General features: G+C 41.1%; 1 protein-coding gene and 1 pseudogene across 2 annotated transcripts; one reads left to right on the forward strand and one right to left on the reverse strand.

The window, feature by feature from the left end:
* Positions 1-9560: 9560 nt before the first annotated feature.
* HERC6 (HECT and RLD domain containing E3 ubiquitin protein ligase family member 6) lies at positions 9561-104660 on the reverse strand. Of its 2 annotated transcripts, XM_066280980.1 has the most exons (23): positions 104321-104660; positions 93172-93331; positions 91232-91308; positions 83877-84104; positions 82474-82568; positions 77895-78022; positions 75957-76093; positions 74202-74269; positions 57134-57255; positions 56414-56473; positions 51845-51938; positions 37992-38181; positions 34497-34651; positions 27823-27936; positions 27388-27495; positions 23898-24050; positions 21144-21287; positions 19212-19381; positions 17748-17814; positions 16193-16263; positions 14723-14906; positions 14514-14616; positions 9561-10776 (listed from the first exon to the last, which is right to left on the reverse strand). In XM_066280980.1, the coding sequence occupies exons 1-23, from the start codon at positions 104655-104657 to the stop codon at positions 10553-10555; spliced, it is 3189 nt and encodes a 1062-aa protein (XP_066137077.1). In that variant the 5' UTR covers positions 104658-104660; the 3' UTR covers positions 9561-10552. The 2 variants fall into 2 exon arrangements, with proteins under 2 accessions (XP_066137077.1, XP_066137078.1); XM_066280981.1 differs by lacking the exon at positions 27388-27495.
* LOC136338026 (F-box only protein 43 pseudogene) lies at positions 66166-69404 on the forward strand (annotated as a pseudogene).
* Positions 104661-144179: the final 39519 nt, after the last annotated feature.

The raw sequence follows: 144179 nt of genomic DNA on the forward strand, positions 1-144179 counted from the left end.
GATAAATTGCTTAACTCCATTTCATATAACTCTTTTTCTAGATATTTCTCCTGGTCTGTCATTTGGGGCCTTTTTCTTTGTCTCCCCATTTGGCTGCCTCTTTGCATTTTTTTCTATTTATTAGATAGCTCTGTCTCACAATCTTCATGGTGTGGCCTTATGTAGTAGATGTCCTGTGAGATCCAGTGGCATTCTTATCTTGATCACCTGAGCTGGGTGCTCCAGGAATGTCCTTGGTGTAGTCTATGTGGGCCCTCCTCTTGTAATTTGGACTTGATTGCTATTGGCCCATTTATGTATGTGATGGATCTTTAGGCTGGCTGACTGTGAAACTCAACCCCCACTACACATGTGAACTGCCTGTGTGGGTGCTGACCTCATGAAGTAGAATTCACCTCAACAGGGTTTGGTGCTTCCTGACATTACCTTTTGGATATGCTGCTTGTGGTGCTTATTGTATTCTGCTCTGATGTTGTCTGAATTTGGCCAGTGGGTGCATTGGTTCTGAGCCTCTTGGGAGGGACACTGGTGCCGGCCAATATCAGACACTGTCTGTTCCTGGCCCTCAACAGCCTATTTGGAGCTACAAGAAATCCACTGGTTGTGGCTGTGTCAGCAGATTTTACAAACCCTCTTCACTTCTGAAGAAAGGGACAGAATAATGAGAGAAGCTGCTAAGGTGGTATTAGGAGAAGAAAGGGAAACTTGGGAGGGAAGAAGGGAAATAGAAGACGTTCTCCCGTCTCAACCTCCTACCTGGGACCCTAATACCGCTGGGGGAAGGGACGCACTCCTCCAGTATCGCCAGGCTCTGTTGAGGGGGCTCAAGGCAGCAGCTGGAAAGCCAACCAACTTTAGCAAGGTAAGTGAAGTCATCCAGGGAAGAGAGGAATCCCCAACAGCCTTTCTAGAGAGACTCATAGAGGCTTATGGAATATATACCCCTCTAGATCCTGAGGCAGAAGAGAACAGGAAACTAGTAAATATAGCCTTTGTGACTCAGGCCGCTTCAGATATTAGGAAAAAGCTTCAGAAGATAGAGGGATTTGAAGGAGAAAATAGAAGCAAGCTATTAGAGATAGCCCAGAAGGTGTATGTCAATAGGGATGATCCGGAGGTTGGCAGGGCGAAGGAAGTTGCCAAAATTCTGATTGCTGCCCAGAAACCTCCCCCCAAAGGAAAAGGGGGACAGAGGAAGGGCCAAGGACAGTGGATAGACAAGGATCAATGTGTCTATTACAAGGAGAAAGGACACTGGAAGAGAATGCCCAAAGTTGAGGGCCGACAGCCAGAGGCCAAAACAAGCCCCAGAGGTCTTGCTCCAAACCTTAGACTGACGGGGCCAGGGCTCCATTCCCGTCAGCTCCCAGGAGCCCATGGTCACCTTAACAGTCGAAGGAAAGCCAGTAGACTTCCTAGTCAACACGGGAACCACCTATTCAGTCCTAAAGAAACCACAGGGCCAGATGCAGAAGGCAACTACTAAGATAATTAGGGGTAATGGGCAAAGCAGAAGCCTACCCATGGGCCACCGCAACAATTACTGACTTAGGTCGAGGCACCATCACCCTCTCTTTCCTAGTCATTCCAGACTGCCCTTACCCACTGCTTGGAAGGGACTTACTGCAGAAACTTCAGGCAACCATAACCTTCCGACGGGAGGAAAGCCCTATGGGAAACAGAGAGGCAGGGGTCAGCATGGAAGTAACTGTCCCACTGTCTGAAGAACACTTACTTGCCACCGCCCTAGAAGGTAAGGAGGCCGAGGAAGGGGTTCCAGATGCCCTGCGTGCCCGGGTACCTGAGGTTTGGGTGGAAACCAACCCCCCAGGTTTGACTGCTCACCAACCGCCTGTCCTGGTGCAACTGCTTTGCACTGCTAGACCGGTTAGGATCAGGCAGTACCCGGTCCCAGCCCGAGCTAAGCAGGGAATCGCCTGGCACTTGCAACGCCTACTAGAGACAGGCATCCTCCGAAGGTGCCAATCAGCCTGGAACACCCCGCTGCTTCTTGTCCAGAAACCAGGGAGCCAAGACTATCGTCCGGTCCAGGACTTGCAGGAAGTGAATGCTCAGGTAGAGACTATTCATTCCACGGTGCCCAACTGTATACCTTAATGAGCTCATTGCCCCCAACCCATACCTATTATTCTATCCTGGATTTGAAGGATGCCTTCTTTTGTATTCCCCTGGCACCTCAGAGCCAAGAGATCTTTGCCTTTGAATGGAATGACCCAGATAATGGACTGGTGGGGCAGTTCACTTGGACCAGACTACCACAAGGGTTTAAGAATTCCCCCACCATTTTTAATAAAGCCCTCAGCAAAGATCTGCAGGCTTTCCACTCCTCCCATCCGTCGATCGTACTGCTCCAGTATGTGGATGACATCCTCATAGCTTCCAAGGACAAAGGAGAGTGTGAGGAAGCCACCTCGGACCTGCTACAAGATCTCGGGCGAATGGAGTATTGAGTCTCCGCCAAGAAGGCCCAGATTGTGACGCAAACTATAAGTTACTTGGGGTACAACTTACAGGGAGGGCAAAGGACATTGTCCAGCCAGTGAATTCAGATGGTCTTGCAGATCCCCGAGCCTACTAACAAGAGGCAGGTACGAGAATTCCTGGGTGCAGTAGGTTACTGCTGACTGTGGATATTAGGCTTTGCAGAACTAGCTAAACCCCTGCACGAACTGACCAGGGGTAAGGAAGAGCAGTTCACATGGACAGATAAGGAGAAGCAAGCATTCCAAGCACTTAAAGAGGCCCTGGTGGCTGCCCCGGCTTTGGCTTTGCCAGATCTGGCCAAACCCTTTCAGCTGTTTATAGCAGAAAAGGGAGGGGTAGCTTTAGGGGTACTGAGCCAGGAACTTAGGCCATGGAAGAGGCCTGTCACCTATCTGTCCAAGAAAGTTGATCCTGTGGCCTCGGGATGGCCAACATGTCTGAGGGCACTTGCTGCCACCTCCATACTAGTCAAGGAGGCTAGTAAATTGACTTTAGGGCAGGACATCCAAGTCATTGGGGAACACTACATAGAGCAAGTGCTGCGAGCACCTCCTGACAGGTGGCTATCTAATGCGCGGCTAACGCAGTATCAGGCTCAGCTGCTGAACCCTCCATCTGTTCAGTTCCTCAAAACTGCGGCCCTGAACCCAGCGACCCTGTTGCCAATACCGGACTCCACTTTGGTCCACAGTTGCAAACAAATCCTTGACACAGTGACTGGCTCCCTCCCGGACTTAAGGGATCAAGCATACGGGAAGGCAGACCTGACTCTCTTTACTGACGGGAGCAGTTTTATTAAGGATGGACAGCGACATGCAGGGGCAGTGGTGACCACGGAAAATAAGGTCCTGTGGCAGAAAGCACTGCCCGCAGGAACATCTGCACAAAGGGCAGAGCTAATAGGACTTAACCCGAGCCTTACAGATAGCAGAGGGAAAAGTTGCCAACATTTACACTGACAGCCGTTATGCATTTGCCACCACCCATGTCCATGGAGCCATATACAAGGAGAGAGGCCTCCTAACAGCAGGAGGGACGGACATTACGAACCGCAGTGAAATTCTTGCCCTCCTAAACGCCATTTGGCTACCTACCAAAGTTGCCATCATCCACTGCAAAGGACATCAAAGAGGGGACTCACCTATTGTAAAGGGTAACAACCTAGCAGACTCAGCTGCAAGAGAGGCAGCCACTGGGCCACAAGAAAGCCTTCTACCATTGCTGCCTAAGCCAACGCTACCTCTGGATCCTAGATATTCCCCAGAAGAAGAGCAGGAAGGGATGCAGTTGAAAGGGAAGAAAAATCAGCAGGGATAGATAGAGCTTCCTGACTCCCGGCTCTATTTACCCCAGGAAATAGTAAGAGAAATAGTAGAAGATATTCATACTAGTACTCATCTAGGACAAAACAAGCTAGAACAACTTATCAGGAAGTATTATGTAGGGCCCAACATCAGGGATATTGTCCACTCCATTGTCTCAAGGTGCAGTATCTGTGCCAGAGTGAATGCGCAGAATAAGAAGCTACCCCCCTTTGTGAGGTATCAGGGGAAAGCTCTGGGAGAACTGTAGGAAATAGATATCACAGAGATGACCCCTGGGAAGTCAGGTTATAAGTATCTATTAGTATTAGTAGACACCTTCTCAGGATGAGTGGAAGCATTCCCCACACGAGGAGAGGCTGCTTCCACAGTTTGTAAAGTCTTATTAAGGGAAATCATACCTAGATATGGCATTCCCCTAGCCCTAGGATCAGACAATGGACCTGCATTCATATCCAGGATATCTCAAGAATTAGCCACTAGGTTAGGTATTAATTAGAAATTGCATTACATTTATAGGCCCCAAAGTTCAGGACAGGTAGAAAGAATGAACAGGACTCTGAAGGAAACTATAATTAAGCTGAGAGGGGAGACCGGTGAAAACTGGGTTGAGCTCCTCCCTTTCGCCCTTTTTAGAACCAGATGTACCCCCTATCTCAAAAAATAGACCCCTTATGAAATCTTATTTAGGCAACCTGTGCCCCTTGTACCTCGATTGACCAGAGGGGAACTAGAGATTTCTAATCATAATTTCCTCAAGTCCTTGCAGGCCCTGCAGCACATCAGAAGCGAGGTGCAGGCCCTCCAGAGATCAGCCCAATCGAATGCGAAACACAGCTCCTGACTACCGGAGCCACCGGAGCCTGGACAGTGTAGATTCTCAACCACCGACGAGGCAACCTTGAGCCGCAGTGGAATGGACCGTTCCAGGTGATGCTGAGTACACCCACAGCTATTAAGGTAGCTGAAAAGCCCTACTGGATCCACCTCTCCCACGTGAAGCTGGCCCAACCACACGATGAAGGATCTCGGAGATGGCAAGTCAAGCGGACCCCTGGAGAGCCTTTAAAGCTCACCTTGTCCTCCTCTTAGGACTGATGGCTTTTTATTGTTTACCCAGTAAGGGACTAGAGTTGCAGGAATAGGTTTTAATCAGGACAGCAGATGACACAGTTATAGCACAAAATAACACCTGGGAAGGGAACCTGCTACCTCCTGGCAAATTTCACCTTAGGTAATTCCAATTACAGTGACTATTGCCTTAACCAAGAAACCCTACCTGCCACCCTAGAGGGCCCAAAAGTAACGAAGGCACCTGAAGGACTATGGTTTGTGTGCACTCAAGGTATCTTCAAGTGTATAGTCCCCACTCATCCTGAACTTTGTGTAAGTGCTTATATTATTCCACAGGTGTATCTGTATAGGGGAAACCCCAAATTCCTTGTTGCTCCCCCAAGGCAGGCAAAATGAGCTCCACTCCTTATCCCTATCATAGCTACCATAGGAATTGTAGGTTCAGCAGCAGTAGGGACAGCATCCCTCATTCAAGGGGAACTTACCCTCAGACAGCTATCCAAGACATTCTCCAAAGATATTGCGCTTCTCCAAAACCAGGTAATATACCTCGAGAAGCAAATAGACTCCCTAGCCGAGGTAGCCCTTCAGAATAGGAGAGGGCTAGGGCTCCTCCTCCTTGAGCAAGGAGGACTGTGTGCTGCTTTAAGAGAAGAATATTGTTTTTATGCTAACCACTCTAGAGTAATTAGAGAGAATATCAAGATACTTGCAAACAGATTAAAGAATAGGAACCTAGAAGAAGACAGCCCTAGTTGGTATGCCTCTATGTTCAAGACTTCTCCTTGGTTAACTACCCTCATATCCGCAATTGCTGGACCCCTCCTATTATTCTTATTGGCTCTTACCTTTAGACCAATAATCCTTAACAAGCTCCTTGCATTCGTAAAGGAGAGGGTAGATGTAGTAAAGTTAATGGTTCTGTCCCAACCTTACACCAGTCTCCCCACTGATGAAGAATCAAGGGTTTGATTTATGCCCCAAAGAGATGGGGGAATGTTAGATTTGGGGAGGCGTGCTGTGGCTGCCAGAGTGTAACATTTTGGAGCAGGAACAGGGAGGTGCTGATAGGGCCCCTGTGAGGCTGAGAACAAAGAAGTTTATGTTCAAAATTTGCCACTAAGCTAAACCCGGCCCCTGTTGCTATGCCGGCCCCTGTTGCTAAGCTGCGTGTGACTTCCCTAGCGAATAGCTAACTGCCACAGCTGCTTCTGTATAATGCTTGCTCACTTAGGATATATAAGGACCTAGCTGTAAGCGCCAGGCGCAACTCTCGTTTGCAGCTCCTTGAGAGTACGGTGTCTCCGGACATCTTGGGAGTTCGCCCCTGCGCAGGTTAAACTGGCCGATAAAGTACCATCTACACTCCTGAAAGTCTCCAACGTTTGTTCTCGCACCCGGTGGATGCAACAGCTGCCTCTGCTGGGCTTGGGTGAATGTGGGAAGGAACAGTCACTGCACCAAGGCTGTCATTTCTTCAGCACAGGTCCTGGGGACAGAGCAGCAATAGTCCAAAGGCACCCCTAGATCTGCTTCTAACTGCCTCCATTTTCCAGCTGACTGTTAGACTCAGTATGTGAAAGAGCCTCTGGTGGAGTTGAGAGGATAGGGCTAGTGGATCTCTGGTGAGGGGAAAGTGCTGGCCTAGCTTCAGGGAAGGCAGTGAGTGTGGCTCATGACTCAGTCTGACCTGGATTTTGTCCTGACCACAGCAAGGTGAAGCCATCTGCAGTCAAGTGGGTGGATCCTCCAGAGCCTGTAGGGTATGTTAGCCAGATCTCCTGTGAGGGGCATGCACCAGTAAGGTTTATGGGAAACTCGGGGGGATGGCACCTGCCCAACATTGAGAGTACTGAGTCACTGATACCTAAGTCTGTGTAGACCTCTGCATCCTTGCCAAGGCAGCTGACTCCGCAGTTCCACATGTGGGATGAGAGAGAGTCCAGAGGGTGGGACAATTGCCTTCCCCCAGGCTGATGCCACAGAATGGAGTGCTCTACCCAAAAAATGGCATTTGTGGTATTGGAGAATGATTCAGCACTGGGACCCTGGTGGTTGCTCCTTCAAATGTCTCACCAGAGCCACAAATGCCACAGTTCCTCTGCCAGATGCCAAGGTGAATGGCTGTGAATGAAATTTTTGTACATTGGCCCTTTAAAATCTTTTTTATTTTATTTTTATTTTTTAAATTCTTATTTATTTATTCATTTTAGAGGAGAGAGAGAGAGAGAGAGAGAGAGAGAGGGAAAGGGAGGAGGAGCAGGAAGCATCAACTCCCATATGTGCCTTGACCAGGCAAGCCCAGGGTTTTTTGAACCAGCAACCTCAGCATTTCCAGGTCGACGCTTTATCCACTGCGCCACCACAGGTCAGGCTACATTGGCCCTTTAAGAGGGTATCTGTGTGTCTAGCCATCTCTCCCTGATGGACTGAAACTCTGCTGCTTCTCACAGCTGGATGTTACTTTGTTGCCTCTTCCAGAATCTGGGGATCTGGACTGGGGAGTCTCTTGGTGTGTCAACTCCACACTTTTCAGGAGAATCCCCACACAGCTGAAATATCCTTCCAGAACCTATCCGCACACCATGGGAGTGGGACTGGCCCTTTTCCCATCTCTGCCCTTCCTACCAGTGTTGATGTGGCTTCTGTGAATCCTTGGGCATAAGACTCCTCCTCTTCAGCTAGTTCTCAGTTGGTTATTAAGGATGATTCATCTTTAATTTAGTTGTAATTCCAGTTTGATCCTAGGAGGAGGTGATTGTACCTTTTACCTATTCCGCTGCCATATTGGTGCTTCAGACAAAGATTTTCTTCAGAGTTATCTTTCAGAAGTTTTATAGTGTTATGAATTATTGTGTTGTGAGGTAAGGGCAAAGTTTTATTTTGTTTTCCTTATGGATTTCAAGTTGTTCCAGCTTGCCTTTCCTGTTTGAATCATCTTGGCATCTTTGTCTAAACTCTTTTGATCCATTTATGTTTGGATTTATTCCTTAACTTTTTTATTTGTTCTGTTGATCTACATGTTTGTTAATACTACAGTGATATACTGCCTAAATTACTATAGACTTAGAGTAAGTCTCAAAAATCATTCTAGGTCCTGGCCAGTTGGCTCAGTGGAGCGTTGGCCTGGTGTGCAGGAGTCCCGGGTTCGATTCCTGGCCAGGGCACATAGGAGAAGCGCCCATCTGCTTCTCCACTTCTCCCCCTCTCCTTCCTCTCTGTCTCTCTCTTTCCCTCCCGCAGCCAAGGCTCCATTGGAGCAAAGTTGGCCTGGGCGCTGAGGATGGCTCTATGGCCTCTGCCTCAGGTGCTAGAATGGCTCTGGTTGCAAGAGAGCAACGCACCAGGGGGCAGTGCTGTGTCCCGGTCGGGCGCATGTGGGAGTCTGGCTGGCTGCCTCCCAGTTTCCAACTTCAGAAAGATACAAAAATACCCCCCCCCAAAAAAAAATCATTCTAGTGCTCCACCATATCATTCTTTAGTGTAGTTTTGTATATTCTAGGTCCTTGGCATTTTTGTATATATTTTTACGATAAGTTTATCAATTTCTACAAACACAGACTACAAGGATTTTGAGATTATACTAAATAAGATCAGTTTAGGAAGAAATGAAATGCTAATAATATTGATTCTTTTGTCCATGTGAATATTGCTTCCTATTAATTTAGAGCTCCTAAAATTTCTTTCAGCTATATTTTCTAGTTTTTAGTGTATAGTCTAACATTTTGTTACATTTATCCTTAAAAAATTTATCCTTAGGTATTTATTTTTTGTTGATATTGTAAATGATAGTTTTTAAATTTTCAATTTATTATTGTTATGAGTATATGTAGAAATATTAATTTTTATATATTGACCTTGAATCCTGATACTTAGTTTTGCTTAGTTCTGTATAAATCTCATAGATTTATTTTTGCTTAGTTCTGTATAAATCTCATAGAACTTCACAGATAGATGACCAAGTAGTCTGTAAATAAGGTAGTTCTACTCCTTATTTTACAGTAAGTATCCTTATCTTGTGTTCCTTTGCCACATAGAATGGACTAGTACTTCTAGTATACTGTTGAATAGAAGCAATGATAAACTTGCCTTGTTACCAATTTTAGTAGGAAAGCACTATCTTTTACCATTTAGTATGAAGGTAGCTGTGTGTAGGCTCTAACAGATTAAGTTCTCTTCTGCTGCTAGTTTGCTAGTAGTTATCCATGAATAGCTATTGAATTTTGTCAATTTTTTTCTGCCTCTATTGAGGTAATTATATGACTTTTCTTTGCCTACTATGGTAAAATATAACATATTTCCAAATGCATTTTGGGACTAAACCCCACTTAGTCACAAACTATTATCCTTTTTATTTTGTTGGATATATTTGTATAAAAGATTTTTGTATCTTTGTTCATGAAAGATGTTTGTAGTTTATTTTTTTCATGCAATGTCTTTGGTTTTGGTATTAGTATAATGCTGGCATCATAGAATTAAATGGGAAGTGTTTCACTCTTGCTCTGTTTTCTGAAAGAGTGTGTAATGAATGTCTAGTACAATTCATCCACTTGCTTTGGGAAAAGTAAAGTTGGAGGTGAAAAGCCTAAAGGACACGACCCAGAGTCCTGGGGATCCTTAAGATTACAAATAAAAAATACACCTGGACAGTCTAGATATTCATTCCATTTATTTTAGAAACCACACACGTCCAAAACAACTCTGTGCATTTGCTGGGGCTTATGTTTCCACTGACTACCTCACATTTAGCTGCCCTCAGTGAATTCCTCACCTCTGTTCTGTCTATCCTCAGGTGATCCTGCCATCTTTCCACATTAGCACCCCAATATGGACCTCACCTGTAGGCTTTTCTTTCCCAAACTACCACTAAGGCAAGGCTCTGTTTATGGTTTGGGATAACAGCAGGATTGATAGAACAGCTTACAGTGTAACAGTTAATATTAGGTAGAACTGGTCCACTAAATTCATTGGCCATTTCCAACCATACTTGCATCTTTCTTTAATTCATTCTGTAGCTATGATATTGAGGCATACTGCAGGTTCTTCACATTTCCCCAACTACAATTAGACAAGAATTCCTGGTTGGACTCAGCCTTTAACCAAAATAAGAAATCTGCATTTAGAATGATTCTTGGAACATGGTGTTGAAAGTAATTATTCAATGAATTAGTGAATCGCTTAACATTTTGATTTTTCATATTATTCAGCAGTAGTCTAAAATAAAAACTCTGGAGACATTTCAAAATACAATATATACATCTACATGTCTCAAAATCAAGTTGAAATAGTTTATATTTTTGAATACATTTTCAAACTTTTATATTTACAGGCAGTGTTTATTAGATGCACAATATTTTTAAAGACAGCTAGTAGTTCTTAATATCCAGCTTATTTCTAGATGATAATTATTGTTTAGGAAGTAATTCACTAAAAGGGAAATATTTCAATAGCAAGTTTAGGGATCAGGCAATGTTGATTCATTAAAAATATTATCTTGATTCATCACTTTTGCTTATCTCAACATTTATCTACTAGTGCTAATTAAAATCCATCTTCTCTTTGGACAAAATAAACCTAAAGAAGAACATCAGAATTGAAAAGTGAGAGAACCTGAGAATGCGAGGCCTCACTGAGACTCTCAGAGGTCACTATCACTGTGTGGCCAGGGGTGAGACAAATCCTCTATTCCTCTTGATGGCTATTTGAAGTGCTTCCTCCACTCTTTCCATTGTAGAATATTTAGGAAGGTACAGAATATTATGACATACAAGTGATCTTGGATAATCTTCTTCACTGGAAATTTCAGGACAGCGAAATCTGATTCTCATTTCTTGTAATTCTCGTATAGTCTGCCTATCATTTCCTGTAAGAAACACTAGAAAGGAATAATCTTTGGTTAAGATGTTTCTTATAAAGAACAATAGGTATATGAAAAATGCTCAACATCACTAATCACTAGAGAAATGCAAATTAAAACCACAATGAGATATCACCTCACACCAGTCAGAATGACGCTCATCAACAAAACAACACAGAATAAGTGCTGGCGAGGATGTGGAGAAAAGGGAACCCTCCTGCACTGCTGGTGGGAATGCAGACTGGTGCAGCCACTGTGGAAAACAGTGTGGAAATTCCTCAAAAAATCAAACTGCCTTTTGACCCAGCTATCCCACTTTTAGGAATATACCCTAAGAACACCATAGAACTATTTGAAAAGGAGAAATGCACCCCCATGTTTATGGCAGCATTGTTCACCATAGAGAAAATCTGGAAACAGCCCAACTGTCCATCAGTGGACGAGTGGATTAAAAAGCTTTGGTACATATATACTATGGAATACTACTCAGCCATAAGAAATGATGACATAAGATCATTTACAATAACATGGATGGACCTTGATAACATTATATGGAGTGAAATAAGTAAATCAGAAAAAACTAAGAACTATATGAATCCATATATAGATGGGACATAAAAATGAGACTCAGAGACATGGACAAGAATGTGATGGTAACAGGGAGGGGGGCGAGGAAAGAGAGGAGGGGTGAGGGGAGGGGAGGGGCACAAAGAAAACCAGATAGAAGGTGACGGAAGACAATTTGACTTTGGGTGAGGGGTATGCAACATAATCAAATGTCAAAATAATCTGGAGATGTTTTCTCTGAATATATGTACCCTGATTTATCAATGTCACTGCATTAAAATTAATAAAAAACAAAAAAAACAAACAAAAAAACCCCTAAAATGAAAAGGAAGACTAATCATTTTATTCAGTAAATTTTTATTGTGTACCCTTGTGCAAAGAGAACTGCATGGGATCATGTAGAGCAGGGGTCCCCAAACTTTTTACAGAGGGGGCCAGTTCACTGTCCCTCAGACCATTGGAGGGCCGGACTATAAAAAAACTATGAACAAATCCCTATGCACACTGCATATACCTTATTTTAAAGTAAAAAAACAAAATGGGAACAAATACAGTATTTAAAATAAAGAGCAAGTAAATTTAAATCAACAAACTGACCAGTATTTCAATGGGAACTATGCTCCTCTCACTGACCACCAATGAAAGAAGTGCCCCTTCTGGAAGTGCAGCGGGGGCTGGATAAATGGGCTCAGGGGGCCGCATGTGGCCCGCGGGCCATAGTTTGGGGACCCTTGATATAGAGCATAGAAAATCATGACATTTGGTTTTGTCCTTGGTGAGTTCATGGTCTAGTCCCAACTAGACCCAATTGTATGAAATTACATACAATTGACCCTTGGACAGCATGGGTTTGAACTTATGTAAAGATATTTTTCAACAAATGTCAAAATAACCTAGAAATGTTTTCTCTGAACATATGTACCCTGATTTATCAATGTCACCCCATTAAAATTAATTTTAAAAATATTTTTCAATAAATAGTGTTAATGTATTCTTCTTATGATTTTCTTAGTATTTTCTTTTCTCTAGCTTACTTTATTGTAAAACTACAGTATATAATACACACAACATACAAATTATGTGTTGATCTATTGTTTATGTTATTGGTGAGGCTTCCAGTCGATAGCAGGCTGTAGTGGTTACGTTTTGGGAGAGTGAAAGGTTATACACAGAATTTTCATTGTCTGTGTGTGGGAGGATCAGCACCCTTAACCCCCAGGTTGTTCAAGCGTCAACAATACATGAAAATATAATAGCAAGATACACGAAAGTTGATTATAACTCAACCAAGGAGTGTGAGATGAGCATAATGAAAGCCCTAAGACTCGGGCCAGGGAGAGAGGTGCCCGGCTGGGTTAGCTAGGGAGACTTCACAGAGGTCACATCTGGCTAGTTACTTCTCAAGGAAAGGAGCTGAGTGAGCTTTCAAGGTAGTGGTGATGATGGGGGGAATCCTAAGGGAAAGACTTAGGGAAGGAAAAGCCTGTAGGAAGATACACATGAACTCAATGAATGCACAGCCAGTGGGATCACTGGACTGAAGTACACGTTTCCCATTAAGAAAGAAGATGGGAAAGGTAGTCTGGGCTTGTGGAAGAGTAGGTAGGGTTTTCGGAGAAGTTGGACTTGTCCTCCAGCATCCTCAGTAGCAATAAAAATAGCAAGAAGAAAGATGTATATCACAGGAGGAGCTGAAAATGGGATGAGGAGAGAGAATGTCATTTTCTGTCCTAGGGACACTTCAGGGTTCCCAGTAAGGGAAGTTTTTACAGCCCAAGGCCACACAGCTTAGTGGTCAACAGCCTGATGGGTTCAAATTCTGGTTCTGACACTCTCCAGCTATCTGAACATAGGCAAGCTACTAAATGTTCCAGGCCTCTTTTTCCTCAGCTCCGAAAGGGGGAAAAATACCTATTTGATAAGTTACTATTAGGATAAAGGGAAGTAATAGATACAAAGTGATCAGTATAATGCCCGGCACAGAGTAAGCACCCAATAAATGGTTTTATTATTATAATCAATCAGTGGTCATTTTTATTATTATTACTTCTAGAATAGTATTAGAGACAGTTTACATTCTCCTAATTCCATAAGACTTAGATAATTAAATGAAGATAAGAATGTAAGCTAAGCCTGACCAGGCGGTGGCGCAGTGGATAGAGCATCGGACCGGGATGTGGAAGACCCAGGTTTGAGACCCCGAGATCTTCAGGTTGAGCGTGGGCTCATCTGGTTTGAGCAAAAGCTCACCAGCTTGGACCCAAGGCCACTGGCTCGAGCAAGGGGTTACTCGGTCTGCTGAAGGCTAGCAGTCAAGGCACATATGAGAAAGCAATCAATGAACAATTAAGGTGTCGCAATACGCAATGAGAAACTAATGATTGATGCTTTTCATCTCTCCATTCCTGTCTGTCCCTGTCTATCCCTCTCTCTGACTCTCTGTCTCTGTAAAAAAACAAAAACAAACAAACAAAAGAATGTAAGCTAAAAATGCTTGATTAGGAGCCAACTAGAGTGAAAGAAGTAGATGCAAACTAAAATTGGAGGTGGAGTTATTATCAGTGTAGTGAAGGTAGTAAAAGAACGATATTTTTGTTATCATTTTTTAAAAAATGGGAATAGGCTTATGTAAGAGAAAAAACATTGGTCTATTAGGTAGGGAACTTGGTATAACCCTAATTTTGCCATTAACACACATGACCTACCACAAATAAGATATTTATCTTTTAAAAAATATTTTTAAAGACTGTATTCACTTTACAGAAGAGAGAGAGAGAGAGAGAGAGATGGGGGGAGCAGGAAGTATCAACTCCCATATGTGCCTTGACTGGGCAAGCCTGGGGTTTTGAACTGGCAACCTCAGTGTTCGAGGTCGACACTTTATCCACTGCGCCACCACAGGTCAGGCCAAGATATTTATCTTCTATTTTATTTTTCCATTGATTTGAGAAAGAGAGAGGAAGGATGGGGGGGAGGGTAGGGAGAGAGGGAGAGAGAGAGAGAGAGAAAAGCATCAACTCATTCCACTTAGTCATGTAGTTGTTGATTGCTTCTCCATGTGCCCTGATCAGGGACTGAACCCATGACCTTGGCACTGGGTGATGCTTTATCCACAGAGCTACCTGGTCAAGGCTTTAATCTTTTTAAAAGATATACATTTATAGGTCGATCTATTACTTAATACTTACAGAGAAATTTTCTCTTTTCATCCCAAGTTAAGTTGTGGAAAGCCTTCCAAAACATCAATATAGTAGGATGGGATTCATAGTATCCTTGTTCATATAATGAATTCTTGAGAAAAAGAGAGAAAAATGGTTTGTTTGTTTTTTGGAAAATGGGTTTTATGAGCAATAGATAGATGTTCATAAGAGACGGGGGCATGTTGGTTATGACCTGCCTTTTCAAATTGTTTCCAGTCAAAATCCGTATTTCCAACTACAGCTGTCATCAGTTCTTCAGGATGGAAAAGTTGAAGTATCCTCTTGTCACAGACATTATAAAATCCTCTCTGAAATTCCTCATAAACGGCCTTTACAGAAGTATTGAAAATGTAATCAACACACTTGGAAACATAATCTTTCCTGGAGGGAAACAAACAAAAAAAAGCTAATAAAATACTTGACCAGTGACTCAAATATTTTCAACTTTGCCCTTTTTACAATTTCCATTGAAAAAGAAAAGTAAATTACTTCGAGATAACACACTACCCCGGGGATATAAAAACACCTGATCAGCTAAAAGGAAACTTGGAGAATACAGTAGAAGGAGTAAGGCTTTGTTTTGCTCTCATTTCCCTAGATGCAGTCAGGATGATATTTTAAAAACACTAATATGCATATGTCATTCTGCTTAAAGTCTTTCAAAGGCTTCTCAAAGCCTGAGCCCAACCTCCAAACAGAATCAAAACAGCCCTCCATGATCTGACCACTGCTCTACTCTACAGCCTCTTCCCACTTCCACTAGGACCTCTGACCTCACTGTCTCTCTTGCAGCTAGGTCACAGCATGTGGGGCTCCCTCTTTCCTGGCAACTTGTATCCCATCAGAGTTCAATATGAACATGACTTTCTCAAGGTTGGTCCTCTGTTCCTCTTTCCTTCCACACTTACAACACATGTCAGTGTGTGAAAATTATTTATGCAAAGTCTGTCTTCACTACATGAAGAACTGCCAGATGGTAGGATTGCCACTGAAGGTATTTCCACCAGAAAGCTACCAGAAATACAATAGTCTTCCACCCTTTGAGCATCCTGTACCTGTCCTATCTAAATCAACCCCTCTCTGTCCTCCTCTATAACCAGTGGTGTGCTGGTCAATGGTTAACAACCAGTTTTCCAAAACAAAGAGGAAAGGGAACGCTCATTGTTACCATTTGCCAGTTTCTGTGGTGTACATATTCCCGTCATGGCTAATTTCAAGGTACTAGCGCTTTAGTAATAAAGTCAACATTTCTTGAAAATTTAATAATCAGCTTTCACAAGCTGACTCCAGTACCTCCACTTATAACTCTCTCGTTTCCTAGTACTCCAGCCTTATCTGACATTCTATTATACAATAATTTATTCATGTATTGTCTTTCTGTCCTACTGGAATTTAAGTGCCAGCTTTTGTCTCCAGCACCTAGAATAGGGTCTGGTACAGAGTAGGGGCTCAAAAATAATTGTTAAATGAATAGTGAAAAGTGCTGCATAGGAAATATTTAATCCTGACTCCTTCGTCCTTTTCTCTTACTCTTTAACCAACCGTTTCATCTTTCTAAAAGATGAGCTAAAATGATCATCTGAGAAGCTACAATATGTTCATAAAGTAGAGTGATATAAACATTCTATGTGTTATTCAAAGCAGACATTCTAGGTCTCAAAACTTACTTGTTAGTTTGGTCCACAGGTATAGAGATCCCATTTGGAATTAAATTAACATCATTTTGGTCCCAATGTAGCTGTAACCAAAATATATTCAGGTAGCAAATATGAAAAAGTCTGAATAATCAACCACAACACCATTATTGCCTATAAACTTTTCCATATAAAATTTTAAATAACTGGGAGTTAAATAATTTTTATGTAGTTCAGCATTTTAAATACATATAAAAATTTAGAACCTACCCTAGTATATGTGGTAAATTGCTTTTAAGCATACATTAGTCTATTTAATTGTTTCTTTGATGGAATAATTGCTTCTGTTTTCACTTTGTTTGAGAGTATACAGACATAAGATATAAAATAGGATCAGGTAAGGGGAACGTCTTACAGTACAAAAGTTAAAAGCATTCAAAAAAGGAATCCCATATTTGATATATAATAAAAATTGTTTTAAAAATGATTAAAGGTAAAATATAATCTGGTGTTGATTAGTACTATAGAGCCTGAGAAAGAAGACATGTACTAAGAAGGGCTCCTTGTGGCTAAATTAAAAAATAAATTTTCCATTGATTTAAGAGAGAGAGAGAGAGAGAGAGAGAGAGAGAAACTTCACTTAGTTCTGTCACCGGTCTAGTTAGTTTTTCTGTTTATTTGTATACTGTATTCATTGATTGCTTCTCGTATGTGCCCTGACTGGGGAACGAACTTGCGAACTCGGTGAATCCTTGTGGCTAAATTTTAACAAACAGGGCCTAGCACCCCTTTCTACATAAGGGCGTGTCAAAACACAAACTGCACTTCAAGGGAAGCCTGCACTGAACTGCCGCCTGCACTGTTTCTGCCATCTCCGCTAGTCCTTACAAAGAAGTTCCTGGAATCCTACTTCAATCAGTAGGAGTGAGGCTTTCCCATTCAATTGGAGCTGTGCAACACTTTCCCCATCAACATCTTCACTGACCATTCAGGACAGTGCCCCTTAGACCAATCAAACTGTGAGGATATGAAGTCCTCATTTGCGTGAGGATGGACCAGGGGCAGGGATTTTTGTCTATATAAGCCAGCTCCCATTTTGCTCAGGGAATGTATGTTCCCTTTCCACTGAAGACTGAAAAGTGAGTTTTCCAGGCTGAGCTGAAACACAAAATGTCTTACTGGAGCGGAGTGGAGAAGATCAGTGCAGAGCAGAGCAGAGCAGGGCAGAGCAGCAAGGAGCAGAGCAGAGCAGAGCAGAGCAGGGCAGAGCAGCAAGGAGCAGAGCAGAACAGAGCAGGGCAGAGCAGCAAGGAGCAGAGCAGAGCAGGGCAGAGCAGCAAGGAGCAGAGCAGAGCAGGGCAGAGCAGCAAGGAGCAGAGCAGAGCAGGGCAGAGCAGCAAGGAGCAGAGCATCTAGCCAGAGAGAGGCCTGGCCCCGGGGCTGCCTCACAGCCATGCTGTTCTCACAGATGTACTGTACCACACTTGAACTGTTTTGCACTGAGTAAAATTTCCTTTACCGCACCCCAAATGAGGAATTCCTGTTGGCATTTAATTGGCACCAATGACCACTGCTGGACAGTACTCACAGAAAAATGCATGTAAAATGCTTCTCCAATGTCATCATCCTCATAATTTAGAATTTCTTGCAAACTCCTAATGAAAAATTTGGTTTAGAAAATTATATTTATTGACTTTGTAACATTTCAAAAGTAATAAATGTTTAGTGGAAAATTCTGGACACTACAGAAAGGTATAAAATGGCACGTAAGCTTCCTATCTCCCTCTTCATAGAGTTAATCTCTGTCTACAGTTTTGATTGTTTGAACCACAGCTAACGTAGACAGTGCTGTGTCTCGGTGGAAATTACAAAAGTAGTTCCCTCCTCTAGACCACTAATTCCCAACCTGCGGTGATTTTGCCCCAAAGGGGACATTTGGAAAGATCTGGAGACATCTTTGGTTTTCACAGTTAGAGGTGGGTTGCCACTGGCATCTAGTGGAAGGTGACCCCATATTCAGTTCAACATCCTACATTGCCCAGGACAGCCTTCCACAGCAAAGGGTTATCCAGACAAAAATGTGGCAAGCCCTGCTCTAGATGGTCAGGACATGCAGTGAAAATCCAGCCAGTGTATCTTCCACTAACAGTACATGAGAGGAGAATCATTTTCCCTCATCCATCAACTCTGTATTTTATGAAAAACATTTCAATAGTTGCAAATCTGTAAGCAGAAAAATGGCATTTCATTATTATTTGTATTTCCTCAATTGCTGGTAAGGTTGAGCATATTTTCATTTTTTGTAACCACATGTATACATATATATGTAAGATTATATATATATAATTAGGATTACAGTTATGAGTACCTCAAAGAGAGTTTATTCTTATCTTATTATTCATTTATTAATTATGGTATTATTTATTTGTATTATTTGTCTTATTGTTATTTCATATCCTTACTTTTGATTTAACTGTTAGGTAATGATGACTGGTAATTTAACCTGATTTTGCCCACTGCTATATATACTTACTTTTGTGAGTAGTGTATTTATACATCACAGATACTAATCCTTTGTCTATCATATGTCATTCCTGTGAGTATTTTCCTCACAGGATATCGTTTGCCTTTCAACTTAGAATAACCATTTTTTCAATCCTTAAAAATAAAATAAAATTGATGACATACTAATTTATGTAAATAAATTATAATTAAATATAATTTACTCAAATAAATATAGCATGCATGACTCTCATTACAAGAATATTGGGTACTGTCCACAGCAACTCTTTCCATCCAAATAAATTCAAGAGACCAGGCTCTGTTTACTGTACTCATTGATAATTAGAAGAACATTTGGCTTTTCTCCATTTTTTAATGTACGCTCAATTATAAGTCATGATAAAATTCACACTCATCTAAAGAGCATACATTTATTGAAATTGAAGACCTTGTATGTATCTGTCTCTATGTGTGTGTATGTGTATAACATCATTTATGCCTAAACAACGAAGACTTACTAGATAAAAGTCCTGGAAAACCATTTACTTACTTCCCCAAAGGAGGACTGAGTTCTTTTAAATCTTCCAGTGATGGCTCTTGGTCCAGAAGTTTCTTAAACAGAGCCAGTGGGAAAGGGATATTGGCAACATTTAAATTGTATAGAGAGAGTCCACATAGCATCCCAAAGAGGAAATATCTCTTCTTCTTCTCAAATTGAGGCTGGAAAAGGAGAAGGAAAAATAAACCCTAATATATTATAAATAATCAATATTCAATAGGATAATTAGATTAGTAAAAAATGTTTTTGGTTCCCTTTTCTAAGGTCACAATGAAGAAACAAAATGGGCGTCAAGAAAATAAAAAATTGAGGTTCTTACACAGGCTATAATACAATTCAAAATTCTTCCTTAAGTTAAAATACAAAGTAAGAGTTCACAATATAAAATAAATGAATTTACGTTTTGTTAGTAATAGCATATCTAAAATAAAAAAATATGGTCGGATAGCCTTATAAACTAAGGTTTCAATATAGTATTTAATTTTACAGACTTTGCTTCAAATTTATGTGGAAAAACAACACTGTAGAAAAATGGGTGAACTCTATCTACACAGTCAGTGGGCATCAGGCATGCCAGATGTGTGTCAGATGAGTAGTGTCCCTTTGGCAATATAGCCCTCAACCTAGGTGTGCTTATGGGGACAAGCGTGTGGATCAGGGAAGGTGACTGATGCTGTTGACTGTGAATATGGGTGGAAGGAAGAAGAAAAGAGTCCTGACGATACTGGCTTCACTCTCCTCTCTGCACTGGCCACATCCGCCCTGCCATCACTATAGCCCAGCCAAGAGATCACGAGCCTGCTAATTCTTGTAAGGTTTCTATTCCAGCACCAGCCTTGCTGTTAGTAGGTGCATGACTCTGGGCCACTGACTTAGTATGTGCCTCAATCTACTTGCCTGATTTTCTTCTTAGAGCAACTGTGAAGATAAATGTTAAAATGCCTTTGAATTTTGCCTGACCAGGTGGTGGCGCAGTGGATAGAGTGTCGGACTGGGATGCAGAAGGACCCAGGTTCGAGACCCCGAGGTCGCCAGCTTGAGCACGGGCTCATCTGGCTTGAGCAAAGAGCTCACCAGCTTGGACCCAAGGTCACTGGCTCCAGCAAGGGGTTGCTCGGTCTGCTGAAGGCTCGCGGTCAAGGCACATGTGAGAAAGCAATCAATGAACAACTAAGAAGTCGCAACGCACAACGAAAAACTAATGATTGATGCTTCTCATCTCTCTCTCCGTTCCTGTCTGTCTGTCCCTGTCTATCTCTGCCTCTGTAAAAATAATAATAATAATAAAATGCCTTTGAATTTTGAAAATGAGTTAAACATGTAATACAAGTAGTCTCCCAAGGTGGCCTCCTCTAACACATTCAGTCTTATTTCCCGAACCTGGAACGTGTCCCCTGGTTCTGGCAAAGTCTCTTCACTGAGACTTAACATGAATCAGATTTTTGTCTGTTTTCTACCTAGCAGTACAGTACAATGTTTAAAAGTAAGGGCTTTGTCCACTCCTGATTTCATATCCTAACTTTGTCACTTGCTAGTTGAATGTCCTTAGTTTTTTTAATCTCTCTGAGCCCCAGTTTATTTGTAAAAAAAACAAAACAAAACAAAAAACTTATCAAATTGGACAATTTATGTGCTGTTTATTATATCTTGAGTATGCTTAATTAAAATGTTTAAAAATATAGTGTGTATACAGATTACCTGGGGATCTTTTAAAATATGTGTTCTGATCTGGGCTAGGGCCTGAGGGTCTACTTTTCACCCAGCTCCCAGGTGGTGCTTGAGCTCCTGGTCTGTGGGCCATATTTTGAGTAGCAAGATACAGTACAACCTAATTTTACATTATTACATATTGTTCTCATGTTGCAGTATATGGTATACTTTTTCTGTTTTGAAAAACCGTAGGAAAACAAGTGAAAGACTTACACTGACAGGAAACCACATGTAGGAACTCTCTTCAGGATACATAAACATTCCATAGTCTTTCTTGGTCATCTCTTCAAATATACAGTGGAAGAACTCAGACTGGACTCCGCTACCCACGGAACGAATTTCTTTGATAAATTCAATCTGAGGAAAGAGAACACTTCCAGGATTAAAATAACAATGCCCTGACCTTGATGGAAACATTTCAAACCTCCTGCAGTCACCAGAATTCCCAGAATTCCACACCCCTTACGTGACTGCAATCTGTTCTCCCTCAGTTTGCTACTGAGCAGCTGATGCCATGAACCTATTTATTGTCAGATTATTGACTGTTGAGTGCAGGGGTCCTTTACAGTGCCACATGAGCCAAGTGAAGGACATTCTAGCAAGACACAGCACTCACTAATTACATTGAGCAGCTTTTTAAACCAAATCTTGCTGTGCTTTAATCCCCTGGGGCACTACATTCCCCTGAATCTTCTCTCTCATTTGTCTTCATTGCATCCTTCAGACTTTACAACATTGGCTCCAGTCAACCACTATGTGATTTCTCCTGCCTCTGCTCTCATCAGACCTTCTGATAAACAGCCCTCCCAGTCAGCCTGGCCATGGCATCTTTAGAGGAACCATCATAACTGACTGCCCATATCCCTTGTGTGGGAAATCAATATGAACTAGTCCCTCTATCCTAATGTCCACCTTTGGACTTCGTGGCCCAATATACTCCCAGTTCTCCTCTCTAACTACACCCTCTCTACTTCCTTTCTTGGCTAATTTCTTTATATGTTTTTAGTATAAGCATCACTATGCTTGACTAGGAATTCTCTTTTTGCCTGGAAGACCTTATCTATTGCCCCAGTGATCAACAGAGTCCTTGGCCATAGACCATCATTTGCAAGGGCCTGCCTCACATTCCATCGGGGCATCCCAATGCAAGATAAGCTTATGTCTGATTTTCTTATTCTGCTCATTTACACTAGCAAGTCTGCCTTCACCATGGTCAGGCCTCACTCATGATGGGCCCTGACACGTTGCCTTGTTCAGAATCTATATTTTGATCGGATCTGTTTTGAAGTTTACCTTTATACCTCTTTTCTTTTTTATCCCCTCTAAGCAGAGTCATTTTCTTTTTTTTCTTATGCAAAAACCTTGTTTTTCATAATTTTCTTCCATTTCCCCCCTTTAAATAGAGTTTACTTGTAGAGCAGTTTTTTGTTTTGTTTTGTTTTGTATTTTTCTGAAGTTGGAAATGGGAAGGCAGTCAGACAGACTCCCGCATGCGCCCGACCGGGATCCACCCGGCATGCCCACCAGGGGGCGATGCTCTGCCCATCTAGGGCAATGCTCTGTTGTGACCAGAGCCATTTTAGCGCCTGAGGCAGAGGTCATGGAGCCATCCTCAGTGCCTGGGCAAACTTTGCTCCAATGGAGCCTCAGCTGTGGGAAGGGAAGAGAGAGACAGAGAGGAAGGAGAGGGGGAGGGGTGGAGAAGCAGATGGGCGCTTCTCCTGTGTGCCCTGGCCGGGAATCGAACCTGGGACTCCTGCACGCCAGGCCGACGCTCTACATCTGAGCCAACTGGCCAGGGCTTGTAGAGCAGTTTTAACTGCACACACACACACACACAAATTAAGGATTAATTAGAAGGGAGTTACCTTTTCCTCTGTGCCCCCACACATTCATGGTCTCCTCGACTAACAACATCATTTTCTATTCATTTCCTCATAATCAAGATTTAAAGGAAAGCAGGTACAGAGGGAGATATACAACTAGAAAGCCTGGCTTATAAAATAGTGTTTTTGTTTCCCATCAGAGAACCCCTGCTGGGAAATACTCCTCTCCTCTCTGAGTCTCACCCCCAGGTCTGTTTTCTTCTTTGAGAACCTAACTCTTCCCCTCATGGCTGATATCAGGAAAACCCACTCCCTTCTGAACAGAGCCCAGCTCTAACCCACAGAGTCAGTCGTCATTTTATGGTCTCAATAGGGCCAATAATGTGAGGTACCACACAATAAAATTCCTACAGTGACCACAAAGGATGAAGTGCAGGATGGCTAGTTGGAACCAATGTAGTAGTGTGAGGTCTATAATTAAAACTAGAGCCAAAATGTAGGAGATGGATCTGTTCCATGTGCTGCTTGTTGATTGCATTAACTGCCCCAATTCTTCACCTTCCTTGACCACGTCTTTTGCATGTGACTTTGCAGTTCCTTCCATTAAGGAGGCTGAGTATATTTCACCAGCACTTGATGGAAGTTCAGCCGTGAGACCTGCTCTGATGAAAGCAGTTTGCTGTGTTATCTCGAACCTCTGGCACTGCTATGAGAAGAACATGCTTGCTGGTACCAGGAAGAAAACGTAAAACCTAGGAAGCAGAGCCAAAATGCCCCTAGCCAACTCCCAAACATGTAAACATATGCATTCGAAATCTGCAAAGCCACCCAGATGAGTTCAACCTAGATCAACCAATCCTCAACTGACTGCAGGCAGAATAAATTACTGTTATTTTAAGTCATTAAATTTTGGGATGGTTCATTATGTGGCATTTTTATAGTCATAGGTAGCTACTAGTTAAATCATAATCCCACTGTTCAACTATACATCCCATAGCTTTTCTGTGAAGGGTAAGTGAGGAATTCAGGAAATCATAAGGCTGATAACTGTAGTTGCAAATGCAGGCTCTTCCTTTGCTATATAATATGAATGCTTCCTTCCCACATTAGTAAAATTGCCCAGTGAGATTTTTTACTGTACCACTAATGCTTTCCTGAGGTCAGTGACTTCAGCTTGGCTTAACTGACGAACAGTATCTTCAATTAGGTGACATCGTCTGACTCGAAGTAAAAATTTGGGTGAAGAGAATTCACTCATTCCTGGTGGAATCATTAGCGCAAGATGCTCTAATGCCTAGAAAAAGAAATATTTTAGGAATCTCATAGGAATATTAGGAAGTATTTAATATCTCAAATAAACTTCTTCTGTCTGATATACAATTATGCCCACCATTGCTGTATATACTCATACTGTAATTATTTAGTGAAAAGAACATCATAGGTACACTATGAAAGATAAAAAGATGGTAGATCTGTGAAACTATGGTACCCAAAAATTGTGTACAAGGGATTAATCATCTTGGATTTACAGGGAAGTAATTAAAAACTATCTTGGATCACTTGTTAAACACGATTCTTTTTTTTTTTTTTATTTTTTTATTTTTTAGATTTTATTTATTCATTATAGAGAGGGGAGAGAGAGAGAGAGAGAGAGAGAGAGAGAGAGAGAGAAGGGGGAGGAGCAGAAAGCATCAACTCCCATATGTGCCTTGACCAGGCAAGCCCAGGGTTTTGAACCGGCAACCTCAGCGTTTCCAGGTTGACGCTTTATCCACTGCGCCACCACAGGTCAGGCTAAACACGATTCTTAAAGCAATAGTGATGTTCAACGTGCTGAGACAGTCACTCCTCAGTCTTAAGAAGAAGAGTTGTTACACACTAAACCTCAAGAATATAGGGCAGTTTAGGAGTTCAGGGAAAATGTTAGAATGTAGAAAAAATCTACAGGAAAAACTTGCTCAGAGAAGATTCTTCTTCAAATAACTATGATCCACCTACTGAATGTGCATGAAAACTTCCTAAAACTATACCAGTGGTGGCCTCACTTTGTACCTAGCATTGTTCTCTGTCACCCTACATAGTACTTCCATTAAACATTTTTGAATTCTCGACAAATCCACACCACTTGAGTCCCCTGATCTTGTTTCTGCGGACCTGTCTTGGATTATAAATCTAGTGTTGGAATTACTATGCTTGCTTTGACCTTTAACATTCCTCTAGGGCTTCTGCTATCTCATGAGGACAATAAAGGACTGATATGCCAATGCCACCATTGTGACAGCTAGACTGGTGGACAATAGCTGTCCTATTCCAGTTTTCCAGGCTGGCTGTGGTTGCCCATATAAGTACTCTACAAACATCTCAGAGAAATGTACGTGTGGCTCTGGGTTTGGGAAAGCCCAGTCCCAGATTTCTGCCACCAATCTCTACTGAGAAATTATATGTGATTCCATTAGATTCTTCTTGCTGTTCCCTAAGTATTTATTGTGAAGCTCCACATCAATTGGGGGATGGAACAAGTGCCATTTCTTGTTCTTCTTGGTAGTGGGTCATCTCCTCCTGTGCTCAGGAATCTGTAGCAATGGGACACTTCAGCAACTCTGACTGCTAAGTGACATGTCCCAAGGCTCTGAATGAAGGAACTGGCCAATAATATCCTGCAGTGACTCTAGCAGGGGCAGGTCTATGTGTCCTATTGTAGGCCCAGCCTTCTCTCACCTAACCAAGAATTGGACTTGTAACCTGTACAGTATTTTATTTTCCAGTTTCCCTACTCCCACTCTCCATGTATAGGTGTCCCATTTCTACATTTGTGCATTTGAACTAATTATAATAAACATAGCTTACAATTTGACTATGTCTATCATATCTTCTCTGGAGGACAGGATTCTGGAGTCTGCTTTCTGACTTCACCCATGACAGCTACAACTAAGTTTTCTTTTCCTAAAGCACTTCCCAAAGCCTCATGATGTGTAAACTGCCTGGGTCCAGTATTCACTCAACCCTCATTAACACAAAATTGCTACAGAAGAAAATAACACAGAGGGAAAGATTTGCTTAAAGGGAACTTAAGAGGACGTTACATTTGGGAATGAAAGATTTAATATATTTTCTCCCATTGCCAGGAATGTCAGGAAAGTTGTTTTTTTTTAAAGGGGGCTGGAAAAGAAGAGATGACCAAGTCTAATCTGATGACAGACACTAATAACGGTCCCCAGGAGAGTCATTCTCTGCGGACTGCTTTTAGCAAGATGTACCTTGTCCCTCTAGGTTGCTTATTATAAATAAATGTGGCATTTATGGATTTATCAGCTGTGGCTCATTGGAAAATGTTAATAAAAGCTACACAATTAATACAGTATAAAAATGGAATGTTTTATTACTGAAATGACTCCTTTTGTGCATGTGATATTCCAGACTTTTCCATGTTTCACATAGATGCCCTATGTCCTTTGAATTATTAGTAAAAGTAATGGGTTTATTTCTGATTCCTGTGAGTCTTTAAAGTATAAACATCAGAGAAATAGATAGGAACCTTTCCTGAGGAATAGCCTAGAAAACAAGCCTCAGCAATCAAAAAATATTCGAAAAATCTTTAGCATAATGTCTGGGCATGGAGTGACCATGACTGTGAACTAAGGCTGATGATGGTAAGAGAGATAAATAGCATGTATGTGTTATGTGGAAATAATACAGATACCAGAAAACGAACAGAAGAGAAAATGGAGAACAGAATAAACTCACTAGGAATAAAAGGATAGCAGCTGGGGCTTGCAAATGAAGCTCCAGGACTCTTAAGCAGATATGAAAATCCAAAGACTAACAACTAAGAACATCATATTGTCAGTAAAACTGTATAGCGGAGAGAAAAAGAGCAGTTAGTCTATCATTTCAGTATTTCTCACAGTAGGAAAACAATGGATATTATCTAAAGAAAGCCACAGTTCAGGGATCATATAATAATGAGAAGTTAAAATTAAATTGAAATATATGGTTAACCCACTGAGTTGGAAAAGATCACAAAGCTTGGTAACACTGCATTGGTGAGAGTGTAAAAGAGGCATTTCATACATTGATGGTAGTAACAATACATACAACTTCTGTGCACAGAACATTTAATAATTAATAAAATGGATTAAGTATCATTCTGCCTTTCTACATGGATAACTTTTCAGGGTAGCCAAACAACCCTGACTGGTGAAGAAAAGTTCTTTACAGGATTTAATTTACAAGTTTGGTAGAAATTATAATATTAGAAATATCACTATTTTGTAAACCTCAACAAAAACAATGGGTGAAATTATTAAACAGTTGATGGGAAACATTGCAATGGAAAAACTATGTAGTTTCCAACTGAACACACTGCTGACTCTCAGCATAAATAAGAGTGAAACAACCAGAAATAATGCACTGAAGCATGGAGACGTGAGAAGCATGTGGGCCCTGGGACTTGCTTCAATATAATTCAGCACAAATACCAATAACTACAAAAACAACAAAAATCATAAATGAAAGGGGGCCAAAATGTTGATAACTGATCAGACTTTGTCATGGGGTTCATTACAATGTTATCTTTCTTTGGTATATGTTTGAAATTTTACAAGATAAAAAAAATAATAAGACATGCATACCCGCTTTTTTAAATCAGAATCCGCTTGCCATAATTTAATTTTGGATAGCAAATTAAAGATAAATGGAAATTCACTGAAAATAATGGGACTGAAGCTTCCTGATGATATCTAAAAAACAAGCAAAGATAACCATTTTGACAATTAAAAGAAGAAACAAGCTTGATTTCTTTAACTCATCATCTTTAATTATTTCCCTCTGTACTTTTTGAATCTGTTTTTAAGACTCCAAATTATTTAGAAACAAATTTCTAAGAAAATGCATTTGTTTTATGAATGAAACATGTTTAAATTTTCAAGGACCACCTAATTTAGCAAATTCAGCATTGCAATAAGAATATTTTCAAATATTGATTTATCTGAGAGAAACCTACACAGCTACTAATGTGTCCCCCTTTAAAGTATGAAAATATTCAGAGGTAAAAATGTTACTCTTACCTGATTATTATCCCTACATGCCATTCTTCTTATTTCTTCATAGAAGTTCAACCAATTGGAAAGTTCATTTATGTTGAAAGTATTCTCTGGTAGTTGACAGTTAGCTTTGTTTACCTTAAAGAGAATACAACCTATAAATATCATTTGCTATTAACCAATGATTTAAGCTATTATGTATATGTGGCTATAATGGCAGAATAGAGATCAACCCAATGCATTTATCAATGATGAAGTAGAGTTTTTGATCTATCATTTCTCCAATTTTCACTAATATTGTAAGAGATATAAGATGTTGGCAGTTGAGATAATAAAACAATTCCTAGGGCACAGGTTTACTGGAAACAGTTTCTAGATCTTGAGTATAAAAGAATCATAAAAACACAAGGTACTTTTGACAATTCAGCTCTTTTTCCATTACTTAGTGAATATTAATTCAGTATACACTATTTGTTAAGTGTGGGACAACACATAAGCTCAAAAGTGTCCTGGCTTACACATAGCTTACTGTCTAGTATAATAGTTGGCAAACTCTTACTTAAATCCAGAAAGTAAATATTTTGAGAGTGGGACCAGACAGTCTCTGGTGCAACTATTCAATCCTGCCATTTTGTAGCATAAAGTAGTCATAGACAGTATGTAAACATATGATTGTGGATGTGTTTCTATAAGCTTCCATTAGCCATCAACTGCCAACCAGTGATCCATGGCCTAGTAGGTTAAAAATCAGGCATCTAGGATACAGTTTCTCATTGAAGAAGGACTTAAGGGGTTCTAGAAGGCCTCTCACAGACAGACATGCTGGAAAATCAGTAATCTAAAGCTCCATCAAATCAGTATGTCCACTAGGGGGCAATGCTCAGCCTATTTGGGGTATTGCTCTGCTACAACTGGAGCCATTCTAGAGCCTGAGGCAGAGACCATGGAGCCATCCTCACCTCCCGGGCCAATTTTGCTCCAATGGAGCCATGGCTGTAGGAGAGGAAGAGAGAGATAGAGAGGAAGGAGAGGGGGAAGGATGGAGAAGCAGATGGGCACTTCTTCTGTGTGCCCTGACTGGGAATTGAACCTGGGACTTCCACATGCCTGGCCAAGGCTCTACCACTGAGCCAACCGGCCAGGGCCACTCCATCAAATCAAACAAATTCAAAAGATAGAAGGCAAGAAGTAAAGATTTAAGAACATAAATTAAGTAGAAAAAACCCAGATGTATAGAAGAGAGAATCTACAAGTATAATTGTTGGTTCTTGGGTACTTGAAGCAGTGGGGGGACCACATTATCAAGTACATGATTTTCTAACCACTTTTCTGTACATTTGAGACTAATACAGAATAATATTGAATGTAAAATGTAATTGAATAGATAATAATAAGTAATCCTTTTTAAGGTTGGTTCTTTAAAAAGCAAACAACAACAAGACTGATCCAGGAAGAAAAAAAATATCAAAGAACTAATATCAGAAATAAAAAGTACACATCACAGAGAGAAGTCCATTACAAAACATCTTAAGTCCTCATAGTTTCTCTTTTTAAATCCCCAATCATTTTATGCCAAGTATTTCTTTTATACATTACTTTAAAAATATTTGACACCACATGATTCATATTTGTCTTCTTAAGACTCCAATTTGCCATTCATAATAGCGTCAAAACCAATAAAATACTTTAGGAGTCAATTTTAATCAAGGGGGGTGAAAGATCTGTACATTGAAAACCAGAAGACCCCTGATAACAGAAGTTAAAGAAAATACAAGAAAATGGAAAGATAGTCTGTGTTCACGGGGTTAGAAAAATTAATATTGTTAATATGTACATAATACATAAAGATTCAATGCAATTTCTCTCAAAATTCCAATTGCATTCTTCACATAAGTAGGAAAAACAATTTTAAAACTTGTATGAAACCACAAGACCCTGAACAGACTAACCAATGCTAAGAAAGAAGAATAAAGCTAGCAGTTTCACACCTCCTGATTTATAACTGTACTATAAAGCTATAGTGATCAAAATAGTATGGTATTGGCATAAAAATGGACACACAGACCAACAGAACAAAATCAATAGCCCAGAAATAAATCCTTGCATATTTGACAAGGGAGCTAAGAATATTCAATAGGGAAAGGATAATCTCTTCAATAAATTCAGCTGGGAAAATTAGAAAACCACATTCAGAAGAATGAAGTTGGACCCCTATCTTATCCCACTGAGAAAAATTAGCTCAAAATGCTTTAAAGACTTAAACATAAGCCTAAAACCATAAAACTCCTAGAAGAAAACATAGGGGGAAAGCTCCTTGACATTGGTCTTGGCAGGTTTTTTTTGGGCTATGACACCAAAAGCAAAACTAACTAAATAAACTGGATCAAATTAAAAAATATATACACAGCAAAAAAGCCAAAGAAAAACAAAAACACTCAACAAAAAGAAAGGCAACCTATGGAATGTGAGAAATTATCGCAAATATGCATCTGATAAGAAATTGGCATCTAAAATATATACAGAACTCATACAGCTGAGCAAAACCCATTCTGATTATGAAATAAGCAGAGGAACCGAATAGGTATTTCTATTCAGATGGCCAACAGGCACATGAAAATGTGCTCAACATCACTAATCTTCAAGGAGATGCAAATCAAAACCCCAAGGAGATTTCACCTCATAGCTATTAGAATGGCTATCGTCAAAATGACAAAAGATAAGTGTTGAGGATGTAAATAAAAGGGAACTCTTGTGCATTGTTGGTGGGAATGTAAATTGCAGCAGCCCCTATGGAAACATCTTGAAAGTTCCTCAAAAAATTAAAAACTGAACTATCATATAACCCAGTAATCCCACTTCTGGGTATATATCCAAGGAAAATTAAGTTATTATCTTTAAGGGATCTCTGCCCACCCATGTTTACTGCAGCCTTGTTTACAATATCCAAGACAGAGAAACAGCCTAAGCATCCATGGATGAATGAATGAATAAAGAATATATACTATGCCTGACCTGTGGTGGCACAGTGGATAAAGCGTCGACCTGGAAATGCTGAGGTCGCTGGTTCGGAACCCTGGACTTGCCTGGTCAAGGCACATATGGGAGTTGATGCTTCCAGCTCCTCCCCCCTGTCTCTCTCTCCTCTCTCCCTCTCTGTCTCTCTCTTTCTCCTCTCTAAAATGAATAAATTAATTAATTAAAAAAAAGAACCAAAAAAAAAAGAATATATACTATATACATACATACATATACATAGATGTCTTTTTACAGAGACAGAGAGAGGGATAGACAGACAGGAATGGAGAGATGAGAAGCATTAATCATTAGTTTTTCTTTGCGCATTGCGACACCTTAGTTGTTCATTGATTGCTTTCTCATATGTGCCTTGACCGCGGGCCTTCAGCAGACTGAGTAACCCCTTGCTTAAGCCAGTGACCTTGGGTCCAAGCTGGTGAGCTTTGCTCAAACCAGTTGAGCCCGCGCTCAAGCTGGTGACCTCGGGGTCTCAAACCTGGGTCCTCCGCCTCCCAGTCCGACGCTCTATCCACTGCGCCACTGCCTGGTCAGGCGAGAGAAAATTCTTACATTAGCAACAACATGAACAGAACTTGAGGACATTCTGCTAAGTGAGATAAGACAGACAGAGAAAGACAAATACTGTATGAATTCACTTATATGTGGAAGCTTAAAAAGCTGAACTAATAGAAACAGAAAGTAGAATGATGGTTGTCAGAAGCTTGGCGATGAGGAAAATGTGGAGATTATAAAGTAATACAAACTTCCAGTTATAAAATGAATGAGTTCTGGGGACCTAATGCAGAGCACGGGGATTATAGTTAACTGTACTGTACTATATACTTCATTATTACTGAGAGAGGAGAAATTAAGTGTTATCATCACAATAAAGAAATGGTAATTATTTGAGGTAATGGAGGTATTACCTCAAATTACACCAAAGCTATGGTGGTAATCATTTGTAATACATAAGTGTATCAAATCAACACACAGCACACCTTAAACTTACACAATGTTATATGTCAATTATATCTCAATATAGCTAGAGAAAAAGACAAATATACTACTTTAGAAATATTGTACTACATTAGTACTTCTGAAAAGCAATAGGTCACATTTTCTCCTACTGAGGTTGCTATTTTGTGGTGAAATTTGCTTTGATTGCCATTTAGCAATTTGTATTTATAAAAGCATCTTATTTTAGCTAATTTTTAAATTGAATAGTACCAATTTAATTCTCTTGTTTTATTTAAAATGCTCTGGCTCAACTCTATCCTCCAACAGTCATTAAGTTTATTAGTAGCTGTTGGTCAAATAAGTTTATAAATATGATATATATGTTTGCTTGCTTATAGTTTGCATTGGGTGTGGGAGACAGGCTGTAGGCTGGCAAAGTCATTATAGCCTAAGGCTTAGTTTTCCCTCCCTTTTAATACTAAGATTTTTTCAAAACTAAGCTTTTCCCCACACCCTTGACATGATGTGAGGTATTGCACTCTTATGAGGAATCTCATTTATGTCTCAGATAAGTGACTTTGTATCAGAGACTTCCTTATTTGTATATTGGCTTAAAGGTTTGGATTTCTACACAATAAAATGAGGGCAGACTAGGGGCTTTCTCTCTTGGTTCCTGAAATTAGCATTGCAGAGGAGAAGCAGACAAGATGGTGGAGTGCTGAAGGAGAAGCCAGTTTGTGCAGAGAGAAGGAGATGGGGAACAGAGGTGAATAAGGCTGGTGAGCTAGAAAGCTTTGATTCTAGGAATACTCGGATGAATCAGTGGCTTTGGGAGCCCTGAATGGAAAGGGAAGTGTTTTCACACTGTGTGTATTTCTTGCCTGCGGGGTGCAAGCTAGGATTAAAGGTAATTGCCCACCAGTTCTTGGCTCCATTGTTTCATTACCATCTGTCCAAATCAAACCTGAACCTGCATGGGCCAGGCGGCTGTGATGGTGACTGTGGCTACTGGCCATACATTTGGCGTAGTCTCTGGAAGGATTTGGATCAGTTCGGTATGGAGCCGCCACCACCTTTGAGCACTGGAGTAGAGGACTGGCTGCTGTTATAGTTCCCCATGGCTGTCCTTTTGGGGACCGTAGGCTGGCTGACTATTACAGCTATGAGTGAGGAAACTGAAAGCTTGTGGAAGAGGCTGCCTAGGACCTGCAAACCGAGCAGTGGAAGGAGCTGGAGCAAACGTGAGAGAAAGAGATGCCAACCCTGGAGCTGGAGCAAGCACTGAAGGAGGCCAACCAGGTTCACGAGATTTGCTTGGAAATGGAGCAGCCACTGGAGAAGGAATCACAGGTTCGTGAGTTGCAGCTTGCCCTGGACGTTGTGGAGAGCCAGCTGCAGCAGGAGGCGGGGGCTGAGGCTGGGGCTGGGGTTGCAAGGCCTGCAGAGCAGAAGGCAGCGGTGGCCAGGGGCTGAAGCCCAGCAGCAGGAGCTGGTGTTTTCAGTTCCTCTTTGGAGGATGAGGAGAATCAGCTGGAGTTGTGATCCGCGGTCTCTAGAAGGTGAGAGCCCAGCAGCAAGGAGTACCTACTGTGTCCCTGGTAGGTCTGTGATTTTGGGACATAGGGGTGGATGTCATCATGCTCTCTGGAGCAGAGATGGAAATACTGACTGCCATTGTCATGTGCTCCTCTTTGGGACAGTGTAAGGCCTGCCAGGACGGCAGGGATGAGGGGGGTGGCTGAGGCCCCATGTGCTTGGACTGATTCCTGGACTATGACCGGAGTGAGCACTGGCTCCTTTGTTGGATGGACTTACAGATTTTGGACAATGTGAAATACCCTGGTGGGGGCAGGGGGAAGCTTTGCTGGAAGCCCTTCCCCTGCCCTGGGAAGCTTTTCTCATGGCTAGAAAGAAGTCCGAGGACATTTTGTGCTTTTGGCAAAGTGCTCAGAGACTGGTGAGATGTACCTTTGTAATTGTTGAAACTCTATGAGTTGTGCTGTTGTTGCAATTTGTGTAATGTGCCTAATTGCCTTGTGCAGGAATACCTGTGCTTTAGATTGTGAAGTGAGCAAAAGAGGTGGAATGTCAGTAGCCTAACCTTTTTCTTTTTAAGTGAGAGGAAGGGAGATAATGAGACATACTCCCACGTGTGCCCCAACTGGGATCCACCCAGCATCCCTTGTTTGGGGCCAACGCTCAAATCAACCAAGCTATTTTTAGCTCTTGAGGCTGACCACTGGGACCAACCTAGCTATCCTCAGCTCCCAGGGCCTCACTCCAAACAAGCCACTGGCTGTGGGAGGAGAAGAGGGAGAGAAAGGGGAGAGGAAGGGGGAGAAAAGCAGATGGTCACTTCTCCCATGTGCCCTGACTAAGAATCGAACCCAGAACATTCATATGCCAGGCCAACGCTCTTTTCACTGAGCCAACTGGCCAGGACCAATAGTAGCCTAACCTTGATTACTTCTATATTATGCTATGTACTCTAATGAAAAAGCTAAATCATTCTCATATTTGAGTATTTGCGTATCTAATAAATTATATATAATATGTAAGGTAGTCCTTCTGAGTCTATCTGGTTAGCAAAGCAAGCAAAATTTTAAATTCTGAAAGGCTAAATAAAATATTTCTTTCTGCTGTGAAAAACATAACAAGACTCTGATTGGCTGAAACCTAAGAGATTTGGTAAAATGGTATATAAATTCCTTTAGAGGAACCCTTACCTTATACACTATCTTCATCACTCCTAGAAGAGCTTTAACATTGCAGTGACTCTGTTCTGTTTCAGTCCAATAATTCAGGTGAGCAGTGATGGCTGATTTAAGCATCTGCACCAGTGTGTTGAGAGAAGATTCTTGCAAAGATGCCCAACACTGCTCTGAAGGGTGTAAAACAGCCCTGTAAATATTTACTCTGCCTCCTCCCCCCCCAAATCCTCCCTCAGTTTCTACTGGGTCCTTTAATGTGAGAAATAGAAAATATTTCACACTTCTAATGGTATAACCCATAAAATATGTTTTGTAAGGATATCATCCTGGACAACATTTATTACTTACAGAAAAAAATTTTCTCCCTGATTAGGTATCATTGGAATTAAAAGCTCAAATTCAGGATTCTGAAGAAATGATAGTTTACACTTATGCTTGATTACTTGATGGATCTCATGTTTCATGATTTTCAAGTTAAAAATTGATAAGGTTATTTATAAAGTCTGAAAACATATAGGTGAATACACACATATAAACATATATGTCAGCAAGGATATTTTCAATATATAAAAAATAATATATATTATCTATGTCTTTAAAGTTTATAAATACCTAGTATATATGGATATGGTTTTTAAATTATATCAATAATAATATTTTATATAGTATTACTGAGGTTACAATCTTGATTATTGTACCTTTGAAGGACAATTCTCAGAAAATAAACTTATCCATTGTTAAAATGTATTATCAAACTAATGTCATTAAAATAGTTGACCCAGCCTGACCAGGCAATGGCTCAGTGGATAGAGTGTCAGCTTGGGCTGCAGAGGACCCAGGTTTGAAAATCCGAGGTTGCCAGCTTGAGCACGGGCTCATCGGCTTGAGCGTGGGCTTGCTGGCTTGAGCTTGGGTTCATAGATATAACCCCATGGTCACTGGCTTGAGCCCAAAGGTCACTGGCTTGAGCCCAAGGTCATTGGCTTGAGCAAAGGGTCATTTGCTTTGATGTAGCCCCAGGTCAAGGCACATACGAGAAAATAATCACTGAACGACTAAGGTGCTGCAATGAAGAATTGATGCTTCTCATCTCTCTTCCTTCCTGTCAGTCCCTACCTGTCCTTCTCTCTGTCTCTCTTTCTTTCTATTTCTGACACACACACACACACACACACACACACACACACTTGACCCAAATGCGTGAAAAGCAGATCAGTGTAGCACACATTCCATAAATGGATTCAAATACACGAGACTTTAGTATATGATAAAGGTGGTATTACATATTAGTGGAAATGAAACAGTTCATTCGATAGATGTCTGGGGACAAGTGGAAACTGATCCAGAAAAGAATCAAATTTAATCAAGATAAACTTCATCTGGATCAAAGTTTTAAACATAAAAATGAAACATTAAAAATTCTAGTAAGGCCCTGGACACATAGCTTGGTTGGTTAGAGCAGGGGTCAGGAACCTATTTGGCTGAGAGAGCCATGAACACCACATATTTAAAAATGTAATTCCATGAGAGCCATACAATGACCCATGTACGTTACACATTATCCAATAAAAATTTGGTGTTGTCCCAGAGGACAACTGTGATTGGCTCCAGCCACCCGCAACCATGAACATGATCGGTAGGAAATGAATGGATTGTAATACATGAGAATGTTTTATATTTTTAATGTTATTATTTTTTTTATTAAAGATTTGTCTGCGAGCCAGATGCAGCCATCAAAAGAGCCACATCTGGCTTGCGAGCCATAGGTTCCTGACCACTGGGTTAGAGCATGGTCCCTATACACAAAGGTTGCTTTAGTCAGTCACATATAGGAACAGATAGATGTTTCTATATGTGTTAGTCTGTCTCTATCTTCCTTCCCTTCTCTCTAAAATAAATAAAAAATAAAACATGACTTCTGAGTTGGACTATCGCATCTTTAAAAAAAAATTCTAGTGGGAGCATGGAAACTTTTCTTTTAAATTTCAGAGTGAGAAAGTCTTTTTGAAGTATGATCCAAACTCACATATAGTAGACTTTATAAAAATATGTTTAAATAATTGTGCATGGCAAAAGTACTACAAAGTAAAAGCAGTTTTATAACCTAAAAAAAAATTTTTAACTTATATTGTTGAAAAAGGATCAGCTGCCTTAGAAACTTAAAACCTCCTAAATAAAAAAGTAAAATACTAACAAATGGAAAAACGAGCAAGAGGGAAAAACTGATAGCTCCCTGAATATGATATTCAAATGGAACTGAGATATAAGAAAACCAGCACAACCTCATTCATAATGAGAAAATTAAAATTAAGAGATTCTTTTTTTCAGAATGGTAAAGACCAAAGTTTGGTAACACTGTAGAAAAATGCATGGGCTATTTCTCTCATATTTGTTGATGAAGCATAAACTGATACATCCTCTGTCAAAGCTGCCATGTTGCCCATTTCCAGGGGTGAAATTTATTTGACTATAATGTGAATGGTGGCTACTTATACTACAATGTAAAGAGTGGCCCAGACTTCTGTGGAGGGTCATTTGGCAAAAATCTCTCAAAATTTAAAATGTAGACACATTTTGACCCAGTAATTTTGCTTTCTGGAATTTTCCCTGCTTGTTTTAATTTGTATATGTACAAAGAAATGCATGTTAGCACCGTTACAACAGCAAAAGTTTAGAAACAACTATTCTTTTTTTTTTTCATATTCCTTGTTGCCTTTAATTTAGTTGTTTTTTTTGATTAATTTTAATGGGGTGACATTGATAAATCAGGGTACATATGTTCAGAGAAAACAGCTCTAGGTTAAGAAACAACTATTCTTATAGTATATCCTTCCAATAGAATATGATTCAGCCATTAAATAGAATAAGGCAGTTCTATAAGTCCAGTAACAGAATGCTTTCCATGAGACTTAGTTAAATGGGAAAAAACAAATGGCCAAAGAATGTGAATGGTATGCTACAATTCAAAGAAGAGAAACAATACATTTCTATATGTTTATATATATAAACAAGAGATTATATTCTGTAACTTCTTTTTGGGAGGGAACTGAGTGGCTTATATTTCACTGAATATATATCCTTTACAACTTTTAAGCTTTGGACCTTGAACACTACTAGCTTAAAATTGTATGGGGACATCCTGTGGAAGTAAATAAAATAATAAGAGCACAAAGCTTAACCCTTCTTTTTCATCACTTCTGCTTAAAATGTCTAATATTTTAAAACAACAGGAGCAAAAGAGCTTTCAAGTGGATTTACTGGATCTTCTATGGTTATTAAACTATGATATCAAAGCTATGTCCAAGTCTAAGGATTATACATGCCTTGTATGATAACATTAATGATTATAATAGCTTTCGGTTTATCTTTTCAATAATTCACATATCATGTTCTCAAATATTTGTTTATTTTGAAATCTTCTATCCAAATTTGGTACCACTTCTACTTCAGACAAGGACTCTATTGAGAGTACAGGTAAAGTGACAGTGACATGAAGGTAATCAAACTTACTCAGGACTTGTAGAGATCTGTCACTCATTTTACAAACAGCTTCTGCAAATGGAACCACCAGACTTTCCCAGTTCCTACAATCATGCATCACAGGACATTCTGGGAGCAGAAGGAAAACTGATAATGCTTCCTGGTGTGGAGAGCGACAAGGAAGAGCTCTGAGTAGATTATCCCGGAGACATGTAGTTATCTGCAGTTGAAACAGAATCAGAGGAAAGCCCAGGATAAGTTTTAGGACCAAGGGTTTCATTCCACCACTTTCCAATTGGATCAATCATTAAGTGTTCCTGAAACCTATTGTTCATCACTCCTTGCATTCCAAATGCCCCTTAAGTAGTATGTGAGAACCATCCTCCCCATTTTATATTGGGATTCACAAGGAAATAAAAGTAAATCGCATGTGCATGTATGTACTGAGTGACTCATAGAGGTTACTAAATTAGAAAGTGACAGAACAAGGATCCATACCCAGAGCTATCTGACTTAAAATCTACCATGGCAGAGAAAATGCCATATGTTCACCACACCAGTCCTGTTTCAGCCTGTTCCTGGGTTCACAGAAAGATGGCATTTTCTAGCCTCCGCTGCAGTTAGCTGGGGCCATGTGACTGAGTTCTAGCTAACGCAATGTGAGTGTGTAGGTGATGTATGACACTTCCAGGTATGGCCCCCTAAAACATCTCATGGCCTTACATACTCTCTTTCCTAATCTCCCAAACAAACACAAATACTAGAGAATTTAATGGCCCCAGAGCCTAGAACTCTAGAAAGACGGAGCTTGAGTTACTCCTGAATTAAACCATGCAGAGGTGGGAAGGGGAGCAGAATATGCCACCTGGCATGAGGACCATTTTGAACTGAAGGCAAGTTAGAAAAAGCAACTCCTGGCTTCCCTCCATCTACCTGAAAACAGAACATAAATTCTTTTGTGAAGATGTCCCCAACTTCCTGTACAGGAACAGGATAACAACCTTATCAGTAGTGATGAGCTGACGCTGAGAAAGAGTCTACACAAATAAACCTTACTAACCAGCTCTTTTCTCCCATTAGTTTCCCCATATACAGAGTGGGACAAAAGTAGGTTCACAATTGTTTGCATAGAAAATAACACAGATGACGTCAGAGTAATGGCGGAGTAGGAAGCGATACCGATAAATCTCCCCCAAAACTCAACAAGATCTTCAACCAGAAACAGAAAAACCTATACTTGGAGCTTCCAGATTCTTCGCAATACACCCAAAGGTATGATTGAGTGAAAAATTGGCTAAATATATAACCAAACCCCGAAGGAAATAGGGAGTAAGAAATGCTCCGCCTTCCTCACTAACCTAAACAGGGCGGCTTTCTCTGGTAACTGTGAATATAGAAACTGAGGCGGGCAAAGGGGGTGAATAGATCCAGGCCGCCGCAGCAAAAACGGCCGAACCAGGCTGTGGCTCAGAGATCCAAGCCGAGGAAAATCTGATCCTGTGGCAACCCGGGCAATACAAGCTAACACTCGCGCCAAACCCAAACAAAGAAAGACAAGCGGAGCGGCCATTTTACCCGGTCTCCTGGTCGGTGCGCAGTTAGTGGAAGAGAGATTTCTTCCTAAGCCGCGGAAGTGGGTGCCCGTGTTGCCCCACGGAGAGGCAGGGTCAGAGGCCTTTCTGTGGGCTGAGGGCAGAATCTCTGGGCAGCCCCAGCGCCCTGGGAAAGCCACGCACGGGAGGGAGTGAGAACTACTTCCAACGGTGGAGATTTTCCGTGCTGGAGGCTGTTTCACTCAGAGGGAACGGCGGCTGGCCTCATATCCTGGTTTGCGTGCGCAGATAAGGAGTGAGCGATTCCTCCGAGTGCCTCGGCAGTGCGCGCCCGTGTTATCGCACAGAGGGGCAGAGTCAGGGGCCTTTGTGTGGGCCAAAGCGGAATCTCGGGCCGCCCCAGCGCCTTGCAAAAGCCGCACACGGGGACGGAGCGAGACTCAATTCCAACGCTGCAACTTTTCCCTGCGGTTGGGGGTTTCACTCAGAGCGTGAGACTGCTGGCCGGATATCCTGGTTGCAGACAGTGAGTGAGAGTTTCCTCCAAGCGCCCCGGAAGTGGGCGCCCGCTTGTGTTACCGGACAGAGTGGCAGAGCCAGTGGTCTTTGAATGGGCGGAAAGCCCACCTGATTATGCTAGCAGCTCTGACTGACTGAGCCTTACCCAGAGCCCTGTGCTGAGTGGAAATAGAGTGGGGAGTTGCCAGCAATTTGAGCCTCTTACTATCCAGGCAGAGGCAGCAGCAACCCCATACCTGGACTATCAGGCTACTAATTGAGGAAGGAAAGACTAGGAGAAAGGCTCCAGGAACACGGACTCTCTCACTGTCGGAGCCTATAAATGCTAATGAGCCTCAACTCCCAACGAGAATAAAGCACAATACATGACATTGCCATAGAGACTTATCAACTGCAAACCTCTACCTGAGCGTGCCAAAGGGGCAGAACCCGGGGTACAGAGTCACCAACCAGGAAGAGGGAGAGAAAAGAAAAAGCAAGAAGATAACCTCTCAAAATCAAGAATAATCTACAGACTTTATAACCTATCCCATTTTATTATATTTGTTCGTTTGTTTCTCTTATCTTCATTCTTGAGACTTTTTTTTCCTCCTCCAATTTGGCCGATTAACTCTATACCGGTCTTACTCTCTCCTCTCCTTGAACTACACTACCCATAAGTGTTACATCTCCCATTATCATTTCTCTTCTCTTCCTTTCTCTCTATGAGGGTTGCACTCCAAAACCCTTAACTCTCTCTCTCTCTCTCCTTTCTTTTTTCTTCTTTTAGTGGTTCCCTCTTTTTTTCTCTCTCTCTCTTTCTTTTCTCCCTCTATATTAGTTTCTTCCTTTCTCCTTTACATCACCTCTCATTCAAACCTCAATAACAAACAAATTATCTTATCTGGGACTCAAACCTATGTTTGTGGCATTTTGGGGGGTTTTACTTCACCTTTTTAACTCACTAGCAGTGCTCCCATACCTGGCTCTCCATATTATCTAGTTCTTGTTCCACTAAATACAATAGTAAGTTTTTAATTTGTCCCCCCATTTTTCCATTTTCCTCTTATTCCTCTCATCATAACTCTTAGAAAACCAACACCTAAAAGCAAATCATTTTATTCTTGACCCAAATTTTTTCTTTATTTGCTTTTTGTGGGTCCATACGCTCTTTTTTTTTTCTTTTTTCTTTTTTTTTTTTTCCTTTTTTTTTTTTCTTTCTCTCTTTTTTGCCCCTTTATTACTTTTCCCCAATTCAGGCCCTCCATCACAGGCATTGTTTGTTATAACTCACAGTCCACCACAAGATTTTCTCAAGAAAGAGGGGAGAGGAGAGGAGAGGAAAAAAAAGAGGGGGGGAATAATTTTCTTTTTTTTAAAAATTTTTATTTTATTTTATTTTTCTTTATTTCATTATTAATTTTTTTAAAAAAACAACTCTTTTCGATTTGTTATTTTGTTATTTTATTATTTTTTTTAACTTTTTATTCTTTATTAAATCTCATTAATACTATCAACAAAACCACCCTCAGATGGCATTAAGGAAGAGAAAATCGAATATCATGGATACAAAAGAAAGAGAGGTAACACAGCTAGATGAGGAAAAATCTATGGAGAAAAAATTTAATATATTGGAAACCTTGGAGCTAAATGACAGAGAATTCAAGATAGAAATCCTAAAAATCCTCCGAGATATACAAGAAAACACAGAAAGGCAATATAGGGAGCTCAGAAAACAACTCCATGAACACAAAGAATATATGTCCAAGGAAATTGAAACTATAAAAACAAATCAAACAGAGATGAAAAACTCAATTCACGAGCTGAAAAACGAAGTAACAAGCTTAGCTAATAGAACAGGTCAGATAGAAGAGAGGATTAGTGAAATAGAAGACAAGCAACTTGAGGCACAACAGAGAGAAGAAGAAAGAGACTCAAAAATTTAAAAAAATGAGATAGCCCTACAAGAATTATCTGACTCCATCAAAAAGAATAACATAAGAATAATAGGTATATCAGAGGGAGAAGAGAGAGAAAATGGAATGGAGAACATACTTAAACAAATAATTGATGAGAACTTCCCAAGCCTGTGGAAAGAACTAAAGCCTCAAGTTCAAGAAGCAAACAGAACTCCAAGTTTTCTTAACCCCAACAAACCTACTCCAAGGCATATCATAATGAAATTGACACGAACCAACAGCAAAGAAAAAATTCTCAAGGCAGCCAGGGAAAAGAAGAATACAACATATAAAGGAAGGCCCATTAGATTATCATCAGATTTCTCAGCAGAAACTCTACAAGCTAGAAGAGAGTGGACCCCAATATTTAAAGTCCTGAAAGAGAGGAACTTTCAGCCACGAATACTATACCCATCAAAGCTATCCTTCAAATACGAAGGAGAAATAAAAACATTCACAGATACAGAAAAGATGAGGGAATTTATCATCAGAAAACCCCCACTCCAGGAATTAGTAAAGGGGGTTCTCCAATCAGATACAAAGAACAAAAAAAAAACAGAGCCACAAGTAAAAGCTCCAAGAAGAACACAATAAAACCAAATTTAAACTGTGACAACAACAAAAAGAAAGAGGGGGAGAAGACGGAGATTAACAGTAGCAAAGGACGATGGAGTGCAAAAGTACTCACAAAATAGTTCGCTACAATGAACAGGGTAGGGACCCTTTTCATTACTCAAAGGTAACCACCATTGAAAAAACCACCACAGAAGCACATGAGATAAAAAAGATAGCAACAGAGGAAAGATGTATGGAATACAACCAAATAAAAACAAAAGATAGAAAAACGAAAGAGAAGGATCAAACAAGACGCAAAACTAACATAAAGCAAGATATAAAATGGCAATAGGGAACTCACAAGTATCAATAATTACACTAAATGTAAATGGATTAAACTCACCAATAAAAAGGCACAGAGTAGCAGAATGGATTAAAAAAGAAAATCCAACTGTATGCTGCCTACAGGAAACTCATCTAAGTAACAAGGATAAAAACAAATTCAAAGTGAAAGGCTGGAAAACAATACTCCAAGCAAATAACATCCAAAAAAAAGCAGGTGTAGCAATACTCATATCGGATAATGCTGACTACAAGACAGGAAAAGTACTTAGAGACAAAAATGGCCATTTCATAATGGCTAAGGGGACACTGAATCAAGAAGACATAACAATTCTTAATATATATGCACCAAACCAAGGAGCACCAAAATATATAAGACAGCTACTTATTGATCTTAAAACAAAAACTGACAAAAATACAATCATACTTGGAGACCTCAATACACCGCTGACGGCTCTAGATCGGTCATCCAAACAGAGAATCAACAAAGACATAGTGGCCTTAAACAAAACACTAGAGCACCTGGATATGATAGACATCTACAGGACATTTCATCCCAAAGTGACTGAGTATACATTTTTCTCCAGTGTACATGGATCATTCTCAAGAATTGACCATATGTTGGGCCACAAAAACAATATCAGCAAATTCAGAAAAATTGAAGTTGTACCAAGCATATTTTCTGATCATAAAGCCTTGAAACTAGAATTCAACTGCAAAAAAGAGGAAAAAAATCCCACAAAAATGTGGAAACTAAACAACATACTTTTAAAAAATGAATGGGTCAAAGAAGAAATAAGTGCAGAGATCAAAAGATATATACAGACTAATGAAAATGACAATACGACATATCAGAATCTATGGGATGCAGCAAAAGCAGTGATAAGAGGGAAGTTCATATCGCTTCAGGCATATATGAACAAACAAGAGAGAGCCCAAGTGAACCACTTAACTTCCCACCTTAAGGAACTAGAAAAAGAAGAACAAAGACAACCCAAAAGCAGCCGAAGAAAGGAGATAATAAAAATCAGAGCAGAAATAAATGAATTAGAGAACAGAAAAACTATAGAAAAAATTAATAGAACAAGGAGCTGGTTCTTTGAAAAGATCAACAAAATTGACAAACCCTTGGCAAGACTTACCAAGGAAAAAAGAGAAAGAACTCATATAAACAAAATCCAAAATGAAAGAGGAGAAATCACCACGGACACCGTAGATATACAAAGAATTATTGTAGAATACTATGAAAAACTTTATGCCACTAAATTCAACAACCTAGAAGAAATGGATAAATTCCTAGAAAAATACAACCTTCCTAGACTGAGTCAAGAAGAAGCAGAAAGCCTAAACAGACCTATCAGTAGAGAAGAAATAGAAAAAACCATTAAAAACCTCCCCAAAAATAAAAGTCCAGGCCCTGACGGCTATACCAGCGAATTTTATCAAACATTCAAAGAAGACTTGGTTCCTATTCTACTGAAAGTCTTCCAAAAAATTGAAGAAGAAGCAATACTTCCAAACACATTTTATGAGGCCAACATAACCCTCATACCAAAACCAGGCAAGGATGGCACAAAAAAAGAAAACTACAGACCAATATCTCTAATGAATACAGATGCTAAAATACTAAACAAAATACTAGCAAATCGAATACAACAACATATTAAAAAAATAATACATCATGATCAAGTGGGATTCATCCCAGAATCTCAAGGATGGTTCAACATACGTAAAACGGTTAATGTAATACACCATATCAACAAAACAAAGAACAAAAACCACATGATCTTATCAATAGACGCAGAAAAGGCTTTCGATAAAATACAACACAATTTTATGTTTAAGACTCTCAACAAAATGGGTATAGAAGGAAAATATCTCAACATGATAAAGGCCATATATGATAAACCATCAGCTAACATCATATTAAATGGCACTAAACTGAAGGCTTTCCCCCTTAAATCAGGAACAAGACAGGGTTGTCCACTCTCTCCACTCTTATTTAATGTGGTACTAGAGGTTCTAGCCAGAGCAATCAGACAAGACAAAGAAATAAAAGGCATCCATATCAGAAAAGAAGAAGTAAAGGTATCACTTTTTGCAGATGATATGATCCTATACATCGAAAACCCCAAAGAATCCACAAAAAGACTACTAGAAACAATAAGCCAATACAGTAAGGTCACAGGATACAAAATTAACATACAGAAGTCAATAGCCTTTCTATATGCCAACAATGAAACAACTGAGAAGGAACTCAAAAGAATAATCCCCTTCACGATTGCAACAAAAAAAATAAAATATTTAGGAATAAACATAACAAAGAATGTAAAGGACTTATATAATGAAAACTATAAACCATTGTTAAGGGAAATCGAAAAAGATATAATGAGATGGAAGAATATACCTTGTTCTTGGCTAGGAAGAATAAATATAATCAAGATGGCTATATTACCCAAAGCAATATACAAATTTAATGCAATTCCCATCAAAATTCCAATGACATTTTTTAAAGAAATAGAGCAAAAAATCATCAGATTTATATGGAACTATAAAAAACCCCGAATAGCCAAAGCAATCCTAAAGAAAAAGAATGAAGCTGGGGGCATAACAATTCCTGACTTCAAACTCTATTTTAGGGCCACGACAATCAAAACAGCATGGTATTGGCAGAAAAATAGACACTCAGACCAATGGAACAGAATAGAAAGTCCAGAAATAAAACCACATATATATAGTCAAATAATTTTTGATAAAGGGGCCAACAACACACAATGGAGAAAAGAAAGCCTCTTCAATAAATGGTGCTGGGAAAACTGGAAAGCCACATGCAAAAGAATGAAACTGGACTACAGTCTCTCCCCCTGTACAAAAATTAACTCAAAATGGATCAAAGATCTAAACATAAGACCTGAAACAATTAAGTACATAGAAGAAGACATAGGTACTAAACTCATGGACCTGGGTTTTAAAGAGCATTTTATGAATTTGACTCCAATGGCACGAGAAGTGAAGGCAAAAATTAATGAATGGGACTACATCAGACTAAGAAGTTTTTGCTCAGCAAGGGAAACTGATAACAAAATAAACAGAAAGCCAACTAAATGGGAAATGATATTTTCAAACAACAGCTCAGATAAGGGCCTAATATCCAAAATATACAAAGAACTCATAAAACTCAACAACAAACAAACAAACAATCCAATAAAAAAAATGGGAAGAGGATATGAATAGACACTTCTCCCAGGAAGAAATACAAATGGCCAACAGATATATGAAAAGATGCTCATCTTCTTTAGCTATTAGAGAAATGCAAATCAAAACGGCAATGAGATACCACCTCACACCTGTTCGATTAGCTGTTATTAGCAAGTCAGGTAATAGCAAATGTTGGAGAGGCTGTGGAGAAAAAGGAACCCTCATACACTGTTGGTGGGAATGTAAAGTAGTACAACCATTATGGAAGAAAGTATGGTGGTTCCTCAAAAAACTGAAAATAGAACTACCTTATGACCCAGCAATCCCTCTACTGGGTATATATCCCCAAAACTCAGAAACATTGATACGTAAAGACACATGCAGCCCCATGTTTATTGCAGCATTGTTCACAGTGGCCAGGACATGGAAACAACCAAAAAGCCCATCAATAGATGACTGGATAAAGAAGATGTGGCACATATACACTATGGAATACTACTCAGCCATAAGAAATGATGACATCGGAACATTTACAGCAAAATGGTGGGATCTTGATAACATGATACGAAGCGAAATAAGTAAATCAGAAAAAAACAGGAACTGTATTATTCCATACGTAGGTGGGACATAATAGTGAAACTAAGAGACATTGATAAGAGTGTGGTGGTTACGGGGGGGGGGAGGGGGGAATGGGAGAGGGATAGGGGGTGGGAGGGGCACAAAGAAAACAAGATAGAAGGTGACAGAGGACAATCTGACTTTGGGTGGTGGGTATGCAACATAATTGAACGACAAGATAACCTGGACTTGTTATCTTTGAATATATGTATCCTGATTTATTGATGTCACCCCATTAAAAAAATAAAATTATAAAAAAAAAAAAAAAAAGAAAATAACACAATAATTAGCCCTGGCCAGGTCGCTCAGTTAGGTGGAGCATTTTCCCGATGAGTCAGGGTTGTGGGTTCCACCCCGGTCGGAGCGCATGCAGGAATCAAGCAGTGACTGCATGAGTGGGTGGAACAGCAAATTGGTGCTTCTTATTCTCTCTCTTAAAAAAATAACAATAGCCTGACCTGGCGGTGGCACAGTGGAGAGAGCATCAGACTGGGATGCCGAGGACCCAGGTTCGAGACCCCGAGGTCACCAGCTTGAGAGCGGGTTCATCCGGTTTGAGCAAAGCTCACCAGCTTGAACCCAAGGTCGCTGGCTCGATCAAGGGGTTACTCGGTCTGCTGAAGGCCCACGGTCAAGGCATATATGACAAAGCAATCAATGAACAACTAAGGTGTCTCAATGAAAAACTGATGATTGATGCTTCTCATCTCTCTCCATTCCTGTCTGTCTGTCCCTATCTATCCCTCTCTCTGACTCTCTCTCTGTCTCTGTAAATAAAATAAATTAAAAAAATAATCTAAAGAAAAAAAAAAGAAAGAGCTCTAGCCAGCTAGCTAAGTTGGTTAGAGTGTCATCCTAATACGCAAGGTTGTGGGTTGGATCCATGATGAGGGCACATACAAGAAACAACGAATAAATGAACAAATGAATAAATAAGTGGAACAACACACTGATGTTTCTCCTGCTCTCCTTTCCTCTCTCTAAAAAATCAATAATTAAAAATATTTTATAGAAAAAAACCCTTAAAAATACAATAAATAATAAATAATAATATAAGAATGGACTGTTTCACGTACTTACAACTGTAAACTTAAACTCTTGCCCCACCTTGTGTTTGCCATCCCAAAATGTAGCGTCTCTAGCAGCTCAAAGTCTTTTTCCTTTGTCCTGTCATGCTCTACAAAATTAATGTACCTTGCTAAAATTCTATATAAGCCCAAGTTCTAACCATCCCTATAAATTACTCATCACTGAGTGTATATGAAAGACGCTACATGTAAATAAAATTCTGTTTTTCGTTTATTAAGTTGTCTTTTCTCAGTCTAATTTGCAGAGCCCTAGCCCAGGCATGGCCAACATATGGCCCGCGGGCTGGATCCAGCCTGTGATTAAATTTTTAATATTTTTCGCACGACGCACTGAGGAAATGAAATAAGTGGTACTTTTAAATCATTATACATAAACTACGATATCTAACCATTGTACAACAATGAAAGTTAAAATCTCAGCTACTCAGAAGCGGAAGTGTCTTTGATTATTGGAAATCAAGATATTTAAGAAGATAGTGATACACAGAAAAGAATTCTGAGTGTGACTAATCTAGGGTTAACTTTCAATAATTGGCTGAATGGATTTGCGATTCTTTTTTATTTTTTAAAAAATATTCCATTTTAAAGATTTACAACTTTTGTACTCATCTGTGCAGTTTTTATAAGCAATTGAATAATGGAAAATATGGAAATTTAAAAAGCTTGCCAAGGAATATTTAGTACTTTTCAGCTCAACTTATATTTGTAAACCAACTTTTTCTTTAATGAATCTAAATAAAAGTACAAGATCAAGATTGAATGATTTACATTGGGAGGCTGTGTTAAGAATAGCTACTACAAGTATAGAGCCAGATATTAAAAAAATAATAGGCGATGCAAAGTGCCTCAACATGTCCATTAGTTCTTTTGTTAATTTGTTGTACTAAATTACTTACATTTATTCATAAACAAATTACATAATAAAATTTTGTTTACTTAAACGAATCATTTTTGTATTTAACATTTTTTAATTTTAATATTTCATCTGGCCCGTGAAAAATTTTTATTTTTAATCTGGCCCAGGGGCAAAAACTGTTGGCCACGCCTGCCCCAGCCAATGAAACTAAAATGAATAAAGAAAAAATAGTTTTCTTCTCCCCTCATAGAGGCCTCCTATCTCCAACCCTCATGAGACTATGATGCAGGAAAGAACTCTTCATTATATTAAGCCACTGAAGTTTACAAGTTGTTTGTGACAACAGCTAGCATTACGTATTTTACTAGATCTTGAATACTCTTTAGTGTCTGCCTCCATATGTCATAAGGGTTAATTAAGTAAGATGATATATGCAACAATAATATGTAAAGTACTATATATATATTGTTATTACATTAATGTTTCTAACAGTGTGTTTTCTCAGATGTCCAGAACATAATTTCTGTGGAATGCTAGAAGGATATATGGAAAAATAGTATCACAAATTCAAATAGACTCTTTGATTTACTAATGTGCATCACAATTCCATAATAGTATTTAGTGTTCCCAAAGTTGTTTCACTAAGAGCCCTTTTTCATGGAGCATCCTGTGAAACTAATATTCTTTGGAATTCACATTGAGAATAGCACTCCAAGTTATTTCTCTTAATCATTTAAATAAATTTATTTTTAAAACATATTTGATAACACCTATTATCCTTTTTATAAAATTAAAAAAATTATTTCTTGATTTTAGAGAGAGAAAGAAGAAGTGAGAAATCTCATTTGTTGTTCCACTTATTTTTGCATTCATTGGTTGATTCTTGTATGTGCCCTCACCAGGAATTAAACCTATAACCTTCGTGTATCAGAATGATGCTCTAACCCAGTGGTCCCCAACCTTTTTTGGGCCACGGACCAGTTTAATGTCAGAAAATATTTTCACAGACTGGCCTTTGTAGGATGGATAAATGTATCATGTGACCGAGACAAGCATCAAGAGTGAGTCTTAGACGGATGTAACAGAGGGAATCTGGTCATTTTTAAAAACTAAAACATCGTTCAGACTTAAATTTAAATAAAATGGAAATAATGTAAGTTATTTATTCTTTCTCTGTGGACCAGTACCAAACAGCCCATGGACCGGTACTGGTCCGCGGCCCAGGGTTTGGGGACCACTGTTCTAACCCAGTGGTAGTCAACCTGGTCCCTACCGCCCACTAGTAGGCATTCCAGCTTTCATGGTGGGCAGTAGCAGAGCAACCAAAGTATAAATAAAAAGATAGATTTAACTATAGTTAAGTTGCTTTATAAAGATTTATTCTGCCAAACTTAGCAAAAATCCAACATAAAGTACTTGGTAAGTAATTATTATCATATACTTTAACTTGCTGTAACTCTGCTTTATAAATTTTATAAAGTAAAGTTACTTCCCTACTTTATAAATCACCATTACTGTGGAACCGGTGGGCGGTTAGAAAATTTTACTACTAACAGAGATACAAAAGTAGGCGGTAGGTATAAAAAGGTTGACTACTCTTGCTCTAACCAAATGAGCTACCTGGCCAAGGCCTCTACCATTCTTCTTCATCTTGAAAATAAAAATATAGTATCTGCTGCATATTAAGGAATATCCTCTCCCTTTCTCTTTCAAATGTAGAAACCCGAAATGGTTTCCCGAAATGGTTTAAAGATGACTTTAAATTGAAGGATTTGAGATTCAGCTGATGCAGAAAGAAGCCTTCGGAGCTTCCCTAATCTGACTAAAGGATTCCAATAGTAAAGCAGCCATGAACCTCTTCTCAGGCAGGTGGGCAAGCTTCAGTTGCATTTGGACGACAAATTGCATAAATAAACTATCACAAACTGTCATATTATGCTTGTGTCCCCCCAGAAGCCCATTTGTCTCCCCCAAAAATCCATTTGCTTTCCCTTTCCTGATTAAGTTGGTATTTAAGACCTCATCACTGACTGTTCACAGAGCCTTTTCATCTGAATGCTTCCACAAGCATGAGAATAGAACTTGTTTTCTGTGCTCCTGTTAACCTATTGTCAATTCGAAGGCCTCCAAACACATGAACCTAAACTGGTAGAGGGAGAATTTTCCTTCCAATACAACCCAGAATCACAAAGTATTAAACTGGAATATACCTTAAAGATGAACTCAAGTTATAGGCAAAGGAAATGTGACCAAAAAAGGATAAGGGATGAATCATTAGCAGGTTGACCTCAACTAGATTTGAGCTTCATGTCAAAATAAAGACTAGCTTTTTCTTCTCCTTGTCCAGAATCAGGCTACTCTGCTTCCCAAACTAGTGCTTCTTTCATCTGTCATTCTAGAGGTTATTTACCTCTCAAGCATTGGTTTTCTCATATTAAAAACAAAAATATTGTCATCTACTGTACATGTAAGTGTTCAGAAAGAAAATATGAGCTCTGACCGGTTGGGTTAGTGGATAGAGTGTTGGCCCAGCGTGTGGACATCCTGGGTTTGATCCCAGTCAGGGCACACATGAGAAGCGACCATCTGCTCTTCTCCCCTTCCCTCTCCCCCTTCTCTCCCTCTTTTCCTCCCACAGCTAGTGGCTCTATTGGTTTAAGCATAGGCCTCAGGTGCTCAGATGATTCAAGCATAGGCCCCATACAGGGATTAGGGGGTGGATCCCAGTCTAGGAGCATTCAGAAGTCTGTCCCACTGTGAAAGGAAAGAAGGAAGGAAGGAAAGAGGAAAGGGAGGGAGTGAGAAAGGGAGGGAGGGAGGGAGGGAGGGAGGGAGGGAGGGAGGGAGGGAGGGAGAGAGGGAGGGAGGGAGGGAGGGAGGGAGGAAGGAAGGAAGGAAGGAAAGAAGGAATGAAGGAAGGAAGGAAGGAAAGAAGGAAGGAAGGAAGGAAGGGAGGGAGGGAGGGAGGGGGGAGGGAGGGAGGGAGGGAGGGAGGAAAGAGAAAGAAAGAGAGAGAGAGAGAGAGAGAGAGAGAGAGAAAATATAAGCCAGCACCCAATACAGCATCTAGAAGATAACAACCATATAATGAACACTAGCCCCCTCCCCCAATCTCAGGTTCCCCTCACTCAGCATCCAAAAAAATTAAAGTACAATTATATTGGTTCTTGTAGTGAAATTCTATTGCTCTATTTCTCAAGTAAATATTAACTATTACCATGAAAGAAATCCATTCCTTTTTTGTTAACTTCTCGAAGGTATCTCTTGCCATTTGTAAATCCACATCAATGGAATTCATTTCTCCAGATTCCCTTTGGATACAAGAAATGCAAAAAAAAAAAAAACCACAAACAAACCAGAACAATGCATAAACAATTGGAAAGGAACATTTCTAAACTATATATCATTATTTAGTTTTATTATATATCAGATATAAACTTCTTTTCTTTAAGCTTGCCTCCTTTCAAAATAAACAATTTATTTGGCACAAAAAAACTATCAAATTTACATTCTACTAAAAGAGAGTAGTTAACAATTTATTATCTCTAAAGTAACTCAAGTTTAGGCTTCAAGAGCAAAATTTTATATGCTGTGTCCGAGAACTGAAAGCATTTACCAGTTAACACTCTCAACCAACACACAGAGGACTGAACCTATGTTCCACCCCTCCCCCCCAACATACATATTTACATTACTTTGACTTTACTATCCCAAGAGACATCTGCCCAAGCAAATGGCTTGATGTTCATGAAAGAAACTTCCTGAAAAGACCCATTAACTCTTCAATAAAAAATATCAACAGACAAATTTATGCCAAATTCTTTGAATCTCTTAACTCAAAATCCTTGGCTTGCTATTTCTATCTACCCAGGGTCCTTAAATCCTTTCCCAATCATAATCAAGCCGTAAGCCTACCCTTCCAACTCTGAAAAACTTGCCTTTTATAAACCAAACTGCCAATTTTCAGTAAATCCCAAACTGGCCTCATGCCCCAGAAACACTATCAAAGCTTTGTATAAATGTCCTGCCTCTCTAAGTTGTGTTGGTGATGTTTGAGGAGCCTGAATTCTATTGAACAATTTGTCTTTATAATGTTCTATCAAGAAATATTTTGCCTGACCAGGCAGTGGTGCAGTGGATAGAGAGCATCGAACTGGGACCCTGAGGTCGCCAGCTTGAGCACGGGGCTCATCTGGCTTGAGCAAAAAGCTCACCAGCTTGGACCCAAGGTCGCTGGCTCGAGCAAGGGGTTACTCGAACTGCTGAAGGCCCGCAGTCAAGGCACATACGAGAAAGCAATCAATGAACAACTAAGGTGTCGCAACGAAAAACTGATGATTGATGCTTCTCATCTCTCTCTGTTCCTGTCTGTCCCTATCTATCCCTCTCTCTGACTCTCTCTCTCTGTCCCTGTAAAAAAATAAAAATAAAAATTATGCTTGCTGGATTAAGCAATGAATAGTAACATCAAGTCTAAAATATGGTGCATGTACTAATTCAAAATATTGTAAAATGTATTATCTTTGAAATCATAAGACCAAACCTTGAGGTTCATCACTTCTGGGAGGGTACATTTCCACTTTAAAAGATAACATTCTCAGTGTAGAAAGAGTCTACAGCAGGGAAGAAAGAAGGTATGTTGTATGGCAGAGCCTCTCACTTCCAGCTTGTAAGGATGGCAAGAAGAGGAAAGCAAGTGGGAGAAATGGTAGAGGAAAGAGTGTCCTGATTTCTCTTCTTTCGCCTTTGTCCAGGATACAGAGAGATAAACAGGGATGCTTTTTTTGAGCTCTAGAAAGGTGCTGCCTTGTGAGCTGCCTGTGGGAAGCCATGAGGCTAACTGGGCTTCTTTGGTTCCCTGATGAAGTTGTTGGAATGGCTGAGAACCAATGGCACAGTAATACGAAATAATACTGAATATAAACTGTAATTGAAAAAAAATGTGACAACTGTGGGTTGTGTATGGGCAAGGAAAAGCTTCAACAGAGGTTGAGCAGGCACAACCTAGTGGTCAGGAGGAGTTAGAAAATGTGTACAATGAGTATCTTTTAAACCAGTGAGCCAACCTGAGGCAATTCAACAAGGGGAGGGACAGGACCTGGTCTAGTAAAAGAATGGAAGTAGTTTATCAGCTACAGATAGACCAGCAGGGCACTGGCCTCCTGGGAAAGCAGGGGGCAGCCTAAGAGTCCCTTCTTGCTGCTATCCCCCCTCTCCTCCTTTATATACTGTTAAGTTAATTAAACAAGGAAACCATTAGACTGTGGTGGCTTTAATGTCATGGAAGCCCATATAAACAAACCAAAATCTAAGCCTGTAAATGCCTCAAAATTATGAAATCAAAATCTAAGGACAACCAGTCACAAACAGCCAACTAGGCTTAAAGTTATAGCCAATCAAATAATTTCCTGTCTTTGCTTCTGCACTTTTTCTACATCAGTCTTTCCCCTGGCTCCTGTCAGGGGGTGTTCCTAACCACTTCCAGTTTGGTATTACCCCATTTGAATCAGCATTTGCTCAAATAAACTCTTGAAATGTTTACTATGCCTCAGTTTATCTTTTAATGGTTCTCAGTCACAGTACTTGTTGCTGGTGTAAATGGTGTTCTTTTATAGAGTCACAGAAAAAGCATTTCCCAAGACCCATGTACAAAAGACTGTGGCTTGGTAAGGTTGAATGAAGTTGAAATGGAAAGCTGTCCCATCGGTTCCCAGTGTCTGATATCTGTTGATCCCACCATGGAAATAGTCCATCCTAGTCTTCATCAGGACCAATACAAAGATTAATGTCCATAAATTCTGTGCCACGGTTCAGTCCATATTAAAGCTTCGTCCAGTCCAGATACTGCTCTGAGCCTGTACTTGGGCGTCTTCAGGACTGGCTGCCCATGCAGCATGGCTGCTTGGAGAATTTGCAAATGAAGGGGGCAAGGCATTTTTCCAAGCAGGAAGACAGAAGAGAGGGGGTTCTTTGTTAAGTTTGGGTTTATATCATCTTAGATAGGAAGGACTAGCTTTTCTTCAAGCCAACCAATCAGTTTCTTAATCTTTCCTAGGCTTCTCATTGTCCCACTCACTAACCAATCAGATCTTTTTTCTGAGCTAGAATGCCAGGCCTCTATGGATGCTATCTTGGCTTCCATTATACATGCCTTAAATTGGAAGCAGAGAACCACCTCCCCTCATAGCCTGGGAATAAACTGGTCATACCTTGGGGAGACTGAAAAACTGGTTCTTTCTCCCTACAAGGGGGAGGGAGTGGTATTAATCCTTTTAGCAGGGCAGTGTGTGTGGGGGGGGATTCCTTTGGTGTCCAGAATTGTAAATGCTATAGCTTCCTAGTAAATGAAATGCTGTAACTTTTTGAAGCAAGCTTTCCAGTTTTATTAAGCTTAATATTTGATTCTCTCTTTCCTAGTTTATTATGCTTAATGTATAATTCCCTTTGCTTCCTCTGCTTATTACATTTTAGCTAACTACACCAACATACTGATGAGCATAGAAAGGGAAGGAACAGAAGACCAAATGTTGAGCATTTCACAAAATAATTGTTTAAACTACTGGGTCAGACCAAGTGTCAAACCAAATAAAAGAGTAGTTAGATTTTCCTCTGTAATACTGTGACTAGTTCCAGCACAACAGAACTGAAAAGTATAGCTTTGGCCTTTAGGTGTTAAAGCAATGAGATGATACTCATAGCAACAAAAATCCAGGAAAAAACACCATCCCTCCCAGTCAGATAACAGAGGAGGGCAGGGTTAAGGAAGTAAACAATGCGAATTAAGAATTACAACTTAGGCCCTGGCCGGTTGGCTCAGCAGTAGAGCGTTGGCCTAGCGTGCGGAGGACCCAGGTTCAATTCCCGGCCAGGGCACATAGGAGAAGCGCCCATTTGCTTCTCCACCCCTCTGCCGCGCCTTCCTCTCTGTCTCTCTCTTCCCCTCCCGCAGCCAAGGCTCCATTGGAGCAAAGATGGCCCTGGCGCTGGGGATGGCTCTGTGGCCTCTGCCTCAGGCGCTAGAGCAGCTCTGGTCGCAACATGGCGACGCCCAGGATGGGCAGAGCATCCCCCCTGGTGGGCAGAGCGTCGCCCCATGGTGGGCGTGCCGGGTGGATCCCGGTCGGGCGCATGCGGGAGTCTGCCTGACTGTCTCTCCCTGTTTCCAGCTTCAGAAAAATGCAAAAATGCAAAAAAAAAAAAAAAAAAAGAAAAAAAAAAGAATTATAACTTAATAGTGGTCTAATAGTAAATTTCTTTACAAAATGGAAGAATTCTGAAACAACCCATGGAGTTTTCTATGCTGGATTTTTTTGTTTATAGAGAGAAAAATTCACAAATTGTAATGATTAACTTGGAAAGATTTCATTTTAAAAATTCCCTAGTGTTGCCTGACCAGGCAGTGGCACAATGGATGGAGTGTCGGACTGGGATGTGGAGGACTCAGGTTCGAGACCTCGAGGTCACCAGCTTGAGCATGAGCTCATCTGGTTTGGCAAGGCTCACCAGCTTGAGCCCAAGGTCACTGGCTCGAGCAAGGGGTCACTCGGTCTGCTGTAGCCCCCCAGTCAAGGCACATGTGAGAAATCAATCAATGAACAACTAAGGAACTGCAATGAAGAATTGATGTTTCTTATCTCTCTCCTTTCCTGTCTGTCTGTCCCTATCTGTCGCTCTCTCTGACTCTCTCTGTCTCTCTTTCTCTCTCACACACACACATACACACACACACACACACACACAAATTCCCTACTGTTTTAAATGAAGAGAAATATCATGTAGGTATTACCTTTTCTTTAAAAAACTTGCCGTCAGACAAGCAGGAGATGAAAATATCATTCTAATTTCACTGCAAAAGTAATAACATAAGGGTTAAGTCATAAACTGAAAGCATGACTCCTTTTATCTTATATCTGAATATATAAATAAATGCTGGATATACTTTGTGCATGTGAGCTGCTAAATCTCACCAAAAGCTGTCATAACTGACTTAATCAAGTCATCTGGACTTAAATAAAATCCATGCTTTTGAAAACAGAGATTTATGGAGTTCCAGAGAATAAACTATGAAGATACAACAACAACAAAAAAAAACAGTTCATCTTAGGGAAGGTTTTGTGAGTCAGAAAGCATTTCTAATTCATCCTACAGTTCTATCACCCATGAAAGTGCCTGGGATACTGTACGTCCTCAAAACAGGGTGAGGCAAGAGTGAGTTTAGAGTTGTGAGCATGTGAAACACAGAGTTTATTATTGTATTATTTATTAATTATTGTATTATTTTCAATACAAACCACTGTAAACCTACTTTTGCCCCATCCTGTATATCTCTGTTAAGTCAACAATGAACAAGTTATGACTTCTTCAAACTAACTTGGTAAAAGAAAATTATAGCTAAAATGCAAATGCCTTCACAACAAAGCTAAACCCTTGTATGTCTAGAATAAAATGAACACAGTTTCAGCACCAAATAAAACAAAACTGGTTGATAATTATCAGACAGAACCACCTCTTAGCCACTTCATACTCAGTACTTCCACTTGTCACTGCCATCCATTGTTCTGTCAGGGACTGATTCATTTGGCTTATTTCTGGTAAGTTTTTCTTGGAAACATTTGTGGAAATAGTATCCTTCAAGAAAGAAAAATTAAAAAATGATCAGGAAACACACATACACATGTTAAATAACAGATAACCCAGTAAGGTCTGTGGCACAGATGGTAGACAGGACAAGTTCTCTTAGATATGGAGTTTAATGGGAGGAGCTATGGCATCAGACCGGTCAATTCCAACTCCTAGATATGGTCACTTTATTAGGTCTGAGCCTTAATTTATCATTTAAAAAATGGAATAATACAAGTGTTAAAAACAGGAACTCAGATATTTGTAGGATGATATGTATTGTAGCGTTATTTACAATAGCCAAAGATATAAACAACTCATGTTCATCAATAGCTTCAACAGATGAATGCTGTCTATATATACAATGGAATATTATTCAGACATAAAAAGGAAGGAAATTCTGATACATGCTACAACATGATTGAACTTTGAAAACATTATGCTGAAGTGACATTAGAGAAATGGCACCGTGAGGAGGGCTCTCAATACCTCTCCCCAAAATTTCAACAAATTCAACAACTAGAGACAGAAAAAACAATCCCAGGAGCATCTGAAATACACATACACCAAACAAAGTGTTATTAACAAAACCACCCTCAGATGCCATTAAGGAAAAGGAAATTGAATATCATGGATACAAAAGACAGAGATGTAGCACAGATAGGTGAGGAAAAATCTATAGAAAATTTTTTTAATAGATTGGAAACCTTGGAGTTAAATGACAAAGACTTTAAAATAGAAATCATAAAAATACTCAGAGATATACAAGAAAGCATAGAAAGGCAATTTAGGGAGCTCAAAAAACAACTCAATGAACAGAAAGAATATATTACCAAGGAAATTGAAACTGAAAATGAATTAGAGATGAAAAATTCAACTCATGAACTGAAAAATGAGGTAACAAGCTTAGCTAATAAACAGGCCAGACAGAAGAAAGAATTAGTGACATAGAAGATAGGCAACTAGAGGCACAACAGAGAGAAGAGGAGAGAGATTCAAAAATTTTAAAAAATGAAAAAGCCCTACAGGAATTGTCTGACTCCATCAAAAAGAGCAACATAAGAATAATAGGTATGTCAGAAGGAGAAAAGAGAGAAAATGGAATGGAGAACATATTCAAACAAATAATAGACAAGAACTTCCCAAGCCTATGGAAAGAACTAAAGCCTCGAATTCAAGAAGCAAACAGAACACCGAGTTATCTTAACCCCAACAAACCTACTCCAAGGCACACCATAATGAACTTGGCACAAACCAATGACAAAGAAAAAATTCTCAAGGCAGCCAGGGAAAAGAAGAATACAGCATATAAAGGAAGGCCTATTAGATTATCAGCAGAAACTCAACAAGGTAGAAGAGAGTGGACCCCAATATTTAATGTTCTGAAAGAGAGGACTTCTAGCCAAGAACACTATACCCATTAAAGCTATCCTTCAAATACGAAGGAGAAATAAAAACATTCACAGATACAGAAAAGATGAGGAAATTTATCACCAGAAAACCCTCACTTCAGGGAATACTAAAGGGGGTTTTCCGACCAGATACAAAGAACAAAACAAAACAAAACAAAACCACAAGTAAAAGCTCCACCAAGAACACAATAAAATTTAAACTGTGACAATAGAAACAAAAAAGGGGAGAGGACAAAGATTAACAGTAGCAAAGGAGGATGGAGTACAGAAGCACTCATGAGATAGTGTACTACAATGAACATGGTAGGTACCGTTTCCGTTACTTAATGGTAACCACCCCTGAAAAAACCACCACAGAAGCACATGACTTGAAAAAAGAAGTAACAGAGGAAAGAAGTATGGATTACAACCAAGCAAAAACAAATGATAGAAAAACAAAAGAGAAGACTCAAACAATATACAAAACTAACAGAAAGCAATATATAAAATGGCAATAGGAACCCTCAAGTGTCAATAATTATACTAAATGTAAATGGATTGAACTCACCAATAAATACACAGAGTAGCAGAATGGATTAAAAAAGAAAATCCAACTGTATGCTGCCTACAAGAAACACATCTAAGCTACAAGGATGAAAACAAATTCAAAGTGAAAGGCTGGAAAACAATACTCCAAGCAAATAACATCCAAAAAAAAGCAGGTATAACAATACTTATATCTAACAATGCTGACTACAAGACAACAAAGGTAATCAGAGACAAAAACAGTCATTTCATAATGATTAAGGGGATATTGAATCAAGAAGACATAACACTTCTTAATATATATGCACCAAACTAACGAGCACCAAAATATATAAGACAGCTACTGACCGACCTAAAAACAAAAACTGACAAAAATACAATCATACTTGGAGACCTCAATATACCGCTGATGGCTCTAGATCGGTGTTTCCCAACGTGGGGCCCACACCCCACAGGGGGGCAATTCGATAGTTAAGGGGGGCAATTTGAAAATGGACTCGACAGGACTTTAACTCTTTCGCCCCGGGCCATTTAAATGCAATGCTAGATATTGGTGTCAAGTTTAACAAAAAATGCAATTCTTAAATAATTGCAGTAAATAATTATTAAGTATAATTTCGTTTGACAAGACCAAAATATCAACTGGGTGATTGGAGTCGTCAAGTAAACTTCGTCCTGGGTTCACCGCGGAGCGTGCTGTCTACCACAGGGAACCCCGGACGTTTTAAAAACTCGCTAAACAATGCAGTTATTCTCACCTAATTGGCCCATCACAACTACTGTAGTGTTTCACATCATTCAGTTGGTGTTAATTTGAAATAAGTGTCAGTCAAAACTGTTGTAAAAGCTCGTTGATTTAATAAATATACATATATATATATTGTATAGATATAATTGGTAAGTATTTGATTTTATTTTTATCAATATTAAACTCTTTATTAAGTACTTCTTGCATCGGGGCTAGAAAGCAATAATATTTTATAAATATTATTGGGGCTATAATAGTGCATGCATGACAAATTTAATTTTAGAAGCATAACTTTCCAGAAAATTTTGTCAAGTGGAAAAAATATAGATACCTTTTGATTTGCGGTGGTAGTGTAGTAAATGTGTTATATATATTTAAATAATAAATTTTTAGTATACGTTTACTCTGTCACATTGAATATATTTTAACACATATTTTAATATTAGTTTTTAATTGATCTTATTTTTATTTCTTATAGCCCATAGTAAAATGAGTGGTGCAAGCAAGAAAAAAACTCATCAATATTCGGAGGAATATTTAAAATTTGGGTTCATACCCGCTGTTCACGATGAGCGGATTCCTTTTGGTCTTTTATGCCAGCAATGCTTGACCAACGAATCAATGAAACGAGGTCATCTTGAGGCGCATTTGAAGGCGAAACATAGTGCTCATATTAATTCAGATTTGAGTTACTTTAAAACTTTAAAGAAAAATTTTGAAAAAAGACCAACATTAAAGTCTCTATTTACTGCTCATACTTCAACTAATAATCGTGTTCTTGAGGCTAGTTATCAAATTTCTTTATTCATCGCTAAAACTGGAGAAAATCACACTATAGGAGAGAATTTAATAAAACCATCAATATCAGCATTTCTTAAAACGGTTCTTAAAAAAGATGACAAAGATGTAAAAGCTATGCCACTCAGTGACAATTCTGTTAGCAGAAGAATAGTCGAAATGAGTGAGGATATTGAAAAACAACTTATTGAAAAGCTGAAAACTAGAAAATTTTCCTTGCAAATGGATGAATCAACTTTGAGAGACAGTGAGGCAGTATTGATAACTTACGTAAGATATATTGATAAAGGACATTTTGCTGAAAAAATGTTGTTCTGTAAAAGATTAGAAAGCACCACTACCTCCAAAGATATATATAATAAGCTAAAAAACTACTTAGATGTCAATGATATACCAATGAAAAATATAACATCTTGTGCTGCAGATGGTGCTCCCAATATGATGTGGAAGAAAAATGGCTGCTTAAAATTGATGAAAGACGCGAATCCAGAAATGATTCTTGTGCATTGTGTTATTCATAGGGAAAACTTGGTAGCTAAAAACATCTCGCCTGTTCTGAATGAAGTATTATATACAGTAATAAAGTGTGTTAATGCTATTAAAGCTAGTGCCAAATGTGAGTGTCTTTTCAAGCTATTTTGTGAAGAACAAAATGAAGACCATGTGAGACTTTTACTTCATACTGAAGTAAGATGGCTATCTAAAGGAAACTGTTTGAAAAGATTTATGGAACTGTTTGATACTCTTAGTGATTTTTTAAGCAACAAACCTGAAATGAAGTATCTGTTAACAACAGATGGTAAAGCATTTGTGAGTTATTTAGCCGATATCTTTGAAAAACTAAATATATTAAATAAGCAACTTCAAGGAACAAATAAAACTCTTGTCGATGCAAAAGCAAAGATATTTGGTTTCATTACCAATATTGAGTTATGTCAGAAACATATTAACAACAAAAACTTGAAACAGTTTCATTGGCTCCAAAAATGTGAAGTAACTGATACCGCTTTACTTGTTATTGTCAATCATTTGAATATTCTATCGGCTGATTTAAAAGAAAGATTTTTCTGATTTAAAACAAATTGATTTCCCAACATGGATGATGCAGCCAATGTTAGTGGATTTGTCTGATATATCAAATATGCAGTATCAAGAAGAACTCACAGAATTGCAAAATGATGAGTCAGTTAAAGCTTTTTTAATATCAAAGGAGCGATGGCATGGCTTTGTGAGGAAACACAAATCAAATAGCCAAATTCAACCAAATGTGCAAGAAAACTATTGCTACCGTTTCCATCTTCATTTTTAGCTGAATGTGGATTTAGTGCTGTAAATGATTTACTGGTAAAAAAAAGAAATCGACTGGATATAACACAACGTGGAGACTTGAGACTAAAGCTAACCAAATTGGAACCTAATATAAAATCTCTGTGCAGCAAGCATCAAGCGCAAGGATCACACTAAATTAAAATAATAAATTAATATAGAAAAATCTGTATTAAAATTATTTGGAATTTAAATTTCTGTTTTTCATTATATGTTTTGAAATTTTACTTACTGTGTTTTGTTAACAATTTCATAGTGATTTCTTCCTAGAACCTATCATTTATGTTTATTAAGTGAACAAATAAATTTTTTAATGTTAAAAATTATGTACGTTACATGGGGGGGACATAAAAATTTTAGAAAGGTTAAGGTGGGGCATGGCACAAAAAAGGTTGGGAAACACTGCTCTAGATTGTTCATCCAAACAGGAAAATCTATAAAGTAATATTGGCCTTAAACAAAACACTAGAACAATTGGATATGGTAGACATCTACAGGACATTTCATCCCAAAGTGCCAGAGTATACATTTTTCTCTAGTGTACATTGAACATTCTCAAGAACTGACCATGTGTTGGGCCACAAAAATAACATCAGCAAATTCAGAAAAATTGAAATTATACCAAGCATATTTTCCGATCATAAAGCCATGAAACTAGAATTCAACTGCAAAAAAAAGAGGTAAACAAGCCCAGAAAACGTGGAAACTAAACAACATATAATACTTTTAAAAAATGAGTGGGTCAAAGAAGAAATAAGTGCAGCGATCAAAAGATACATACAGACAAACAAAAATAACAATACAACATATCAGAATCTCTGGGATACATCAAAAGCAGTAATAAGACGGAAGTTCATATCACTACAGGTATATATGAACAAACAAGAGCAAGGCCAAGTAAACCACTTCACTTCACACCTTAAGGAATTAGAAAAAGAAGAACAAAGACAACCCAAAACCAGCAGAAGAAAGGAAATAATAAAAATCAGAGCAGAAATAAATGAAATAGAGAACAGAAAAACTATAGAAAAAAATTAATAAAACAAGGAGCTGGTTCTTTGAAAAGATCAACAAAATTGACAAACCCTTGGCAAGATTCACCAAGGAAAAAAGAGAAAGGACTCATATAAACAAAATCCAAAATGAAAGAGGAGAAATCACCACAGAAATCATAGATATACAAAGAATTATTGTAGAATACTATGAAAAACTATATGCCACCAAATTTAACAATCTAGAAGAAATGGATAAATCCCTAGAACAATACAATCTTCCTAGACTGAGTCATGAAGAAGCAGAAAGCCTAAACAGACCCATAAGCAGGGAGGAAATAGAAAAAAACTATTAAAAACCTCCCCAAAAATAAAAGTCCAGGGTCAGACGGCTATACGGAATTCTATCAAACATTCAAAGAAGACTTGGTTCCAATTCTACTCAAAGTCTTCCAAAAAACTGAAGAAGAAGTAATACTTCCAAACACATTTTATAAGGCCAACATAACCCTCATACCGAAATCTGGCAAGGACAATACAAAAAAAAAGAAAACTACAGACCAATATCTCTAATGAATACAGATGCTAAAATACTAAACAAAATACTAGCAAATCGAATACAACAACACATTAAAAAAATAGTACATCATGATCAAGTAGGATTCATCCCAGAATCACAAGGATGGTTCAACATACAAAAACGGTTAACATAATACACCATATCAACAAAACAAAGAACAAAAACCACATGATCTTATCAATAGATGCAGAAAAGGCATTCAATAAAATACAATACAATTTTATGTTTAAAGCACTCAACAAAATGGGTACAGAAGGAAAATATCTCAACATAATAAAGGCCATTTATGATAAGCCATCAGCTAACATCATATTAAATGGCATAAAACTGAGCACTTTTCCCCTTAAATCAGGAACAAGACAGGGATGTCCACTCTCTCTACTCTTATTTAACATGGTGCTGGAAGTTCTAGCCAGAGCAATCAGACAAGAAAAAGAAATAAAAGGCATTCATATTGGAAAAGAAGAAGTAAAAGTTTCACTTTTTGCAGATGATATGATCCTATATGTCGAAACCCCCAAAGACTCCACAAAAAGATTACTAGAAACAATAAACCAATACAGTAAGGTCTCAAGATACAAAATTAATATACAAAAGTCCATTGCCTTCCTATATGCCAACAATGAAACATCAGAAAACGAACTCAAAATTAATCCCCTTCATGGTTGCAACAACAATAAAATAAAATACCTAGGAATAAACATAACAAAGAATGTAAAGGACCTATATAATGAAAACTACAAAGCATTGTTAAGGGAAATTGAAAAAGATACAATGAAATGGAAAAATATTCCTTGTTCTTGGATAGGAAGAATAAATATAGTCAAAATGACCATATTACCCAAAGCAATATACAAATTCAATGCAATTTTCATCAAAATTCCAATGGCATTTTTTAAAGAAATGCAACAAAAAATCATCAGATTTATATGGAACTATAAAAAACCCCAAATAGCCAAAACAATCGCAAGGAAAAAGAACAAAGCTGGGGGCATTACAATACCTGACTTCAAATTATATTATAGAGCCACAACAATTAAAATAGCATGGTATTGGCAGAAAAATAGACACTCAAACCAATGGAACAGAATAGAAAGCCCAGAAATAAAACCACACATATATGTTCAAATAGTTTTCGATAAAGGGGCCAACAACACACAATGGAGAAAAGAAAGCCTCTTCAACAAATGGTGCTGGGAAAACTGGAAAGCCACATGCAAAAGAATGAAACTCGACTACAGTTTGTCCCCTTGTACTAAAATTAATTCAGAATGAATCAAAGACCTAACTATAAGATCTGAAACAATAAAGACATAGAAGAAAACATAGGTACTAAACTCATGGACCTTGGTTATAAAGAGCACTTTATGAATTTGACTCCAAAGGCAAAGGAAGTGAAGGCAAAGATAAATGAATGGAACCACATCAGACTACGAAGTTTTTGCATAGCAAGAGAAACTGACAACAAAACAAACAGACAGCCAGTTAAATGGGAGATGATATTTTCAAACAACAGCTCAGATAAGGGCCTAATATCCAAAATATTCAAAGAACTCATAAAACTCAACAACAAACAAACAATCCAATAAAAAAATGGGAAGAGGACATGAGCAGACACTTCTCCCAGGAAGAAATACAAATGGCCAACAGATATATGAAAAGATGCTCATCTTTATTAGCTATTAGAGAAGCAAATCAAAACTACAATGAAATACCACCTCATGCCTGTTAGATTAGCTATTATCAACAAGACAGGTAATAACAAGTGTTGGAGAGGCTGTGGAGAAAAAGGACCCCTCACCCACTGTTGGTGGGAATGTAAAGTAGTACAACCATTATGGAAAAAAGCATGGTGGTTCCTCAAAAAACTAAAAATAGAACTACCTTATGACCCAGCAATCCCTCTACTGGGTATATACCCCCAAAACTCAAAAACATTGGTACCTAAAGAGACATGCAGCCCCATGTTCACTGCAGCATTGTTCACAGTGGCCAAGACATTGAAACAACCAAAAAGCCCTTCAATAGATGATTGGATAAAGAAGATGTGGTACATATACACTATGGAATACTACTCAGCCATAAGAAATGATGACATTGGATCATTTACAAGAACATAGATGGACCTTGATAACATTGTATTGAGTGAAATAAGTAAATCAGGAAAAACTAAGAACTATATGATTCCATACATAGATGGGACATAAAAATGAGACTCATAAAAATGAGAGACATGGACAAGAGTGTGGTGGTTACGAGAGGGTGGGGGGCATAAAGAAAACCAGATAAAAGGTGATGGAAGACAATTTGACTTTGGGTGATGGGTATGCAACATAATTAAAAGTCAAAATAACCTGGAGTTGTTTTCTCTGAACATATGTACCCTGATTTATTAATGTCACCCTATCAAAATTAATTTAAAAAATGTAAAAATAAAACATTATGCTAAATAAAATAAGCCAGATACAAAAGGACAAATATTGTTGATTGCGCTTATATTAAGTAGACAAATTTATACAGATTAGGGGTTACCTAGAGATGGAGGTAGGGGGAATGGGAGGTACCATATTTTTTGCTCCATAAGAAGCACTTTTCCCCCCCAAAAGTGGGGAGGGGGATGCATATGCGTCTTATGGAGCAAAAAATATGGTATTTTATTAAATATTTTAACATACCATTTGGTTCAGAATATTTTTTTTCTTGTTTTCCTCCTTAAAATCCTAGGTGTGTCCTATGGTCAGGTGTGTCTTATGGAGCAAAAAGTATGGTAATATTTAATGTTTACAGATTTTCTGTTTGAGTTGATGAAAACACTTTAGAGATGGATGGTGGTGATGGTTGCATTCAACAACACTGTAAATGTAATTAATGTCATTGAATTGTTCACTTATAATTGGTTAAAATAGCAAGTTCTCTAATTTTAATGTGTATATTAGATATATATATAACCACAATAAAAAATGAGATAACAATACCCAATACCTACTTCCCTGAAACTAATAAGATTAAATGATATTAGGTATAAAAAGTACACGTACTCAATAAATACTAGTTTTTTCCTGCTCTTTAATCAGCCACATTTTTACTTTTATATTAATAGTTTTCAAACTTCAGCATGCAACAGAGTCACCTGGTGATCTCATTAAAGCAAGATTGCTGGGCCCATCCCCATATATTGATTCAATAGGTCAGGAGTGGAGCTCAAAAAAAAATGCATCTGGTGTATTCCCAGGTGATCTGATACTGCTGGTTTGTGGACGACACTTTGAGAATCATGGTTCTATACAATACTTGAAACCAAATGGTTCAGGTAGAGGTGTCAGAAATCATTGTCTGGAAAAGAAGATCAGTCTTTAATATAGTCTTCGAAAGACATTAGTGCTTTGCTCCATACTATACCTTGGCTTCCATTGAACTTGTAATGAGTCAGGAAATTCTGCAATACTTTTGTTTAATGTTTAAATAAAGACCTCTTGAGGGGAAGCGCTGCCTCGGGCCTGGCGTGGGTGTTGTCGTAGTGGGGTCTCCCTGGGGGCAAGACCGAAGCTCCTCCGGGGCACATCTCGCAGCGTTGCCTCTCTCGCCTCCTGCCAGGCCCCATGGCCCCTTGGTCCCGTCCACAGTGGGCAGGGAGGGGGGGCAGGTGTGAAGGAAATGGATAAAACCCCAGAACTTTGCGAAACTCAGCTCAGTGGAAAAAAACGTTTACTGCGCAGAAGGCTGGATGTATCTTTCTGTCTTCTAGAGGGAGATTTTGAATCGCAAAATAGTTCTCTAGAAAGAGGTATAATCCAAATTCTCAATTTAGAAAAAAGCATTCCAAGCAATTCTTCTGGTTTTCCAAGGCAAAGTAATTTTAGTGCTCTAGTTAATAGCACTTTGAAAACAGAAGCGACTTCCAGTGGTCAAAAATTGAGACTTAATTTTTCTCAACCAGAAGACTCCACTGTTGATGATTCCAAAGATGACTGTAGCCTGTTTGAGTTGCGTGTATATCTCCGATTCAGGAGATACTTTTAAAGACTCTCTCACCCATGACTTTAGTGATAGTAGTCTGTTAATGATGAGAATACATATCCTGAACTTCTGGGCTCCTCTGTTAGTGGAACAACTTGTGAAACAGATCATGATATATCTGTGACTCCAATAAGTAATCTTGTAGCAAACATTAAGTTAAAGGCAACTCAAAAGTCTTTCTCTTTCAACTAAAGTGAGAGAGGCAGTATTTCAACACCGGAAGACAGTGGTTTTAACTTACTTTCTTTGGATAAATCAGAAGATTCCCTCTCTGACCAGGAGAGTTCTTTTCAAGAACTACTTCAGGCCTGACTTGTGGTGGCACAGTGGATGAAGCGTCGACCTGGAATGCTGAAGTTGCTGGTTCAGGGCCCTGGCCCTGGCACATACGAGAAGCAACTATGAGTTGATGCTTCCTGCTCCCCCCTTCTGTCTCTCTCCTCTCTTTAAAATTCAATAAATAAAAATTTAAAAAAGAAGGCCTGACCTGTGGTGGCGCAGTGGATAAAGCGTCGACCTGGAAATGCTGAGGTCGCCGGTTCGAAACCCTGGGCTTGCCTGGTCAAGGTACATATGGGAGTTGATGCTTCCAGCTCCTCCTCCTGTCTCTCTCTCTCTCTCTCTCTCTCTCCCTCTCTCTCCTTTCTAAAATGAATAAATAAAATAAAAGTTTAAAAAAAAAATTTTAAAAAAGAAGAAAAGAAAAAGAACTACTTCAGAAACATAAGGGAATTCTTAAAGTGGGGGATACCGTAAGGAGGTCAAGGCGTCTTGGAAGGTTGAGTTGCTCCTACCCTTCAGGAGCAAGGCCCACAATCGGAGACAGAAGAGGAAAATCAGATCACCCACTCTGACTCTGAAACACCACCAGCGGCTGCTCAGACATTTCAGAGAATCAGCCCAGCAGTGATAGTCAGAATGGGGATTTGATTTTAGGCTTTCAGAATTTATCAAACACCCCAGCCTTGCAATTAGTGCATGAACTCTTTATGAAAAATAAAAGGAAAAGATTCCAGCAAAATCGTACACGTGAATTCTTAGAAGAGGTGGAGGGAAAAGAGCTGTGTTGCAGTGTGTACTTGCAGGGCTGATCGGCAAGAAAATGGATATAGATAAACTGGACATCTTAACAGAACTAAAATATAGAAATTCAAAGCATATTCTTGCAGTGGTTTTAGACTGCTTGACTGCAGAAAGCCTATGCAGTGTTTGGAAAGTGAGCAGAAATTGGTGTGAAATTATTGTTCAAGATAAAAAAGCAAATCAGAGGAGGAAATTTTATATTACGCAACTGAAAACAGATTCTGAGTGGGCTATATTAAATGTTCAGGATGCTGCCACTCAGCTTCATCTTTTAAATCAATCAGCTTTAAGATCTGTACAAGCTCAGGCTAGGACACCCTGTTCTCAGAAAGAACAAGCCTCAACGTTTTCTCCTTGGGGAGAAGTTTTGACACCAATAACAAGCTCTTCAGTCACTCACTTGCACAGTAAACAGGAAGAATATGTTAAAGTTGCCAAAACGCTTTTTATTGATGAAGCATTAAAACCTTGCCCACGGTGCCAATCCCCTGCTAAGTACCAGCCCTATAAGAAAAGGAGACTGTGTAGCCACACAGCCTGTGGTTTTGACTTTTGTGTGTTATGTTTGTGTGCTTATCATGGGTCTGAAGAATGTAGTGGAGGAGCTGCAAATCCAAGAAAGAGAAAAGATGCTTCCAGGAAGTGCCCAGAGTAAGAGGAATTTAAAACGCCTCTGAAGAGACTTTTATTTATTTTTTTTTTTTATTTTTTGATAATAAATTTTTATTAATGGTAATGGGATGACATTAATAAATCAGGGTACATATATTCAAAGAAAACATGTCTAGGTTATTTTGTCATTAAATTATGTTGCAAACCCCTCGCCCAAAGTCAGATTGTCCTCCGCCACCCTCTATCTAGTTCTCTGTGCCCCTCCCCCTCCCCCTAACTCTCTCCCTCCCTCCCTCCCTCCCTCCCATGTCCTCCCTCCCCCCACCCTTGGTAACCACCACACTCTTGTCCATGTCTTGAAGAGACTTTTAAATAGAAAAGGAGCATTCCCCCAAGCAACATTTAGTCTGACTTACAATTATGAATACTTTGAAAGCATGCAAAATTTCCCATTAATGACAGGTGATGATTTATTTCCTATTTAGTATATATATATATATATATTTTTTTTCTATTTAGTATATATTATAACCCATGTCATTGTACATTTTCTTTAAGGTGGTGAGTTTTGAAATGATTTTTTACTATGTCACTTTTATCCATTTTAATAACTTAAGTCTTTTTAAATAAAGAATTTTCAATGTTATATATGTAAAAATAAATAAATAAATAAAATACAGACCTCTTGAAAAAGATGTGTAACCATGACACCTAAAGTTCCCTCCAGGTTCTTTATCTGGTATCCCCTTGTAGTTCAAGGATGAAGAAGCTTTTTTCCATCCACATCCCAGGAGTCTTAGGACAATAATGTGCTCCCTCCTGGCAGCTACATACTATTTCTTCTACTTTCTATTTCAAAATTCCGACTCCTCTGAGGGGCATGACATCAGACTGCATCACCTGCCTCCCCTTATTCTATAATCATCTCCCGATACCCTAATCACTATGCTTCAGTCACTGAAAACTTTATCACCTTGATGACTGTCTTCTTCAATACCACCATGCCTGTCATCATTCTTCCTGTCATTGCTGGCAACTTCAGAATTGACTAACACAATTTATTTCCCATCTCGATCTCTCATTTCTTTATTTTATTTATTGGTTTTTAGAGAGAGAAGAGGGGAGAGAGACACAGAGAGAGAAGTATTGATTTGTTGTTCCACTTGTTCATGCTGCCATTGGTTGATTCTTGCATGTGCGCTGACCAGGAATCGAACCTGCAACCTCAACATGTTGGTGCGATGTTCTAACCAACTGAGCTATCCAGCCAAGGCCTTGATCTCTCAATTCTTTTTCTTTCTTACTCTCTTTTTTTTTCTTTTCTTTTCTTTTTGAGAGACAAACAGGAAAGGAGAGAGAGGGTGAGAAGCATCAACTCATGGTTGCTTTCACTTTAGTTGTGTATTGATTGCTTCTCATATATGCTTTAACCAGGGCTGAGCAGTATCTCCTTACTCAAGCTGGAACTTTGGGCTTTTTATACCAACAACCTGTGGGCTCAAGCTGGTGAGCTTTGGGATCATGTGAACAATCCCCTGCTCAAGCCAGTGAAACCGTGATGAGCCCATGCTTAGAACCAGCAACCTCAGGGCTTCAAACTGGTGACCTCAGCATTCCAGGTCAACACTTGATCCACTGAACCACCAATGGTCAGGCTTCAATTCTTGATCTCACCTCCATCTTTTCCTCTGTTCCACTTCAGCCACTCGTGACCTGAATCAGGGTTTCTAACTGATGCTTCTGATATTTGGATGTTCACCAGCATCCCTGGTCTCTACCCACTGGATGGCAGTAGCAGCCACCCCCAACATACATGTCTCTCTGCAGTTATAACAATTAACCTTTTTTTTTTTTTTTTTTTAGCAAGAGAGAGAGAGAGAGGGACAGATAGGGACAGACAGACAGGAAGGAGAGAGATGAGGAGCATCAATTCTTCATTGCAGCATCTTAGTTGTTCATTGATTGCTTCCTCATCTGTGCCTTGACTGGGGAGGTGGGGGTACAGCCGAGTCAGCCACCCCTTGCTTAAGCCAGCAACCTTGGGCTCAAGCTAGTGACCCCAGCTAGTGACCATGGGGTCATGTCTATGATTCCATGCATAAGCCAGTGACCTTGTGCTCAAGCTGGTGAACCCTCACTCAAGCCGGTGACCTTGGGGGTTCAAACCTGGGTCTTCAGTGTCCCAGTCCAACGCTCTATCCACTGCACCACCACCTGGTCAAGCAATTATTCACTCTTTCTCTTCATTACTTTCTCCATACGAAATGGATCATTCTCACTGGCACACAAACATACCTTAATATGACCTTTCTAGATAATAGCGAAACCCACAGTTCTCTGCTCCCTTCCACAACAAAACCCAGAATTGTTACAGTCATTGTTTCCATTTGCTCCTTTCCTATTCTTTGTCCCTCCCACTAAGTCAGGTTTCATCCCTCCTCCCCTGAGATAGCTCAGTCTTAACAAAAGGAAAAACAAATTCTGTGCTCATCTTACTTCACCTCTCAGCAGGATGTGACAGGATTAGCCACTTCCTTCTTCTAGAAATAGTTTCTTCTCTTGGCTTGATGAGCTACCCTCCCCTGGTTTCCTCTTTCCTCAGAAAGTGGTCCTCAGTCTTTTCTTCTGGCTCCCCCTCACTGCCTGACCTTTACATGGAGAAGCAGGATTTTGTTTCCCTTCTCTTCTAATTTTTATGGTCTCTCTAGGTGACCTTTCATCCAGGCTCCTGGCTTTATATACAATCTGGAGTTTGTTACCATGTTTATATTCTAGTGCTGACATCTCTCTGAGCTTCAGATTCAGACATCCAACTAAACTCTGGATCTGCTCTCCAAGGACATTTCAAATTGACCCCATCTCACATTACTGAACCCACGTACATCCCTGGTCACATCTCATGGAATTCTTCATTCTTGCCTACCAAAGCTCTGTCTGACTGGCTTTCTTTCTGTTGCGCACACAAGCTAAATGTATTCTTGTGCCAGGGCTTTTGACATGTTGTTCCTTCTACCTGTAATGCTCTTTCTCTCTAAGCATGGTGAAGATTTCTGCTCAAATGTCACAGCCTCTACAAGGCCTTCCCTGACTGACATTTCTAAAGAAGCCCCCTCAAACAATTTGTTTTGTTTTCTTCAGAGCACTTGTTACTCTCTAACACACTTACTTATTTTGCATTTCCATGTTTCTTATCTGTCCTTCCCTGTAGAATCCAAACACCATGAAGGAGGGCAGCCATATAGGATACAAACAATAGAATCCTGGTATTACTCACTTTCACCCGGAGCACTAAGAGCAGAGCCTGAGACACAAGAGGCATTTGTTGACTGGCTCACTGAATGGCTATGACAGAGCAACCCATTCAGTCCCCTGACCATCCCCAGCAACACAGAAACCTCTGCCTCTCTCCTTTTTTTTTTGTCCCAGGGCATATAGTAATAGTCTGTATGGGTATCAAGTTTAAAACATTCCTGATAATAAAGAAAGTACAAATTAGGAAAATAACTATGTATGCTTTTTTCCCCACACAAATATTTCAGAACTCACCCAGAAATATGATTCTTTCTGTTCACAATTAGGAAGAAACTAGCATGGTGGGCAATGGTGTAAGATTTGAGCCTAGATTGCTTAGTTTTGAATCAGTCATTTTTTTAAAAGAAATTTTATTTATTTATTTTCTTTTTTATTTTTATTTTTCTTCTTTTCCATGTGAGAGGAGGCAAAATAAAGAAACAGATTTCCGTATGTTCCGGGCAATGCTTGCACCTGAACTATTTTTAGCGCCCGAGGTAGTGGTTCCACGGAGCCATCCTCAGCGACCGCAGCCAATGTGCTCAAATCAATTGAGCCATGGCTACAGGAGGGGAAGAGAGAGAGCAAAAGAGAGAAGGGGTGGGATGAAGAAGCAGATGGTTACTTCTCCTGTGTACCCTGACTGGGAATCAAACCCGGGAAATCCAGACACTGTGTGGACACTCTGCCACTGAGAACTGGCCAGGGCCAGCTCTGCCACTTCTTAACAGCACAACTTTGGGTGAATCCACCTCTCTGAGCCTCAGTTTTCATTTGCAAAATGGAGGAAAATAATACCAACTGGAGTTGATATGAGGATTAAATGTGTTGATCCATTTGGCGTATCCAGATTGGTGCTTAATGCATGATGACTGCAATTGATACTAGTCATTCCTATTATTTTTAGTATTCTTACTTAATAATATAAATTTGTGGGAAAGCAATAAATTTGGGGCTTATCTGCTAAGAAGCCAAATGAGGAAATGAGAATTACTACTTTTTAAAAGAGAGGATCTTATTATTTTAGTAAGAAATTTGAATATATACAAATGATAAAATATTTCAAATACTGCTTGTGTTGTATCAGAACAGTGAGAAACAAACGTCTTGCCACACAATCAATTAGCCAAACTAGGGAGTCTTTAATTAACCGGCTGCGTGACCACATGGAGGCCTAAGTTGTTCAAATCAGTGTGGCGAGGAACACAGTTTGGGGCTAGCTTTTAAAGGAAAAAATTACATACTGACTGAAGAATGAGGAGGAGAGGAAGCATTGCAGTGAAACAAGCTTTCTTACAATGTTTATCTATAGAGTTAATTCAGGAAGAAACATTCTGAGAACACCTGCAACTTTGCAAAGCTAGCCCAAGGCCACAGTCTGGGAAACCAGCCTCAAGGCCAGGAATAGGAAGTTTTTTTCAGAAAAAGTAAGTTCTTCTAAAAGTCTTTTTGTTTTAGAGAAAGTAACTTTTGCCAAAAATTATTCGTATTAACAGCCTTTCCTTTCCACACTTCACTTGGAAATCTAAAGACAAAAATAATTCTTAAAAGAATCAAAATATAATAGATACCTGATAAGTTGTCACAAAGTTGGCATACATTCCAGCAAAAATATGTTTGACTTGAACATCCACAAGGTCTGAAAGAAAGTCATAAATCCGTGTTTATTATGTTTTTATTGATTTTAATTTATTTTATTTACATAGATTCTAGTGTCCCCCCAAACATGTTTATTGTTTTAAGTAAAAAATAATTCTTTTGGGCCCTGGCCGGTTGGCTCAGCGGTAGAGCGTCGGCCTGGAGTGCAGGGGACCCGGGTTCGATTCCCGGCCAGGGCACATAGGAGAAGGGCCCATTTGCTTCTCCACCCCCTCCTTCCTCTCTGTCTCTCTCTTCCCCTCCCGCAGCCAAGGCTCCATTGGAGCAAAGATGGCCTGGGCGCTGGGGATGGCTCCTTGGCCTCTGCCCCAGGCGCTAGAGTGGCTCTGGTCGCGGCAGAGTGACGCCCTGGAGGGGCAGAGTATCGCCCCCTGGTGGGCAGAGCGTTGCCCCTGGTGGGCGTGCCGGGTGGATCCCGGTCGGGCGCATGCGGGAGTCTGTCTGACTGTCTCTCCCCGTTTCCAGCTTCAGAAAAATACAAAAAAAAAAAAAAATTCTTTTGTTGTAAACCTAAAATGGCTTTTAAAATATTCTTTAAAAAAATCTGATGTTGCCTGACTGGTGGTGGTGCAGTGGATAGAACATCGACCTGGGACACTGAGGTTCCAGATTTGAAACCCCAAGGTCACTGGCTTGAGCATGGAATTGTCAACATCAGTGGTCGGTCCGTGGGCCATTTGGTAACCGGTCCTCAGAGAAAGAATAAATAACTTACATTATTTCCGTTTTATTTACATTTAAGTCTGAATGATGTTTTATTTTTTAAAAATGACCAGATTCCCCCTGTTACATCTGTCTAAGACTCACTCTTGAAACTTGTCTCATAAGTTCGACAATTATGTTTAAAAATACCATAGTTTTTACACTGGTAGCATAATTTTATTTTATGCATTTATCCATCCCACCCTAAAGGCTGGTCTGTGAAAATATTTTCTGACATTAAACCGGTCCGTGGCCCAAAAAAGATTGGGGACCGCTGATCAACATGATCCCAAGGTCAATAGCTTGAACCTATAAATCACTGGCTTGAAGCCCAAGGTCACTGGTTTGTGCCCAAAGTCACTGGCTGAAGCAAGGAGTCAGTGGCTTGGCTTGAGCCCCCTCAAATACCCTTATCAAGGCACATATGAGAAGCAATCAATGAACAACTAAAGTGATGCAACTAAGAGTTGATGCTTCTCATCCCTATCCCTTCGTGTCTCTCTCTGAAAAAAATCTGATGTATTACTAAGCTAAATTTACTTATTTATAGGCAATTTATATTCTTCTAAATGGATTTTGACTACAAATAGCAGAAGAGATTAATTTTGATCAAGTTACCTGTCATATATTCAATTAGTCAAAAAAATTTAATTTTTTTATGTACTTGTGTCATGAAGCCAGGCTGATATGCTTTAGAAGAGGTTTGGTCAAATATATATATACAAAAGTATATTGCTCTGATGTACACATAAATGATTTGGGATCTTTTGTATTACCTTAATCTTTACAAAAGGTTACTGAATACTCCAGGAATCACTGCATAAGGAAAAATGCTTATTATACAAATGAGAAATGACAGTACTAAATGAACCATAGTTTTGGCACTCCTTTGAGAGGAAGCTGCATATTTCTCCTCCAGGAGCATCAATTAACAGAAAATGACTAGTTAGTGGAACCACTCATACCGTCAGCAGAAATTGGGCAGCTAATGTCAAAGTTTTCCATGTGGGCTTCTGGATGAGTTGAGCTGCTTGTGCAATTTGATCCATGACCAAAAGATACCACCTGACCAGTGGTGTAGACATATGCAAGGGTATGATAACTGCAAGAGAAAGAATACATAAAATGAGGCCAGGATACTAATGCTTTTTGAGAAAGACAATGTCTCTTAACACACACACAGAAACAAATTTATCTTACACTAAGTACACAGATACCTTACCACAATGTCAGGGTTAAAGGGTACCAAACGATGTGGCTAAACAAATGGTAGGTGAATATTAACTTTTTATTCTTTTTTTTTTTTTCTGAAGTGAGAAATGGGGAGGCAGAAAGATAGACTCCTGCATGTGCCCAACTGGGCGAGCCCATTACAGAACAATGCTCTGCCCATCTGGGGCATTGCTCTGTTGCAACCAGAGCCATTCTAGTGCTTGAGGTAGAGGCCATGGAGTCATCCTCAAGGCTCCAATGGAGCCTTGGCTGTGGGAAGAGAAAGACAGAGAAAAAGGAGAGGGCTAACGGTGGAGAAGCAGATGGGCACTTCTCCAGTGTGCCCTGGCCGGGAATTTAACCTAGGATTTTTACACGCTGGACCAATACTCTACCATTGAGCCAAGTGGCCAGGGCTGAATATTAACTTATTACTAATCTTAAACATAGAATGCCATTGATGGGTCTTTGCTATGGTTTCTATCATTTGTGTTTTAAATGCAAGTATTTTATGAATTTTAGACGACACTCAACATGTCCTTATAATTAGGATATGCAAAACTCTGAATATATATGCTAGTATACATCATCTTCTACATGCATGAGCATGAGATTAATTTTGTTTTATCAACTCAAGTAGACAAGTACCACTATTTTGTGTGTTTGTATGTGTGTGTCTGTGTGTGTATGTGACAGAGACAGAAAGAGGGACAGATAAAGACAGGCAGTAAGGGAGAGAGATGAGAAGCATCAAGTCTTTGTTGCGGCACTTTAGTTGTTCATTGTTTGCTTTCTCATGTGTGCCTTGATGGGGGTGGAGGGACTACAACAGAATGAGTGCCCCCTTGCTCAAGCCAGCGACCTTTGGGCTCAAGCCCATGACCACAGTGTCATGTCTATGATTCCAGGCTGGATGAGCCTGTGCTCAAGCCAGCAAACTTAGGGTTTCAAACCTGGGTCCTCTGTGTCCCAGTCCAAAGCTCTATCCACTGCATCACCACCTGGTCAGGGGAGTACCACTATTTTTGTTATACACCATTACCCACCCTCCAGCACATAGTTAGGTGGTCTATACACAGTAAACTTGCAATAAATTCCTACTAAATAAATGAAATGCCTAGGAGGAAAAAAGAAAAATTGAAAAATTAAACTATATTTGGAAAAAGTAAATTTCAGAAAAAAAAGATCTATAAAAAAATAGTCCAGGCCCTGGCCGGTTGGCTCAGTGGTAGAGCATCGGCCTGGCATGTAGAAGTCCCAGGTTCAATTCCCGGCCAGGGCACACAGGAGAAGGGCCCATCTGCTTCTCCACCCCTCCCCCTCTCCTTCCTCTCTGACTCTCTCTTCCCCTCCCACAGTGAGGCTCCATTGGAGCAAGGATGGCCCGGGCGCTGGGGATGGCTCCTTGGCCTCTGCCTCAGGCGCTAGAGTGGCTCTGGTCGCAACAGAGCGATGCCCCAGAGGGGCAGAGCATCGCCCTCTGGTGGGCAGAGCATCGTCCCTGGTGGGCGTGCCGGGTGGATCCTGGTTGGGCGCATGCGGGAGTCTGTCTGACTGTCTCTCCCCGTTTCCAGCTTCAGAAAAATACAAAAACAAACAAACAAACAAAAATAGTCATGTATTTTAGGGTCTTAAATTTTGATAACTTTCCATGAGTCATTTCTAAGTCAAAAAAAAGAAAAGCCTACTACCTTCCACAACTTATCTGTGAAACTAGGCCATCAATTCTTTCCACGTGTTGTGGACCTCTCTTCTTAGCAGTGAAGCTATGTCCCAGCTGTCCACAGCTGTTGTCTCCAAATGTGTACACTTTCCCATTCTGTTCAATAAAGGACAAATAAACTTAATTTAGGTTAAAAAATAAGTAACTAAAAAGTTAAAGATTATGTACTACGCACAAATATTAGGGGTTCAGGGAACAAGCAGATACTCCAATACTTTCAGCGTTTCGCATAGTGCATTTTCACCAATAAAATAAAAGTTGGTTTGGCATCTCATTTGCATAATTGAACACCTTTCTTTGACTTGTTTGCTTTTCTCATTTTCTTGTTTAATAAAAAAATCAAATGCTTCTTTTTTTTAATCGCTTCATATTCATTTTGAAATATCCCCTAATTTTTTATGAGCAGTATATTATAACAGTTTTATGAGACTACTATGTGAAATATAAGCTCTATATAAGGAGAAGGGGCCCTACTTACTATTTCTAAAAGTAAATACAGAGTTACCATAAAACATCACTGGCATGCTCTTAGAATTAGACACTTAATATGTGATAGTAGAATGAATAGATGGGCAAATTAACTGGTTTAAAAAAAATCCACATTTAAGTATAGGGTTGTGTTATTTGTGCATTCCTCTGAAAATAATCTCTTTTCAAAAGATGATTCTTTTAAAATTAATTTTCAATTACTGTAGACATATAATATTATATTAATTTCAGGTGTATAACACAGGGATTAGACATTTATATACCATATGAAAGGATCCACCTGACACCATACAGAGGTATTACAATATTATTGACTTTATTCCATATGCTGTATTTTACATCCCCAGGACTATTTGTATAAATCACAATTTGTACTTCTTAATCCTTTCCACCCTGCTCCCAACCCCCCTCCCTTCTGGCAACCATCCATTCATTCTCTGTATCTGAGTTGGTTTCTGTTTTGTTAGTTTAGTTTAGCTTGTTTTTTAGGTTCCACATATAAGTGAAGTCATATGGTATTTGTCTTTCTCTGTTTGACTTATTTCACTTAGCATAAAATCATCTAGATCCATCCATGTTTGCAAGTGGCAAGATTTCATTTTTTATGGCTGAGTAATATTCCATTGTATGTATGTATGTGCCACTATTCTTTACCCGTTCATCTATTGATGGACATTTAGGTTATTTCGCTATCTGTTAGGCTATTTAGGCTACTGTAAATAATGCTACAATAAACATAGGGGTGCAAATGTCTAGTCAAATTAGTGTTTTGGATTTTTTTGAATAAATACCAGAAGTAGGATTGCTGGGTCATGTGGCAGTTCTATTTTTAGTTTTTTGGGGAATCTCCATGCTCTTTTTCATAGTGACTGCACAATTTACAATCTACCAACAGTAAACAAAAGTTCTCTTTTTTTTCACCTGACCAGGTGGTGGCGCAATGGATAGAGTGTCAGACTGAGATGCGGAGCACCCAGGTTTGAGACCCCCGAGGTCGCCAGCTTGAGCGTGAGCTCATCTGGTTTGAGCAAAGCTCACCAGCTTGGACCCAAGGTCGCTGGCTTGAGCAAGGGGTTACTCAGTCTGCTGAAGGCCCACAGTCAAGGCACATATGAAAAAGCAATCAATGAACAACTAAGGTGTCGCAACAAAAAACTGAAGATTGATGCTTCTCATCTCTCTCCATTCCTGTCTGTCTATCCCTCTCTCTGACCCTCTCTCTGTCTCTGTAAAAAAAAAAAAAAAAAAAAAGTTCTCTTTTCTCCACATTCTGACCAACGCTTGTTTGTTGATTTATTGATGATAGCCATTTTCACAGATATGAAGTGATATCTTGTTTTGGTTTAATTTGCATTTTTCTCATGATTAGTGATGTTGTGCATCTTTTCATAGTTTCATTAGCCTCTTTGGAGAAATATCTATTTAATTTTTCTTAGCATTTTTTTATTTGTATTTTTTTCAGCTGAGATAGAATATATGATTTATTGTGCACATTATATTCAACCACAACTGAGAACAGAACCAGTCCAGAATGTCACAGGTCCACAGCAAAAGACCAAAAAGGACTGTTTTTGTAAGAGCAAGGTGGGTCTCTTAAAATGTGCTCACAGTAATCAAATGGCATATACGTTTTAGATCCAGCGAGAAGTTTAGACAAAAGACATACCATCCAACAATTTGTACCAGTGTCCCTAGCCCCTGGCTTCCCTTATTTCTGCTCCTGTGGCTTCCACAGGTGAGCAAACTAGTGGTTTACTTGGACCTCTACCCCATCTTTCTTCTTTTGTACTTCAGCCTGAACATTTGTTTCTTCCTCTACTTGGCTCTCATGGGGTAGAGGTTTCTAAGATGGCACTAAGACCAAGAGCTTTTGCCCATTTTTTTAAATTGGACTGTTTGGGGTTTTTTGGTATTAAGTTGTATGACTTCTTAAAAATATATTTTGGGCCTGACCAGGTGGTGATGCAGTGGATAGAATGTTGGACTGGGACACAGAGGACACAGCTTCAAAACCCCAAGGTCGCCGGCTTGAGCGTGAGCTTATCCGGCTTAAGCGCAGGCTCATCCAACTTGAGCGCAGGCTCACCAGCTTGGGTATGGGGTCACTGGCTTGAGCATGGGATCATAGACATGACCCCATGGTCACTGGCTTGAGCCCAAAGGTCACTGGCTTGAGCAAGGGGTTACTCACTCTGCTGTAGCCCCCTGGACAAGGTACATATGAGAAAGCAATCAATGAACAACTAAGGAGCTGCAACAAAGAGCTGCAACGAAGAACTAATGCCTCTCATCTCTTCCTGTCTGTCTGTCCCTCTCTCTATCTCTCTGTCTCTGTCACAAAAAAAGAATATATATATATTGGGCATTGGCACAGTGCATAGAGCATTAACCTGGGATATTGAGGACCCAGGTTTGAGTCTGGCTAAAAGTTTATCAGTTTTATTTTTTATCTTTTTTACCTGTCAGAGAACCAGCTCTTGATTTCATTGATATTTTGATTTCATTGATCTTTTCTATGTTTTTTAGTATCTATTTCATTTATTTCTGCTCTTATCTTTACTATTTTATTGTACTCACTTTGGGTTTTGTTTTGTTTTGTTTTTTTCTAATTCTTATAAGAGTGTTAGATTGTTTATTTGAGATTTTTCTTTCTTGAAGTAGGCTTGTATTGCTATGAATTTCCCTCTTAGAATTTCTTTGTGTCCCATAAATTTTGGGTCATTGTGTTTTCTTTGTCATCTCAAGGTGTCTTTGTTTTTTCTTAGTGTATATGTGTGTGTGTCTGAGAGAGGGGGGGGGAAGGAACAGACAGACAGGGAGAGAGATGAGAAGCATCAGTTTTTTGTTGCAGCACCTTAGTTGTTCATTTATTGCTTTCTCATATGTGCCTTGACTGGAGGTCTTTAACTAAGCCAGTGACCCTTTGCTCAAGCCAGCGACCCTGTGCTCAAGCTGGTGAGCTCATGCTCAAGCCAATAAGCCTGTGCTCAAGCTGGCAGCCTTAGGGTTTCAAACCTAGGTCCTTAGCATCTCAGCCCAACACTCTATCTACTGTGTCAACGCTTGGTCAGTCTCAAGATATCTTCAAAAGATGATTCTTTATTAAAAAAATTCTTGCTTTCTCTTGTCAGCTAAGAATAATATAGTCTAAACATGTTTTTAAACAAATAATGAAAAGCTATTTTAGATTTTTAATCTTTAAATAAACATTTCAACCAACAATTTTTAAATCTACTTCTTATGGCTATGAAGAAAATCCATCACAATGGAATATACTATATGGCCAGTAGAGAAAGAGGAGGAAACCATTCAGGAAGCCAGCATATATATGTACCAAGCAAGAAGTGGAACAAAGTATGTTTTAGTGTGTGATGTGGGTTATTAAAAATTTTTAAATATTTTGTGATTCTATAATAATTTTTATCTGTAGAACCGCATTATAAATAATTGTTAAAAGGATTGACTCCCCTATTAATCTAATTTAGTAGGTATCTAAGAATATATCTTGCTTGACTAGGCGGTGGCGCAGTGGATAAAGCATCAGACTGGGATGCCGAGGACCCAGTTTCGAGGTCACTAGCTTGAATGCGGGCTCATCTGGTTTGAGCAAAGCTCACCAGCTTGGACCCAAGGTCGCTGGCTCGAGCAAGGGGTCACTCGGTCTGCTGAAGGCCCATGGTCAAGGCACATATGAGAAAGCAATCAATGAACAACTAAGGTGTCGCAACGAAAAACTGATGATTGATGCTTCTCATCTCTCTCTGTTTCTGTCTGTCTGTCCCTATCTATCCCTCTCTCTAACTCTCTCTCTGTCTCTGTAAAAAAAAAAAAAAAAAAAAAAAAAGAATATATCTTAAAGTTGAAATTAGCTTTTGTTAAAGGATCTAAAAATTTTCATGGCTTATATTATTGCATTAACTTCTCCTCTTAAATATTTGTATACTTTATGGATATGTTGAGATATTGATCTACATTTTGATTTCAACAAAAATCAATAACTTCACCTTATGGTAACATCTGTCTGAGATTTTTGAAAATAGCAAGAAATTTCGGATTACCTGAGTAAGCACTGCCGTGTGTTCATAACCACAGCTGATGTAAATCACATCTAGACGCTTCAGCTCACCAACTGAACGAGGCTTGTAGCTCTGCACTATTGAAAGGTAGCAGAATTGCCAGAGTATAAGAAGCAGACTCAGATATCATGAGTTTTTATATTTTTATGATTTTTAATTTTTTATTGGCATAATTCATTAACATAATTTTTAGAAGTGAATAATCAGAGATATTAGAAAACAAGGGAAAGTCTTGCTTTGGAAAGAATAAAAGCAGTCATTTAGCATTTATTTCTGGAAACAATTTAACATTCTGGAATACCTGAGTCTATTGCCCTAGAAAACTAAGCATTAAGACATTCATCATAATCATAGTGTCATCATGTTGCATTCATTTCTACCACACAGAATATATTCTGCAAATATGTAATAATAATTGAGAAAATAAAAGAACCTACTTTGTTGACAGAGTTAAATGTAATTAGATATAAGTGCTCAGTATTAGTACTTAACAGGTGCTAAATATATGCTAGCTGAATGTCAAAAATTGAACAGAGAAGGACAAGCAGGGCCCATGGGGAAGACTTTATAGTGAGTTTTGTTTAAAGGTTTCCAGGGGACCTGGTTGTTACCCCTACTGCTAGCAGGCTTCTGATCCAGTGGTTCCCCAACTGCTGCACATCGGAATAACTTGTGGGATCTTTGTTAATGATTGATACCTGGCTTCCATTCCCAGACATTCTGATTTAATTAGTATAGGGTCCAACCTGGACACTGGGATTTCTAAATTCTCTTGTGGTAAGCAGAATAATGGCCTCCTAAAGATGTCCATGTCCTTTTCCCAAGCCTGTGAATATGTGAGGGAACATTTCAGAGGGGAGTTAAAGAAGTAGATGGAATTGAAGTTGCTAATCAGCTAACCTTAAAATAGGGAGATCACAAGCACCCTTTAACTGAAGAATAGGGAGGTAGAAGAGTCAATGTCACAATAATGTGACTTGAGAATAATTTAACCAGCATTGATGGTCTTGAAAAAGAAAGGGGGCCGTGAGTGAAAGAACGCAAGTGGTCTCTAGAAGTTGGAAAAGGCAAGAAAATGGCTTCTTCCCTAGCACCTCCAGAAAGGAATACAGCCCTGCTGACATCTTGATTTTAACCCAGTGAGACCCACATTAGACTTCAGACCACCAGAACAATAAGATAATAAATCAGGGTTGCTTTAAGCCACCAAGTTTGTGGTAATTTGTTACAGCAACAATCAAAAATTAATATAGCCCCCACGTGATTCTAATGTGCCATAAAGTTTGGGAACCACTGTTCTAACCTTTGAGACTGCCCTTTCTGGAGCTGGTCTTCCAACCGGAAAGAAGTAACAACTTACTGCAGGACCAAGACTATCTCCTTACCTGGGACATTATTCCCACTGAGGGCCAGCTGCCCTGCACTGTTGCTTCCCCAGCCAAATGAAGTTCCAGAGAGAGATAGGGCAAAGCTGTGGGCCCCTCCTGCAGCCACCTGAGCCAGGGGGATCCCCTCCAGGGACCTCACTCTCTGTGGGCTCGCCTGGGAGGGGGTCTCTTTCCCCAGACCCAGCTGCCCATGGCTGTTCTTTCCCCATGAAAACACTTGGCCATCTATAAAAATAAAGAAGAGGAATTCAGAATTACACACACATTTGGAATACCAAATTCAAGTAGATACTACCAGCCTAATTCTAAAAATCTTTAAAGAATAAAACAGGGATAAAAGAGGTTAAAGTATTCTGATTAAAGGCAAGGGGATGGTCAACATTACCTTCAAAAGTCCCTTCCCACATGTACTCTTCTTCTCATTCCAAATAAAGGGTAACCATGTTTTTTCAGGTGCTCAGGCCAAAAATCCTAGAGTCATCCTTGACTCCTTTTTTTCTTTTACACCCTTCAATCCATCAGATCCTAAAGCATCTACCTTCAGAGCTTATCCAGAATCCAACCACTTCTCCCCTCCCCATGGTCACCAGCCTAGCAGCCAAGTCACCATCATTCTCTTTTTTTTTTTAATTTTTTTACTTTTCTGAAGCTAGAAACGGGGAGAGACAGTCAGACAGACTCCCGCATGTGCCCGACCGGGATCCACACGGCATGCCCACCAGGGGGCGATGCTCTGCCCATCCGGGATGTTGCTCTGTTGCGACCAGAGCCACTCTAGCGCCTGGGGCAGAGGCCAAGGAGCCATCCCCAGTGCCCGGGCCATCTTTGCTCCAATGGAGCCTCGCTGTGGGAGGGGAAGAGAGAGACAGAGAGGAAGGAGAGGGGGAGGGGTGGAGAAGCAGATAGGGGCTTCTCCTGTGTGCCCTAGCCGGGAATCGAACCTGGGACTTCTGCACGCCAGGCCGACGCTGTACCACTGAGCCAACCGGCCAGGGCAAGTCACCATCATTCTTGTCCTGGAAAATTACAACAGCACCTCACGGGAGTCCTAGATTGCACCTTTGCCCCCAGAAGTCTGTTCTCCAAAGAGCAGCCAGAGAGATTTTTTAAAAATATAAGTCAGATCAAACCCTTCAGGAGTTTGCCCTCTCTCTCTCAATAATAGACTGGTTCTTACCATGGCTCACAAGCCCCACATCTCCCATATTCTCCATAACCACTTCTCGGATCTCATCTCCTCATTGTTCATCCCTATCCAGACCCATATTGTTGCTGAGCACACCACTGGGCATAGCTTGTTTTTGGATCATTCTTCTGGATCATGTCTCCTTATCTTAACTCACTTTTCTTCACACCCCTTATCCTTATCTATACTACATAACTATATATTTGTGTGTTAAATGTTCATTTCCCCTTCTTTTTTTTTTTTTTTTTTTGTATTTTTCTGAAACTGGAAACGGGGAGAGACAGTCAGACAGACTCCCACATGCGCCCGACCGGGATCCACTAGGCACGCCCACCAGGGGCGACGCTCTGCCCACCAGGGGGTGATGCTCTGCCCCTCCGGGGCATCGTTCTGACGCGACCAGAGCCACTCTAGCACCTGGGGCAGAGGCCAAGGAGCCATCCCCAGCGCCCGGGTCATCCTTGCTCCAATGGAGCCTTGGCTGCGGGAGGGGAAGAGAGAGACAGAGAGGAAAGGGGGGGGTGGAGAAGCAAATGGGCGCTTCTCCTATGTGCCCTGGCTGGGAATCAACCCGGGTCCCCCGCACGCCAGGCCAATGCTCTACCGCTGAGCCAACCAGCCAGGGCCCATTTCCCCTTCTTCCCTTAAGAATATAAATCCCATGAAAGCAGAGTCTTTCGTTTGTTCACTGCTCGATACCTCTCTGTTGGGAACATTGTAGGCACTTGATAAATACTTGTGGAATGACTCCATGGAGAAAAAAACCAACAACATTTTATGTTGAATTTGACCAGAGATGGATAATGAATATCAGGTCAAAAATAAAGTTCTTCTAATGCTTAATTATTTTCCCAGAGAAATGCAACATATTTCAGGTTTTTATATTGTTATATTTAATTTTTATTTTGAACTCTTCTAAGTTATTTCTATCACTGAAAAGAATTTTTGAGAGCACACTGCAAAATGTCAAATGCTCAAGAAGGTGTGTGAGAACTCATAGTTCACCACAGCAAATGCATTGAGTGTGGAGTTCTATACAGCCTTTATATTCCAAACCAATGTAAATATATCCCTGCTGACACTTTGATTGTAACCCAGAGAGACTTCAGACCAAATCAATACTCTAAGGAAATTATTCAAGTATTTCAGCAATTAAGAAAAACCATGGATTCACTTTGAGAGCATTATGCTAAGTGAAATAAGTCAGACAAAGATTGCCTGATCAGGCAGTGGTGCAGTGGACAGAGTGTTGACCTGGGATGCAGAAGACCCAGGTTTGAAACCCTGAGGTTGCTTGACCAGGTGGTGGCACAGTGGGTAGAGTGTCAGACTGGGATGTGGAGGACCCAGGTTCAAGACCCTGAGGTCACCAGCTTGAGCGTGGGCTCATCTGGCTTGAGCAAAGTTCATCAGCTAGGACCCAAGGCCGCTGGCTTGAGCAAGGGGTTACTTGGTCTGCTGTAGCCCCATGTGGTCAAGGCACATATGAGAAAGCAATCAATGAACAACTAAAGTGCCACAATGAAAAACTGATGATTGATGCTTATCTCTCTCCGTTCCTGTCTATCTGTCCCTGTTTATCCCTCTCTCTGACTCTCTCTCTCTCTCTGTAAAAACAAAACAAAGAACAAAAAACCACAGGCTCATGGCTGGAGCACAGGCTCACCAGCTGGAGCGTGGGGTCACTGGCTTGAGCATGGGATCATAAACATGACTCCATGGTTGCTGGCTTGAGCCCAAAGGTCGCTGGCTTGAAACCTAAGGTTGCTGGCTTGAGCAAAGAGTCACTGGCTCAGCTGTAGCCCCCATGTCAAGGCACATATGAGAAAGCAATCAATGAACAACTAAGGTGCCACAACGAAGAATTGATGCTTCTCATCTCTCTCTTCCTGTTTGTCTATCCCTACCTGTCCCTCTCTCTTTCTGTCTCTCTCACTAAAAATAAAAAAACAAATAGTGTATGGTCTCACTTATATGAGGACTCTTAAGAAAAAGCTCATAGATAACAAGAATAGATTGGTGGTTGCCAGGAGTTGGGAGAAAAATGGGTGAAGGAAGTCTAAAGGAACTAACTTTCAGTTATAAAATAAGTCATGGGGATGTAATGTACAACATCATGACTAGAGTTCATAATACTGTATTGTACATTTGAAAGATGCTAAGATAGGGGTTGGGAAACTTTTTGGCTGAGAGAGCCATGAACACCACATATTTTAAAATGTAATTCTGTGAGAGCCATTCAGCGACCCATGTACGTTACACATTATCCAATAAAAACTAGGTGTTGTCCTGGAGGACAGCTGTGATTGGCTCCAGCCACCCACAACCACGAACATGAGCAGTAGGAAATGAATGGATTATAATACATGAGTGTTTTATATATATATAAAACAGGCAGTGGTGCAGTGGATAGAGTGTTGACCTGGGATGCAGAAGACTGAGGTTTCAAAAAAAAAATATATATATATATTTTGTATTTTTCTGAAGTTGAAAACGGGGAGGCAGTCAGACAGACTCCTGCATGCGCCCGACCGGGATCCACCCGGGATGCCCACCAGGGGGCGATGTTCTGCCCATCTGGGGTGTTGCTCTGTTGCATCCAGAGCCATTCTAGCACCTGAGGCAGAGGCCATAGAGCCGTCCTCAATGCCCGGGCTAACTTTGCTCCAATGGAGCCTTGGCTGTGGGAGTGGAAGAGAGAGACAGAGAGGAAGGAGAGGGGGAAGGGTAGAGAAGCAGATGGGCGCTTCTCCTGTGTGCTCTGGCCGGGAATTGAACCTGGGACTCCTGCACGACAGGCCGACGCTCTACCACTGAGCCAACCAGCCAGGGCCTGTTTTATATTTTTAACATTATTTTTTTTATTAAAGATTTGTCTGCGAGTCAGATGCAGCCATCAAAAGAGCCACATCTGGCTCGCGAGCCATAGGTTCCTGACTCCTGTGCTAAGAGAATTAATATTAAAAGTTCTCATTATAAGAAAAAATTTCTGTTAATTATGTATGGTGATGGATGTTAACTAGACTTACAGTGGTGATTATTTTGCAGTGTATACAAATATTAAATCGTCATGTGGTACACCTGACACTACCTAATGTATGTCAATTATACCTCAAAAAAATATAACTTTCCTAATTTTAAAAAACAGGAAAAAAGTAAGAAAGAAAAAGTAACTAATATTTGTTGTACCCTATTTGCTATGGACTGTACAAGATAAATTGTGTAATTCCTCTCACTGAATCTTCTAAACAACCTTTAAGTTAGGCATCAATATTCTTACTGATGAGAAAAATTGAGACTCAGCCAAATTAAATAACTTGCCTTAGGTCAAATAGCTAGAAGTGGTAGGTAGAAAGAACCACACTATAGCCATGGGATTGTCCTGGTTGCATAGCCTACATGGTACAGTGAGTTGGTATATAAACTTAGGCTTGGGATATAAACAAGTATAGATTCAAATCCCTCCTCTTCCATTAGTGTGTGACCTAGGCAAACTAGTGAAAGTATCTTATTATATTTAGAGTATAATAAGAACAAAGAAATTGAAAAAAATAAAAGAACAGCACATCTTATGAAATCTGGAAAGTTAAAACTTCTAAATACTACTGAGCACCCTGGCTGGTAGGCTCAGTAGTAGAGCAAAAGCCTGGCATGTGGAAGTCCCGGGTTTGATTCCTGGCCAGGGCACATAGGAGAGGTGCTCATCTGCTTCTCTACCCTTCCCCTCTCTCCTTTCTCTCTATCTCTCTCTTCCCCTCCCATAGCCAAGGCTCCATTGGAGCGGAGTTGGCCCAGGTACCAAGGATGGCTCCATGGCCTCTGCCTCAGGTGCTAGAATGGCTCCGGTTGCAATGGAGCAATGGCCCAGATGGGCAGAACATCGCCCCCTGGTGGGCTTGCCAGGTGAATTCTCGTTGGGCGCATGCAGGAGTCAGACAAAACAAAAAACCACAAAAAACTTCTAAATGCATTAATGTGAATTCCAATGCATTAAAAATCAACAGGTATCAATCATTTGCATTCAAAAAAGTACTTTTAAACTTGGTGAATCCAAAGGTCCACATTTCTGAAATGAGGATATGAATAATACCTAGCTTCTGTGTTTTAGGTGATTACATGAGACAATACATTTAAGCATTTAGCAGTAATGCTTTTATGCTGGCACATAAAAGGTGACCAAGAAATGTTGGCTGTTCATGGACCCCGTGGCACAATTGCAATTATGCATAAGAAACCACCTGAGGGACACATAAACGTTATACGTCTCTTGAAGGGGATCAGAATATGCCACTTTGGGTTGAGGACTACTTTGAGCTGAAGGCAATGTAGAATTAAGAGATGCAGAAAGAGTTCTCTGCCATCCTTTTATCTGCCCAAAAGTAAGGCCTAAATTTCCTTTTGTGAAGGTGTCCTCTCCTGCACCAATAATGGAAGAGGGACTCATCACGAGAGATGGAGAGTGAGCATTGACATGCGGGTGCATAAACAAGCCTTACTAAAACAACCCTTATCTTCCATTAGTTTCCCCCACATATTTCTAAGTCACTTTCCCACAATTTATCTCTCTTACCCCAAACCTCTTCTCCTTTGTTAAAATGATATATCAGCCCCAGAATCTAACTACAGCTAGTGCTCGACTTACGACCGCAATTGGTTCTGACAGATCTGTCATAACAGGATTTGGTCATAAGTTGAGTAGGCTATATGTACTGTGAAATGATGTTATAAAAATCTTTAAGTCATATTTTATCATAATTTTCTTTCATTGTTGTTATATATCATAATTTTCTTTGTTCATTTTATGCCATTTGTATCATCTCTACACCATTTTGTTTCTTATTTTTACATTCGTCAGGTTTAAGCAAAACACTGCATTACCAGTACAACTGGTTTAATATTTGCAAAACATACAAAATTACAAAATACAGATGCATACAAAAATACAGGTGCATACAAAAATACAAAACAGAGGTGTAAAAAATACCATAGGAAACATTTTCCCAATTGCAAAACATATCAAAATATATAAACATGTATGAAACATTTTTACTGGCCAGCACTGTTGTACGCCCAGCTGGGCAACACTTGCGCTGCCAGAGGCAGAGCAGTCGTGGCTAGCGATTGTGGTCGTAAAGTCGAATGGTCATAAGTTGCATAGGTCATAAGTCGATCAATACCTGTACTGGAGTTTCACTTCTTTTCTGTGAAGTCCCACGCGCAAAAGTATCAATAAAAAATATGTGCCTTTTCTCCTAGTAATCTATCTTTTCTTATATTTGTCGACCCCAGGTGCTAACCCTCAAAGGGTAAAGGAAAAGTTTTTCTTCTCTGGCACTCTCCATTGAGAAATTTAGCCTGAGAATGGACAAAGGACTGAGGATGTTGGTAGAAAAAACATAGTGTTGATTCTGACATCTTAGCTTTTCTTTCTTTGATCTAAGTAAAAAAGATAAATAGGTCTTTGTCTATCTGAGTTTGCCAGTGTAGACAGACAAGCCACTCAGCATAAATGGTAAAGTGCTAGAAATAAAACCACTGCTGAGTTCTGAGACAGTCAGTCAATCAAGTCATGTAAACAGAGATAGCTCTTTATGGCAGAGAAATAGGCACTACTTAGAGTATAATAAGAACAAAGAAAATTGAAAAAAAAACCCCACCACATCTTATGAAATCTGGAGAGTTAAGAGATGCAGAAAGAGTTCTAAATGGCCTGACCAGGCAGTGGTGCAGTGGATACAGCGTCGGACTGGGATACGGAAGGACCCAGGTTCGAGACCTCGAGGTCGCCAGCTTAAGCGTGGGCTCATCTGGTTTGAGCAAAGCTCACCAGCTTGGACCCAAGGCCCCTGGCTCAAGCAAGGGGTTACTCGGTCTGCTGAAGGCCCACGGTCAAGGCGCATATGAGAGAGCAATCAATGAATAGCTAAGGTGACGTAATGCGCAACAAAAACTAATGATTGATGCTTTTCATCTCTCTGTTCCTGTCTATCCTTCTCTCTGACTCTCTCTCTGTCTCTGTAAAAAAAAAAAAGACTTCTAAATGCATTAAAATGAATTCCAGTGCATTAAAAATCAATAGGTATCAATCATTTCTATTCAAAAAATTACTTTTAAATGATACTTAGGAGATTCAATAAGTCTTTTTAAATTTTTTTTATTTTTTTACCTTTTGACAATGCCAGGGAATGGTAGTGTCCACAGGAAACTTGTATTATTTTTATACCAGTCAGAGCTTTTATCTTCCTATAATAAAAATGATACATTAAAAATAATTTAAAAATCTATTAATCCATCATTAGAGTAGATCACCAAGTTAACTACAGATATTTAAAACATCCTAGGTAATACATTTGGTCTAGGAAAACAATTTTATATGTTTGTATTTCTGTAGTGAACTGGCTTTTTTTAATAAATAAATTTTTATTAATGTTAATGGGGTGTGTAGTGAACTGTTTTTAACATGATATCAACATACAAAGGTACAGGCAGAATCCAAAACAGTATATAATGCAAAAGTAATTTTTACTGGACTTTTAATGCATTATTTAATGTTCTAACTTTTATTCTATAATTATTGGCCTAAATAAGATTACTCATATACATATAGCACAGGGCTTTAGAATTTATAGAACACTGTCACTTACATCAGCTAATTTAAGCCCTGTGAGATAAATAAACCATTGGGTAGAACTGCCATTTTTGTGGATCAAAACATAACTATCAGCAATTTTATATGATTGAACCTAGCAGAACTCAAAAAGGTCAATAGGTTTCAAGTTATAGAACTAGACTCACACCTGTGTCTTTCAAGTTCAATAATCATTTCCCTAAGCCACAGATTTCTCACATGATTTAATAACCACAGAGGATAACAAGATAACAAGGTATTAAAAAACATGCCTTTGAACATTGCCAAGGCATGTAATTCATAAATACAAAATTCAGACTGCTTGTCACACCATTTGTCCTAGAAATTGATTCTGAGAACAAGATTTTTTCCCCATTAGGACCCAATGGCTTATAACAAAAAGGTTATGTTGGCAGAGAAACTTTTCCTTTTTCAATTTGGGAGCAGTGATTGGGGACCTGTAATTAATTGACAATACACAGTTTAACAGGAGAAAAGACATGATTTGTTTATATATACATATGGAGCTCCCAGATATAGAAACTTTGTGAAACAGCTTGAGTAAAGGTTTGTATCTATCAACATAGCAAAAGCAGAAATGGTGGTGGTGATGGTGGGGAAAAGGGGGTTAGGAATTCAATGGGAGAATATGGAAGGTTCTATTGGGTTTTTTGATGCTGATTGGGCAGTCTGTCTTCACAGCAACTGAATTCACAGGAAACTCTCAGGTGGGTTAATGGCAGCTGAATTTTAGAAGTGCTGCTTTAGTTAGATAGGAAAATTCAGTTAAGATTGCTTTCTGCATCTTCAGTAGCTCAAATGATTCTACTTTAAAATAATCTCTATGCTGCCTGACCAGTTGGTGGCGCAGTGGATAGAGCGTCAGACTGGGATGCGGAAGACCCAGGCTCGAGACCCCGAGGTTGCCAGTTTGAGCGTGGGCTCATTGGCTTGAGCAAAAAAGCTCACCAGCTTGGACCCAAGGTCACTGGCTCAAACAAGGGGTTACTCAGTCTGCTGAAGGCCCACAGTCAAGGCACATATGAGCAAGCAATCAATGAACAACTAAGGTGTTGCAACGAAAAATTGATAATTGATGCTCTCATCTCTCTCTCCGTTCCTGTCTGTCCCTATCTATCCCTCTCTCTGACTCTCTCTCTGTCTCTGTAAAAAAAAAAAAAAAAAAGATCTCTATTCTAAAAACAGTATAAAGTTATTTCCAGTAGATTAGATGAGATTAGATTTAAGATGAAATTAGATCGAAGGGTGACATGTTCTCATTTCACAGTTCCCTTCTTCTTCATAGGATTCTAAATAATATTGGTGTTAAAAGTTTTTTACTGTCTCCGTCCCTCTTTATACTGCAATGGGCTGAGGTTAGAGACTGTCATAGTCATCTTTGTAGTCTTACATCTTGCATAGTACCTGGCACGTGGAACTCAAAAATATTGAATGAATAAATGAATTGAAATACTTACTTAGGTGTAAAAACTATTTCCTTAAACTCTCCGATCCCCAGCTGTCCGTCAGAGCCAGCTCCCCATGCAAAGACCCTGCCTTTGCTACAGACAACCAGGGAGTGCTCCTTTCCACAGCTCACAACACCAACATGTAGAGTTTCCAATGCCTTAATTGGTTCTTTGGGAACAAAAAGAAAACAAAACAAAAATTCCACAGATTACTAATTTAATGACAAGTTTCAGACAGTACTTTCGTTCAAAAGGAAGGATCATTTAGATTGCTTGTTTCTTTCAATGGGCTTTTAAATCAAGGTCTAAAATCCATGCTACAGGTGTGAAGGGGATAGTTTATTGTGTGTGATACCATCTTTATGGGAATATAGCTGGTACTCAAAAGGGTGGGGATGGCAGGGGAGGCAAATCTGTAAGAACCATGGTACTTGAGCTAATGGTTTCTCTGTGTCAGTGGTAGCAAACCCCAGCAAAATAAAGGGAGCCGGAGAGAAGATGGGATTGCCTCTACTCTACTCTTCTAGATTCCCAGTCCTGAACAGTGACAACAGTCAATTCCTTGCTCAGGAGGAAACAAGCAGGGAGCCTGTCTCATGAATGTGAGAAAAAGAAACACAGATCTTCTCACAATGAAGAGTGCAGTAACATGTCTCTAAATGGGCCAAATATGCCCACGAATGAAAACTTGATCACATTTTCCTACAAGCCAATGTAGACCATCTTCCTAAGTGTGTCTGGGAAGCTCTAGAGAACACCTCCTTGTTGATGTGCAGCACAGCGGGTGGCCGACTTCGGAGCCCACTCAGAGGCCTCCCTGACTGCTGATGTGTTTGTTCCTCCATGGTTTGATAGCAACAGAGTAGGCAGACAGTCTAACTGCCACCCTGGAGGGCCAAATTGCATTATGACTTAATTTAAGAACAATCATATTGAAAAATCAACTTTAGTCTAAATGAAGAGTAGTCTATCCCTGGCCGGTTGGCTCAGTGGTAGAGTGTCGGCCTGGTGTGCAGGAGTCCCGGGTTCGATTCCTGGCCAGGGCACACAGGAGAAGCGCCCATCTGCTTCTCCACCCCTCCCCCTCTCCTTCCTCTCTGTCTCTCTCTTCCCCTCTACAGCCAAGGCCCCACTGGAGCAAAGTTGGTCCAGGCGCTGAGGATGGCTCTATGGCCTCTGCCTCAGCCGCTAGAATGGCTCTGGTTGCAAGAGAGTAACGCCCCAGATAGGAAGAGCATCGCCCCCTGGTGGGCATGTGAAGTGGATCCCGGTCGGGCGCATGCGAGCGTCTGTCTGACTGCTTCCCCGTTTCCAACTTCAGAAAAATACAAATAAATAAATAAACAAACAAATAAATGAAGAGTAGTCTATAACCAAGGATCACAGAAGAAGCTACACTGAGACTAGTAGGAAGGGCAGAGATGTGGAAAGGGCTGCCCCACTTCCAGGAGCGAGCAGCAGCTGAGGGTCTGGAGCAGGGGTCGGGAACCTTTTTGGCTGAGAGAGCCATGAACGCCACATATTTTAAAACGTAATTCTATGAGAGCCATACAACAACCCGTGTACGTTAGGTATTATCCAATAAAAATCTGGTGTTGCCCTGGAGGACAGCTGTGATTGGCTCCAGCCACCCACAACCATGAACATGAGCAGTAGGAAATGAGTGGATTGTAATACATTAGAATGTTTTATATTTTTAACGTTACTATTTTTTTTTTAAAGATTTGTCTGCGAGCCAGAAACAGCCATCAAAAGAGCCACATCTGGCTCGCGAGCCATAGGTTCCTGACCCCTGGTCTGGAGGGACTCTCACTGCGGGGAGGGTTGCCCTGAGAGGTGTGGATCCTCAGCCCCAGGCTGATGCCCCAGTCTAGAACCCCAAAGCCTAGAATAGGTACCCACACAGCATTTGGTGGTAAAAAGAGTTGAGGTTTCTGTCTGCAAGAAAGAGACAGGAGCTCTTTTAAGAGGGAGAAGCAGGCTCCCTCTTAAAGGGCCAGTGCAGAAAGTCTCGTTCACAGCCACTTACCTGGAGCTCCAGCAGAGGGAGAGCTGAGAGGACTAGAGTTGTGTGAGGAGAGTGAAACTGGGTGGCCCACAGAGAGACACTGTGGGGGACAGCCACTGGGACCCCTGTGCTGAGTGATTCTCCAATACTGCAATCGCCTATCTTTCTTGGGTAGAGTACTCCCCTCCATGCGGCATCAGCCTGGGGGAAGCAACTGCTCCACTCTCGGGAATCCTTCCTGCCCGCCCCATGGAGACTGGGCTGTTCTGAGAAGCCAGGAAGCAAGGGGCATGTGTGACTCAGTTTCCTGGTACTGAGGCCAGAGCTTTAGAGCCACCCCATCCCCACATGCTCCCCAGTCTATGAGTGGTGCTTCTGTCGCACAGGAGACTCAGTAGAAACTGTCCAGACTGTGGGCAGACCACATCTCTGGGTGTCAGAGACCACAATCACCAGACTCCTGGTGGCTACACCTTACTGAGGTCTGTGAAAAGTCAGGTCAGACAGACACCTGAAGTCAAGGAGTATGAGCCACACCCACCATCCTTTCTAATCCCTGAAATGCCCCAGGCTCTAGACTTTACTAGAGTTTCTATTTCAACAAGCAACCAGCAGACAGAAGCTGCAGGAGGCAGGGTCTCAGGGCACCTTGGCCTTCTTTGGACCTTCCTCAAGGCCCAGTGTGAGTAAAAGCCAGCTTAGGTGTACGGCTTGGTATTTGCAGGTGCATCTGGGCCCAGCAGAGACAGTCACAAACTCTGGATTGCTTGCAGCTCTAAAAAGGTTGCTGAGGGCCAGTCATGGGCAGTGTCCCCCACTGGTCTGTGCCAGGTACCCTCCAGGGAGCCTATTACTGGGTCCAGTTGAAGAGCTTAGCCACTTTCTGGGGGGGGGGGACAGTCAGCCCCAGTGGAGAACTCTCTTAGTCTTCCTCCCTCAGACCAGGGGCTCACCAGCTGGAAGAACTTCTGCAGAGGGGACTGTTGGCCCCAACCAATCTCAAGCTGCTGCTCACTTCACTAGGAAGAAATAGAATTGGAGTATCCAGCAGTATCTGAGGGATTAGGCTCTGGAGTAGGGACCACTTTCCCTGTAATGAGCTCCTGAACAAGAGACCCCTAAAGTAGGGGGTCCCATTAATATTGTATTCCCAACCTCAGCTGCCCTAACCCACTAAGATTGCAGTCTGTAGAGGGGTTGGTGGGGTGAGGCCAGTCTGAGCCCACACTACAGTCTTTCTACAGAAGACGCTGTGGGAAAACCATGCAGCTGCAAGAAAAGGTGCAGCAGCTAAAAAGTGGTGGCAAATCTTCTGGAGCTTGGGGCTTTTAAGGAGTTGCTGTCATCTCCAAGCAAGAGGAAGCTAATCCTTACACATATTTTGCCCCCCCCTTACACACACTACCCAGGCACAAGAAATGCAGACACAAATAATGAACAGAGCAGTATCTTCAGATAGGTAGCCGACGGCAGGTCAGACAATGACTGATGCGAACCAAAGGAGACCCAGAACCAACACAACCAGTAGTGGGTGGCAGACAGTTTTGGTGCTCAGCTAGCTACAAAAGTAGCATGTCCAAAGGAGGAGTCCAGCAGGTTCCAGATACTGTGGAGAATAAATATGCTCAACAGGACAGACATTGCACAGTGTGTAATACATATGGTCAAGGTTGACCCTTAGAGCCAGCCAGCCTAAAAGGATAACAGCACCCACAAAAGGACTAACTGCATTCATACTCATATACAATAGGAGGGTAAATACCACCCCCAAGAAGCATTCTTAGAGCAAGAAACTCAAGTGGCTTAGAGCTCAGTATCACTGACCCCATCTTCCTAATAAAGACACCACAACAAATTTCAAAGTCAGAGCGGAGCTACCTAAAACACAAAGTGGGCAAAGAAATATGACCCAAATGAATCAATAAGAGAAACCCCCAGAAAGAGAACTAAATGAAATGGAAGTAACCAAACTACCAGATGCAGAGTTTAAAATAATGATTTTTAGGATGCTCAAGGACCTTAGAGTAACAATTGATGATCACAATGATACTTAAACAAAGAGATAGCAAGCATTAAAAAGGACATTGAAATCATAGAAAAGAACCAGTCAGAAATGACATATACAATATCAGAAATGAAGACTGCACTAGAAGGAATCAATAGCAGGCTGGATGAAGCAGAGGATCAAATCAGCGATTTAGAGGACAAGATAAATGTAAGCATAGAAGCTGAGCAGCAAAAAGAAAAGAGGATCAAAAAGACTGAGGAGAGAGACAAGATGGTGCTGGAGTAGGCGGACGTACCAACATCTACCTCCCAGAACTAAAGTGGATTACAAACTAATTTTATAAACTATCATCTGGAAAAACCAACTTTGGACTAAACTAAGAGGACTCTTTAACCAAGGAACACTGAAGAAGCCACACCGAGACTGGTAGAAAAAGCGGAATTGCGGAGAGGGCTGCCCAGCTCCCTGGAGCGAACGGCAGCAGGGAGAGACTTGCGTGGCGGGAACTTAGTGTATCCCAAGGTTCTCTTTACCATGCCACAGTCACAGAGCTCTAGGGAAAAGCAACCTGGTTTCATCTCTCCAGGCAGAGGGGAACAGAAGCTCCATATCCATGCATGCTGCAAATGGCTTTTCCAGTCTACCTGAATCATTACCAGCTAGAAGCAGCAGTCATTGGGACTTGGACATGAGCTGCAAAGTATAGAATGGTGACAACAATTCCAGTGCCATGAGGACTTTTCCTGGATGTGGACTTATCCTGGAGTCCTGCTCCCTGTGACAGCTCTTAACAGACTGAACTGTGGTTGGGTTGCATTTTTCAGGAATTTGGCATAGTGTTGGGGCCAACTTGGACTTGGTGAACATCTTAAGGACACTACTCTTTTATGGATTCTTGCTGTATTGGCCAAGAGTTTGCTTAAAGGCTTTTAATCACTGTAAAAAAAAATAGAAGACTGGATAAAGAATATGGGGCACATATACACCATGGTATACTATTCAGCTAGAAGAAATGATGACATCGGATCACTTACAGCAGAATGGTGGAATCTTGATAACATTATGCGGAGTGAAATAAGTGAATCAGAAAAAAACAAGAACTGCAGGATTCCATACATTGGTGGGACATAAAAACGAGACTAAGAGACATGGACTGGAGTGGGGTGGTTACGGGGGTGGGGGGGAGGGGAGGAGGGAGAGGGGGAGGGGGAGGAGTACAAAGAAAACTGGATAGAGGGTGACGGAGGACGATCTCTCTTTGGGTGATGGGTATGCAACAGAACTAAATGACAAGATAACCTGGAAATGTTTTCTTTGAATATATGTACCCTGATTTATTGATGTCAACCTATTAAAATAAAAATTTATTTAAAAAAAAAAAGACTGAGGAAACTCTAAGAGAGCTCTGCAACAACATAAAGAGAAACAATATCCATAGGGTTTCCTGAAGGAGAAGAGAATGAACAAGGGATAGGAAACCTGTTTGAAGAAATTATAGCTGAAATTTTCCCTAAAGTGATGAAGGTAAAAGTCACACAAATTCAAGAAGCACAGAATCCCATTAAAGATGAATCCAAAGGGGTCTATGCCAAGACACATTATAATTAAAATGCCAAAGTTAAAAGACAAAGAAAAAATACTGAAAGCTGCAAGAGAAAAGCAGCGAATTACCTACAGAGGAGCCCCCATAAGGATGACATCTGACTTCTCAATAGAAACACTTGATGGCAGAAGGGATTGGCAAGAAATATTCAAAGTGATACAAAACAAGAACCTACAACCATGACTACTTTATCCAGAAAGGCTATCATTTAAAATTGAAGGAGAAATAAAAAGCTTCCCAGACAAAAAAAAAAAAAAAAGACTCAAGGAATTCATTACAACCAAATCTGCACTGCAAGAAATGGTAAGGGCCTGCTGTAAAAAGAGCAAAGGAAAAAATAAATCAAGAGAAAGAGGATTATAGATTTAAAGAACAAAATGGCAATAAATAAGTATATATCAATAATTACCTTAAATGTAAATGGATTAAATGCTCCAGCAAAAGACATAGGGTAGCTGTATGGGTAAGAGAACAAGACTCATATATATCCTGTCTATAAGAGACCCACCTCACCTGACCTGTGGTGGTGCAGTTGATAAAGCGTCAACCTGAAAAGCAGAGGTTGCCAGTTTGAAACCTTGGGCTTGCCCAGTCAAGGCACATACCACAAGCAACCAATGAATAGCTAAGAGTGAAGCAATAACTTCGTGTTCCCCCCCCAGCTCCTCTCTATGTAAAATCAATAAATAAAATATTTTTTAAAAAGACCCACCTCAGATCAAAAGATACACATACAAATAGAAATGAAAAGAAAGCTGGTGTAGCAATACTTATATGACAAAATAGCCTTTAGAACAAAGGCTATATATAAGGGACAAAGAAGGTCAGCACATAATGATAAAGGGAGCAATCTAACGGAAGATATCACCATTGAAAGTATTTATGCACTTAATATAGGGGCACCTAAATAAATAAAGCAGATTCTTTGTGAGTGTGTGTGTGTGTGTGTGTGTGTGTGTGTGTGTGTGTGTGTGTGACAGAGACAGATAGAGAGAGGGACAGATGGGGACAGACATACAGGAAGGGAGAGAGATGAGAAGCATTCTTTCTTGCAGCACCTTAGTTGTTCATTGATTGCTTTCTCATATGTGCCTTGACTGGGGGGCTCCAGCAAACCGAGTTACCCTTTGCTCAAGCCAGTGACCTTGGGCTCAAGCTGATAAACCTTGCTCAAACCAGTGATCTCGGGGTTTCGAACCTGGGTCCTCTGCATCCTAGTCCAATGCCCTATCCACTGTGCCTCTGTCTGGTCAGGCTAAAGTGGACTTTGATGGACATAAAGCTAGAGATCAACAGCAATATTATAATAGCAGGGGATTTTTTTTTTTGTATTTTTCTGAAGCTAGAAATGGGGAGAGACAGTCAGACAGACTCCCGCATGCGCCCCACCGGGATCCACCTGGCACGCCCACCAGGGGCGACGCTCTGCCCACCAGGGGGCGATGCTCTGCCCCTCTGGGGTGTCGCTCTGCCACAACCAGAGCCACTCTGGTGCCTGGGGCAGAGGCCAAGGAGCCATCCCCAGCGCCCGGGCCATCTTTGCTCCAATGGAGCTTTGGCTGCAGGAGGGGAAGAGAGAGACAGAGAGGAAGGGGGGGTGGAGAAGCAAATGGGCGCTTCTCCTATGTGCCCTGGCCGGGAATCGAACCCGGATCCCCCGCACGCCAGGCCAATGCTCTACCGCTGAGCCAACCGGCCAGGGCCCTAGCAGGGGATTTTAATACCCCACTAACATCAGTGGATAGATTCTTAAGAGAGAAAATTAACAAAGAAACAGCGGCCTTAAATGACACACTAGATCAAGTGGAATTAATCGATATCCTCAGAACCTTTCACCCAAAAGCAGAAGAATATATAGAATTTCTAAAACTCGACTCCAGGAAGGTAAACAATCCAATTAAAAAATGGGCAAAGGTACTGAATAAACACTTCTCCAAAGAGGACATACAGATGGCCAATAGGCATATGAAAAAATGTTCAACATCACTAATCATCAGAGAAATGCAAATTAAAACCACAAGGAGATACCACCTCACACATGTCAGAATGGCGCTCATTAACAAATCAACACACAAGTGCTGGCAAGGGTGTGGAGAAAAGGGAACCCTCCTGCACTGCTGGTGGGAATGCAGTCTTGGGCAGTCACTGTGGAAAACAATATGGTGTTTCTTCAAAAAATTAAAATGGAACTGCCTCTTGACCCAGTCATCCCACTGTTAGGAATATATCCTAAGAATCACAAACACTGATTCAAAAGAAGATATGCACTCCCATGTTTATTGTAGCATTGTTTACAATAGACAAGATCTGGAAACAGTCCAAGTGTCCATCAGTGGACAAGTGGATAAAATAGTTGTGGTACAAAAACATAATGAAATACTACATGGCCATGAAAAAGAAAAATCTTATCTTTTGTGATGGTATGAATGGACCTGGAGATTATTATGCTAAGTGAAATAAGCCAGGCAGAGAAAGAAAAATATCATATGATCACTTATATGTAGAATCTAATGAATACAGTGAACTGAGGAACGGAATAGAGGCAGAGGCAGGGTCACAGGGAGCAGAGGGACAGCTGTCAGAGGGAAGGGGGATGAAGGGACAGGATCAGAGAAGGTGAAGGGATTAGTGAAATTATATATACATAACACGTAGATACAGGTAACAGGACAGCAAATCCTAGAGGGAAGGGGGGGGAGAAAGTTAAGGGGAGAAGGGCAAAGGGAGTATAATGGGGGGATGAGGGTGTTATATTGAGTGGGACACTTGAATGCATGTTTACACAATAAATTTAAAAAATTTAATAAGAAAAGGAAATAAAAAAATGTCTCTGAATTACAAAAGTTTGGAGTTAAAATACATCATTATCAGTCAAGTTTTTTTTGTTAACCCAAGTTTTCTTTTTAAAAATCTTTGTGATCTTATCCTTTTCAATGATTTATTTTCAAACTGTACAATTAAAAAAAATGTCCAAAGATTCATACACTCACAGACGTAGAAACTAGTACCACCTTTCTGAAGAACACTTTGGCATTAAGTATCACGTTGCCTCTGATTTCGACCTGAAGGGGATGTTCCACTCAAATATATGCTGCGTTGGCATAAAGATTATTTTGACGAGTTATCTCCCCTCCCCTATCCACCTAAAATCAGGGCATAAATTTTCCTTGCGAAGGTTCTCTCTCTCTGCCGTACCAGCAAGAGTGACTCGCTAGAGCTGGCACTGAGATGAGTCTGTATAAATTAGCCTTACTGAAATAACCTTTGTCTTCAGTTAGTGTCCTCCATATATTTTCAAGTTACTTCCCCACAGTTGATCATCCCTCAAAGCCCAGACCGCCTAGTTTTGCTATTTTTGTTAAAACTGCATATAATCCTCTGGGTCTAAGAAGCTCTTGGGTTTAACTTCTTTTCTGTGAACTCTTGTGCACCAAAAATATTAATAAAATTGTATGCTTTTTCTCTTGTGAATCTGTCTTTGTTTTGGTTCACAGGGCCTACCGACAAGGACCTAGAGGTAAAAGGAACAGTTTTCTCCTCCAAACAAAACTCTTGGAATTTATTCTGAGTAAGTAATCAAAAGTTTCATCAAATGTTTACCTACAGTAGTGTCAATCATAGTATTATTTACTATGCCCTTAATGAAAATGAATTTCCACAAAAGGAGAATTAACTTGTACTCTCAGAACCTAGAATTTTATGCAACAATTTAAAATGTATTTTCTTTTTTTTTAATGTTTACTTTATTGATTTTAGAGAGAGGAAGGGAGAGAACAGGAGAAAGATAGGAAGATCTGTTCCTGTATGTGCCCTGACTGGGGATTGAACCAGCAACATCTGTGCTTCAGGAGGATGCTCTAACCAACCGATCTATCCAGCCAGGGCTAAAATGTATTTTTCAAAAAAACATAATAAAAAGGCGGTAAGTTTGCCTGACCAGGCGGTGGCGCAGTGGATAAAGCGTCAGACTAGGATGCGGAGCACCCGGGTTCGAGACCCCAAGGTCGCCAGCTTGAGCGCGGGCTCATCTGGCTTGAGCAAAAAGCAACCAGCTTGGACCCAAGGTTGCTGGCTCCAGCAAGGGGTTACTCAGTCTGCTGAAGGCTCATGGTCAAGGCACATATGAGAAAGCAGTCTGAACAACTAAGGTGTCCCAATGAAAAACTGATTATTGATGCTTCTCATCTCTCTGTTCCTGTCTGTCTGTCCCTATCTTCCTCTCTGTGACTCTCTCTGCCCTGTTAAAAAAAGGGGGGGGCAGTAAGTTCATGATATTATGTTTGGTGAAAATGGAATTTATATCAGTAAAAGATTATATGTATACAAAACTGTAGAATGACACGATTTTATAAAGATTAAATATATAATACCCCCCCCCCACAAGCAAAAAAGTAATGCATCAAAATAGTAGTTGTCTTTGAATGTTCAAATTATAGGTGATTTCTTCCCCTGTGTTTCTACAATACAGGGGCTCTTCGGGTTACAACAGTCTCAACATATGACATTCTGAGTTTACCATGCTTGTTCTTATACAAACTTTAAAAAATTGAGATATGAGTGTTTCAGCTATTATGGATGCCTTGCAATGGGAAGACAAGTCATCATCCTTTCAGACTAGCCTGGAACAATTTTTTTAGAAGGTAGAGAGGCCTGGAACAGGTCCTGTACCCTCATCAGCTGCTTGTCAAGATGAAACACCTGCAGTACAGGTAGAATCATCTCGAGTCTCCTGCCTGTTCCTTAGGCAATCCTGATTCACCTGACCCAGTGTCTCCAGCACCTTCTGCAGGTTCTCCTGCTTCTCGAGCTTCCTCCTCCCAACAGGTCACTCTCTCCCACCTTGCAATACTCCTTCCACTGTGCCAACCAACCACAGGAATAAAGATAAGGAATTTTTTTTACACTCATTTTTTGTCACTTTTTCTGTTACTACAATACAGTGTACATACAGTACAATATATTTATCTCCTTTTCCTTTTTCTGTTGCCTAGTTGTGTTTTTATGTTCTAGATTATGATTTTACAACTGTGTTAGGATAGGTTAGTGACAGGCTAGGGTGTGTTTCGACTTACACCAAAATTCAGTTTAAGTCACTGTCATAGTAATGGAATGCTGTTCTAATCTCAAGACCCCCTATAATTAGTAATGGTAAAAATGCTATTATATATTTTTTCAATTAAAAAACCCCAACACACCCTAGGTATTTCTGAGGGCATGTCAGGTATCCAACCCACAAGCTACATTTAGAAGGTCCATGAAGGCACGGAGCCATCTCAAAAGGCAAGTGGGAGGGGCCACATCACTCTTCATGGGAAAACGGTCCAGCTTAGTTCCTCTCACAGTTTCTCTTTCGGTTTTTCTGAAGAGAAACAGGAAACCGAAACTAACCTGGGCACCTCGGGAAAGCAAAACTGATGGAGCCGTGCAGGGGCAGTGGGCAATGGCCGCGGCCCCTGCGGCCCCAGAGCAGGACCCCAGGCTCCTAGCGCCCTCGCCTGCCTGGCGCCACTGCCGCCCCGCCCCGGGTCCCCGCGCTCACCTGGCCGGTCGCCGCGCGGCTCGCCCCTCCGGCCCAGCTGACCCCGGCTGTTGTCCCCGCACGAGTGGACGGTGCCGTCGCTCAGCAGCAGCAGCGCGTGGCGCTCCCCGCAGGCCGCCTGGAGCAGCTCACGGCCGCCGGCGAGGTCCCGGCGCTGCAGCCTCCCGAGGCCCGCGCCCCAGCAGAAGTGCATCCCGCTTGGCACCCAGCCGCCTGCCCAGGTCTGCCTGCTGCCTTCACCTGCTCCTAAGAAAGCTAGTAGTGGGAAGTTGGCTGGGTCACCCCGCCCTGCGGTGGACCACGCCTCAAGGAGGGCTGCTCTGGCACCGATTCTCATCCCGACTTACGGGAATGCCGATGTCAATCAAGCCTCCTGGAGAATGCCTTTACCGGAGTCAAACGGGAGCGCCAGAGTGCTGAGGAGCATCCTAGCCAACCCCCTTAGAGCTGTGTGTCTTGGGGCAAGTGACCTAACGATTATGTGCCTCTCTTATCATGTCTATGAAATATGGACAGTAATACAGCAAATCTAATATGTTAGCACTATTTAATAGCTAATTTGTAATGTGTTAGAATAATTCCTGAAGTGTCTAATGCTGTTGTATCGGAACAGGGAGAAACAGACACTGTGTCACACAATGAAGTCACCAAATTAAGGAGTCTTTATTTTAAAGCTGACCACCGCATGGAGACTTAAGTCATTTAAATCATGCAGCCCTGAACAGTTTCAGGTTGCTATTAATGACAAAATTACACACTGATTGGGGAATGGGGAGGATGCTTAGCAGTAAAACAAAGCAGTGAAACAAGCTCTTTTACAAAGTTTATCTATAAGATTAATTCAGGGAGAAACATTCTGGGAACAACTGCCACAGCCTGGGAAACTAGCCTCAAGGCCAGGGGTAGTGAGTCTTTTAGAAAAAATAAGTTCTGTTGAAAGTCTCTTTGTTTTAGAGAAATTAAATACTGCTGCTTCATTTCAATGGAAGCATCAAAGTGCTAATCATCTTCTAGACTGTTTTTGGCACTGGATATTCAAAAGTCCTCATAGTGCTTACATTCTCTAAAGCCAGTAGCCGCAGCCACCATCACAGCCGCCTGGCCAGTGCAGGTTCACATTGGAATTGGACAGGATAGTCGGTAAAGAAACAACAGAGCCAAGAACTGGTGGGCCATTACCTTTAATCCTAGCTTGCAAATGGTGGGCAAGTAAAAACACACCCTGGGCTCCAAAACCCACTCAGTCAGAGCTCACAAAGCTACTGACTTATCCAAGTTTCCTTAAATCAAAGATTTCTAGCTCACTAGCCTTATTCACCTCTGTTCCCCATCTCCTTCTCTCTGCACACACTGGCTTCTTCTTCAGCACTCCACCATCTTGGCTACTTCTGGCCTCCTCCACATGGCCTCTCTCTGCTCTCCCCTCTAATGCTAATCTCAGGAATCGAGAGAGAGGAAGCTTCCAGTCTGCCCCCATTTTATAGTGTAGAAATCCAAACCTTTAATCCAATATACAAACAAGGAAGTCTCTGATACAAAGTCACTTATCTGAGGCATAATGGGATTCCTCATGAGAGTGCACCACCCCACATCATGTAATCAGTCAAGGGTGTGGGGAAAAGCTTAGTCTTAAAAGTAAGCCTTAGGCTATAACTACTCAGCCTGCTTACAGCCTGTCCCCCCACCCAATGCAAACTATAAGCAAACAAACATATACATCATATTTACAAACTTATTTGACCAACAATTCTCCTATTTATAAACAGATAAATAAATACTTAGCATAAGGTCAAGTGGCAACATGAAGAAAAAATTGAGGGCGAGGGCAAAAGGAGCTATTTTTTTTTTTTTTAATTTTTTTAAGATACATTTATTTATTTATTTATTCATTTTTAGAGAGGAGAGAGAGAGAGAGGAGAGAGAGACAGAGAGAGAGAGAGAGAAAGGGGAGGAGCTGGAAGCATCAACTCCCATATGTGCCTTGACCAGGCAAGCCCAGGGTTTCGAACCAGCGACCTCAGCATTTCCAGGTCGACGCTTTATCCACTGCGCCACCACAGGTCAGGCATTATTTTTTGATAAGATATCAAGGAAGATAGGAAAAGACATTAGAGCAAAGGAGGGAACTTAGAAATGAGGAAATGACTCATGCTCATATCTAAAGGCAGAGGTTGTAAGAGGGAGCAATTGAAAGGTTTTGAACAGAGAAGTGACATGATCTGACTTTAGTTTTAAAAGACTCATTCTGGCAGCTGTGTAAAAGATAATAGAGCAAACATGGAAGCAGAAAAGCCAGTTAGGAGAGGCTGCTGTAGGAGTCCAGGTCACAAGGGTGATGCTGGCACTAAGGTGATGTCCTTGAGGGGAGAAGAGAAGAAATGATCCCATTCAAGATGTTTTGCAAGTTAAGAGTCCACAGATTTGCTAATGGCTTGGAAATGTGAGGAAAGAAGGAAAAGAATTAGGATTTCTGCAAGGTTGGCTTGAGCAACTGGGTGAATGGTGGTACCTTTTACTGAGAGGAGGAACCTTGAGAGAGGTGCCAGTTTGGAGCTGGTGGATCAGGAGTAGAGTCTGGTAATAACAGAAATGCTTGGTATAAAAGAAGGCAATAAGGTAAGCTGTTTAAGAGGTGTGGAGAGGAGTCATCCCATTGGTAGTCCTCAGTATAGAGAGAATACTTAAAGCCAGATGGCTGACTGAGATCACCCAGGAGGTGAATGTAGCTAGCATATAACAGAGAAGCAATCCTAAGAGGAAAGCCAGGAGGCTGGTGTGTGAGAAACAAGTGAAGAATAAGAGAATAATCAACTCTCAATCGTCAAGCAAGTTGATCTTTAGGTTTGACAAAATAGAGGTCATTGGTGACTGACAATGTTAGCCATCATCAGTGTTGGGCAGATAAAATGTATTATGCTCACTTTGTTAAAGAGGCCGTCACCCAGGTGATATTAATGCGTGTTGAGAATTGTAGCCTGGGGCTTGGTTTTGGGATTAAGCCTTTCCCACCCTTTTTGATGTAGGGTGGTACAATCCAATCATGCCTCAGAGGTGACTTTGTATTAGAGACTTCCCTACTTTGTATATTGGATTAGAGGTTGTGAAGCTACAGTATAAAGTGGGGGCAAAACCGGAGTTTGCTCTCTTGGTTCCTGAGATTATCATCATTAGAAGAGAGAGCAGAGGAGAGCAGAGAAAGGCCACGTGGAGGAGGCCAGGGGAAGCAGCCAAGATGGTAGAGTGCTGAGATGCCAGTTTGTGTAGAGTTTGTATCTGGGATAAGGAAGGAGATGGGGAACTGAGGAGAATAAGTCTGGTGAGCTAGAAACCTTTGATTCTAGGAAACTCGGATAAGTCAGTGGCTTTGTGAGCACTGAATGTGATTGAGTTTTGGAGCCCAGTGTGTATTTTTTACTTGCCCGTCGGGTGCTAGCTAGAATTAAAGACTATGGCCCACCAGTTTGTGGCTCCATTGATTCTCTACCGACTGTCCGAATCCGATGCGAACCTGCATGGGCTGGGCTGCTGTGTTTGTGGCCCTGGCCTTGACTGCTGGCTTTACAATCAGCATTGTTGTTTCAGTTTTACTTTTATAGTATCCATTTATATATTCTCAGCTCTTCTCTCTTTACTACTAAATTTTAACTTCTCTCAAGACGAGAACAAATGTGATTTGTTTTCTGTAAAGCCAGTAGCCATGGCCATCATCACAGCCGCCTGGCCCATGCAGGTTTGCATTTGATTCGAACAAACGGTAATGAAACAATGGAGCCAAGAACTGGTGGGCCATTAGCTTTAATCCTAGCTTGCAACTGGCGGGCAAGTAAAAACACACACTGGGCTCCAAAACCCACTCATTCAGTGCTCACAAAGTTACTGACTTGTCTGAGTTTCCTAGAATCAAAGGTTTCTAGGTTACTAGCCTTATTCACCTCTGTTCTCCATCTCCTTCTCTCTGCACAAACTCTGCACAAACTGGCTTTTCCTTCAGCATTCCTCCATCTTGGCTGCTTCTCCTCTCCTCCACGTGGCCTTCCTCTGCTCTCCTCCCTGCTCTCTGCTCTCCTAGAATGTAATCACTCTTTCTCCAGAACAACATGATCTCTCTTCCTTTTAAAACTTTTTGGCACGAAAGCCCTCCCCCAACAACATTAACATAATCACGCCCATCCCAAGCAAGAAGAGCAACTAATATCATCACCTGGGCGACGGGCTTCCATGTGGGCAGCGCCATCTTTAACAAAGTGAGCATGATATATTTTATCTGCCCAACATTTTCACTCTTAAGAGTTTCTGGCACATGGTAGATGCTACTAGGTATATACTGGACAGACAGGTTGATGAGTGGTAAGTAAATGAGTAGCTTTCATATTTCTGGCTCCATTTTACAATATACCATTTACTATCTACCCTGTTTTGAATAGTAGTTTTCTAAATATTTCTTTCTTTCTCTCAGTCACAGACTTTGAGAATTTGATGTTATCAGCTAAAAATACTGAGCCTTCGTATTAAGTTATTTCTTTAAAAAAAACATTTTACTGAGCTAAAATGTAAATGTATTATGCTCATTTTGTGTCCCTACCACCCAATATAGTGTCTGCCACATTAAAGGAACTTAATAAATGTTAGTGAGTTAAGTAAATAAAAAATAAATTAAAGAAATTGATTGTGCTTTTATTGCCTGAGAAGGATACGATCCATTCATCTGTGTTCACGCACTTGGAAGTAGTAGCTCTTTTTTACTTACTGTTTACCATGTGTTGAGTATTTTATATAGAATATCTAATTTAATCTTTTCATCTGCTTTTCTCAGTTAAGAAATGTTTGATTGCAAGTGACAGAAAATATGACCTACACTTGCTTAAACAAAAGGGAAATTTTACTGATAGATCAAATGATTAGTTTTCAAAATATTTACTGCCTCTCTCCTCCCTATGGCATTAAGCTTGTGCATGTGGATTTATTCTGGCCAATGACATACAAGCAGGAAGCATATTCCAGGCAGGTGGTTTGAGACCCAGTGCTTATTTTCCCTATTTTCCACCCCCCTCCCCACATTTACAGCTGCTGACTTTCCAGATAGAGATTATTCTATCATCCTGAGTCCTAGATTAAAAACATTAATTTAGCAGGGTTGTAGTTAATCTGTGTAGCATGAGTGAGAAATGAATCTTTGTTGTCAGGCCTTGAGGTGTGGGGCTGGGGGAGGGGTGTTTGTGATTGCATAGCTAGCATAACTTGGCCTCTTCTAACAGTCACATAACTGAAAGTCTGTCAGCCTGGCTGATTTCAGGAGCTGCTGTCAACAAGGACTTAATGTACTAATGACTACATTTCTCTCTAATCCCTCTACTCTGCCTCTTGCTAGGAGAGCTTCATCTTCAGGCCCCACATAGTATACTCCAGGGCTCCAGACTCTCCTTTGAGGTGTCAACTTTAGCCAGGCTGCCCTCAGTGGCCCCATTTGGGTCACATGTCTACCTCTGAGCCAGTCACTGTGGAAGCCAGGAGATGGACTCAATGAGCTGGCAGAGCTCTCTGCAAGGTGAGGATGGTGGGGATGGACTCTCCCATGCCAGGTTCTGAGAGGAGGCATAGGCAGACTCCCAACTGAAAGCCGGGCCTGTTGCTGGAGGAAGAGGGAATGGATGCTGTTGGGCAGGTAAAATATATTATGCTCACTTTGTTAAAGATGGCACTACCGCCTGACCTGTGGTGGCGCAGTGGATAAAGCGTCAACATGGAAATGCTGAGGTCGCCGGTTCGAAACCCTGGGCTTGCCTGGTCAAGGCACATATGGGAGTTGATGCTTCTAGCTCCTCCCCCCTTTCTCTCTCTCTGTCTCTCCTCTCTCTCTCTCTCTCTGTCTCTCCCTGTCCTCTTTAAAATGAATAATAAAAAAAAAAAAGATGGCACTACCCACGTAGAAGCCTGTCACCCAGGTAATATTAGTTGCCCTTCTTGCTTGGAATGGGCGTGATTATATTAATGTGTGTTGGGGCAGGCTGTGGGCAGGCAGGATCCTGGTAGCCTGGGGTTTAGTTTTAGGACTAAGCCATTCCCACCCTTTTTGATGTGTGGTGGTGCAATCCCATCATGCCTCAGACAAGTGACTTTGTATTAGAGACTTCCCTATTTAATATATTGGATTAAAGGTTTTGATTTCTGCACTATAAAGTGGGGCAGACCAGGAGCTTGCTTTCTTTTGGTTTCTGAGATTAGCATTAGAGGAAAGAACAAAGAGAGGCCACATAGAGGAGGCCAGGAGAAGCAGCCAAGATGGCAGAGTGTTGAAGGAGAAGCCAGTTTGTGCAGAGAGGAGATGAGGAGCAGAGGTGAATGAGACTGGTGAGGTTAGAAACCTTTGATTCTAGGAAACTCGGATAAGTCAGCGGCTTTGTGAGCACTGAATAAGTGGGTTTTGGAGCCCAGTGTGTGTTTTTACTTGCCCGCCATTTGCAAGCTAGGATTAAAGCTAATGGCCCACCAGTTCTTGGCTCCGTTGTTTCGTTACCATCTGCCGAATCCAATGCAAACCTGCATGGGCCAGGCGGCTGTGATGATGGCCGTGGATACTGGCTTCACAGATGCTAAGGAGATAAGCAATATGAATTTCTACATCAATCATGTAGAATAAGGATTAAAATAATTTCCGTTTTGTGGTACGGAATCAAGGTTCAAGAGGGTTTTGATAACTTGCTTGAAGTTCATGGCATGTAAATGGTAGAATTTCAACACTAGTCAATTTGACTAGAAAGCCTATTTAATTTCCACTTTTTAGCCTGACCAGGTGGTGGCGCAGTGGATAGAGCGTCAGACTGGGATGCAGAGAACCCGGGTTCAGGACCCCGAGGTCGCCAGCTTGAGCACGGGCTCATCTGGTTTGAGCAAAAGCCCACCAGCTTGAACCCAAGGTCATTGGCTCCAGCAAGGGGTTACTCGGTCTGCTGAAGGCCCGCGGTCAAGGCACATATGAGAAAGCAGCCAATGAACAACTAAGGTGTTGCAACGCGCAATGAAAAACTAATGATTGATGCTTCTCATCTCTCTCCGTCCCTGTTTATCCCTCTCTCTGACTCATTCTCTGTCTCTGTAAAAAATAAATAAATAAAAAAAATAATTTCCACTTTTTATTCTTTGACTCTTCTCTAGTGTCCTCTTCCGGTTAATGGCACATCCTGACAACTATTCCACTTAGAGAATTCCAGTTCCCCTATATTCCCGTCTCATTGCAAAACCCTCCCCTAACCAATTAGCTGATGAATGATGTAGGCTCATATGTCAAATCTAATTTTCTGTTCACTTTATATATTTTCCACTCCAACCCTAGGTATGGTCTTTTGCAATAACCTTCCACATGCTTTTGTGTCTAATATCTGGCATCTCTAATAAAGCTTTCATGTTCTCCTAAGAGTTATCTGCAAAAAATGCAGTTCTAAACACATCTCATACCTTCTTTGATGATTGTAAGTCTATTACTACAGAAAAAAATAAATACAAAACCTTTTGTGTATAATTTAAGGCCCTCCATGATCTGCTTCTTTCCAGCTGCATTTCACCAAAAATTACAGGTGTCAGGTACACACACACACACACATAGACACACACACGGACCACTTACCTTTTCCTACTTGCTTTTTTCCATACCTGTAAGGCCAGGGGCCCTCATCGTGGCCATTCATATGCAGGTTCTCATTGAATTCAGGCAGACGGTAAAGAAATGGCAGAGTGGGAGGATGGTGGGCCATTCTGTTTATTGGTGTCTCATCAAGACAGGCAAGCCACAAGAGAAGCCAAGGGAAAAGCAGAAACCTGGAGGGCAAGGGATCAGGGAGGCCTCTGCAATAGTGATAGAAGGAACTGAGAGAACGAGCGAGCCCCCCGGTCTGTCCCCATTTTATAGTGTAGAAATCAAAACCTTTAATCCAATATACAAATAAGGAAGTCTCTGATACAAAGTCACTTATCTGAGGCATAAATGGGATTCCTAATAAGAGTGCACCCCCCCCCCCCATCATGCAACAGTCAGGGTGTGGGGAAAAGCTGAATTTTAAAACTAAGTCTTAGGCTACAATGACTCTGCCAGCCCACAGCTCGTCTCCCACACCCAAAATGAGCAAACGTATATGTCAAATTTAAAAACCTACTGTTCGGCAGATAAAATATTATATATTATGCTCACTTTGTTAAAGACGGTGCTGCCCACGTGGAAGCCTGTCACTTAGGTGATATTAGTTGCCCTTCTTGCTTGAAATGGGTGTAATTATATTAATGTGTGTTGGGGGTGGGCTGTGGGCAGGCAGGATCCTTGTAGCCTGGGGCTTGGTTTTAGGACTAAGCCTTTCCCACCTTTTTTTTTTTTTAATAGGTATACCTTTTTTTTTTTTTTTGTATTTTTCTGAAGCTGGAAACGGGGAGAGACAGACAGACTCCCGCATGCGCCGGACCGGGATCCACCCGGCACGCCCACCAGGGGCGACGTTCTGCCCACCAGGGGGCGATACTCTGCCCCTCTGGGGCGTCGCTCTGCAAGCGACCAGAGCCACTCTAGTGCCTGGGGCAGAGGCCAAGGAGCTATCCCCAGCGCCCGGGCCATCTTTGCTCCAATGGAGCCTTGGCTGCGGGAGGAGAAGAGAGAGACAGAGAGGAAGGAGGGGGGGTGGTGGAGAAGCAAATGAGCTCTTCTCCTATGTGCCCTGGCCGGGAATCGAACCTGGGTCCTCTGCACGCCAGGCCGACGCTCTACCGCTGAACCAACTGGCCAGGGCCAATAGGTATACCTTTTATTTATTTTTTTAAAGACTTTATTTATTCATTTTAGAGAGGAGAGAGAGAGAAGGGAGAGGAGCAGGAAGCATCAACTCCCATATGTACCTTGACCAGGCAAGCCCAGGGTTTCGAACTGGTGACCTCAGCGTTCCAGGTTGACGCTTTATCCACTGTGCCACCACAGGTCAGGCCCCACCCTTTTTGATGTGAAGTGGTACAATCCCATCATGCCTCAGATAAGTGACTTTGTATTAGAGACTTCCCTTATTTTGTATATTGGATTAAAAGTTTTGATTTCTGCACTATAAAATGGGGGAGACCAAGAGCTGGCTCTCGCTTGGTTCCTGAGATTAGCATTAGATCAGGAGAAGCAGCCAAGATGGTGGAGTACTGAATGAGAAGCCAGTTTGTGCAGAGTTTGTGCAGGGAGAAGGAAGGAGATGGGGAACAGGTGAAAAGTCTGATGAACTAGAAACCTTTGATTCTAGGAAACTTGGATAAGGCAGTAGCTTTGTGAGCACTGAATGAGTGGGTTTTGGAGCCCAGTGTGTGTTTTTACTTGCCCGCCGGGTGCAAGCTAGGATTAAAGATGATGACCCACCAGTTCTTGGCTCCATTGTCTCTTTACCGACAGTCCAAATTCAATGCGAACCTGCATGGGCCAGGCGGCTGTAATGGTGGCCGTGGCTACTGGCCCTACTGGCTTTATACCTACCTGACCAACAATACCCATGTGTTGTTCATTATGTATCTTACATCTAGAATTTGCTTTTTCATATTTCTGTTTACAAAAATATAAACATCATAAATACCTTGTGACAGTGAAGCCTTCTTGGACTCACACATCAATTATTCCTTTCTGAGCTGCCACAAAAAAATGATGTCCTTAGTCTGTACACACTCCCTAACAGGATACTAATTATACTCTGTATCACTAAATTGTTTAATCTTTGTCCAACCAACTCTGTGAGGGACCTTAATCATCTTTGTAGCCTCACCAAAGTCTGGCAAAGTGTCCCTTACACAATACAGGTACCTGCTAAATATAGTGCCTGGCTGGGAGAAGTGGGGCACAGATGCTTAGGAGATACTTCATTGGCACTCAGTGACTATGAGGTGAATTAATTAGGTAAAATTCATGGTTCATATATGTTTTAAATCCTTACTGAATGTCCACAATGGGTATGATATGAAGCAAACAAAATATATATAATAATTGCTCACATTTGTATTTATTTCAGACTTTACAAAATCCTTCCAGCTGCCTGACCTGTGGTAGTGCAGTGGATAAAGCGTCGACCTGGAATGCTGAGGTCGCCGGTTCAAAAAAACCCTGGGCTTGCCTGGTCAAGACACATATGGGAGTTGATGCTTCCTGCTCCTCCCCCCTTCTCTCTCTCTCTCTCTCTTTCTCTCCTCTAAAATGAATAAATAAATAAAAATAAGTTCAAAGTCCTTCCAGCTATTTTAAACTCATAAGTTTAGAGGAGGTATGCATGACAGAAAACATCCCTATTTCAGGAATAAGGAATTTAGGCTTAGAGGGTGAAAATGGCCTCAAATTACAGATCAGTAAGTGTTATAGCCCATGGTTTTTCTTTCTACTGTACAACCATGTCTGGTGAGCTTCCCTTTCTCAGAGAACACCCAAGTAGAAAACAGAAAAGTAATCAAAATGGACTGCCATCATATATTTAAAATCACACCTTGAAGATTATTTATACCTAATATCTCATACAAATCAACTATTTTTCTTTCTTTCTTTCTTTTTTTTTACTAATTTTTCCTTAACAGTGATTTATGGTGACAGGAGAATGAGAGAAGGAAAAGAAAATATTCTGACTACCTTATGCCAGTTTCTTTTTACCACACATCTCCCCACTTAAGCATTACAACCACCCCATAAGGTCCATACTACATATCCCTACAGATATAAATAACTCGGGTCTCAAAAAATTGTAGTGACTTAATCAAGGAAAATGGTAAGGTAATTGGGGGACCCCAGGTTCAACCCACACCTCCCATCTCTACCTTCTCTACCTTCTTTTCACCAAACAGCACTAACTCAAAGTGAGGTGAGAAAGGGTGGAAAGGAGATGAGAGTGTTGGGCATATAAAATATATTATGCTCACTTTGTTAAAGATGGCTCTGCTCACATGGAAGCCTGTTGCCCAGGTGATATTAATGTGTGTTGGGGGCAGGCTGTGGTCAGGCAGGATCCTTGTAGCCTGGGGTTTGGTTTTAGGACTAAGCCTTTCCCACCCCTTTTGATATGGGTGGTACTGTTGGGAGCCGATCCACTAGTGCTGGCTAACAAGGTCACAGCAGAAGAAGATCCACAACTGCTGGCTGACAAAGTCACAGCAGAAGAAGATCAATGGCTGCTGGTTAATAAAGTCACCACAGTGAAGACTAACAGCTGCGGGTTGACAAAGTCACCGCAAAGGAAAGGCACAACGATACTTCCCCCTTTTGACCTTTTTGAATTAATCTGGCCTTATATCCCCCCCTTCTCTGGGTGTGTGCTATCATTTATAGCACAGGGATAATAGTACCGTGCTTTCCCTGTAGATTCGTAGTAATTTCTTTGGAAATGAGACAGAGGGTGTGAGTTCCACAGAAAAGTCTATAAGCCCCTTGAACTGGGCTCATAGACATAAGAGGCTGGCTATCATATCCCTCATAAAGGGTTAAGTTTGTAGAAGAATTTCTTCTTATTAATCATGTTAGAAAGAATAGATTGTGACTTATGAATAGGTAGGAAACAGTAACTATACACAGAGCACCTTTCAGCCTTCACTTAATTCATCACTTTTCCTCCCTAGCCTTTTCATGTGGTAGAGTAAAGAAACTTTCCATTCTTCTTGCATACCTGACCTGCAGGTGGTGGAACACTCTGAGAAAAGTAAAGTTAGAACTTAACTAGAGTATGAATATAGTAATAAATAAAATTTGACTAGACAATAGCATCATAGGTAAGGTAGAGTTGTTATTCAGTACTGACCTTTTAGAAGTTTTTACCAACATTGTAATTGCTGTTCAAGTTATTGTATAACTGTACTTTGAATGACTTACCACTTGATTTATAGTTACCTAAAAAATGTAAGAATAGTGATACAAAAACAATAATTAATCAATGTATTCTGAATATCATGTGATTGTAACTTAGTGTGTGTGCATAAAAAGAATGCTAGACCAGCATTTGGCGGAGATGCCTGGCAGTAAATGCTAACCAGAGAATAAAGAGAAAGAAAAGAATTCGGCTCTCTCACTAGATTCGTGCCGATGCCGTCTCTTCCTGTGGGACCCCTGGATTCCCCCCGGGGCTGGACCCCGGCATGGTACAATCCAATTACGCTTCAGATAGGTGACTTTGTATCAGAGACTTCCTTATTTTGTATATTGGATTAAAGGTTTTGATTTCTACACTATAAAATGGGGGCAGAACAGGAGCTTGCTCTCTTGGTTCCTGAGATTAGCATTAGAGAGCAGAGAGCAGAGAGCAGGGAAATGCCATGTGGAGGAGGCCAGGAGAAGCAGCCAAGATGGCGGAGTGTTGAGTGAGAAGCCAGTTTGTGCAGAATTTGTGCAGGGAGAAGGAAGGAGATGGGGAACAGAGGTGAATAAGTCTGGTGAGCTAGAAAACTTGATTCTAGGAAACTTGGATAAAGTCAGTAGCTTTGTGAGCACTGAATGTGAGTGGGTTTTGGAGCCCAGTGCGCGTTTTTACTTGCCTGCCGGGTGCAAGCTAGAATTAAAGATGATGGCCCACCAGTTTTTGGCTCCATTGTTTCTTTACTGACTGTTCGAATCCAGTGCAAACCTGCATGGGCCAGGTGGCTGTGATAGTGGCCCTGGCTACTGGCTTCACAGAGAGGATGAGCTTACAAAAGGTCATTGCAGAGCACATGGGTTAAGGGAAGACAGAATAAACCAGATAGGAGGTGGGAAAATAGGCCTGAGGTCAATCCTTGAGGATCATCTGAGAAGAAAGGACATCTGAGAAAATGTAGAGTAATTACAATTCTATTGTTTTCCTCTGCCATCCTCTTCTTACACCTGCTTCTGAGTTCAAAGCCCGTTCTCTGTGCTACTTAGCCAGGACAGCCTGTAGACTGGGCAAATGGGAAGTGGAGCGCACTCCATGTATTAGCTTAGTTCATAAGGATGCGCCATCCACCATCCCAATTATCTCCAGGTGGCTCTCTGGCAAGTGTTATCCAGTGGTTCTTCACAAGTGGACAAGATAATTAGGATAGCCAGTACATGTTATTGGGAAGAAAAGAAGACCTGCTCAACTTAAAGCTGACCTTCCCATCTCCTTATAACTAAGAAGTAATAATTCTGATTTTTAACTCTAGATGGCGGTACTAGTCAATTTGAGCTCTTTTCGTTAACCTTGGAAGACAACTTGACCTTTTTTTTGTTGTTGTTATTGGCATCTTAAAGGTTGACATCTCTTTTATATGCATAGTCTTAGAATTATCCACAAGGATTTTTATGATTTTCTTTCCCATGCTCAGTGAAAGATATTAATATTTAAATTACATAGAAAAATACAAAATGCTATACTCACATATTATTATTTTATTACTACATTATGATAATGAGGCAGGATAGTAAGAAGCCAGGAAAATTCCTTGACAAGTGGAATAGGGAAACTGAGGCATAGCTGATTTAAACTGCCTCACCTAGGACCTGGAGATTATTATGCTAAATGAAATATGCCAATCAGATATACTGTATTTCCCTATGTATAAGACGCACATTTTTTGTAAAACTTGGGGTCTAAAAAGTGGGTGCGTCCTTTAAAAAAAATTTTTTTAAAAGCCTGACCTGTGGTGGCGCAGTGGATAAAGCGTCAACCTGGAAACACTGAGGTTGCCGGTTCAAAACCCTGAGCTTGCCTGGTCAAAGCACATATGGGAGTTGATGCTTCCTGCTCCTCCCCCCTTCTCTCTCTCTCTCTCTCTCTCTCTCTCCCCTCTTTATAATGAATAAATAAAATTTTTAAAAAAAATAAATAAAAAATAAAAACTGGGTGCATCATATGTAGTGGTTGTAGATTATTTTACTTGCATTTCCAGCTTTTTCATGCTTGTTTTTGCGCTCATTGTTGAAGACAGTGATTTGTCACCAGACACAGATGAGGATAAGCTAATGGATGGGAGTTCTGACAGTGATGAGGAGTTGTATGAACTTAATGATGAATAAAACTTGAGTTCAATAACTTTGTGTAATACATTTTTTTCAAATTTTGGACCCTAAAATTAAGGTGTGTCTCATACTTGGGAGTGTCTTATACATGAGGAAACACAGTAGATGAAACCCATAGACATAGACAACAGAGATAAGCGGAAGAAAAAGAGGAGGGGGAGACAGCTGAGGTGCAGGTGTAGGTGGACAAAGGCGGAGAAAATGGGAATGGAGAGAGGCTTTGCTTGAGGCAATGGAAACACAATGCAGTGGGCAGATGATGTTTTATTGAATTGTACACTCAAAATCTGTACCCCAGCCCTAGCCAGTTTGCTCAGTGGTAGAACATCGGCCTGGCGTGCGGGAGTCCCAGGTTCGATTCCCGGCCAGGGCACATAGAAGCACCCATCTGCTTCCCCACCCCTTCCCCCTCCTTCCTCTCTGTCTCTCTTTTCCCCTCCCACAGCCAAGGCTCCATTGGAGCAAAGTTGGCCCGGGTGCTGAGGATGGCTCTGTGGCCTCTGCCTCAGGCATTAGAATGGCTCTGATTGCAACAGAACAATGCCCCAGATGGGCAGAGCACCGCCCCCTGGTGGGTGTGCTGAGTGGATCCTGGTCGGGTGCATGCGGGAGTCTGTCTGACTGTCTCCCCGTTTCCAACTTCAGAAAATAAAAAAATAAAAAAATAAAAAAAACCCGTACCCCAATAAATTCAATTTTAAAAAAGCTGGCCTCTTTTAGCATCCTGATTCATCTGCCTCCTTCTCTCTCTCTCTTTTTTTTTTCTTTTTTCTTTTGTGGAAAAAACAGAGAGTCAGAAAGAGGGACAGATAGGGACATACAGGAAGGGATAGAGATGAGAAACATCAATTCTTCGTTGCGGCTCCTTAGTTGTTCATTGATTAATTTCTCATATGTGCCTTGACCAGGGTCAGGGGGGTAGGGGGGTACAGCAGACCAAGTGACCCCTTGCTCTAAGCCAGCAACCTTGGGCTCAAGCTGGTGAGCCTTGCTCAAACCAGATGAGCCTGCGCTCAAGCTGGCGACCTCAGGGTCTTGATCCTGGGTCCTCCACATTCCAGTTCGACGCTCTATTCACTGCGCCACTGCCTGGTCAGGCGCCTCCTTCTCTCTTAAACATTGAGCCCTTGGGACAATGAGGTTCTGATTAGCATCAAATAATCTTAGGAACAAAGCCTTGGGTCTGTTGACCACAGAGACAGAGTTTGGTCAAACTAGAGATAATATTGCAGGAGTCAAAGGAGGACAAAAACACCCAGACAACTTGATGAAGGAAGTAGGATTTATTCACCTAGTGGACCAGCATGTCCCCAATGGAGGCAACCAAAACACCGAAGTTAGATTTCTTACATCTTATATACCTTTACAGCTTTAGCTTTCACGTGACAAATGCCTGATTTCTATGACTTCTTTGTTTATAGGCCTACATGACTTTCCTGTCTTAGGGAGGGGAAGGGGAAAGGAGGCTGGAGGGTCTCTCCTTGTTAATCCTATCATTCATTCTTCTTACTGCAAGTTCATTTCAAGGAACTGATAACCAGCAAGATCCACACCTGTGGTTTGTTGTTATTTTTCAAACATATCTGTCTGGCTTTGTTCCCTCACTCAAGAACACTGAGGTCATAGGCTGGAGTGTAAGACCCCAGACAAGGCAGGCCCTCCCTCCTCTCCTCTGCATTATTCTGGTTTCTCCTCTTTCAATAACATCTAGGTCTCAGTTGTGTTTCAGCTTATTGGGCAGATAAAATATATTATGCTCACTTTGTTAAAGATGGTGCTGCCCACCTGGAAGCCCGTCACCCAGGTGATATTAGTTGCCCTTCTTGCTTAGAATGGGCGTAATTATATTAATGTGTGTTGGGGGCGGGCTGTGGGCAGGCAGGATCCTTGTAGCCTGGGACTCGGTTTTAGGACTAAGCCTTTCCTACCCTTTTTGATGTGGGGTGGTGCACTCTCATGAGGAATCCCATTATGCCTCAGGTAAGTGACTTTGTATCAGAGACTTCCTTATTTGTATATTGGATTAAAGGTTTTGGTTTCTTTTTTCTTTTTCTTTCTTTTTTTTTTTTTTTACAGAGACAGAGAGAGAATCAGAGAGAGGGATAGATAGGGACAGACAGACAGGAATGGAGAGAGATGAGAAGCATCAATCATTAGTTTTTCATTGCAACACCTTTGTAGTTCATTGATTGCTTTCTCATATGTGCCTTGACCGTGGGGCTACAGCAGACCAAGTAACCCCTTGCTCAAGCCAGTGACCTTGGTCCAAGCTGGTGAGCTTTTGCTCAAACCAGATGAGCCCGCGCTCAAGCTGGTGACCTCAGGGTCTCAAACCTGGGTCCTTCCGCATCCCAGTTCGATGCTCCATCCACTGTGCCACTGCCTGGTCAGGCAGGTTTTGATTTATACACTATAAAATGGGGGCAGACCAGGAGCTTGCTCTCACAGTTCCTGAGATTAGCATTAGAGCAGAGAGCAGGGAGGAGAGCAGAGAGGCCACGTGGAGGAGGCCAGGAGAAGCAGCCAAGATGGTAGAATGCTGAGAGAGAAGCCAGTTTGTGCAGTTTGTGCAGAGAGAAGGAGATGAGGAACAGAGGTGAATAAGGCTGGTGAGGTAGAAACCTTTGATTCTAGGAAACTCAGATAAGTCAGTGGCTTTGAGAGCCCTGAATGGAAAGGGAAGTGTTTTCCCACTGTGTGTATTTCTTGCCCACTGGGTAAAAGCTAGGATTAAAGCTAATGGCCCACCAGTTCTTGGCTCCATTGTTTCATTACTACTGACTGTCCGAATCAAATGCAAACCTGCATGGGCCAGGCGGCTGTGATGGTGGCCCTGGCTACTGGCTTTACACAGCTCCAATACCAGAAAAGCAGCAAAACTAGAGGAAGCACTGCCATAAACTGACATCAAGGCCAGATGCAGTGACCAATGACCCCCTATTCTAGCATTGTTCAATCAATAGAGACCATGACCCTGACCTTATATGCTTATTTGATACACCAGAATATTAAAGAACATGCCTAGAAAGCTGATGCATATTCTTAGGAGAGCCTCCCCTGAGACCTCCCCTAAAATTCCTGCCTTTAGAAAACAGATTAAAAACTTTTAACACAAAGAACTCAAGTGCAAGTTCTCTTTAGAGCACATCTGTGCCTTCTTTCTTCACTCATTTATCTTTGCTTTCTTTCTCCTAGGCTCTAAGGATCCCCACAAGATTCGCAACCAGGGGAGTAGTGGGCAGCAGCAGCTTATCCCAGGGTAACGCCCTGTATTTGTCTCCAAGAGCCCTTCACTTACTGGTTTCCTGAGTTCACACAACCACCTGTCTCACTTCTTCCTCTATGAACTTTCTTTCTAAAAAGCCAAGGCAGCTGTAAGGCCAGGAGCCGCCATCGTGGCCATTCACATGCAGGTTCCCATTGGATTCGGGCAGACGATAAAGAAATGGCTAAGTCAGAGGATGGGGGGCCATCCTATTTATTGGTGTCTCACCAAGACAGGCAAACCACAAAAGAAGACAAGGGAAAAGCAGAAAACCAGCTCTTCCCATGAAGGGCAAGGGATCAGGGAAGCCCCTGCAATTGTGATAGCAGGAACTGTGTGTCCAAGCTCCTGGTCTGTCCCACTTTATAGTGTAGAAAACCAAAATCCCTTAATCCAATATACAAACAAGGAAGTCTCTGATACAAAGTCACTTATCCAAGGCATAATTGGATTCCTCATGAGAGTGCACCACCCAGATCATACAATCAGTCAAGGGTGTGGGGAAAAGCTTAGTCCCAAAACCAAACCTTAGGCTACAACGACCTGGCCTGCTTATAGCCTGTCCCCCACACCCAATATAAGTCACAAGTGAGCAAACATATGTATCATATTTACAAACTTATTTGACCAACAGCAGCTCTCTCAAATCTTCCCTTTGAGTGTACTTTTACTTTGTATACTAAATAAATGTCCTCTTGCTCTAGAGTTTTTGGCTCTGAATTCTCTTTGTTGAACTGAAGAATGGAGAGCCAACATTGCCAGTAACAATATTGTGCTACATTATAACGCTGCATTTTGTCTAAAGTCTTTCAGCAGTCTCAGAGCTCTAGAACATAGTTCTGAATTGGGAAAAGAGGACAAGAAACATTTCTGAATTTTGGAAATGGTTGGTACTCAAGGCAGTCTTCTAAACATGTTACTTGTTGGGCAGATAAAATGTATTATGCTCACTTTGTTAAAGATGACACTGCCCATGAGGAGGCCATTGCCCAGGTGATATTAATGTGTGTCTCTGTGGGCAGGTAGAATCCTTGTAGCCTGGGGCTTGGTTTTGGGATTAAGCCTTTCCCACACGTTTTGATGTGGGGCGGTATAATCCAATCCAGAGAAGTGTCTTTGTATTAGAGACTTCCCTATTTTGTATATTGGATTAAAGGTTTGGAATCTACACTATAGAATGGGGGCGGAAGCTTGTGCTCTTGGTTCCTAAGATTAGCATGAGAGAGCAGAGAGAGCACAGCAGAGAGCAGAAAGAGGCCATGTGGCCAGGAAAAGCAGCCAAGATGGTAGAGTGCTAAGTGAGATGCCAGTTTGTGCAGTTTGTATCTGAGATAAGGAAGGAGATGGGGAACTGAGGAGAATAAGGCTGGTGAGCTAGAAACCTTTGATTCTAGGAAACTTGGATAAGTCAGTGGCTTTGTGAGCACTGAATGTGAGTGGGTTTTGGAGCCCAGTGTGTGTTTTTACTTGCCCGCCGGGTGCAAGCTAGAATTAAAGAAAATGGCCCACTAGTTTTTGGCTCCGTTGTTTCTTTACCGACTGTCTGAATCCAATGCGAACCTGCATGGGTCGGGCTGCTTTGATAGTGGCCGTGGCTTCTGGCTCTACATTTGGCGTAGTCTGTGGCAGGATTCGATACAGATCGGCAAGGAGCCTTTGAGTGGTGGAGTAGAGGACTGGCTGCTGTTATGGTTCCCCATGGCTGTCCTTTTGGGGACCATAGGCTGGCTGACTTTTACAGCCATGGGTGAGGAAACCGAGAGCTCTGTGGAAGAGGCTGCCTGGGACCTGTAAACCGAGCAGTGGAAGGAGCTGGAGCAAATGCGGGAGAAACAGATGCTGACCCTGGAGCTGGAGGAAGTGCTGGAGGAGGAGGCCGACCAGGTTTCCGAGATTCACCTGGAAATGGAGCAGCTGCTGGAGGAGGATTCAGAGGTTCGTGAGTTGCAGCTTGCCCTGGATGTTGTGGAGAGCCAGCAGCAGCGGGAGGCCAGGGCTGAGGCTGAGGCTGAAGCTGAAGCTGAGGCCGGGTCCGGAGCTGCAAGGTCTGCGGAGCAGAAGGCGACAGCAGCCCAGGGCTTGAGCCTTGCAGCGGGAGCTGGTGTTTTCAGTTCCTCTTTGGAGGATGAGAATTGGGCTGGAGTTGCAATCCGCAGTCTCCAGAAGGTGAAAGCGCAGCTGGAAGGAGCACCTACTACGGCCCTGGTAGGTCTGTGATTTTGGGACATAGGGCTGGACACGCTCTCCAGAGCAGAGATGGAAATGCTGACTGCCATTGCCATGTGCCCCTCTTTGGGACTGCAGGAATGAGGGGGGTGGCTGACGCCCTGTAAAGCCAGAAGCCAGGGCCACGGCCTCTATCACAGCAGCCTGGCCCATGCAGGTTCGCATTGGATTCGGACAGTCGGTAAAGAAACAATGGAGCCAAAAACTGGTGGGCCATAGCCTTTAATCCTAGCTTGCACTCGGTGGGCAAGCAAAAACACACACTGGGCTTCAAAACCCACTCACATTCAGTGCTCACAAAGCTACTGACTTATCCGAGTTTCCTAGCATCAAAGGTTTCTAGCTCACCAGCCTTATTCTCCTCAGTTCCCCATCTCCTTCCTTATCCCAGATACAAACTCTACACAAACTGGCATCTCACTCAGCACTCCGCCATCTTGGCTGCTTTTCCTGGCCACATGGCCTCTTTCTGCTCTCTGCTCTGTTCCCTCTGCTCTCTCATGCTAATCATCCCAGGAACCAAGAGAGGGCAAGCCCCCGTTCTGCCCCCATTTTATAGTGTAGAAATCCAAACCTTTAATCTAATATACAAAACAGGGAAGTCTCTAATACAAAGTCACTTCTCTGAGGCATGATTGGATTGTACCGCCCCACATCAAAAACGGTGGGAAAGGCTTAATCCCAAAACCAAGCCCCAGGCTACAATGATCCTGCCTGCCCCCAACACACATTAATATCACCTGGGCAACGGCCTCCACACGTGGGCAACGTTATCTTTTACAAAGTGAGCATAATACATTTTATCTGCCCAACAATCCACCCCTATGCTCACTTTACTACCCACAATTTACATCACCAGCATCCCTGTACAAGGAAATTAGATACATTATACAAATTACAACATGACAAATCATACAGTTTCAACAATCACAAAGGTTCACTTCACCAGTCTCTGAGCACTTTGCCAAAAGTGCAAAATGTCCTCGGCCTTCTTTCTAGCCATGGGAAAAGCTTTCCGGGGCAGGGCAGTGCTTCCAGCAAAGCCACCCCCCACCCCCATCAGGGTATTTCACATTGTCCAAAATCCGTAATCCGTAAGTCCATCCAACAAAGGAGCCAATGCCCTCTCCGATCGTAGTCCAGGAAATCAGTCCACGAATATGGGGCATTAGCTACCCCCCTCATCCCTGCCGTCCTGGCAGGTCTTACACTGTCCCAAAGAGGAGCACATGGCAATGGCAGTCAGCATTTCCATCCCTGCTCCAGCAAGCTTGTCCAGCCCTATGTCCCAAAATCACAGACCTACCAGGGCCATAGTAGGTGATCCTTCCATCTGGGCTCTCATCTCATGGAGACTGCATATTGCAACTCCAGCCCAATTCTCTTCATCCTCCAAAGAGGAACTGAAAACACCAGCTCGCACTGCCGGGCTCGAGTCCTGGGCTGCTGTCGCCTTCTGCTCCACAGACCTTGCAGCTCCAGACCCGGCCTCAGCCTCAGCCTCAGCCTCAGGCTCAGCCTTGGCCTTCTGCCGCTGCTGGCTCTCCGCAACATCCAGGGCAAGCTGCAACTCACGAACCTCTGAATCCTCCTCCAGTGTTTGCTCCATTTCCAGGCGAATCTCGAACACCTGGTTGGCCTCCTCCTCCAGCATTTCCTCCAGCTCCAGGGTCAGCATCAGTTTCTCCCGCGTTTGCTCCAGCTCTTCCATTGCTCGGTTTGCAGGTCCCGGGCAGCCTCTTCCACAGAGCTCTCAGTTTCCTCATGCATGGCTGTAAAAGTCAGCGAGCCTACAATCCCCAAAAGGACAGCCATGGGGAACCCTAACACTAGCCAGTCCTCTACTCCCCCACTCAAAGGCTCCTTGCCGATCTGTATCGTCGAATCCTGTCACAGACTACGCCAAATGTAGAGCCAGAAGCCAAGGCTAGGGCCACTATCACAGCAGCCCGGCCCATGCGGGTTCGCATTGGATTCGGACAGTCGGTAAAGAAACAATGGAGCCAAAAACTGATGGGCCATAGTCTTTAATCCTAGCTTGCACCGGGCGGGCAAGTAAAAACATACACTGGGCTCCAAAACCCACTCACATTCAGTGCTCACAAAGCCACTGACTTATCCAAGTTTCCTAGAATCAAAGGTTTCTAGCTCACCAGCCTTATTCTCCTCAGTTCCCCATCTCCTTCCTTATCCCAGATACAAACTCTACACAAACTGGCATCTCACTCAGCACTCCGCCATCTTGGCTGCTTTTCCTGGCCACATGGCCTCTTTCTGCTATCTGCTCTGCTCCCTCTGCTCTCTCATGCTAATCATCCCAGGAACCAAGAGAGGGCAAGCCCCCGTTCTTCCCCCATTTTATAGTGTAGAAATCCAAACCTTTAATCCAATATACAAAACAGGGAAGTCTCTAATACAAAGTCACTTCTCTGAGGCATGATTGGATTGTACCGCCCCACATCAAAACGTGTGGGAAAGGCTTAATCCCAAAACCAAGCCCCAGGCTACAATGATCCTGCCTGCCCCCAACACACATTAATATCACCTGGGCAACAGCCTCCACGTGGGCAACGTTACCTTTTACAAAGTGAGCATAATACATTTTATCTGCCCAACACGCCCCATGTGTGTGGACTGATTTCCTGGACTACGATCGGAGAGGGCATTGGCTCCTTTGTTGGATGGACTTATGGATTATGGATTTTGGACAATGTAAAATACCCTGATGGTGGTGGGGGGTGGCTTTGCTGGAAGCACTCCCCTGCCCTGGGAAGTTTTTCCCGTGGCTAGAAAGAAGGCCGAGGACATTTTGCGCTTTGGGTTAAGTGCTGAGAGACTGGTGAAATGTACCTTTGTAATTGTTGAAGCTGTATCATTTTTGCTGTTGTAATCTGTGTAATGTTCTAATTTCCTTGCCAGGAATGCTGGTGATGTAAATTGTGGGTAGTAAAGTGAGCATAGGAGTGGATTGTTGGGCAGATAAAATGTATTATGCTCACTTTGTTAAAGATGACACTGCCCACGAGGAGGCCATCGCCCAGGTGATATTAATGTGTGTCTCTGTGGGCAGGTAGAATCCTTGTAGCCTGGGGCTTGGTTTTGGGATTAAGCCTTTCCCACCCCTTTTGATGTGGGGCGGTACAATCCAATCATGCCTCAGAGAAGTGTCTTTGTATTAGAGACTTCCCTATTTTGTATATTGGATTAAAGGTTTGGAATCTACATTATAAAATGGGGGCAGAAGCTTGCGCTCTTGGGTCCTAAGATTAGCATGAGAGAGCAGAGAGAGGAGAGCAGAGAGCAGAAAGAGGCCATGTGGCCAGGAAAAGCAGCCAAGATGGCGGAGTGCTGAGTGAGATGCCAGTTTGTGCAGAGTTTATATCTGGGATAAGGAAGGAGATGGGGAACTGAGGAGAATAAGTCTGGTGAGTTAGAAACCTTTGATTCTAGGAAACTTGGATAAGTCAGTGGCTTTGTGAGCACTGAATGTGAGTGGGTTTTGGAGCCCAGTGTGTGTTTTTACTTGCCCGCCGGGTGCAAGCTAGAATTAAAGAAAATGGCCCACTAGTTTTTGGCTCCGTTGTTTCTTTACCGACTGTCCGAATCCAATGCGAACCTGCATGGGTCGGGCTGCTTTGATAGTGGTGGCCCTGGCCCCGGCTCCTGGCTTTACATTACTCAATAACAAACTGTTGGTCAAATAAGTTTGTAAACATGATATATATGTTTGCTCGCTTGTGACTTATAATGGGTGTGGGGGACAGGCTATAAGCAGGCCAGGTTGTTGTAGCCTGAGGTTTGGTTTTGGGACTAAGCTTTTCCCCACACCCTTGACTGATTGTATGATCTGGGTGGTGCACGCTCATGAGAAATCCAATTATGCCTTGGATAAGTGACTTTGTATCAGAGACTTCCTTGTTTGTATATTGGATTAAGGGATTTTGGTTTTCTACACTATAAAGTGGGACAGACCAGGAGCTCAGACACACAGTTCCTGCTATCACAATTGCAGGGGCTCCCCTGATCCCTTGCCCTTCATGGGAAGAGCTGGTTTTCTGCTTTTCCCTTGTCTTCTTTTGTGGTTTGCCTGTCTTGGTGAGACACCAATAAATAGGATGGCCCCCCATCCTCTGACTCCGCCATTTCTTTATCGCCTGCCCGAATCCAATGGGAACCTGCATGTGAATGGTCACGATGACGGCTCCTGGCCTTACACAAACTGAGGACTAATACTTGTATTTAAACATTATTTAACTTAATTTATTCACCTATGCAACTAGTGGAGTGGTCTCTGTAAATTAGAATTTGTTCTACTTTCTGATAGCTACATGAATTTACCAGGAATTCCAAACTGCCCTCTTGATGTTCTGCTTATCTGTCAGACCTCACCCTTACTTATTGGACTATCACCTCTGAGACAGAGGAATTCCAAGAAGCTGGCAAGCCCCCTCAAGGAGGAGCATGCTGGACATACCAGGACTTTTGATTCAACACCCACTTGCTCAAGACTCTCCTTTTACCCTATAAATTCGTCCCCCTAGCTTGTACTGGTGCTCTTCTCCCCGGGAGAAGTGCCGGGCAGGGTTCCTTTCTTCCTTTCAATAAAGCCTGTTACTCTGGTAACAGGCTCTGGTCTTTTCAGATTTTCATGGATTCCAATACTTTCATATAATAATACTGCCAAACAATAATGGTTTAACATGATACAAGTTTATTGCCCTTATATTTTGTGGTATAAGTTTAAGACATTAAAAGTCTTGGGGTAAATAGTCAAGGCTCTTGTCGCAACTTTATGGTTTGGCAGGGACTCAGGCAAATTTTATGTTTCATTTGAGAACCTAACTTCCATCTTGAGGTCATCTGCAAGAACTTAACTTGGAACATCTTCAAGTTCCAAGAAGAGTGCTGGATTTCTAGTTATCACAATGCTATTCCAAGCAACTAGAAAGGAAGAATAAGGTTGCCATCTCCAAAACACACACAACACTTTTGGATACATCTGATTAACCAAAACTTGTTCACATGGCTATAAGAGCTACAGAAGATGCTAGGAAATTTCATTTTTGGCTGAGCACATTATAACCTCAAATAAAATTAGAGTTTGTTACCAAAGAAGGAGAAAATTATTAGGTTGCACTGAGCAATCTGTCAATCAGGAAGGAATTTGAGATATTTGGTCCAAACATATATGGCAGGCAAGGTGGCTTCATGGGTGTGTGACCAGTGTAGTTGGTTGCATAAGGCTCTGCTTTCAGCAGGCTCATATGTATAATGTGTTGCTGTCTCTATCTTGAAATTCTTAACAATTTTCTCTTTGAATTTGTGTTTTGTAATTGAAGTTTGATGGAACACAGGGATATGCAATTTCTTGCCACCCTATTCACATATAGTATTCAAGATGCCCCATGGGCAAAAAAATCCCATTGCATCCTTGATTTATGGAACTTCAGTGAAACTCAAAGCTAGTATAAGGTAAGCAGGTTACAGCTAGGACTGAGTAGGCCTGGACACTGACAACCCTTAGAAGCCACACTGTTCATTTGAACCAGGACTTGGCCTCCAATCTAGAAAGAAAGCAATGACGTTTGTTTGTTTATTATTTCTTTCTTTCTTTTTTCTTCTTTTCCAAGTGAAAGGAGGGTACAGAGAGAGACAGACTCCCACATGTATCCCAGCCAGGATCAACCCATCAACCCCTGTCTGGGGCCAATGCTCTGCCCATCTGAAGCCATGCTTGTAACTGAGCCACTTTTAGTGCCCAGAGCAAAGGGTCTATGGAGCCATCTTCAGCACCTGGGGCCAGTGCACTTGAACCAATTGAGCCATGGCTGTGGGAGGAAGAGAGAGAGAGAAAAGGGGAAGGGGGAGGGGTAGAGAAACAGATGGTCACTTTTCCTGTGTGCTTTGATCAAGAATTGAACCAAGACAGCCACACACCAGGCTGATGCTCCACCACTGAGCCAACCATCCAGGAACACAATGACATTCTAAGAAACAAAAATTAGCAAGAAACCTAACACACTCTTTCTTACTCCTGTTATTTCTCAGTATCAGCCAACCACTTGTACTGAAAATGATGATATAGAAATTAAAAAAAAAATAGGGCAACTCATAATTCTTTTCCCTTTTAGTTCTTCTTATCATTAGACCAAATTAGTGTAAGTAGAACATGCAGTTATCAAGAAATGAAATAAAACAGTTGAGTTTTGTGCAGTGTTTCCATAACTCTGATAAGGATGAAAAACACATGCATATAAGAGCTACAAAATGTGAATCACATAATTTCTATGATTTTGCCTATGAAAATAGCTTATGTTTGCATTTAAAACTGGCATTGCACAATTTAAAGATGAATGATAAAATTCATGTTCATATCATAAAATTCTGATTTTATTTAACTAGAACAACATTAAATAGCAAAACAAAAACATCAAGACATTGAAAAAGATTGTAAAAGAAAAGAAAAAGTTTTATATTTTAGTACCTTTAATGCTCCTTTTTCTCTATTTTTTTAAAATTTTTTAATTTTTAAATTTTTTTTTACAGGGACAGAGAGAGTCAGAGAGAGGGATAGATAGGGACAGAAAGACAGGAATGGAGAGAGATGAGAAGCATCAATCCTCAACTTTTTCATTGCAACACCATAGTTGTTCATTGATTGCTTTCTCGTATGTGCCATGACCGCGGGCCTTCAGCAGACTGAGTAACCCCCTGCTCGAGCCAGTTACCTTGGGTCCATGCTAGAGAGCTTTTTGGTTAAGAGAGATGAGCTCGTGCTCAAGCTGGCAACCCCGGGGTCTCGAACCTGGATCCTTCCACATCCCAGTTGGACGCTCTATCCACTGCACCACCACCTGGTCAGCTTTCTCTACTTTTTGAACAAGGAGCACTGCATTTTTTTTTGCACTGGGCTTCACAAATTATGAAGCTAGCAATGATGGCAGGGTTTAATAATTTAGTCGAATTATGCAAGAATATATTTATTTTCTAAAGCTTATCTAAACTGATTCTCAAGCCTCTGTGCTAGTGAGTGGGCAGGGACCTTAAAACTTATTATTTAACTATCTCCATCTCTTATTGTTTGAACTGTTGTTTCTCAGGTACTCTATTTTCCAGACATTTTCTTATTTCCCATTACCTTAAGTCCATATGGGACTTACAATGAAAGGTTGGAGGAAAGGAGAAAGCAATTTATAGCATGGGGCAAAAATAGATTTACAGTTATTCATATGGAAAGTTATACAAAAATACTCTGTTTCATGTACTCACAACTGTAAACCTACTTTTGCCCCACTGTATTCAACTCGAAATAAAAAGCTGTTTGTATTATAGTGTTCACCAGGAAAGTTCATGATTGTGTCATGAGGTTTATGAGAATTTTTTTCACATTTGTGTTCTTTTTTTAAATTTTTTAAAAAATTTATTCATTTTAGGGAGGAGAGGGAGAGACAGAGGGAGAGAGAGAGATGAGAGACAGAGAGAGAAGGGGGGGGAGGAGCTGGATGCATCAACTCCCATATGTGCCTTGACCAGGCAAGCCCAGGGTTTCGAACCGGCGACCTCAGCATTTCCAGGTCGATGCTTTATCCACTGCGCCACCACAGATCAGGCCACACTTGTGTTCTTTACCATCACTAGTTTCTAATATGTAAGAGAAGCTGAATCAGACTATAGAAATGTAGATAGTTGAGTTATGGAAACTGGTTAAAAGGATATAATAAACTGCTTCTTGTTGAAATCTGAGAAACTCAAATCCTGATACATCTTACTTCTACTGCCCACTATTTAATATTTGTTAAGTGCTTTCTAACTGGCAGGCACTGTCATTAGAGATTCATATGAAATATTCTGTTGAAGTATTATAACAACACTATGAAGTAGATACAATTATTATCCCTATTTCACATAAGGTGGAACTGAGACATTAAAGAGTCACACAACCAAGTGGCACGCCTGGTATATCATCTCAGACAGTCTGATTCTAGAACCTTTACATCCTAATTTTCTCAAGGAAAGAGGAATTTATTTATAATTAAACTTATAGGTCTTAGTTCCATTAGTGAATTGCCTTGAAGACTTATAGAGGTGTTTGATGGATATAAAATTATATCATAAAAAAGTGTCATAAAGGAGTCACAGTTTAATTTTCTAGGGACTTCCATGAGAGTGAAAACTTCAAGATGCATTTAAATCATCAAACATCTGGGGAGCTTTGGACTGTAGAAAGATCAAAAAGGGACTATGAGTTACCCTGAAATGATAGTGACAACTATGGAACTGCCTGGAAATTCTAGTGTCTTTCTACTTTTATAGAAATTACAATTATTTTTCTTGAAACTTCTTTTAAAAAAGACAACACCAAAACCACCACCCATGAGGTAAAACATGGATTCAGTATAGATATGTATCTGCATATCTCAAAAACAAATCAGTATTTTGAACCCATAACTCTGTTGTACAAAATTAGGCCTGAAATGTATAATTCTATTTAAAATAAAGGTTTCTATTAAAATAATCTATTTAAGAAAAAATTGTATGCCAAAAATGGGAAAACATTGGGGTAGATGTGTAGATCACATAGTTGTCCCCAGTCACTATATCTATACTATTATTCTTGACTTCAAGTTCTGTTATGATCAGCATAACTCTGTTTACTCTTAGTTACAAGTTAGTGGAGTGTAGCAGAATGTGCCACCCCAAAATATAACTAGAAGTTCAGGACATGACACCTCAAAATATGGCACTTTGGCATATTATTTTGAGCTGTAGTCACTTGAAAAAACAGCAAATGTATGGAGAGGCTCTCTCTGAACTTATCTGCCTAAAGACAGATCCTTCCAAAGGAACTCAGTTGTTCTAAATCTTCTTCTCAAATGTCTCATCAACCAAGGAGGATTGACTCCTATCACAGGAGAGGAAACTAGATGTTGACCCCACACTCAGACACCTTATCAGACACTATCATAACTCCCACCTCTAATCTTCTAAGAACCCATTCTTCCTTCCTAAATTTTATTTAATCTCCCTTAAGAGGCCTACATTCCCCCTTTCTTTCTGTTTATAGAGGCTATATAAGCCTGAATTCAAACCCACCTCAGAGAGTTTTCCCCTGGGTATCTCCCATGTATAAGTGAAGTATACATGTTAATAATCTTCTGCTTGTTTTTCTTTTGCTAATCTATCTTTTATTACAGGTGTTTCAGCTAAGAATTCAGAAGGTAATAGGAAAACTATTTTTCTTCCTTACATGAGCATATGACCCAGCTGAACAAATTATGATGTTCACTGTCCTGGCCTATTCAGTTGGTTCAAAGAATGGATTCAAAACCTGAATCGGGCTTAAGCATGGGATCATTGACATAACTGGCTTGAGCCCAAAGGTCACTGGCTTGAGCAAGGGGTCACTGGCTTGGCTAGAGTGCCCCCTACCCCATCAAGGCACATATGAGAAAGCAGCAAATGAGCAACTAAAGTGCCATAACTATGAGTTGATACTTCTCATCTCTCTTCCTTCTTGCCTATCTCTCTCTCACTAATATACATATATAATACATATATATCTATATGAACACAAATAACTATAGTAAAGGCTGTGCATGAGGAATATCATGGTTGGGAAGCAAACAAAAGGTCTGGGCACTCAGAGATGGAGTAGGGGGATCATTTTTTGCCACAGAGTCAATGAGGTTTCATGGAGGATTTGCCATTGCAACTTACCTTAAAGAATGTGTAGAATTTTGCCTGACAGGAATGGATGCAAAGGATCGAAAATGGGTAAATGACATGAACAAAAAAACACAGATAAGAAAAAATATGTGCAAGGGTTTCTTAAATAATATTTAAGCTTTAAAGAAAAAGAAAAGACACCCTGGCCGGATAGCTCAGTTGGTTTGAGCATGGTCCCGAAGCTCAGAAGTTGCCAGTTTGATCCCCAGTCAGGGCACATACAGGAACAGATCAATGTTCCTGTGTCTTTCTCTCTCTCCCTTCTTCTTTTGTTTATATCAATAAATTAAACAAAAATATTAAAATTAAAAAGGCGAAGCTCTTCAAACCCTTCTGTCTGAGGAAGTTGACTATACCAATTTGCCTGGGGCTGGGAAAAAGTATAGAAGTGCAGGAGAGCAGCTGGAAAGGTAAGAGGTCATGGTAAGTTTGGCAGCTCAGGACCTCAAAATTCACTTTTTTTAATAATGGGGAGCCATTGAAAGGAATAGAACATAGGAACACCATGATTCAGTCAAATGTAGAACTGATTGTTTTGTATTTAATTTCTAGAGAAATTTCTCAAGTGCCAATTTAGCTCAACAAGAATTTGCAGAGCAATGACCAGGTCTTGAGTTACATGCTCTGGAGCTCACACATTTAAATATTTTCCCTTTTGACTTCCTATTCCAAATGGGATTTGATAACTCATAATATGAATTGCAATTAAATATGGATTTAAAAGAGTCATTCAATTTGAAGGAGGTACAGGTTGGGGGATAGAAGTGGAAGAGACTAAGAGGAAGAAAACCACACCTTTGGAGTAAATATCCTGTATTAGACTCTGTGCTATGAACTTGACACCTGTCTCATAATGCAGCATGAATTTTAGACAGGTAGGAGTGAGGGCAGAAGGGCAAGATATAGAGATGAGACAAGTACAGGAAGAAAGCTGATCTCCTCAGTCCTGTCAGTGAGGTTCAACCTCTTAAAATTCCTTTCCAGCTTACCTCCTTTCATTTCCTTTCCACTACTTAGGCTCAGTTACTGAACTTTTCTCAACCTCAGTCCCCACATCTGAAAATCAAGGATAACATTTCTACCTTACATAACATTTCTAGCAGACTGCTTGCCATCTAAGTGGATGTTTAGTAAATCATTATTCCTTTTCCCTTATGTCTTAACTGGAAGTGATCAAACAGTTCTCTATTTAACGTGAGGGTTTCCTTTCATAAATTGATGAATCAGGGAAAAGTAGGAATTATGAAGGCAGTCCATCTCAAGGCAATGTGATAGCGATCTTAGAAATGAGAACTGCCTTGGCCGGGTGGCTCAGTGAATAGAAGGTTGTCTTGGCACACCAAGGTCATGGGTTAGATCCTGGTCAGCACAAATAGGAGAAGCAGCCAATGAGTGCACAACTAAATGGAACAACTAAGTGGAATGAGTGGAAGCTTCTCTCTCTCTCTTTCTCTCTCCATCCCCCTCCCCTTTTCAAATTAATGGAAAAAAATTTTAAAAATAAAAATAAATGACAAGGAACAAAAATACCACTAATCACAAGCTAGAGGAAGCAAAAGAGCACAGAAGATCTGTGCATCCAATCAAATGATCCCATCCAAAATCCAGAGTGCTAAGAAGGTCACTGGTCCTGTTTGGCTATTTGAAGGGGCAGTATTAATCAGTTCCTGAGTATCAAGCTTCCACCACAGGGCTCAGCTCTGGCCTACGCACCCTAAAGGATGTACAGAGGACTAGTGCCGCGGACCAGCGCAGCTTCCAAATAACGGTGCGGAATTAAGGAAACACACTTTGTCAGAACAAAACCGATGGGACCGGGAGGACTCCTCAAACTGCCTGGCAGCATCTGAGTGCCTCACAGCCTCAGTTCGCTTTATTATATGGACCTATGCATATCAAGGACCCTGATACAAAGTTGCACATCAAAGGCTAAGACAGGAACTCTCCCAAGGCAAAAACAGTATACATTAGTGAATTTTACAAACATCTGAAAACAAAGAGTCAGAGGAAGGGTATGTATATTGCTTCCTGCAACCCAAGGAAGGAAGTGGAGTGGGTGCAAACACAGAGCATCAAAGCCAAACATGGAGATGGAGGGGGTAGAACTTAAGCCCCCTGCCAAGCCTTGAATCTATAATGGCTTTTTGCCATTACCGGTCCACAACATATCCCCTTTTTCTTTTTAATTTGTGTGCGGAGATTTGCACTCATCTGATTTTCTAATTTGGAGGCAGACGGAGAAAATACAGAATAAACACAAAATTAGTATAGCCAATGCTAACAGATACCCAAAACAAGTATACTAATACATCACAGTAATTAAAGCCTTTAAGCAAACTCTTTAAGCTAATAATACAATAAGAATCTATAAAAGAGTAATGTCCTTAAAGTGTTCACCAAGTCCAAGTTGGCACCAACACCATTCCAAATCTCTGCAAATGCAACCCAACCCCAGTTCAGTCCATCAAAAACTGTCACAGGAGCAGGAGTCCAGGAAAAGTCCACTTTCAGGAGAAGTCCACATGGCACTGGAATTGCTGTCACACTTCCACACTCTGCAGCTAGCATCAAAGTCCCAATGACAGCTGCTTCCCAGCTGGCAATGACCCAGGTAGACTGGAAAAGCCATCTGCAGCACGCATGAAGACGGAGCTTCCATTTTCTTTAAACTGGAAAGATGAACCCAGGGATCCTATACTGGAGCTTTACAGCCATGGAGTGGTGAGGAGAACCTTGGGATACACTAAGCTGGGTGGCAGAGGTAATTTTGTAAATTGGCAAAAAAGGAAAAAAGGAGCTCTGAATTAGGAGTAGGTCCTAGCCTAAACTATGAGTGGGGCATTGAGGCAGGAGGAATAAAAGAAAGACTGTATATTAATCAAAGCAGCAGAAAACAGGATTATCAATACCCACAACAGAGATCTTCGAGGGAAGAATAAAAAACCTGAATATTCAGGCAAGACCTAGTTAAATGACCCTTGTGTAAATGAGACCAGTCTACCAGCTACTTGGAAGAAATACCCCAGACTCGTCCACAGTGTCGTAGATGGGGCTGACGGCCCTGGGCACCTTTTAGCCTTCAGTGGCAAATCCCAGTATTCTGGGCAAGGTTAGGTCACAGGTGGATGGAGCAGGGCTGGAAGAGACTGAACCCTCCCTTAGAGGAGTGAGGGGGAAGCCTACCTTCCAGTGTGTCCCTTCTTCCTCACAGCAAAGGCATGTAAGCCTGGCAGGCTTTGGCTTAAATGACCATCCTTTCCACTATTGAAGCAGGGCCCTGATGAAGTTCCAGTTGGAGCGTTGGAGCCTCTGAGGGCGTATGCCAAGAGCTAGTATTTTACCTGATCTCCTTTGGGCTTTTTCGGCCTTTTGGTACCTTAAAAGCCATGCTCAGAAGATCTCGCTGAGGGGCTTGAGGGTCCCTATCTGCCTATATATCTGGAGCTATTCAGAAAAGAACAAAACAGTGTTATTAGCTGGAATCAAATAAAAGTAAAAAAAAAGGGTAGTAGTTTGCAGGACAAAAATTTGGGCATCTCTTGTACATCAGCATTCAAGATAAACTGTTTGAAGTAAAAAGCGTAACAGGGTAGACCTGCAGGAGCTCCAGGACATGACTCCCCCCCCCCTTTCTTTTTATATTATTTATAATTGAATCACACTTTACAATATTTTGACTTCTATTGCAAGAAATTTTTGACTTTGTTAACTTTTAACAAAAATAGAGTAAAAGCACCTCCAAACAACATTCCCACACTTATCAAAACACCCCCTTAACATTAATTAACAGGCACTTTAGAGAGTACATATCAAAACTGAAAAATCCCATTGTGATCTTCATTATTCTTCTACAGCAAAAAAATCTTTACACCTTTATTATGTAAATCTATGCTGCTTCAAGCCTTTCACTTGTGGCCTGGAGCAGCCTGGCCAAACCAGCAAGTCTTTTGGATCCAAAATGAGCGTGCTCTACTTATTCCAAACAAAATTATATTTATATAGGGAAATGAAATTATTCCCGTTTTGTTTTCAATACTACAGCCGGCACTTCCAAAACTATTATTATCATTACTTTTCATGTAAGGACTTAATTCAGGCCTTATAAACAAAAACACTTAGACATTAAACAAAGACTTCACATACAATCACACAAATCAAGAGTGAAACCCGGGGTTTTAGAGATTGAACTATGGCCTGCTTGATCTTAAGTAGGGCTATCTTAATAGGAACGTAATAAGGATATATACTAAACAGAGATCTCTCTCGAAAAATCTCAAGACGGCCGTATGAGATTTCTATTCAGCAATACCCAAATCAGGCCCCCCCTTCGCCCTCTTTTCAAGCAATGGATCAGGAAAATAAAATGATCTAAAACATTAAAAAAATTAGATAATAATTGAGAAAGGGAAGAGAGCATAGTAAGTCTTATGCAATTGCTCTTGTAAAGTGAGTCTCTCATCTAGAATTATGGTGTCTCACCAGTCGTTCAGGGACCCACCCAGGAGCTTCAGCAGACCTAGGAAAAACACACACATATCCTCGGCCCCATAAGAGAACAGGGTCTGGCCCTTGCCAGATTCCTGTGAGTGGGTCCCTCCATTGCACTTCAGGGAAGGCTTTCCTTGCAGGGTTCCAGAGTCTCTCTGCTGCTGAATGACCCTGTACATCAGTATTCAAAAAATTTAAAGTGAAAAGAGCATGACAAAGAAGATTTGCAGGAGTTTGAGGGTATAATTCCCCTTTTTTAATTTTTTCCAATTGGTTTTTAAGTGTTTGATGTGCACGCTCTACAATGCCTTGACCCTGGGGATTGTAAGGAATTCCCGTCCTTAGGTCAAGTCCAAAAGTCTGACAAAATGTAGTAAATGCTTTTCCTACATATGCAGGAGCATTGTCAGTTTTAATCAGTTTAGGAAGTCCAATAATAGAAAATGCATACAAGCAGTGAGCTATAACATGTTTAGCAGCCTCTCCTGTTCTGGCAGAGGCTACTATAAATCCAGAATAAGTATCTACTGTAACGTGGACAAAGGATTGTTTGCCAAATGAAGGTATATGAGTAACATCCATTTGCCAAAGTTGCCCCGGTAGGAGTCCTCGAGGGTTAATTCCAAACGAAGGGACAGATTGTAATATAGAGCACCTTGGACAAGATTTAACAATCTGCCGTGCTGCTTCCCGAGAAAGTTGAAACTGTTTACGCAGGGCTGCAGCGTTCTGGTGATGGATAGTATGAGACTGAATTGCTTGATCTGTCATGGTTGCTCCAATAATTTTCTTTTGGGTAGCTTGATCAACAAGGGCATTCCCTTGCGCTAAAGCTCCAGGGAGCATGGAGTGAGCTCGAATATGTCCTATAAAACACGGAGCTGTATGTTGACGTACAAGTCTTTGAAGAAGGAGGAACTGCTGAAATAGTTCCTCATCAGCAGTTGTCCCTAAGACAGCAGTCTCTATAGTGGAAACAACCATAAGTAAATATCTGCTGTCTGTATATAAATTAAAGGAGGAGTATGGCAAATGCTGAAAAGCCATGATAATGGCATGTAATTCTACTCTTTGGGCTGATTTTAAGGTGACCGTTTCAGTATAAAGCTGTCCATTGATTATTAAGCCTGCTATTCCTGAGCTGGATCCGTCAGTAAAGATTGTAGGTGCCTCAGGAATGGGCTCATTAACAATTGTCTTAGGAAATATAAAGGTAGTAATTAATGAAAATTGAACTATTTTATCAGCTGGGTAGTGAGAATCAATTTGGCCTGTAAAATTTGCAAAAGCGATTTGCCATTTTGTGGAAGTTTCCCAGAGCCATTGTTGTTGATCCTTTGAAAAAGGAACAACAATAGTCTGTGGCTCAAAACCTATAAGCTGCAAGAGTCGCCTACGCCCCTTGATAATCAAGGAGGCAACAAGATCAAAATATGGAGATAAAACTTTCTTAGGAGTAACAGCTAAATGAATTCATTCAATAGGACCTGAAGCTTGCCACAATAGTCCTGTTGGAGTGTAACTTGAGGGACATATTAGTAGGGCAATTGATTCCTCAGAATTTATGCGTTTTAGTTGTGCTTGCTGCAAGGCCTTTTCTACAAGCTTTAAAGCTTGTTGTCCCACAGGTGTAAGTAGCCGAGGAGAAGCTGGTTCAGCTGAGCCTCTAAGAATATCAAAAAGTGGCTTCAGTTCTCCAGTAGTTAATTTCAAGGAAGGTCTAAGCCAATTAATGTCTCCTAACAGTTTCTGGAAATCGTTTAAAGTTTGCAAATGATCTGTCCTGATTTCTATTTTCTGTGGGCGAATTTGTTGTCCCTCAATAATTTGTCCTAAATAAGAAAAAGGTAAAGATTGCTGTACCTTTTCAGGAGCTATATAAAGTCCTGATTTTTTCAGAGAATATTCTAGTTGTTGCAAAATGGTCAACACAGTGTCTTTATCTGGATGAGCAATAAGAATATCATCCATATAATGAATTATGTATGCCTTAGGGTGTTGCCTTCGTACTGGAGAGATGGCTTGAGCAACATATTTTTGGCACAAGGTAGGACTATTAGCCATACCTTGAGGCAAAACTCTCCACTGGTATCGCTCCATGGGAGCCTGAAAATTAAGTGAAGGAACACTAAATGCAAAACGCTTGCAATCATGAGGGCTTAAAGGAATAGTAAAAAAGCAATCCTTCAAATCAACAACTATAAGGTGATAGTTCCATGGAATGGCAGTAGGAGAAGGAAGTCCTAGCTGGAGAGGACCCATAATTTCCATAGTCTTATTTATTGCTCTCAAATCTTGTAATAGCCTCCAGTTTCCTGATTTCTTTTTAATGACAAATATAGGCGTATTCCATGGACTATTAGATGGTTCAATGTGCCCAAGCTGTAGCTGTTCCTGTACCAATTGAGCAGCTGCCCTAAGTTTCTCCTGAGAAAGGGGCCATTGGTCTACCCATACAGGATTATCTGATTTCCAAGTAATTGGGTCTGCACAGTGCATTATTGGGGTAGCAGGAGCTACCAAGGCCCCTATGCAAAATTTTGATATCCTAATCCATGCCTTCTGGTATTGGGTGCCACTTCTATGGGGGTGAGAATTCCTCGCTGTTCTTTCCCTAGACCCTTAGTGGGCAAAAATCCCTGATCAAGCATTTGAGTGCTAACTAAACTATTAGGACTGACAAGCAATGCCCCCATATTTTTCAAAACATCTCTACCCCACAAATTAACTGGCAATCCAGGGAGCACATAAGGCTGAAAAAATCCAGAATGACCTTCTTTATCTTCCCATTGTAAAAAACTAGAACTTTGTTGAGGGGATTTACCCTGCCCTATACCTTGTAATTCTGTGGCTGCTGCATGAGTGGGCCAGGAAGGAGGCCAATGTAGCTTTGCAATAACAGATACATCAGCCCCAGTATCTAAAAGCCCTTTAAATTTACGCCCTTGTATTGTTAGTTCCATTTCAGGGCGTTCCTGACCTATTTTTTGAATCCAATAGGCAGTATCAGTGGAGCCAAATCTTTGATTCTCTTGGGGTCCCTTTAGCAGGGTTTGGCCTTGTCTTAAAAGAGGTAAAAGGATTAATTGAGCAATTTTCATATCAGGGGAGATAGTGACTATATTCCTCAAAGTGTGAGCCATTACTTTAATTTCCCCTGTATAATCAGAGTCTATCACTCCAGGAAGAACAAAGAATTCCCTTATAGTTAAACTACTTTTGCCTAACAAGATTCCTACTGTGTTACTGGGAAGTGGCCCAAAAATTCCAGTGGGTATGGCTTGAGGTCCCATCTCTGGAGTCAATACGAATTGGGAGGTGGGACTGAGGTCCAGTCCTGTACTGCCTGTTGTTGCCTGGGATAGTTGGGCAATGTTTGGCCTACTGGAATCTGAATTTGCTGAGGAAACACTGGCATTGCCCCTATTGTTTGATGGGGCCGGGGAGGGCCCCATTGTCCGTTTCCCTGCCCTGCGGTAGTACATTTAGGCCTCCCCTTATTCTTCCAATGTTTCCCATGTCTACAAAGTGGGCAGAGGTCCGGAGCCTTAAGGGCTGGCTGTCCTTGAGGGAGAGGCCGAGACCAATATCCAGGGAAAGCAGGGCAGTTTTTAGCAAAATGCCCCGAACCCCTGCATTGAAAACAGTTTCCACGGGCAAAAGTACTTCCCTGACCTTCCTTCCTTCGCTTGTTCTGTCCTTTATCAAAATTTTGTCCTGGAAATCTTGCCTTATTACCTGTGGTAAAGGCAAGACCTTGCATGTATGAAGGCCCAACATCAGCGCAAATTCTAATATAATCCTCTATATCTCCCTTCTTGCGGTGAGGCCGAAGTGCAGCCTGACAAGCAGAATTAGCATTTTCATAGGCTAGTTGTTTTATTAAAACCTTTCCCACATTTTTATCCCCTACTATTTTTTCAACTGCTTGAATTAGCCGTGAGACAAAGTCTTGAAATCGCTCGTCTGCACCCTGCCTAATTTTACCAAATTCTTCTGGTTTGGTCCCTGGAATAGGCAGGCATTTCCATGCCTGTGTGGCTAGCTGATTAATTATATCATAAATAGCTGGTCGATATTCTAATTGAGTTGCCATATGGGCATACTGTCCTTCTCCAGTTAACATATCTACAGTAACAGCAACCTCCTCTTGCTGATTTTTCTCATCCAGCTCTATAGCCTTTTCATGAAAGTTTGACTTCCACAACAAATAATCACCCCCAGAGAGACAAGCACGAGCAATCGCCTTCCAGTCATTTGGGGGAAGAGCCTTTGCACTAATGGTATCTAATAAACCAAGTGTAAAAGGGGCAGTAGGCCCATACTGAGCACAAGCAAGTTTAAGCTCTTTCAGAGTTTTAAAAGGTACAGGTTCATGTTCTCGCACTAGTCTCCCTGTATCATCCTGTCTTTCCACAATAGGAAAACAGGCAAAGCCATCTATTGTTTCCCCTATATTTCGAGCCTGGTCTATAGATTGTTGGAGAGGAGATTTCCCAGATTTTGAGCTATAGACTATGGAATCAGCCCCATAAGGGAACGGAGGAGCAGAGGGTTGAATGTAGGAAGGAGCTGAGGGCAGCGGAGGCCCCGCGGCTAAGGCAGCCATAGCCACGGATTTTTCATCCCCCCTGTCATCCTCAGACTTCAAGTTATCCTCATATTCACATCCCTCTGTTTCCGGCTTACCCTGATACTCTTCAGACAATGATTTGTCTTCATATGGAAGCATTTTTACAAAAAGGTCCCTTACTTTTGACCCTATCTGTCCCATATTCTTTTACTCCCAACTACACTTTCCCCAAAAACTTTCTTTACTCACTGTGCGCACTTCACTTTGGGGAGTTCCGTCACCTTCCTTCAGTTTTAGTTTCCTCGTACTCAAGTCCCTGTTCGGGCGCCACTTGCCGCGGACCAGCGCAGCTTCCAAATAACGGTGCGGAATTAAGGAAACACACTTTGTCAGAACAAAACCGATGGGACCGGGAGGACTCCTCAAACTGCCTGGCAGCATCTGAGTGCCTCACAGCCTCAGTTCGCTTTATTATATGGACCTATGCATATCAAGGACCCTGATACAAAGTTGCACATCAAAGGCTAAGACAGGAACTCTCCCAAGGCAAAAACAGTATACATTAGTGAATTTTACAAACATCTGAAAACAAAGAGTCAGAGGAAGGGTATGTATATTGCTTCCTGCAACCCAAGGAAGGAAGTGGAGTGGGTGCAAACACAGAGCATCAAAGCCAAACATGGAGATGGAGGGGGTAGAACTTAAGCCCCCTGCCAAGCCTTGAATCTATAATGGCTTTTTGCCATTACCGGTCCACAACAGACTAGGAGTCTCATTTGGAACACAGTCCACACACGTGTAAAGCAGAGAGAAATAAGGATATACTACCAGTAAGAACTAACTGTGCTATTACAACTGCTGTAAGAGTTCAAGAAAAAGAGGACACTTCTAGTGGCCAGTGGAGTCAGAGAAAGAAGATGACCTTTTAGGGATGCTGGACAAAAGAAGGGAAAGTGGGTGCTAGAACAAGATCAAAAGCAGGTAGCAAACAATGAACCTAGTTTGTTTCAAGGACAGTGAGGAGACTGATCTGATACCACACAAAGTGGTTTTGGAGGAGAAGAGGATAACAAAATTCAGTAGAAGGCCTGGGCCGAAACACAGAGGCCCTAAGTTTGCCCTGGATGTGGTAAACTGAAGGTGCTTGAGCAACTACAATAAGTGAAAAAACAGTACTTTTGAAAGAGCCTTCTCAGAGTATCTACAGTTTAGATGTGGGCTTCCCAACCTGGTCTGCCCCCTGTTCTCATATTGCCCATGAACTAGGAGTGGTTTTTACATATTTACATGATTGGGAGGGAAAAATATGAGGAAAAATACTATTTCATGACACATCATAATTACTGTGCTGATTTGCAATGTTAGAAGCTTCCCAGATGAAATCTGAAACTGGCTCCTGTCCACAGAGGGAGATACTGAAGAGAGTGGCAGCTATTCCCGATTTGGTAAGGAGCAGGTTTAATAAGCAAGGGAACTTACATATGAGGCTAATTTAGAGGCTTTAAAGAGATTCAGTCACTTATATAGTGCAGATGGTCAACAACACATTAGTCTCTCGGGGCTGCATCTTTGAAAATGGTTCCCACTGTGGGAG

This window comes from Saccopteryx bilineata, chromosome 5, assembly GCF_036850765.1.
Source record: "Saccopteryx bilineata isolate mSacBil1 chromosome 5, mSacBil1_pri_phased_curated, whole genome shotgun sequence".
Lineage (NCBI taxonomy): Eukaryota > Metazoa > Chordata > Mammalia > Chiroptera > Emballonuridae > Saccopteryx > Saccopteryx bilineata.

Bases quoted from the DNA above. Each gene is read 5' to 3' on its own strand.
- HERC6 (XM_066280980.1), bottom strand. From the start codon at position 104,657: ATGAGAATCGGTGCCAGAGCAGCCCTCCTTGAGGCGTGGTCCACCGCA. The intron at 19,382-21,143 runs GTAAGTCTTTCA...CTCCTTTTCCAG, and splicing joins ACATGTGGTTTCCTGTCAGT to CCTCAATTTGAGAAGAAGAA. The intron at 10,777-14,513 runs GTAAGTATTAAG...ATTCCTTTCTAG, and splicing joins TGAAAAGAGAAAATTTCTCT to TGTTTCTTACAGGAAATGAT.